This window comes from Amblyomma mixtum, chromosome 8 (genome assembly GCF_055824585.1).
Source record: "Amblyomma mixtum isolate Tamu chromosome 8, ASM5582458v1, whole genome shotgun sequence".
Taxonomy (NCBI): Eukaryota; Metazoa; Arthropoda; class Arachnida; order Ixodida; family Ixodidae; genus Amblyomma; species Amblyomma mixtum.
This window is the reverse complement of record NC_143019.1, coordinates 17,222,972-17,344,284: the sequence shown is the minus strand read 5'-3', so window position 1 is coordinate 17,344,284 and position 121,313 is coordinate 17,222,972. Positions and strand designations below refer to the sequence as shown.

The window sequence follows — 121,313 nt, the reverse complement described above, 5'->3', positions numbered from 1 at the left end:
ACCATCCCTTTAATTTGTTGCATGGTTACTAGCCAAAGTACAAATGGCCCTGTTGGAAATTCGCGCACTGTGACGTCATGACCATTTCGACCAATTGAAAAGCGTGACATTTCTGTCGACAAGTCCTGCTTACAACGATAAGGCATTAAAGGCTTCCGCCTTAAAATCAAGAAACTAGCAAATCGCAACTGCCTGTTGGAAGTCCTTTACAGTCATCAATAGGAGAAGTTGTCAGGAGTGACAGGTTCTGAGAAATACCAGTGACAATAAACCCGCACTGTTCATTGAATACTCAAGTACCTAACAAAAGAAGAACTCCTAGACGGACTTCAAGAACGAAACGTAACAAATGTGTACAAGATGAAAATAAAACACGGAAACACCAATCAAGCACATTGTTCCCACCTTTGCCTCTAGTATATTATATTCTGCGGAAGTAGGCTATAAAAGCTCAAACTCGGACCATATAAACCCAATCCACGTCAATGCTACAAATGCCAGAGGTATGGCCATGGTTCACAGATTTACCGGGGCCGACAGACCTGTGTGAAATGTGCTTCTCGCTACCAATCCGCTGAAAACTGGGTTGTTGAACCCCACCTTTGCGTAAAGTGTGAGGGCAGCCATCCCTGCTGGGAAGAAAAGAAAGAATTATCATACTAAAGGTCAAAGAGAAGATATAATTCAGGGAAGTGTGGAAACGACTTTCGTTGCAAAATCCAAGCTACTTTATCATGGTGCAGCAAAGCACAGCATCATAGCGGCCTTCAGCGCCTGCACAGCTCACACACATTGATCCTGGAGCAGGACTACCCTGGTGGCAGCAGCTAGCGCTGCGTCATCGCCCACAAAGCAGACTGCGCAGACCTCCAGGTCAGGAAGCCACAAGGCCTCTCCCCACACGGAAGGGCCCAACATGGAAACAACCATGCATACTGCACGGACGTCTCGCTTATTCGAGTGTGCAATGGACACAAGTCAAGGCAGTCTTCGTCCTGTGCCATCGACGTTGGAAGGATGGTGAACATCCTTAGATCGAAAAAAAAAAAGAGAGAGAAGCCCCGAATCAGGGCACTCGAAAACACAATCTAGGTTTTTTCACTACCCACTTAATACAAGATGGCTTTCATACATTAGAACTGCAGGGGACTCCTACATAACTAAAATGACATACAAGACATACTAGCCACACACTCACCTGTGGCCTTGTGTTTACAATAGACAAACTTAGGCTATAAACATGAAAACATTCTCAAACACTACTATAAGGTCTTCAATATGACCAAGACCAGGCGAGCTGATTTTCAGGTAGCGTTGCCATCATAGTCCAAAACGGAGTCGCAGCTCGAGAAAACAAGCTTAAAACTAGATTAGAATCTGTGGCCGCCGTCCTGCGCATGTTTAAAACAATTACAGTGTGTTGTGTATATATAGATTCGCATCTTAGAATAACTATCCATAACTTAGTGGACCTTTTAGACCGACTACCAGAACCGTTCTTGATGGTCAGAGATTTTTTAGCACCCACTCCAGCTTTTGGTTTAGTGACTGACACTAGAGGTCAACTTAATGTGGATTTTATACTCTAAAAACCTTTGCCTACTAAGCATTCGAAAACCAACTTATATTGTTCTCCTAGCTCAGAAAAAATGAGCTGTATAGATGTATCGTTTAGTTCATTGCCTATTTTTACGGATTTTAAATGGGACGTCTCAGGTAACCCATGTGGAAGCGACCATGTTCCTGTACTAATCAGCCTATCATCTTCACCCAAAGTCATCCCAACAAAACCATGATGTTGGAAGCTGCATTTAGCTGACTGATCAATGTTCCAAAAAAAACAAAAATCGTTTCAGATAGCCTCACTCTAGACAAACTTAACGAACCTTTCACAAACTGTACTGTTACTGCTACGTGCCAAGCTATTCGTGGGTCCTCTAGAGTAGTAAAAATCACAAGTATTGGTACAATAAAGCCTGAGCATTTGCCTCGCCAAATTCTTTGAAAATGTCCTGAATATAAAATTAACTTTCGTCCTTCAATCCCGTGAACTTCTTGATATCCATCAGTGTGGCTTTAAAAAAAGATGCTCCACTACAGATCACCTAGTTCATCTTGCAAATACTGTCCGAGAGGCATTTGTACACAAACAACATTGTCTTGCTGTCTTCTACAATTTGGAGAAGGCATATGACACAACCTAGAGATTCGGGATCCTTCAAGACTTAGCAGAGCTTGGCATCTATGGCAGAATGCTGAACTGCCTAAAAGGCTTTTTTTCTAACCGTTCATTAATGTCCCCCTAGGTTCAACCCCTTCGAAGAATTTTATTTGGGAAAATGGAGTACCTCAGGAGTGTATTTTAAGCACAACTCTCTTTGTGGTAAAAATGAACTCTTTTTAGTAAAATAATGCCAAGGTCCTTTATGTACTCAGCCTTGTAGACGATCTCCAGATAGCTTGCACATCGTCCAACATATCAACATACGAAAGACTAATACAATTAACAATAAATAAACTGGCAACATGGGCAGGCAAAAATGGTTTCCAGTTTTGTCCACAGAAAACAGTGGCCATTTTTTTCTCACTCAAACCAGGCTTACAGGCTGATCCGGCCATACACCTGAACGAAACAAGTTACCCGCTAAAAATGAAGACAAATTTCTAGGCACATATGACAGAAAACTCACTTTTCTGCCTCATATAAACGCATTGCAAAAGAAAGCTTCCCGATCACTCAACATACTCAAAAGTCCTCTCGCACAAACACTAGGGCTCTGACAGGTCTTCTACAAATTTATCGCTCTGTGGTGCAATCCTGCTTATATCATGGTTGCATATGGTTCAGCAAGGCCGTCTTACATGAAACGACTAGACTGTGTACACAACCTACAGCACGTCCCCATTAACAATCTGTATGTAGAAACCAATGAACCACCACTTGCAAAAAGAAGAAGCATGCTCACATGCTCATACATTCTAAAAATCCGTTCACTACCGAAACATATATCTGTCACCAAATAGTTAAAAAGTGGCCATCTAGAATACTATTTAGCAACAAGCTGCAAACTACCAGGTCACTGCTCTTGTGTTTTGAAGAGATGTGCCAAAATCTCGGCGTATTAAACACGTACATTACCTAGCATTGCACAAAGACGCGATCCACTGCCTCCATGGTACAATTTTCCTGCAATCAGCAATTTATTCACTCTGACACAGTTCCATAAAAATCAAAAGGCACAACAACATATAGTACAAGAATTTCTTGCACTTTAGGAAAAATGCAATGGTTTCACTGACTTTTATACTGATGGTTCAGAAACGGATGCTTACGTAGGAAAAACTGTAGTAATAGGGATAAGCCTTGGATGCTTATGCACCACTAACCCCAACACAACAGTGCTTGCAAGCTCTGAGTGCTTTTTAAAGCGATAGCCTTGCCTGGTCTCCTGTTGCTTTAACTGCATGATCGTCATCAGTCGTAACCAAAAGCTCGAGTAAATCTGCTGCAAAGAGAGAATGTCGCCGAGGTGTTCCTGAGATATAAGGACAATGTGAGCAAAGGGTCCGATAGGACTCTGTCGGAAAAATTGTTTCTGTGATCGCGGTGTGCAGCTGGGCTTGGGAATGGGTTCTGTTGTGACGACTGTGGTACAGAACCCCCTGTCACTTTCCCTAGCAGATGATAAAAAGTATGGGTCTCCTTATTTGGGTTCTCTTCAATCCTAAATATACGTCACAGCCTTTAATGATGGGAAGTGAACAGCATCTAGTAATGAAGCTTTATTGTGCCAGCCATAGTAAAACAGCTAGCCCAATTACATATTTCAACAGATTAAAATGTGTGCTCACATGCATGTTTTTCAGTTTTTGTTTGAGCACTGATTGTGCTGCTTTTCATTCATTATTCGTATTGGAACGAGACAAAGGGGCCCTGCATATGTATTCACTTTACACATTTAGTAAAATCTACTTGGACAGTTTACTTGTGGGAAAGGATCGGCTGAGAACTGGGTCAAATTATGAGTGACTCTCAATGTGCCATTTGGGCAGGGGGCTCTAATGACGACCATTGCATTTCTTGGAAAAATTTGTCGTCATGATGAGCACACCCGTCCTCTCTAATACACCCCTTAAATCCACCCTTGGCTGAAAAAGCGTGATCTGCCTGTACTCTCCCAGAGCTGATTTTTGGGCACTTCAGTTTACAGAATTCTCTGCACCTCTTCTCTCTTCTGACTGCCTAGCACAAACTAGGTGTTCCCGCTGAAAAGCAATAAAAGCAGGCAGTAAGTAATTGTAATGTAATAATGAAATGGTTTGCCCAGAGACCATCCCGTTCTTATTTCCGAATCCCTTTCCATGCGTTAGCATGAGTTGCCACGATTTAAAGGACCTGCAGTACCCCTTAAGTAATCCGCGATGCAGTGTATCTGTCACCACATTATCAAATGACGAACGCATGGCTCACTTCAAGTCCGCACTATTTGGGATTGAATTTTTTGGATAATGGAAGATTATGGGTCAAGGACTGTACTTTGTAACTGGTTCTAAACTGTGGTAGAGACCAAGTGTCAGTATATCGAGTGTTGACAGTACTAAAACAATGTTCAAGACCTGCAAGCTGTGCTAAGAAATTGCTCATAGCTGTGGAAGAAAAGTAGAATATTTGCAACAAACAAAATTCATAGATTTTGAAGCAAAACCTTCACTACGCTAGGTGAAGCCAAGGTCACCGTGTCTGTAGATTTCACCTTTATTTGACCTTCAGATAGAGCAAAGGAAAAGAGAGGTTCGTAACTGGCCCCCTGGGACAGTGGGCACCATTGTTGCGCTTTAAGCTATGAAATCGATGAAGAGTGGGAGCTTCGAAAGCAAAGGAAAGACACATAGTTGGCCCCATGGGCCTCAGTCGTGCTTTAAGCTATGTTGCGGTAGTGACAGATGTGTGCTGCATGCGTTGTGGTGGTAGTGGTGGAAACATTTATTTCCAAGCAATAAAGAGGGGGAGGGGGCAAACCCCCCCCCCCTCCTCACGTGCCACGAGGCAGCTCTTAGGGAGCTGCGCTTAAAGGGCAAAGAACAGCCCTTGGAGGGCGATCCGCTTCAAGTCATCGGTAATTATCCAGCGCTGGTCAGCAGGAGCTGAGTTGGCCAGGAGAGTCTCTCAGTATGACTCCGGCATGGTTGGGGTTGGAGGGTGTGGGAATGTAGGGCATGTGAGGAGGATGTGAATGAAGTCTCCCGGTTTCCTGCAGAGCTTACAGGAGGAAAGGTACTGATCGGGGTAGTGGGCATGAAGAATAGGGTAGGGATCAGTACTAGTCTGGAGTTGGCACCAGTGGGAGGCCTGGGTTAGAGTTAGGGAGGGAGGCAGCGATATGTAAACTATTACATAAACACGCGGGGTACCTCGGTACTGGGTAAGGATATCTCTGAAAGTAAGCAGACGCTCCCGGGATGGCGGAAGGGGTCTAACTCTGGCTCGGACAGTGAGACCTCGGGTGAGAGATTGGACCTCCTCGTCAGCCGGTAAGCCTGCGTGTGCGAGCGTCCAGATAAGGGTTATGGGGCTGTGGGATGCCAGAAGCGTAGAAGCCGAGCCACGGTGGAGCTATCAGGCCTTTGTCGAAATTGGAAAGGGTGGATTTTTAGTTAGAGAGAATTTTGGTGGCAGAGGTGGAGATGAGAGCGAGCGCAATGGCCACTTCCTCTGCAATTTTGGATGAGTCGTTGGTGATGGAGCCTGATGCGAGTAATCGGTCCTGAATGTTAGTGTTAGCGAGGACCATTTGGTAGCCCGATGAGTACGCTGCCATGTACACGTAGGCTACTTCGGAACTGTCGCCGTACGGCTTGTGCAGTGCTTTGGTGTGGACGCCATGCATACTCCGTCGTGCTCAGGGTTATGTTCTTAGGGATGGGAAGGATGATGAGATGAGAGCATAGGTCTGAAGGTAGGGGAACCCCCTTTAGAAGGATGGGTGATCGGGGCGATGCCTAACTAACAGACTAGAGAGCAGCTTGCTGCGGTGCCCAACAGGTTAGTCAGCTGCACTGTTAGAGTGGCTTCTTCCAGCTGCTCAAATGTGTTGTGGGTACCGAGTCTGAGGAGACGGGCAGTAGAGGAGCTGCCAGAAAGGTGAAGGGCGACCTTTGTGCAGCTCCTGAGGAGTGCAATGATGCGGTCTCGCTCCTTCTGCTTTAGAGGGAGGTAGGGGAATGAGTAAGCCATGCGACTCATGATGTAGTCTTGGGTGAGGCGGAGAGTGTTCCTCTCAAGCAGACCTGCGCGGTGGTTCGCCACGCACCAGATTAGATGAGTGACTTGCTGGCTTTGGGTCTGGAGAGCTTGGAGGGTGTCGTCGTGCACGCCGTTGGAGTGAAGAACGAGTGCCAGGATGCAAATCTAGGAGACAATGGCAATTAGGTGGTTCCGTAGCGTGAATGAGATTGGAGGGTTGGTGGGATCGTGCGGCTTGTTGCGATAGAGGAAGAGTTCTGATTTGGAAGAGAACCAGGCTAGGCTGCGCGTGTAAACATAGGAGTTCATGATGTTGAGAGCTGACTGTAGGCTGTCTTCAATGTTGGCATAACTTCCTCGATTGGCCCAGACAGCGATATTGTCAGCATAGAATCTGAAATTTATGTCGGGGACTTGGGCGATTTGACGGGGAACTTAGGGAATGGATATGTTGAAGAGGATAGGAGATTGCACAGGACCCTGAGGCGTTCCTCGTGCTCCCACTGAGACACTGGGGAGCCAGTCTGCGCCCAAGGTGAGTGTGGCTATGCGTTCAGAGAGGAAATCATGGACGTATTTGTACATGCATGGTGGTTTTGTACATGGTATTTGTACATGCTTGGAGGCCTTCTAATACAGCTGCATTGGTTAGTCAGGAGTTGGTCATGCTGGAGTTGGTCAGACCAACAAGCTTTGTCTGATATAGGGTCTAGAGTGCAAGCTGTCCGGGAGGTGTGGAACGAGTCCCACTTTGTGATGGTAGCACCACAAGAGGGTCTGCATATTTGGCCTGCTTGTAGGAGAATCTCGATAATGTAGTGATCAATACCCAGATTCACTTGAGTGTTACACCACGTAGAGTGCGGGAGGCGGTGGGTGAAGGTGAGGTTGGGAGCAGTGTCTGCGCAGACGCTGCTCCCGATGCAAGTAGGGGTGGTGGGGTCTGTGAGAAGGGAGAAGCCGGCCTGCTGAGCTGCGAGCCATACCCTGCACCCTTTGTAGATGTCGGCTGTGTAGCCCCAGGCCCTGTGTAGGGCATTGAAATCCTCTACAATTACGAGGAGGCATTTGTGTGTCGTGCTTGGCAAGTGTGAATAGTCAGTTGAAGTCGTGCGGCAGCCACTCTGGGTGCCTGTATATGTTGAGGATGAAGAGACTATATTATCCCGAGTGCGCTGCACCACAAGTTCGATGAGAAGTTGATCTATTTCGGGGATGGGTGGGAGATGGTGTGCACTCACTGCATACAAGAACAGCAACCTGAGTGGGTGTAGGAGAAATGGGGACGATGGGCACGTAGCTGGGTATGATAAGGGGATTGGAGGGCTTTTCCAGCATGAGCATGTCGGGGCAATCTGCCCGTGCTAGGAACTAGTGAGCCAGTCTCCGCTTGGAACCAAAACCTCGACAGTTCCACTACCAGATGGTGAGGCTAGTGCATGGTCTCGCCATCACTGAAGGTGTCGTTTGCCTTGGAGAAATTAGAGGAGGTGTGGAGCTGGGCCTTCCTTTTAGGCCATGCAGCAGCACAAGCTGTCGCTTGGCGAGCCTCTTGATCATTAAATCGCTCATGAATTTGGGGAGCGAAAGTCTAAATGGCTAGTGAGGTTGGAGAATGCACTGGTGAAGGCCTGGGTGGCCGTCTGCACCGAGCCTTGAATTGTGGCCTCCTCCTCCCTCCGAGTTTGGGAGGACTAGGGTTCGCTCGGCTGGGGTTGCTGTGGTCAGAGAGGTAGCGGGAGTTGCAGCCCGCTTCTTGGCCAATGGTTCGCGAGTAGGGAGAGGTGCAGTGGAAGAGTGGAGGTAGGAACAGCCTGGGCCACTGGCGCTGGGGCAGCGGTTCGGGCCTGCTGATGGGCATGCAGCTGGGCCTGGAGGTGGCTGCTGGTGGTTTGGAGGGAGGCGAGCTGTGTGCGTACACACAGCAGCTCTTCATAGGGGATGTTGGTGGAGTTCCGAGAGGCTATGCCTGCCCTGCTCACCTCAATAGTGCAGCGGCCAGTGGGTGGTCTCTGGACGACTGGAGGTGGTGGTGGCATGGTTCAGAACCAGGAGCGGGTCCGGGCCTTGGGCTTGTTAGGGTTAGACGGCTGTTTCTGTGCGGCAGGCTGCAGAACCAGGAAGGACTCCGGGGTGAGCCGCAGGGCCTGGGGCTTGCGGATCATAGAGCGGCTGTGCGGTGTTTGGGTGGAGCCTGACATGGTGGCGGGAGGCTAGCTGGCGTGTGCCTTGGCGGCTGGCTTGGCACTCCGATACCTCTTTTAAGGCGAAAGCCTTTTATGGCTCATACTCGCGATGTCCGTCCGTGCGATGAAATCGTGCCAACTGTGACCTCTCCCCCGCGCAGCGGCGCAACCTTCTCCCCTCCTCATCAACCGGCGCGCCGGAGGGGGCGCAGCTGCTCATAGCAACCGTGACGTCACATTGTAACGGTAGAACTAGCGCGCGCGCGTCGGCAGTGGTAGCTGTACAGCCGCTCCGTCGCCAGAAGTCTCGTTGCAGTCGTGTGTGAGAGACGCACGGTTCTGAAGCGGCCCAGTGATTCTGCGCCAAGCGGTTCGGGGAAGCGGCAGCGGACGGCAGATTCTCCCGACACCAAGCGCCGCGGAAGCACAAGGAGCGAATGCGCGTGCGACGATCCATGTACGGTGGGTTGGTTTCGCCAAGCACACTTTAGAATTTCCAAACTGTCTCTCAGTAATTTTTTTGACGAGGCATGGTGTGCAGAAGTGCGCCTCTCACGTTCTGTCCACCGTCAGGTGTGTTTTCCGCACATCTTAAATTGTGGCGTGTGGGATTGGGGCAGAAACGCGGCGCTTAAGCCTTAGGCCGTCGGCGTTCGTTTTGTTCATTGGCGTTATGTTTTAGACGCCCATTTAGACTCCGATGATTTTAAGGAAAGGAAATGTGCATAACTGGCTCCCTGTCCTGAATCGCGCTTTGAGGTACGGGGTGGGGAGGGGGTGAGAGAGAGATGTGGGCTGCATGCCTTACCGCTGACAACGTTGTGGCAGGTGCGCGGCAGCGCAGCTGCGTTCATTGGGTGAGCAGACTCTTGCGATCAACTATTAACTGCCACCTGCCAGGGTAGCCGGTTGGACGCGACGCCTATCCAGTGTCCGGAACGCGTTACAGACGCCAAACCGCGTATCCAGGTTCAGCATGTAGTTAACCGCAGCTAATTTTTAAGGCGAAAGCTTTTAATGCCTCATACTGTCGTTAGCAGCCGTGTCGGCAGCCGTATCGACAGCCGCGTATCGGCACATGTGTCCGCGTTTTGACGGGTGCGTGTCCATCGAGATATACGAGACAGTTACTGTGTAATTTACCCTCCTTTAATACGATTTTCAATTTCTTCATTACGGCCCCTCGTTCTCTTTCTTCTTTCACTCCCACTTCCTCCCTTCATGTACGGTGCGGTTCGGGTGTCCACCGAGATGACAGAGCAATTCCCTTCCCTCAAAAAGCGTCGCATTCAAAGGGCAAGGCATCCCGCCGAACGGGTGGTGACGTTCCCCCCTTCCTGTAGGGTGCGGTTCTGGTGTCCACCGAGATGACAAAGAATTACTGCGCCATTTCCTTTCCTCAAAAAGCATTGCGTTCAAAGGGCAAGGCATCGCGCCGAATGGGTGGTGGCGTTCCGTGAACTGCCTGGCAGCGCTACAACACGCTGTCGTCTTCCACTCCTAAAGGCGAAGCTTAAGCGTCATTAATTAGCAGTTAGTATTTAGTCAATCAAAAATTAGTCACTAATTAGTAATTTGTCATCGCTTTGTCATCAATTATATGTGACGTCATCCAGTGGTGACGTCACCAGTGTCACATAGGGAAAGTGGTGCTGAAAACGATTTCGCCTTTACGCACTTTAGACAGTCAAAGTGTCCCTGAATTTTTTTTTTCTACACGGTTCACATTGAGTGACATTGCTGTTCTGGGATTAATACTCGACGTTGCTTCAGAGTTTACGATCAGACGGATAATTTTTCATTGCAAGACGGAAAGTTTATGCATATTTGCATTAGTTGTTGCCCAGACCAGGTTACAGTAACATATGTGAAAGAAAAATAGAGCGTAATGTATTTAAAGTTTGGCGCTTATGGGAAAGAATGTGTGGCATCGTGAGGTTGCACCGGCGACAGCAGAGAGCTTTTATGTGGGATATATGAGCATCCCATTTAAAATGTGGGAAGAAAAGAATACACCAAGACTCTATTTGCTGGTTTTGAAAAATGAGTGAATGTAGTGGATGAACTACTTTATTCTTAGCACGGAAGATAACACCTTTAGATTTAATTGGGTTAACCTTGATTTGATTTACAGTGGTCCATGCTGATAGTTTTTTGAGGATATGGTTGCATGCTGCGATTAGTTGGCTGGTATTACTCTCAGAAATTAGTAAGGTACATACTATCGTCAGCATGCATAGATCACAAATTGAACTGAGGAGTCGATCATTTTCAATATCGTTTAGGTAAATATTAAATAAAAGGGGACCCAAAATACTTCCTTGTTGTACGCCACTTGTTATTGCAAGTGAGATGACCTTTGGTCGTTTATGCATACACACTGATTCCTATTCTCCAAGTTGGAGTGTAGAAAAGCCAAACCTGTCCCATGAATTTCATACGATGAAAGTTTATCAATGAGAATATTCTGATCAATGCAGTCGAACGCTTTGCTGAAATCGATAAAACTTGGGCTGTCAATAAATTATCATCAGTATTTTCCAAAATTGTTTGTTTCAGGGCTAGCAATGCAGCCTCAGTGGACTGACCCTTCTTAAAACTATACTGTGAATCTGTTAAAATACCTTTTTTATCATAAAATATTGTAATATGACAAAAAATTAGCTTTTCTAATTCCTTGCAAAATACTGGAAATACGGAAATTAGCCGGTAATTGGATGCAAGTGTGTGATCATCGCCTTTATATTGTATAGATACCCGTGCACATTTCATAGCAGTTGGAAATATACCTGACTCATGTACCAGGTTAAAGATATAAACAAGGGCAGACATTAGCAATTTTGATGCATATTTAACAGGTTTAATTTGAATATTGTCAGTATCCAGGGATCTACTATTATTTAGACCCTGAATGTGCTACATATTTCGTTCTCATCTGTAGGAGCAAGAAATAAGCTTTCAACACAATTATAAGCTAGGGCAACTGCATCTGGTGGAGTACTAGTCAGTGTTGCAATGTTTACAAAGGACGTACTGGTTCATGTGTTCAGCCAGGTCGCGATCTTTCAGTTCGCAGCCACACATAGTAATTTTTCATAGCGGTGTGATCAGATAAAAAAATGATAAAGACGATTTTTCTTTCTGATCAATCCTAAATGTTCCCGGTATATCCACAGTTTTCTCGTTTTCCTTGACACCTTGAGTGGCATCAACAGAAAATCTATTGCATATGTGTTCACAAAGATTTTAATAAATTCATCGTAAGCATCATTCATCTTCATTTTGCTGAGGACTCAAGGCCAATCATAAGTAATCACGTCAATTGTTCGAACATTTCAAAAGTATTCTGAGTGATGGATTGAACTATAATGATCTCCTTGTGTTCTCTTGTTTCTGTACTATTACTATGAAAGGGCATAACAGAAATGAAAGTACCAGAGCTATGAACCCTGGTATTAATATTTGTCAAAATGAAATTTAGTGCTGATTGCGTATTGACAATAACTCTTGTATGTATTTTGATTAGGTTTAGAAAACAAGAAGATTGCAACACAGTGTTAAATTTTCGAGTAGTGTTGGTGTAATCAAGTATATTTATTCCGAGGAGCACAATTAATCTTCCCAGTATTAGAAATATATTCGCAAAGGCCGGTCCAACAAAGGCACGAGCAAAACCATTTATTTACAATATTGGGCTGATTTCATGTGGTAGTTGGGATGTTAAAATCGCCACTGCGGACAAGGTGGAAATTGTTGCTGCGCACATATCCCAGCAATATCTATAAAACTGAATGACAAATTTTTGTTTATGGTTAATGGGGGTTTAACGCCCCAAAGCTACTCAGGCTATGAGGGACGCCGTAGTGAAGGCCTCCGGAAAATTTGACCACCTGGGCTTCTTTGACTTGCCATGACATTGTACAGTACATGGGCCTCTATAATTTCGCCTTCATCGAAATTCGACCGTCGTGGCTGGTATCGAATTCGCGTCTTCTGGGTAAGCAGCTGAGCACCATAATCATTGAGCCACAGCGGCAGATAATGAAAGGTTTTATATTGCCTCCTGGTGAACAATATACAACAAATATGGTTTCTTTTTCGCATTGTAAGGCGGTTACCTCAAAATGAGATGTTACTTTGCTAAAGTCAGGTGCGATTTCACAGTCCTTTCTCGCCATGACACGAACTGCAACACCACCACCTCGTCTGTCAGTACGATTTAAAAAGAAATTGTTATAACCTTGTAATTTTAACATTTGGCAACTATCAAGATACCACATTTCCAATAACATCACAATACTAAATTTAAAGCTAAGGTCATCCAGAAATGAAGTAAGAATGGTCTCCTTTCCATTCACAGACCGTGCATTGATATAAGGAACAAATTTTCAAGATTTTGCAGGAGTTTCAACATCTTTAGGGCAAATTAATTCTTGATATTTCATAACAGAATCTATAGAACGCATAGTGCACTAGTTAGTCTGCGTAATCAAATAAACAAGCCCTATACTGACGACAAAAATATTTTTTTGAGATCAATTTCTTGCTCTATCAACACGGCTGAGCTGCCTTCTATCTGTTTGCTTTGCATAGATTTTGCCACTGTATGACCAGACTGATTTCCATTTGTGTTCGTGCTTTTTTTTACAGCCATCGCAAGCAGTTTCTTGAGAGCAGGACAAAGATGTTCATCCGCAAAAACAGGGGCTTGGTTGTCAAGACCTGGATCATCATTTGTTAGGCGTGCTTTCTTGGTCTTCTTCAGGACAGCGTCCCACTTCATGCATGTCTTGGAACTGCAATGCAATGTTTTCTGCCTTATCAATTTTTAACTTTGGCACCTGATGGAAGGCTTCAATGTCACTTTTCGCTATCAGTTCTTCAGCAGTGCTGCCAAGGTGTGGTCATGTGTGCGCTTTTTTAGATGAGGTTAAAGAAAAAAAAAGGACGTAAATTTTAAGTGATGAAAGCATGGAGTGGGTTTATTACACAAGTAGATATTGTATATGTGCATAATTGCCACTTGGTGCAATGGAGCAGTTCTTATTTATACACTGCATCACAGTTGTGTGCCAGTGAGTGGCATTCAGTTTTTTGGGGCGTCTTCAATAGCTATGCACTGCCCACATAGGAAAGTGTGATGAAAGGAATTCTCTCAAATGTTGAAGCAGCTTAAAAACATAATGTTGCACGCTGCTTCCTCCTTGTCAATTACTGCAAGTGGATGGTTCCAGTTGCGAGCTATGGCCATATCAGCCATCGATGCTTCCGCTGCAGCATCCGTAGCCTTTGTGTAAATATCCGCCAGTTTCAGTCCCCATATGACTGCAGAGCAGTGTCTTTGCATGCAAAGAACTGCTTCTCTGTCCCTCATACCATCTGTGTGCATCAAAGTAACTAGAGCTCTGACGCAAGTCCATGTAGAGTCTCATGTCACTGCTTGTGTTTTTTTTATTTCATTTAAACTACCAGGTGTGCTCTCTTCACACTTTTGCTTTCTGGTGTCATGGTGTGTGTTTTGTGTTTGCATGTGTGAGTTGCCTTTGCCTTAGTTTACTTCTTGTCTGTTTATGATGAACTCTGAATGGCTCATGTGCTCGTATGAAAGGGGATTTGCTTTGGAAAACATCTCTGCATGAGCAGCAGCAGTAGCTTTCATTGTATTGCAGTCAGATATTACTAGAGTGAATTTCAACTCCCGTGAAAATAAACCCATAGCTTATGTGCATTTTATTGCATTCGCAGATAGAAAACATTCTTGTAGTCTTGCTTATTGTAGTCATCAGAAAGAACTGAATTTCATACTGTCAGTTACAATTCTGGCACTGCATGAGTGATATCTGTTGCTATGAGCATGTAGTTTGCACTGTGATGCCTTTCTTTGCACGTTTAGGTCTAAGCAAGTAGTCGCAGTGTGCTACAGAATGTGCAGAAGTGTTAATGATTTGCATTTAGTTTTACTTCTATTGTTCCTGTCATGTAACACTGCAGCTTGTTGTTGATGGTCATCATCATGAATTTCTGGAATGCCTGGACAACTGGTGGCACTTGTTTTCTCTTTGATTGTTTACTCTCTATGTTTAATTTTTTACATCTGTAACGAACACTTAATGCATGGTTTGCAGGATCCCAGTGATTTTATACAACACAATGCAAGTTGCAATTTTTTCTCCTTCTTCACATTTTGTTTTTCAAGGTTTATATCAGAAGAAGGAGGAGGCGTTGAGTGATAGCGCCAGAGGGGAGGGAAGAAACATTTGCCGGTCCTTACAAAAAAGTTGCGCGGTGCTTCCTACACCCCTCATTAGGCACCCTCGCCAGACAGCAAGTCTATGAAGCTATCGCTTCAGATACTAACGGTTTTTTTAAGTGTGCTCGATATTGCACATGACAACTTTGCTTGATGCTGGAGCAGTGCACTCCTTCATTCTAGTCAATGCTCTTTGAATTCTCTATGCAGTGTGTTTGTTGTCAAAACTGTAAATTAGTCCACATTAGTTCTTCAGAAATTATCCTTTTCCTGTGTACTTGCCACCTTCCTCTTGTGAACCCATTTGTGATGTGACTGCATGTGCAAAATGATCCATGGCTTTCAATGTATTCACACTTTCCCTTACCTTAGTTTGTGGTCTTGAGTTGTTACATGAAAGCATCCTGAAAAAGTTTGGGTTGTGAATCAGTCCATGCTCATTTCTTAAGTTTGGTTCCGAGTACTTTGTCTACTGGAGTGTTGGCATAAAGTCGGGTGCCTTTAAATTTGTGGCACCACTCTTTATCTCAGCTTGATCTCCAAGTTCGCTAGCTTGTTGCAGGAGTATGTTATAATAACCGGTGAGGCAAGAGCTCCCATGCTTGACTAACGGAATCATAAGGCTTGGTTGCCTAATGTTGTGGGCATACGCGTAACTTGCACACTGGAAGGTACACTATCTGCCTTAGCGGGATACTTGCTTGTACCAACTACGGAAATCATCAGGGTGGACAAGCAGGCAAGCATAGCTGTACCATTGCAGCGTCTGAAGCAGTGTTTTTACAGCAGGGGCTTCTAACACACGCACTTTTGCATCCACTCTGGCAACTATTTGTAACAATCTGGCCACTCCAGTGACAGCTGTACACAACTCAACGACCTGGTTCACAGGCATACATGTGGAAATCCAGTTAAAGCCAATTTTAGCACTCGCTGTGAGACCTAAGTACAAGAATACTGGACAGACAAACCCATTCAACCATTAAGCGTATGCAAGTGCAAAGCAAAAAACAAGTGAGCAAAGACATGAAACACCACTGTGCAGTCTTGTATTGTACTGAAAGAAATTTTCGTCTGAGAGGGGGTACAGTTTGGGTTCCATGACGGATTGGTCAAGAAAGTATGTGCCAATGAACTCAGAAACTTTTCTTTTTTACCATCAGCAGTCTCTGCTTTTTGGAAATCTGCAGTACAACCAAGCTTTGTCGACAGAAAACCTATGAGAAGAGCCATTTATTCTAATGTGCTACTGAAGCAAGTTCGCAAAGCGCTTTTCCTCATGCCAAACAAATGCATAATCAAATAGTATGTGTTCCCTGCTGCTGCTCTTCAAGCAGCAATTGTTAGTTGCTTCCAGTTGGCCTAACTATAATCTACCTTTCAAAGTCACACAGGGTCCTGAAATGACAGTTCTTGAACACACAGTGTACATGTGCTTTTGCTGTTAGCACTGGGCCTTTTTTTAATTTTGGCTATTTTTCTCGCTTTTACTTTGCAGACATCTGAACCAACACCGTCTGGAGATTTAGTATGGGCTACCAGTGGAAGGATTTCTCCAAAAAATATTCCAACGTTCATGGACCCAATGGATTGACTTTCAGAGTTTCGTGAATAGTGCATTAAGTGATGTAAATAGTAGCGTCTGTGAAGTGGAATGCCTCTAAATGTATTTTGTTGCATCAAGAACTCATCCAGATGAGCCGGATGTGGAGGATGTGTGTTGTGAAATATTCCTAGTGAGACATTGTATCTGAGCATAGAGAAACTGCATGCCAAAGAAACGTTTGGATTATTTGCTGAAGTCTCTGGTAAAAAAAAAATGTGCTGGTGCAGAGGTAGTTCTTCTGCACCTGTGCATTTTGTGTGCCATCTGTCGCCTTACTTTATTCCTTCAGTGCCTCTGGTATTCATAATTGCCTTCTTTTGTTTGTCCCTTGTGGTTCTGGTAATATACAGTTGTATTTGTGGACTTTTTTATGAAAATTGAGCTTCTATTTTATAATTATATATATCTTTATAATTTTGCTATGAATTTTGCTCCTCAAAATCATCAATGCTAGCAATGAGTTAGTGACTTGAATTATTGACTCTCAGTGAATTGTTGACTTTCTTCAGTGATTTAATGTGGAGTTTTGTGTGCTCAGAAGTCGCATAGTCTGCCTAGGAATTTCTTCAGCATGAGCGCTTCTTTTACCAGTAATTAATCTATCACCAGTTTTTCACTTGGAAGTATGCTTGTTGAAGGTATATCTTTCATCATTAAAAACTAGCACATTTTAGTCAGATGGCCAGCAGACAAGAACGCCAGTGAAAATTGACTTCTACAAGCTAGATTGGCAAATTTTCTTTGGCTTATTGCATTGGGTTGAGCAAAGCATTGGGGCTCCACGTGACATGGGTGTTGATTGCAGTGATGTAACTGAGGCTCATTCGTTGCCGCAGCCTGACCAGAATACTTTTTATGACAACCATGCATGGTTTCATGTCAGAGTCCCTAATGCAGTTTTTAAATCTGCTTGACCAACTAACTGCTCTACGCGGTTGGTGGTAGTGAACAAGCACCGCTTAGCTTGCAGACGGCAAGGTGGTTGTGCTTCCTGGTCTGCAGAGGCATGCAGGCAAGTGGAAAAATTTGTCAAATCACTTAACTGCGCAGCTCAGCCAACATTTCCACCGTCTCATTGTGCCCCTGGCTTCCGTACTTAGATAAATTTTGAACTTGGACTGAATGTAACTCGAACTCAACAGCCAGCTTTGCATACCAAGAATATTGATCTTTTTCAGTTGAAGCCGAATTCCAAAAACTAATTTCAACATACTTTTATTGGTTTCTTTCGGTTTAAACCACAAGGACCAACTCCTATTTATAGCACATCGCCACTGGTTTTATTAGATAGACATTCTTAGCCTGTGCGTATATACAAGGTCATTGTTGTCATGAGATCATTAATGAGGTGAGTGAAATAGTGAAAGTACACAGCTGTTAACTTGATTCTAAGCTGGCTTGGCTTGGTGCATCTATTTCTCTTTATAATCAAACATTAGCGCCTCGGCAAGGGAACATCACTGTAGAAAACTTTGTTTTAATGCTGAGTTCATTTTAGCATCAAGCTTTTGACTCAAATGTTGCCTATATTTGTATGACAGTTGTTTATGGTTGCTTTCTGCATTCAATTTCTTGTGGCCTTAGTGCCATGTGAGCAGCGACATGTGAGGTGCTGTGGTTGACTGCAAACGCTCTGGACAATGCAGGTTTGGCCTCCACGCATCAGAGCCGTGAGCCATCTCCTGGAGAATATGCACGTGTGAAGAGGTCTCCTTCACCCCATGGTGTAGACACTCCTCGTACTGACATGGAAAATCGCCAGAGTAAACACAGAGCCAACCAGCTACGCCAGTGCAACCACTGTAAGAAGACCTTTGTGAGGAAATGGAGCCTGGATCAACACCTTCGCATTCACACCAATGAGCGTCCATATCAGTGCGACATCTGTGGCAGCAGATTTAAGTGGGCAGGACAATTGAGTAAACACCATCGAATCCACACCGGAGAGCGTCCTTTCCGCTGTGAGCACTGTGGCAACAGATTTAAACTTAGGCACCACTTGGTTAAACATGTTCGCACCCACACAGGAGAGAGGCCGTACCAATGCCAGCTGTGCCCCATGACCTTTAAACAAAAGGAACACCTCGCGAGTCATGTGCGATCCCACAAGGGCGAGAAACCGTTTCAGTGTCGCTTCTGCACAAAGGCGTTTGCTAAGAAGCGCAGTTTGGAACTCCATGAAGAGAGAGAGCACTCTTCAGTTACTGGAGTTCCATAATGTTCTACTGCCGTTTCATATAGTTAACTATGACAACCATTCCTAGCTTATCTACAAATATGCTTATGCTGGCAATGTAACTGCTATGTTGACAAAATTCATTTGTGAAATATGCATTCACCTGCCGTCACTACAGATTGGTACAGTGTTGCTCTTTAGATGGTGTTCCTTCAGGTGAAGCATGTGTGCATTAAGCCCCCAAACAGGCAATTTGTGTTTAAATCATCGAAGGCCCGCATATCCTCTCTTTTCGATTCCAACAATACTTCCAGATTCATGGTTGCTCTAAAGGGACACTGACGACAGATTAAAGGCTGCGATGTTCAAATGGCAACGAAGCTACTTACTCTCAAAACAGTTTTATGTATTAGGAAAGATGAAAGAGAGAATTGCAGGTAGTGGCTGTCTTTACAAGCACAGAGTGATGAAGTCAAGGCGCTTTTTGGTGCACGAATTCCTGATGGTAGACTACACCGCCATTCACTTCTATAAACCAATTTTCACAGCAATAAATGCATCTTATGCAGCTTGAAAAACATGAATACAGTGGCAAATTTCATAGATTTAGGTTTTCCTAAACAATAGAATAGTTTCCCTTGATGGTTTTTAATCTGACATGAAGCAGGTAGTATTCTAACCTTCGTGATTTACGGGCAAGACACGTCTTTTCAAGTGTGTAGGTGTCTCAAGTGGTGAAGTACTTCCTCCATTCAACTTTATTAAGCTGTTGTCTCCCAAACACTCAGCTTTCATCTTCACTTAATCATTCTTTTGCTAGCGCATGCTCTTGCCTTTCCCTAACATGAGTGCTGCGAAAAGAAAAGGCTACCTGTTTATCTGACAGTTATGCATCGTATGTAAATTTTTTTGGCATTGGTTTGCTAATTCGTGCATTAAAGTCATTACAGCTACATTGGCTTGATTCAATGAAATGCAGCTCCTGTCACTTTGTACAGGGTGTTTCACCTAAGACTTTACATGCTTTTTAAAAATAGGCTTTTTGACCTAGAAGAGCACATTTTTGGGCATACCATCATCAGAAAACAGCTAGGACATGCTAACGAGTAGGCTGGTTACCTAATATTGAATAGTTAACTTTTAACTATTACCATCAGGTTCCTTAATTACTAAGAGGCATGTATCCCACAGGAAGTAGTATCCATGTCAGTTTTTAAAATTTCGAAAAAGCAGTTACCCTCGCTGCTGTTGCCCCATCAAATTTTGGCTGTTTTGACAAGTTAAGTTCTCTGGAGAGGTTGCTTTACCTGCAAACTTTTGAGGTGTGCATGTATTTTGGCAAGATTCAGCCAAAATTTGTTGGGCTACAGCAGCGAGGGTAACTGCGTTTTCAAAATTCTAAAAACTGATACGGATATTAAATTTAGTGGGCTACACGACTCTTCATAATCATGTGCCTGACAATAGATGAAAAGTTAACTATTCAATATTAACAAGTCTGCTAGTTCTTGCACATCTTAGCTGTTTTCTTATGTACTACATCGCTCACCAAGCTATGCCAAAAAAAGCGCTCTTCTAGCTCAAAAAGCATATTTCTAAAAATTATGTAAAGTCTTAAGTGAAACACTGTATATTCATGTTGGTCTAACCGCATCAGTGAGAGGTGTGAAAAGAGACAGTGTAATGCATAGCTTGAAGAAGTGTGGTGAGATTTTGTATGCTGGCTTTAAGAGTGGACTTTTGACAGTTGTAAGGAAAAATGAAAAGGATTTCACTGCGCCGGGCTGTGCATAACTATTTATTCAACAAGTGCCTCTGTTTTGAATCTCTGTGTGTCAGGTGTCACTGTTGCAAAGTGTGACGTCGACATTTTCAGTGTTTTGTGTAGTTCAGCTGACGGTTTTTTATTATCTTCAAGAAAGTGGTCGCGGAGTTTCATTTTATTGTAGCCTTTTTGGGACGTCCCATACTAATAACAGTTTAACTGAAACGAGCCTCCCCTCATTTGTATCATGTTTCTGTGCAAATGCAAAATATGCCATACTGACAAGAGGTAACTGAATTGTGGTCACTGAGATAAGCACTGCTCGCATTGATTGCAATGTATGCAAATTCAGATGTAAAAACCAAGTAGCATGTATGGAGAAAATGTTACTAAAATGTAGAGGGAAGTTCAGTGTTGTGTTGTTATCTTGCATTTTCTGTGTCTCTTTTTGCGTGACATTGCATAGTTCGCGAGTGTTTCTTTTAGGTTTTGGAGCCAGAAAGTTCTGTGCTGTGCCCATTTGCTATATTTTTTATTTTCATTGGAATCCCAAAGCTTTGTGTTTCTTTCAAAGATAACATTTCTCTACCAAGTGTCGCATTGTGCACATCATAAGCGAATTAGAGATTCAGCAATAGGTGTTTCATGTCATATGATTACTTGGGCTACTGCCTTTAGGGTGAACTTCGAGGCGTTATAAAAATTTTTCATTATTAGGAGTTTCCCCTTGGAGGGATCTGAGCTGGTCAGTTATCTCCAAAAATTAAAACGTTATGCAGAAACTATTAATAAAATCACCTTGGAGTCTGGTGGTGATTCCAGAGAGGTGACCCATTATATTGAGCATTACCAAAAAGTATAAGTAAATAGAGTTGAGTAAGAGAAGTTCATGTAATCTTGCTTGTTATTGGTCAAGTTTTTTTGTTCTTTTTTCCCTGTCTCTATTTCTTTTCTCCCATGGTGAATTCTTGTATGCCTCTCTGCTTTTTTTTTTTTGCTTTCCGAATAGCTTCAAGGCTGCCAAGGGTTCTTGTGTGCGTGCCCAGGTGGAGCTTGGTTTCATTGCATTTGTCAATTCTTTGTTTGGTTCCACTTGTGTTTGTCATTTGCTTTTTGAGTGTCTATGGGAGATGTGATTGATGCTGAAGTGTGATATAAAGGGCATTAGAGTTTACTATTCATTCACTGCCTTTCTTGTCAGTTTCTTGTGAAATTTTTAGACTTTATGTCTCTGTGTGGAGCACAATCTGCTCCAGCCTTGTGCAGTTGCTTGCAAGCTTTAAGTGCTTTTTAGAGGTGTAGCTTTACTGGGGCTTCTTGTGGTTTTCAGGGTGATGTTGTCGTGAAATAACCAAAACCTCCTTCATTCACCCATTGACAAGGAGAGTGTTGTACAGGTGTTCTCGATATATACCTAGGGACCCTCATTTCGACCCTCAAAAGAAAGCACCCGTGAATTCAGTTGAAGCTGTCACTCTGAATCTATAGAAGCTAATACAGTAGTTATTACAATTGCAATTCCTGAACATGCAAAGGACGTCCTGTTGCTTTTGGTATTGGGGCTTTCTTTCACTTAGCCTCTTTTTATGTTGCATTCATTTGAACCAACATCATCGAGGCAGTTAGCACAAGCTGCAAAAGGAAGAATCTCGCAAAACATCTTGCGAGCAGTTATGGACCCGATGGATTTACTTTCATAGCTGTTGAAATAGTGCACCATGTGATGTATTTTTTTTAGTATTTTTGAACAAAGCGGGGTGCATCAGACCCTATTTGGTTACGTTAAAAGCTAGTTCAGTTGAGTGAGACATGGAGAATGTGTGTTGTCAATTATACCATCAGTGACGTTGTGTTCTAGCATAAAGAAATGATATGCTAAGGAAAACTTGTCATTATTAGGGGAAGTCTGTCAAGAAAGAGGTATTCTGTTGCCTTGGCAGACTTTTTGTGTATGTGCATTTTCTACACCATCTGTGACTTTACTTTATATGCTTCAGTTCCTTCCGTTTTCATAAATGCCTTGCCTAGTTTGTGAATTCCTATTCTGTTACCATGCACGTGAATTTGTCGACTTCAACTGTGAAACGTCTGCTCTTATGTTTTACTTATACCTATGTACGTAATGTTCTCATGAAACGACAGCAAAGTCGTCAGTTTTAGCTTTTCTTTTTGTGGTGTCAGGTGTTGAAGAAGAAATTTACATGTGCATTGTTTTAACTGATTTCAACTGATGCTCATAGTTTCCACATGTGTTGATAGCAAATATACTGTGTGATCTTATTGTGGTTCTGGTTTGAATAACCATTGTTCATTTGCTATGTGCATGTAGTCTATTCTCTGGTTTGTGCAAACTAGGAAATTAAAATTTGAACTAAATATGCGAAAAGCTGAGCATTGGCTTGCGAGGAATCCACTCTTGCTAGCAGATTCTTGCGAATGACATTGCTTTGAAGATTTACATCCGATGACCAGGACTGTGGACTCGGAAGGGCCCTGTTGTTGTGAAGGCCCTTCAAGATGCATAGCTTTTAATTCCAAGAGTGCTTGACTTGTTGTGATCATTTTTCTTTATAACTGAACATTGGCACGATTGCAAGAAAAATTTGTCGTTAAAAAATTTTGCTTAAAGGTAATGTTTCTTTTAACATAAACCTGTAATGCATGTGTTGCATATGTTTATACGACTTCTGTGGCCATATAGGCTGTTATCTGTTGTCAAATGGCACTCTCGTTGAGTGGAAATGCTCTGTTCTTCACGACGCAGGTCTTGTTGCTGTGCATCACACCCACGAGCCACCTCCTGGAGAAAGTTCACTTGTGGGAAGACTTCCTGCGCCCCACTGTGTAGCAACTCCTTGTATTGAGATGGAAAATCACCAGGGTGAACCCACAGCCAACCAGCTACACCAGTGCAGCCACTGTACGAAAACTTTTACACGAAAAAGCAACCTGGTTGTTCACCTCCGCATCCACACCGGAGAGCGTCGTTACCAGTGTGACCACTGTGGCAGGAGATTTTCATACAGTGGCCACTTACGTAAACACGTCCGCACCCACACGGGGGAGAGGCCATACAACTGCCGTCTGTGCCCCATGTCCTTTACACAAGGTCATCACCTCACAAGGCATATGCGATCCCATAAGGGCGAGAAACCATTTCAGTGTCGCTTCTGCACAAAGGCATTCACTGCGAAGTGTTCATTGAGAAGCCATGAAATGAGAGAGCACTTTTCAGATACTCCAGTTCCATAATGTCATGGTGCCTTGTGATAATGCTAGCTATAACAAACATTTCTAGCTAACCTACTTAAGTGCATATGTTTGCATATGATTTGCTTTTTGTATGTGATGTCTAGTCAAAGCTCATGTGTGATATAAAGACTTTTTTTTTTTGATGACTTTCCTGTCTGGTCCTGCTGAAATGTTTACACCTCATGTGTTTGTGTGCAGTGCAATCTGCTTCACCCTCATGTAGCCGCTTGCAAGCTTTGTCCCTGCAGGGGCATCTGCAACATGCACATGTTGGTGAGTTGTGCCACCGCGGGCTCCTGAGCATCCATAGGGACATGCCCGCAGGGTGATGATGGTGAGAAGTGCGTCACCACAGACCCGAGCACCCACGTTTAGCCGTGCGTGGCAGTGCTGTGTCCGGGGAAAGGGGATCCTTGTGGTTGAGCCTATGACAAGTGTTTATACATTCAAGGCCCCTCATAGAAGGCAACACTCCGCTTTGACCCCAGCTTTCCATAGATGGCACCTCTGTCCTGACCTGGCAGGGAAAGATCGGCAGTTCCCTTTCTTGTCCTCCCCTATGTCCTTCACTTTCCTATCTTCTTTCTCACCACTGTCCTGTCTTCTCATTTCTCGGTTTTTCATTTTTCAGGGGTAGCTAGGGTTAAACTTGCGTGTTGTAGCTATCCCCAGTTGCCCCTTATTAAGACGGAAGCCTTTAATGCCTCATTGTTGTGAGCAGGAGTTGTTGACAGAAATGTCACGCTTTTCAGTCGGTCGAAATGGTCGTGACGTCACAGTGCACGAATTTCAAACAGCGCCAATTGCACTTTGGCTAAAAACCAAGCAACGGTTAACTAAACTCAGTCCCACTTTCTTGGAGCATCACTATATGATCCCTTTAATTGGTTGCATTGCAACCAATTAAAGGGATCATATAGTGATGCTCCAAGAAAGTTGGACTGAGTTTAGTTAATTGTTTAATTAACCAATTAGCATAATTAACCTTTCTAGTCAGACCAGATAAATAAATAAAACCGAGTAGAAAATTCACCAAGTTGAGGAATCGAACCAGGGTCTCCGGAATGCGAGACGAGCACACTAACCACTCCGCCATGCCAGCTCGATGGTTTGGAATGAGCAAAGGTGTGTCTAATGAATACGGTGTCTTCGTTCATTCCCATCTTCCTCCATTCTCGTTACAGCGAGGTTCAGGTGTCCACCGAGATATGCGAGACAGCTACATTTCTTTATCTTCAAAAACCAATTTACCGACGAGCAAGGCGTAGAGCCGAACGGGTGATGACGTTCTGTGGACTCCCTGGCAGTGTTGCAAGACGCTGTCGCATTCCACTCTTAGAGGCGAAGCTTAACATCTTAACCACACATCAGTGACACAAGCAGCAACACCGCACTTAAGGCTTTCGCCTCACCACACTTTAGGTCAACAAAGTGCCCCCCTGAATTTTTTTGGTTATAGCCAAGAAGCACAGCTGGTGAGGGCAAGTTCCTGCCCCGTCCCCTTCCCTTGCTGGCCTCCCTAGTGGGTGGCTGCTGCCGTGGCTGAGTAGAAAACTGTTTTGGCTACTTTCCTTTTTGCAACCAATGCACTCTGAAACGAGGGCGCACCGAAGTGACTGCAAATTTTAAAAAATAAAATGCAAAAAACTTTCCATAATCTCACGTGGTCCATAGCGAGCATGCAGACATAACCACATGACTGGTGTCATCCTCTCATGTAACAAGAAACTTAACTGAAAGCATCTGACAAGGCTACAAAATTCAGGGGGGCACTTTGTTGACCTAAAGTGCGGTGAGGCGAAAGCCTTAAGCGCGGTGTTGCTGCTTGTGTCACTGAAGTGTGGTTAAGATGTTAAGCTTCGAGTGGAACGCAGCAACGTCTTGCAACGCTGCCAGGGAGTCCACAGAACGCCATCGCCCTTTAAACTCCACGCTTTGCTCGTTGGTAATTTGGTTTTTGAGGATTATCTATCTCAAATACCTCGGTGGACACCTGAACCTCGCCGTAATGGGAAGGGAGGAAGATGGGAGTGAAAGAAGACACTGTATTCACTACACGCACCTTTGTTCATTCCAAACCAGCGAGCTGGCATGGCGGAGTGGTTAGCGTGCTCGTTTCGCACTCCGGAGACCCTGGTTCGATTCCCCAACTCGACCAATTTCCTACTCGGATTTATTTATCTGGTCTGACTATAACGGTTAATTAGGCTAATTGGTTAAGCAAGCAATTAACTAAACTCAGTCCTACGCACTTGGAGCATCACTATACCATCCCTTTAATTTGTTGCATGGTTACTAGCCAAAGTACAAATGGCCCTGTTGGAAATTCGCGCACTGTGACGTCATGACCATTTCGACCAATTGAAAAGCGTGACATTTCTGTCGACAAGTCCTGCTTACAACGATAAGGCATTAAAGGCTTCCGCCTTAAAATCAAGAAACTAGCAAATCGCAACTGCCTGTTGGAAGTCCTTTACAGTCATCAATAGGAGAAGTTGTCAGGAGTGACAGGTTCTGAGAAATACCAGTGACAATAAACCCGCACTGTTCATTGAATACTCAAGTACCTAACAAAAGAAGAACTCCTAGACGGACTTCAAGAACGAAACGTAGCAAATGTGTACAAGATGAAAATAAAACACGGAAACACCAATCAAGCACATTGTTCCCACCTTTGCCTCTAGTATATTATATTCTGCGGAAGTAGGCTATAAAAAGCTCAAACTCGGACCATATAAACCCAATCCACATCAATGCTACAAATGCCAGAGGTATGGCCATGGTTCACAGATTTACCGGGGCCGACAGACCTGTGTGAAATGTGCTTCTCGCTACCAATCCGCTGAAAACTGGGTTGTTGAACCCCACCTTTGCGTAAAGTGTGAGGGCAGCCATCCCTGCTGGGAAGAAAAGAAAGAATTATCATACTAAAGGTCAAAGAGAAGATATAATTCAGGGAAGTGTGGAAACGACTTTCGTTGCAAAATCCAAGCTACTTTATCATGGTGCAGCAAAGCACAGCATCATAGCGGCCTTCAGCGCCTGCACAGCTCACACACATTGATCCTGGAGCAGGACTACCCTGGTGGCAGCAGCTAGCGCTGCGTCATCGCCCACAAAGCAGACTGCGCAGACCTCCAGGTCAGGAAGCCACAAGGCCTCTCCCCACACGGAAGGGCCCAACATGGAAACAACCATGCATACTGCACGGACGTCTCGCTTATTCGAGTGTGCAATGGACACAAGTCAAGGCAGTCTTCGTCCTGTGCCATCGACGTTGGAAGGATGGTGAACATCCTTAGATCGAAAAAAAAAAGAGAAGCCCCGAATCAGGGCACTCGAAAACACAATCTAGGTTTTTTCACTACCCACTTAATACAAGATGGCTTTCATACATTAGAACTGCAGGGGACTCCTACATAACTAAAATGACATACAAGACATACTAGCCACACACTCACCTGTGGCCTTGTGTTTACAATAGACAAACTTAGGCTATAAACATGAAAACATTCTCAAACACTACTATAAGGTCTTCAATATGACCAAGACCAGGCGAGCTGATTTTCAGGTAGCGTTGCCATCATAGTCCAAAACGGAGTCGCAGCTCGAGAAAACAAGCTTAAAACTAGATTAGAATCTGTGGCCGCCGTCCTGCGCATGTTTAAAACAATTACAGTGTGTTGTGTATATATAGATTCGCATCTTAGAATAACTATCCATAACTTAGTGGACCTTTTAGACCGACTACCAGAACCGTTCTTGATGGTCAGAGATTTTTTAGCACCCACTCCAGCTTTTGGTTTAGTGACTGACACTAGAGGTCAACTTAATGTGGATTTTATACTCTAAAAACCTTTGCCTACTAAGCATTCGAAAACCAACTTATATTGTTCTCCTAGCTCAGAAAAAATGAGCTGTATAGATGTATCGTTTAGTTCATTGCCTATTTTTACGGATTTTAAATGGGACGTCTCAGGTAACCCATGTGGAAGCGACCATGTTCCTGTACTAATCAGCCTATCATCTTCACCCAAAGTCATCCCAACAAAACCATGATGTTGGAAGCTGCATTTAGCTGACTGATCAATGTTCCAAAAAAAACAAAAATCGTTTCAGATAGCCTCACTCTAGACAAACTTAACGAACCTTTCACAAACTGTACTGTTACTGCTACGTGCCAAGCTATTCCTGAGTCCTCTAGAGTAGTAAAAATCACAAGTATTGGTACAATAAAGCCTGAGCATTTGCCTCGCCAAATTCTTTGAAAATGTCCTGAATATAAAATTAACTTTCGTCCTTCAATCCCGTGAACTTCTTGATATCCATCAGTGTGGCTTTAAAAAAAGATGCTCCACTACAGATCACCTAGTTCGTCTTGCAAATACTGTCCGAGAGGCATTTGTACACAAACAACATTGTCTTGCTGTCTTCTACAATTTGGAGAAGGCATATGACACAACCTAGAGATTCGGGATCCTTCAAGACTTAGCAGAGCTTGGCATCTATGGCAGAATGCTGAACTGCCTAAAAGGCTTTTTTTCTAACCGTTCATTAATGTCCCCCTAGGTTCAACCCCTTCGAAGAATTTTATTTGGGAAAATGGAGTACCTCAGGAGTGTATTTTAAGCACAACTCTCTTTGTGGTAAAAATGAACTCTTTTTAGTAAAATAATGCCAAGGTCCTTTATGTACTCAGCCTTGTAGACGATCTCCAGATAGCTTGCACATCGTCCAACATATCAACATACGAAAGACTAATACAATTAACAATAAATAAACTGGCAACATGGGCAGGCAAAAATGGTTTCCAGTTTTGTCCACAGAAAACAGTGGCCATTTTTTTCTCACTCAAACCAGGCTTACAGGCTGATCCGGCCATACACCTGAACGAAACAAGTTACCCGCTAAAAATGAAGACAAATTTCTAGGCACATATGACAGAAAACTCACTTTTCTGCCTCATATAAACGCATTGCAAAAGAAAGCTTCCTGATCACTCAACATACTCAAAAGTCCTCTCGCACAAACACTAGGGCTCTGACAGGTCTTCTACAAATTTATCGCTCTGTGGTGCAATCCTGCTTATATCATGGTTGCATATGGTTCAGCAAGGCCGTCTTACATGAAACGACTAGACTGTGTACACAACCTAGGTTTATGTCTTTTTACTGGTGCATACAGCACGTCCCCATTAACAATCTGTATGTAGAAACCAATGAACCACCACTTGCAAAAAGAAGAAGCATGCTCACATGCTCATACATTCTAAAAATCCGTTCACTACCGAAACATATATCTGTCACCAAATAGTTAAAAAGTGGCCATCTAGAATACTATTTAGCAACAAGCTGCAAACTACCAGGTCACTGCTCTTGTGTTTTGAAGAGATGTGCCAAAATCTCGGCGTATTAAACACGTACATTACCTAGCATTGCACAAAGACGCGATCCACTGCCTCCATGGTACAATTTTCCTGCAATCAGCAATTTATTCACTCTGACACAGTTCCATAAAAATCAAAAGGCACAACAACATATAGTACAAGAATTTCTTGCACTTTAGGAAAAATGCAATGGTTTCACTGACTTTTATACTGATGGTTCAGAAACGGATGCTTACGTAGGAAAAACTGTAGTAATAGGGATAAGCCTTGGATGCTTATGCACCACTAACCCCAACACAACAGTGCTTGCAAGCTCTGAGTGCTTTTTAAAGCGATAGCCTTGCCTGGTCTCCTGTTGCTTTAACTGCATGATCGTCATCAGTCGTAACCAAAAGCTCGAGTAAATCTGCTGCAAAGAGAGAATGTCGCCGAGGTGTTCCTGAGATATAAGGACAATGTGAGCAAAGGGATAGGACTCTGTCGGAAAAATTGTTTCTGTGATCGCGGTGTGCAGCTGGGCTTGGGAATGGGTTCTGTTGTGACGACTGTGGTACAGAACCCCCTGTCACTTTCCCTAGCAGATGATAAAAATTATGGGTCTCCTTATTTGGGTTCTCTTCAATCCTAAATATACGTCACAGCCTTTAATGATGGGAAGTGAACAGCATCTAGTAATGAAGCTTTATTGTGCCAGCCATAGTAAAACAGCTAGCCCAATTACATATTTCAACAGATTAAAATGTGTGCTCACATGCATGTTTTTCAGTTTTTGTTTGAGCACTGATTGTGCTGCTTTTCATTCATTATTCGTATTGGAACGAGACAAAGGGGCCCTGCATATGTATTCACTTTACACATTTAGTAAAATCTACTTGGACAGTTTACTTGTGGGAAAGGATCGGCTGAGAACTGGGTCAAATTATGAGTGACTCTCAATGTGCCATTTGGGCAGGGGGCTCTAATGACGACCATTGCATTTCTTGGAAAAATTTGTCGTCATGATGAGCACACCCGTCCTCTCTAATACACCCCTTAAATCCACCCTTGGCTGAAAAAGCGTGATCTGCCTGTACTCTCCCAGAGCTGATTTTTGGGCACTTCAGTTTACAGAATTCTCTGCACCTCTTCTCTCTTCTGACTGCCTAGCACAAACTAGGTGTTCCCGCTGAAAAGCAATAAAAGCAGGCAGTAAGTAATTGTAATGTAATAATGAAATGGTTTGCCCAGAGACCATCCCGTTCTTATTTCCGAATCCCTTTCCATGCGTTAGCATGAGTTGTCACGATTTAAAGGACCTGCAGTACCCCTTAAGTAATCCGCGATGCAGTGTATCTGTCACCACATTATCAAAAGACGAACGCATGGCTCACTTCAAGTCCGCACTATTTGGGATTGAATTTTTTGGATAATGGAAGATTATGGGTCAAGGACTGTACTTTGTAACTGGTTCTAAACTGTGGTAGAGACCAAGTGTCAGTATATCGAGTGTTGACAGTACTAAAACAATGTTCAAGACCTGCAAGCTGTGCTAAGAAATTGCTCATAGCTGTGGAAGAAAAGTAGAATATTTGCAACAAACAAAATTCGTAGATTTTGAAGCAAAACCTTCACTACGCTAGGTGAAGCCAAGGTCACCGTGTCTGTAGATTTCACCTTCATTTGACCTTCAGATAGAGCAAAGGAAAAGAGAGGTTCGTAACTGGCCCCCTGGGACAGTGGGCACCATTGTTGCGCTTTAAGCTATGAAATCGATGAAGAGTGGGAGCTTCGAAAGCAAAGGAAAGACACATAGTTGGCCCCATGGGCCTCAGTCGTGCTTTAAGCTATGTTGCGGTAGTGACAGATGTGTGCTGCATGCGTTGTGGTGGTAGTGGTGGAAACATTTATTTCCAAGCAATAAAGAGGGGGAGGGGGCAAACCCCCCCCCCCCCCCCCCCCTCCTCACGTGCCACGAGGCAGCTCTTAGGGAGCTGCGCTTAAAGGGCAAAGAACAGCCCTTGGAGGGCGATCCGCTTCAAGTCATCGGTAATTATCCAGCGCTGGTCAGCAGGAGCTGAGTTGGCCAGGAGAGTCTCTCAGTATGACTCCGGCATGGTTGGGGTTGGAGGGTGTGGGAATGTAGGGCATGTGAGGAGGATGTGAATGAAGTCTCCCGGTTTCCTGCAGAGCTTACAGGAGGAAAGGTACTGATCGGGGTAGTGGGCATGAAGAATAGGGTAGGGATCAGTACTAGTCTGGAGTTGGCACCAGTGGGAGGCCTGGGTTAGAGTTAGGGAGGGAGGCAGCGATATGTAAACTATTACATAAACACGCGGGGTACCTCGGTAGTGGGTAAGGATATCTCTGAAAGTAAGCAGACGCTCCCGGGATGGCGGAAGGGGTCTAACTCTGGCTCGGACAGTGAGACCTCGGGTGAGAGATTGGACCTCCTCATCAGCCGGTAAGCCTGCGTGTGCGAGCGTCCAGATAAGGGTTATGGGGCTGTGGGATGCCAGAAGCGTAGAAGCCGAGCCACGGTGGAGCTATCAGGCCTTTGTCGAAATTGGAAAGGGTGGATTTTTAGTTAGAGAGAATTTTGGTGGCAGAGGTGGAGATGAGAGTGAGCGGAATGGCCACTTCCTCTGCAATTTCGGATGAGTCTTTGATGATGGAGCCTGATGCGAGTAATTGGACCTGAATGTTAGCAATAGCGAGGACTTTGTGGTAGCCCGATGAGTACGCTGCCATGTACATGTAGGCTACTTCGGAACTGCCGCTGTACGGCTTGTGCAGTGCTTTGGTGTGGATGCCATGCATACTCCGTCGTGCTCAGGGTTATGTTCTTAGGGATGGGAAGAATGATGAGATGAGAGCATAGGTCTGAAGGTAGGGGAACCCCCTTTAGAAGGATGGGTGATCGGGGCGATGCCTAACTAACAGACTAGAGAGCAGCTTGCTGGGGTGCCCGACAGGTTAGTCAGCTGCACTGTTAGAGTGGCTTCTTCCAGCTGCTCAAATGTGTTGTGGGTACTGAGTTTGAGGAGACGGGCAGTAGAGGAGCTGCCGGATAGATGAAGGGCAACCTTTGTGCAGCTCCTGAGGAGTGCAATGATGCGGTCTCGCTCCTTCTGCTTTAGAGGGAGGTAGGGGAATGAGTAAGCCATGCGACTCATGATGTAGTCTTGGGTGAGGCGGAGAGTGTTCCTCTCAAGCAGACCTGCGCGGTGGTTCGCCACGCACCAGATTAGATGAGTGACTTGCTGGGTTTGGGTCTGGAGAGCTTGGAGGGTGTCGTCGTGCACGCCGTTGGAGTGAAGAACGAGTGCCAGGATGCAAATCTAGGAGACAATGGCAATTAGGTGGTTCCGTAGCGTGAATGAGATTGGAGGGTTGGTGGGATCGTGCGGCTTGTTGCGATAGAGGAAGAGTTCTGATTTGGAAGAGAACCAGGCTAGGCTGCGCGTGTAAACATAGGAGTTCATGATGTTGAGAGCTGACTGTAGGCTGTCTTCAATATTGGCATAACTTCCTCGATTGGCCCAGACAGCGATATTGTCAGCATAGAATCTGAAATTTATGTCGGGGACTTGGGCGATTTGACGGGGAACTTAAGGAATGGATATGTTGAAGAGGATAGGAGATTGCACAGGACCCTGAGGCGTTCCTCGTGCTCCCACTGAGACACTGGGGAGCCAGTCTGCGCCCAAGGTGAATGTGGCTATGCGTTCAGAGAGGAAATCATGGACGTATTTGTACATGCATGGTGGTTTTGTACATGGTATTTGTACATGCTTGGAGGCCTTCTAATACAGCTGCATTGGTTAGTCAGGAGTTGGTCATGCTGGAGTTGGTCAGACCAACAAGCTTTGTCAGATATAGGGTCTAGAGTGCAAGCTGTCCGGGAGGTGTGGAACGAGTCCCACTTTGTGATGGTAGCACCACAAGAGGGTCTGCATATTTGGCCTGCTTGTAGGAGAATCTCGATAATGTAGTGATCAATACCCAGATTCACTTGAGTGTTACACCACGTAGAGTGCGGGAGGCGGTGGGTGAAGGTGTGGTTGGGAGCAGTGTCTGCGCAGACGCTGCTCCCGATGCAAGTAGGGGTGGTGGGGTCTGTGAGAAGGGAGAAGCCGGCCTGCTGAGCTGCGAGCCATACCCTGCACCCTTTGTAGATGTCGGCTGTGTAGCCCCAGGCCCTGTGTAGGGCATTGAAATCCTCTACAATTACGAGGAGGCATTTGTGTGTCGTGCTTGGCAAGTGTGAATAGTCAGTTGAAGTCGTGCGGCAGCCACTCTGGGTGCCTGTATATGTTGAGGATGAAGAGACTATATTATCCCGAGTGCGCTGCACCACAAGTTCGATGAGAAGTTGATCTATTTCGGGGATGGGTGGGAGACGGTGTGCACTCACTGCATACAAGAACAGCAACCTGAGTGGGTGTAGGAGAAATGGGGACGATGGGCACGTAGCTGGGTATGATAAGGGGATTGGAGGGCTTTTCCAGCATGAGCATGTCGGGGCAATCTGCCCGTGCTAGGAACTAGTGAACCAGTCTCCGCTTGGAACCAAAACCTCGACAGTTCCACTACCAGATGGTGAGGCTAGTGCATGGTCTCGCCATCACTGAAGGTGTCGTTTGCCTTGGAGAAATTAGAGGAGGTGTGGAGCTGGGCCTTCCTTTTAGGCCATGCAGCAGCACAAGCTGTCGCTTGGCGAGCCTCTTGATCATTAAATCGCTCATGAATTTGGGGAGCGAAAGTCTAAATGGCTAGTGAGGTTGGAGAATGCACTGGTGAAGGCCTGGGTGGCCGTCTGCACCGAGCCTTGAATTGTGGCCTCCTCCTCCCTCCGAGTTTGGGAGGACTAGGGTTCGCTCGGCTGGGGTTGCTGTGGTCAGAGAGGTAGCGGGAGTTGCAGCCCGCTTCTTGGCCAATGGTTCGCGAGTAGGGAGAGGTGCAGTGGAAGAGTGGAGGTAGGAACAGCCTGGGCCACTGGCGCTGGGGCAGCGGTTCGGGCCTGCTGATGGGCATGCAGCTGGGCCTGGAGGTGGCTGCTGGTGGTTTGGAGGGAGGCGAGCTGTGTGCGTACACACAGCAGCTCTTCATAGGGGATGTTGGTGGAGTTCCGAGAGGCTATGCCTGCCCTGCTCACCTCAATAGTGCAGCGGCCAGTGGGTGGTCTCTGGACGACTGGAGGTGGTGGTGGCATGGTTCAGAACCAGGAGCGGGTCCGGGCCTTGGGCTTGTTAGGGTTAGACGGCTGTTTCTGTGCGGCAGGCTGCAGAACCAGGAAGGACTCCGGGGTGAGCCGCAGGGCCTGGGGCTTGCGGATCATAGAGCGGCTGTGCGGTGTTTGGGTGGAGCCTGACATGGTGGCGGGAGGCTAGCTGGCGTGTGCCTTGGCGGCTGGCTTGGCACTCCGATACCTCTTTTAAGGCGAAAGCCTTTTATGGCTCATACTCGCGATGTCCGTCCGTGCGATGAAATCGTGCCAACTGTGACCTCTCCCCCGCGCAGCGGCGCAACCTTCTCCCCTCCTCATCAACCGGCGCGCCGGTGGGGGCGCAGCTGCTCATAGCAACCGTGACGTCACATTGTAACGGTAGAACTAGCGCGCGCGCGTCGGCAGTGGTAGCTGTACAGCCGCTCCGTCGCCAGAAGTCTCGTTGCAGTCGTGTGTGAGAGACGCACGGTTCTGAAGCGGCCCAGTGATTCTGCGCCAAGCGGTTCGGGGAAGCGGCAGCGGACGGCAGATTCTCCCGACACCAAGCGCCGCGGAAGCACAAGGAGCGAATGCGCGTGCGACGATCCATGTACGGTGGGTTGGTTTCGCCAAGCACACTTTAGAATTTCCAAACTGTCTCTCAGTAATTTTTTTGACGAGGCATGGTGTGCAGAAGTGCGCCTTGCACGTTCTGTCCACCGTCAGGTGTGTTTTCCGCACATCTTAAATTGTGGCGTGTGGGATTGGGGCAGAAACGCGGCGCTTAAGCCTTAGGCCGTCGGCGTTCGTTTTGTTCATTGGCGTTATGTTTTAGACGCCCATTTAGACTCCGATGATTTTAAGGAAAGGAAATGTGCATAACTGGCTCCCTGTCCTGAATCGCGCTTTGAGGTACGGGGTGGGGAGGGGGTGAGAGAGAGATGTGGGCTGCATGCCTTACCGCTGACAACGTTGTGGCAGGTGCGCGGCAGCGCAGCTGCGTTCATTGGGTGAGGAGACTCTTGCGATCAACTATTAACTGCCACCTGCCAGGGTATACCCGGTTGGACGCGACGCCTATCCATCCGGAACGCGTTACAGACGCCAAACCGCGTATCCAGGTTCAGCATGTAGTTAACCGCAGCTAATTTTTAATGCGAAAGCTTTTAATGCCTCATACTGTCGTTAGCAGCCGTGTCGGCAGCCGTATCGACAGCCGCGTATCGGCACATGTGTCCGCGTTTTGACGGGTACGTGTCCATCGAGATATACGAGACAGTTACTGTGTAATTTACCCTCCTTTAATACGATTTTCAATTTCTTCATTACGGCCCCTCGTTCTCTTTCTTCTTTCACTCGCACTTCCTCCCTTCATGTAGGAGAGACGCGCCTCAGCAGTCGGGAAGAGCGGACGTGTCTCACGTCGGCTCCGCCGAATTTTATGATCCTTTCCCGAAGCATTTGCCGAAGCGCTGCGACACCATCTGGTACACTTCCAGAACAACGAGGAGACCACCCACCCTTGTTCAGGTGGGACCGTTTTCTCAAATCCTTCGAGAATTTGAAGACCAAGCGGATCGCGCGAGTTGCTAAGCCTAACAGTTAGGCCACGACTCAGCTGCCCGCCGCGGCTCCGCGGGCAAATTCTGCCGCAAACCATGACGACCCTGATGGGATACGACCCGGAGGGGATGCAGATTGTCACCATGCCGCAGGCGAAAACCCCAGTTTTCGACAAGGTTACGGAGGCGATTATCCAACGCAAGATAGAAGAGTGGGAACGCGCATCAGCCCGTGACAACCACTCGGCACGGCAAAAAGGTCGAACGCCAGATGGACGCGTCACCGCGGCAGGGGATACGCCGCTGCAGCAGACGCCCCGCACGCAAGTCAAGCGTTGGAAGCCTCCTCCGCAGCCGCGTCTGGACAAGCAAGATGCAGTGATCATAATCAAACCTAAAGGAACGCTGGATCTCAGCAAATTCAGGGGAAGCAACGCGGTCGGAAACGCCTTGCACATTGCTGCTGGCGTCGACAAGGGCTCAGCCGAGCTCAGCGTTTGGCCCATATGGGAACAGAACATCATCGTCGTCGGGGTGCGAGACGCCCAAATAATCAGAAAGATCCTGGCAATTCACGAAATTCAGCTTGGGGACAAGGCACAGGCAGTGTACTCCTACCTCCGCCCCTCCGACGACACTTGCAAAGGAGTAATACAAGTGGACCCGAGGGTTTCCAACGAAGACATCACGAACGCGCTTCGCTCCCCGGACGCACCAGTGGTGAGCGTGAGAAAATTAGGTTCCTCCAACGTGGCGGCCATCACGTTTGAAGGAAGAAAGGTTCCGTTTCACGTCTTCTACTATGGTGAAGCGGTTCCAGTACGCCTATACAAGAAAACAACGCCAGCCTGCGCACTGTGCGGGAAACTTGGACACCGGGCGGATGTTTGCCCTTGCCCTTCGAAGTCACGATATCCGCAGTGCGGTCAGCAAGATGTTCCAGAATCCCACGACTGCCAACCCAAGTGCACGGTCTGCGAAGGTCCACATCCCATGGGGTCGAATCAGTGCAAGTACAAGTACCGAACATCACAAAAAACCAAGCCCAAGACAGGAGAATTCAACCACCGGTCAAGATCCAGGCTTCGGAACCGGTCCGGCAGCAGAGGTCCATCGAGCAGCGGGGACCGACTGACCCACCAGGACCAGTCCAGCAACAACTCAGCACCACCCGGCTCACGCTCTTCAAGCAATGGACCTGGGACTACCGATAATGTGTCGCACAACAACGGCAGTCGTCCAGCCGAGAAGACAACAGGACCCCATAACAAGGAGCAGCGCAACGGCAGCAAGGTGAGCTGGGCAGATGTAGCTGCCTCCTCCCCCGAAGCGTTGGCTTACAAACGACTTAAAGCAGAGATTGAACAACTAAAATCAGAAAATAGCACATTGAAACAGCAGTTAGTCATCGCAGTCAATCCAAACAACACATTACCTCCATCGACGCAACAGGCATGTCCGATGGAAGAAGATAGGGCAGAGCTACACCCCCCGTCTCCACACCAGTTAGATGCTAGCACCCCCGAGAGGCAAGCAACTACACCAGACGCACCCCACCAGGCACCAACTCCGCAGGCACCACCATCGCAGGCACTAAAGCAGCAATATACAGAGCACCCCCAAACCCAGGAACGCATCACTCGCTTGGAAAAAACAATTCAAGACCTCATTGAAAATAAATTACAAATTATGATCGAGACGACAATCAAAAGTATGTTCGAATCAGTTATTAAACCCATGATGGAAAACCTCGAACCAGTTTTAATAAGGATGCAATCGCAGGAGATCAGAATTGACCGCAAACTTCAGGAATTATCAGATGGTTCTCACAACAGAGGCACAAAGCTGCAGGGTAAAATGGGAACTCGTCGTCTGCCAAGCACTCAGCCAGATCTACAACCTGAGGGCGCACCACATGATGAGGCACAAGTTTCTAGTGTTCAGCATGGCTCCACAACGTAGACATAAACTTACTATCCTACAGTGGAACTGCAGGGGACTAAAACGGAAGAGGGAAACATTACAGCAATACATAGACTGTCATCCCGATACGCCGCAAATAATAGCCCTGCAAGAAGTGAATATGGAGGCTAAGATCAGAGGATACTCAACACATCAAACAAATCCCTCGACATGCATCTTGGTCCACAAATCATGCACGGCAATAACTGTAGACCTTAATCTAGACAGCGACATTGAATATACCTTCATAAAAATACTGCCACAGCACAGAAACAGCAAGGGCACCTATATACTCAATATATATAGTCGCCCCAAACAGCACCGCGTAGCCTTCGACGTGATCTTTCTTAAAGCCCTAAGAGAAGCCCAAAAAGCTCCCCTAGCTATAGTTGGCGACTTTAATGCTTCTAGCCCCCTATGGGGATACCCCAGGGAAGACACGAAAGGCAGAAAACTAGCATCCGCCATCGCTGACATGGCCCTGACCCTACTCACGGACCCGCAGCACCCGACGCGAGTCGGCACCAGCGTAACGCGGGATACTTCTCCCGACCTCACGCTCATCCGCAATGCCCGCAACTATGAGTGGCTCAATACAGGAGAGACCCTAGGCAGCGATCACTACGTGCTGCAGACCATCTTCGAAAGCAACAAGCACAGCAAACCACGAGGGCAAGCCAGAATTACAGACTGGGAGACATTCAGAAAGGACACCAAACTAACCACATCCGAACAAATAACCAGCTACGAAGATTGGGCGGCTTCCATTCTCGACCTTAAAGAAAAGCTCACAAAGTCTCTTGCCACCACGGAGGACCACCCAGCTGTTGACAACCACCTCCTACACCTTTGGGAAGCAAGACGTAGTCTTATAAAACGGTGGAAAAAACAAAGACACAATCGGAAACTAAGACTTCGAATAGCCAAGCTTACTATTCAAGCAGACCAATACGCATGGGACCTCGCTCGCACCAATTGGCTAACGAAGTGCGAATCCCTCAAAGGCCGCCTAGACACCAAGGCTACATGGAACCTTCTGCGATGCCTAATTGACCCTCCGAAAGCGAAGAGTGAACAACACAGAAATTTGCATCGAGCCCTACACAGCTTTCAAGGCACGGATCATGAACTCGTGGATGAACTCACGCGTCGCTATATCTGCACCGCGCGAGACCCACAACCCTACAATAAGGAGTACCGTGGGGAACCGAACGAAGTCCTAGACAGAGATTTCACTTCAGAGGAAATCATTGCAGCACTAGCAGATATGCGCCGAGGCACAGCCCCGGGACAAGACAAAATTACTGTCGGACTTCTGGCCAACCTCGGCACGGAGGCTCTGCAGCAACTCACGGATTACATAAACGAATGTTGGCGTACCGGCACCATTCCACAAGCATGGAAAACAGCCAATGTACACTTTATTCCCAAACCCGGCAAGAAAATCAGCATTGAAAACCTGCGCCCCATATCCCTCACGTCGTGTGCAGGCAAACTCATGGAAAAGGCAGTCCACACCCGTCTCTCCAATTATCTTGAGGACAATGAGCTACTGCCACACACGATGTTTGGATTTCGGGCACACTTGTCCACCCATGATGTGCTTCTGCAAATCAAACGTGAAGTCATTGATCCCGCACGCACAAACAGTAACCGAGCGCTTCTAACACTTGACCTCAAGGGAGCGTTTGACAATGTCAAACACTCCACAATCCTCAACAACCTCCACAGCATGAACTGCGGACAGCGAGCCTACTCGTACATCAGCGATTTCCTTACGGACAGAACCGTCAACATCAGCACCGGCTCAAAACACACAACGCAAGTGAAGATGGGCACGAGAGGCACTCCGCAAGGGGCAGTACTATCCCCACTTCTCTTCAACATTGCACTCCTAAATCTCCCACCTCTTCTCAATCAGGTACAGGGCATACGCCACGCCCTGTACGCTGATGATATAACCATCTGGACAACCACGGGAAGTATGGGAATGATTGAAGAACAACTACAAACCGCGGCGACAACAGTTCAAAATTATGCCCGGGCGTGTGGACTAACGTGCTCACCCGAAAAATCCGAACTGCTAGTCTTCCGTCAACGCAAGAATCAAGACACCATCAATATCCGCGTAGACAACTCACCCATCAAGGAAGTTCAGACCATGAAGATACTGGGTCTGTACATAAATAACAACGGCAACAACCTTCTTGCCCTCCAGAAACTACGGCTCGTGAGCGAGCAAGTCGCCAGGATGATCGCCAGGATAACGACGCGCAAATCGGGGATGCGAGAAGACGATACTCTGCGACTGGTGCAGGCTTTCGTTGTAAGCCGCGTCGTCTACGTAGCGCCCTACCTCCGCCTTAAGAAGCGTGACATCAAAAACCTCGACATCATAATCAGAACTGCCTACAAGAAGGCCCTGGGACTCCCTCTTGCGACATCGACGGACCGGCTCTTGCGACTGGGTGTGCACAACACGATCGATGAGCTGATAGAGGCACACCTTACGGCGCAGGTGGTACGGCTCTCCACAACTCGAACTGGCCGACAAGTCCTGAGTGATTTAAACATCAATTGCCCCCGACAGCTAGACACCAAAACCGACATCCCAGCCTCATGGAGAGGACAACTCAAGGCAGCTCCACTACCCAGGAATATGCACCCTGATTTTCACCAGTCAAGACGACAAGCACGAGCCGAAGCCATGAAAAGACACTACGGCGGGCGCGAGGGCGTGTTCTATGTCGATGCTGCGGGTCCCGAGCAGGGAATGACGGCCGTCGCGGTAGTGCACCAAAATACAACAGTCGACGGACTCGTACTGGCTAGCCAGGACATACTGGCTGCGGAAGAAGTGGCGATTGCTCTAGCTGCAACACACACTAGCTCAATATACATTCTCACAGATTCACAGACAGCGTATCGCAATTACCTCAGGGGCAGGGTCGCACCGCTAGCAGCTAAAATCCTGCAAGATAGCTACATCCGTGGCTACCAACCCACACACAAACACTTAATATGGGTACCAGGTCACCAGGGCATCCCAGGGAACGAGAGCGCACATGCCTCAGCCCGAGCATTTCTCCCCCGGGCACCCAGTGCGGATGCCGTGGAACCTCCTACCCCACTACTAACTTACAATGACATACTTCAGCACTTAAGATTATCCCGTCGGGTCTACCCTCCGCCGGCTAAGACACTAGATAAAGGGGAGGAACAACACCTCCGAAAGCTACAGACCAACACTTACAACAACCCACGAAGACTGCATGCCATAGACCCGGAGTCATTTGACTCACAATGCAAATTCTGCGGGGAGAAGGCGGACCTGTACCATATGGTATGGGCCTGCCAACGAAATCAGGCGATCACTGTTAATAACCAGCCAACGCAGGAGGGGTGGGAGGCAGCTCTGTCCAGCTCGGACGGAAAGAGTCAAAAGCAACTCATCGAAAGAGCCCGGACAGCAGCCTACGCCAATGGGGTTCCGGACTGAGAGCTCCAACCACGGCTACAACCTCCTAAACCATTTCATTAAAATATTTTCACCACCACCACCTCCCTTCATGTACGGTGCGGTTCGGGTGTCCACCGAGATGACAGATCAATTCCCTTCCCTCAAAAAGCGTCGCATTCAAAGGGCAAGGCATCCCGCCGAACGGGTGGTGACGTTCCCCCCTTCCTGTAGGGTGCGGTTCTGGTGTCCACCGAGATGACAAAGAATTACTGTGCCATTTCCTTTCCTCAAAAAGCATTGCGTTCAAAGGGCAAGGCATCGCGCCGAATGGGTGCTGGCGTTCCGTGAACTGCCTGGCAGCGCTACAACACGCTGTCGTCTTCCACTCCTAAAGGCGAAGCTTAAGTGTCATTAATTAGCAGTTAGTATTTAGTCAATCAAAAATTAGTCACTAATTAGTAATTTGTCATCGCTTTGTCATCAATTATATGTGACGTCATCCAGTGGTGACGTCACCAGTGTCACATAGGGAAAGTGGTGCTGAAAACGATTTCGCCTTTACGCACTTTAGACAGTCAAAGTGTCCCTGAATTTTTTTTTTCTACACGGTTCACATTGAGTGACATTGCTGTTCTGGGATTAATACTCGAGGTTGCTTCAGAGTTTACGATCAGACGGATAATTTTTCATTGCAAGACGGAAAGTTTATGCATATTTGCATTAGTTGTTGCCCAGACCAGGTTACAGTAACATATGTGAAAGAAAAATAGAGCGTAATGTATTTAAAGTTTGGCGCTTATGGGAAAGAATGTGTGGCATCGTGAGGTTGCACCGGCGACAGCAGAGAGCTTTTATGTGGGATATATGAGCATCCCATTTAAAATGTGGGAAGAAAAGAATACACCAAGACTCTATTTGCTGGTTTTGAAAAATGAGTGAATGTAGTGGATGAACTACTTTATTCTTAGCACGGAAGATAACACCTTTAGATTTAATTGGGTTAACCTTGATTTGATTTACAGTGGTCCATGCTGATAGTTTTTTGAGGATATGGTTGCATGCTGCGATTAGTTGGCTGGTATTACTCTCAGAAATTAGTAAGGTACATACCATCGTCAGCATGCATAGATCACAAATTGAACTGAGGAGTCGATCATTTTCAATATCGTTTAGGTAAATATTAAATAAAAGGGGACCCAAAATACTTCCTTGTTGTACGCCACTTGTTATTGCAAGTGAGATGACCTTTGGTCGTTTATGCATACACACTGATTCCTATTCTCCAAGTTGGAGTGCAGAAAAGCCAAACCTGTCCCATGAATTTCATACGATGAAAGTTTATCAATGAGAATATTCTGATCAATGCAGTCGAACGCTTTGCTGAAATCGATAAAACTTGGGCTGTCAATAAATTATCATCAGTATTTTCCAAAATTGTTTGTTTCAGGGCTAGCAATGCAGCCTCAGTGGACTGACCCTTCTTAAAACTATACTGTGAATCTGTTAAAATACCTTTTTTATCATAAAATATTGTAATATGACAAAAAATTAGCTTTTCTAATCCCTTGCAAAATACTGGAAATACGGAAATTAGCCGGTAATTGGATGCAAGTGTGTGATCATCGCCTTTATATTGTATAGATACCCGTGCACATTTCATAGCAGTTGGAAATATACCTGACTCATGTACCAGGTTAAAGATATAAACAAGGGCAGACATTAGCAATTTTGATGCATATTTAACAGGTTTAATTTGAATATTGTCAGTATCCAGGGATCTACTATTATTTAGACCCTGAATGTGCTACATATTTCGTTCTCATCTGTAGGAGCAAGAAATAAGCTTTCAACACAATTATAAGCTAGGGCAACTGCATCTGGTGGAGTACTAGTCAGTGTTGCAATGTTTACAAAGGACGTACTGGTTCATGTGTTCAGCCAGGTCGCGATCTTTCAGTTCGCAGCCACACATAGTAATTTTTCATAGCGGTGTGATCAGATAAAAAAATGATAAAGACAATTTTTCTTTCTGATCAATCCTAAATGTTCCCGGTATATCCACAGTTTTCTCGTTTTCCTTGACACCTTGAGTGGCATCAACAGAAAATCTATTGCATATGTGTTCACAAAGATTTTAATAAATTCATCGTAAGCATCATTCATCTTCATTTTGCTGAGGACTCAAGGCCAATCATAAGTAATCACGTCAATTGTTCGAACATTTCAAAAGTATTCTGAGTGATGGAATCAACTATAATGATCTCCTTGTGTTCTCTTGTTTCTGTACTATTACTATGAAAGGTCATAACAAAAATGAAAGTACCAGAGCTATGAACCCTGGTATTAATATTTGTCAAAATGAAATTTAGTGCTGATTGCGTATTGACAATAACTCTTGTATGTATTTTGATTAGGTTTAGAAAACAAGAAGATTGCAACACAGTGTTAAATTTTCGAGTAGTGTTGGTGTAATCAAGTATATTTATTCCGAGGAGCACAATTAATCTTCCCAGTATTAGAAATATATTCGCAAAGGCCGGTCCAACAAAGGCACGAGCAAAACCATTTATTTACAATATTGGGCTGATTTCATGTGGTAGTTGGGATGTTAAAATCGCCACTGCGGACAAGGTGGAAATTGTTGCTGCGCACATATCCCAGCAATATCTAAAAAACTGAATGACAAATTTTTGTTTATGGTTAATGGGGGTTTAACGCCCCAAAGCTACTCAGGCTATGAGGGACGCCGTAGTGAAGGCCTCCGGAAAATTTGACCACCTGGGCTTCTTTGACTTGCCATGACATTGTACAGTGCATGGGCCTCTATAATTTCGCCTTCATCGAAATTCGACCGTCGTGGCTGGTATCGAATTCGCATCTTCTGGGTAAGCAGCTGAGCACCATAATCATTGAGCCACAGCGGCAGATAATGAAAGGTTTTATATTGCCTCCTGGTGAACAATATACAACAAATATGGTTTCTTTTTCGCATTGTAAGGCGGTTACCTCAAAATGAGATGTTACTTTGCTAAAGTCAGGTGCGATTTCACAGTCCTTTCTCGCCATGGCACGAACTGCAACACCACCACCTCGTCTGTCTGTACGATTTAAAAAGAAATTGTTATAACCTTGTAATTTTAACATTTGGCAACTATCAAGATACCACATTTCCAATAGCATCACAATACTAAATTTAAAGCTAAGGTCATCCAGAAATGAAGTAAGAATGGTCTCCTTTCCATTCACAGACCGTGCATTGATATAAGGAACAAATTCGCAAGATTTTGCAGGAGTTTCAATATCTTTACGGGAAATTTATTCTTGATATTTTATAACGGAATCTCTAGAACCCACAGTGCACTAGTCATTCTGCGTAATCAAATAAGCAAGACCTATACTGACGAAGAAAATGTTTTTTTTAGATCAATTTCTTGCTCTATCAACACGGCTGAGCTGCCTTCTATCTGTTTGCTTTGCATAGATTTTGCCACTGTATGACCAGACTGATTTCCATTTGTGTTCGTGCTTTTTTTTACAGCCATCGCAAGCAGTTTTTTGAGAGCAGGACAAAGATGTTCATCCGCAAAAACAGGGGCTTGGTTGTCAAGACCTGGATCATCATTTGTTAGGCGTGCTTTCTTGGTCTTCTTCAGGACAGCGTCCCACTTCATGCATGTCTTGGAACTGCAATGCAATGTTTTCTGCCTTATCAATTTTTAACTTTGGCACCTGATGGAAGGCTTCAATGTCACTTTTCGCTATCAGTTCTTCAGCAGTGCTGCCAAGGTGTGGTCATGTGTGCGCTTTTTTAGATGAGGTTAAAGAAAAAAAAAGGACGTAAATTTTAAGTGATGAAAGCATGGAGTGGGTTTATTACACAAGTAGATATTGTATATGTGCATAATTGCCACTTGGTGCAATGGAGCAGTTCTTATTTATACACTGCATCACAGTTGTGTGCCAGTGAGTGGCATTCAGTTTTTTGGGGCGTCTTCAATAGCTATGCACTGCCCACATAGGAAAGTGTGATGAAAGGAATTCTCTCAAATGTTGAAGCAGCTTAAAAACATAATGTTGCATGCTGCTTCCTCCTTGTCAATTACTGCAAGTGGATGGTTCCAGTTGCGAGCTATGGCCATATCAGCCATCGATGCTTCCGCTGCAGCATCCGTAGCCTTTGTGTAAATATCCGCCAGTTTCAGTCCCCATATGACTGCAGAGCAGTGTCTTTGCATGCAAAGAACTGCTTCTCTGTCCCTCATACCATCTGTGTGCATCAAAGTAACTAGAGCTCTGACGCAAGTCCATGTAGAGTCTCATGTCACTGCTTGTGTTTTTTTTATTTCATTTAAACTACCAGGTGTGCTCTCTTCACACTTTTGCTTTCTGATGTCATGGTGTGTGTTTTGTGTTTGCATGTGTGAGTTGCCTTTGCCTTAGTTTACTTCTTGTCTGTTTATGATGAACTCTGAATGGCTCATGTGCTCGTATGAACGGAGATTTTCTTGGGAAAACATCTCTGCATGAGCAGCAGCAGTAGCTTTCATTGTATTGCGGTCAGATATTGCTAGAGTGAATTTGAACTCCCTTGAAAATAAACCCTTTAGCTTATGTGCATTTTATTGCATTTGCAGATAGAAAACATTCTTGTAGTTTTGCTTATTGTAGTCATCAGAAAGAACTGAATTTCATACTGTCAGGTACAATTCTGGCACTGCATGAGTGATATCTGTTGCTATGAGCATGTAGTTTGCACTGTGATGCCTTTCTTTGCACATTTAGGTCTAAGCAAGTAGTCGCATTGTGCTACAGAATGTGCAGAAGTGTTAATGATTTGCATTTAGTTTTACTTTGGTTGTTCCTGTCATATAACACTGCTACTTATTGTTGATGGTCGTCATCATGAGTTTCTGGAATTCCTGAACAGCTGTTGCCACTTGTTTACTCTCTATGTTTAATTTTTTACATCTGTAAAGAACACTTAGTGCATGCTTTGCAGGATTCCAGTAATTTTATACAACCAAATGCAAGTTGCAATTTTTTCTCCTTCTTCGCATATTGTTTTTCAAGGTTTATATCAGAAGAAGGAGGAGGCATTGAGTGACAGCGCCAGAGGGGAGGGAAGAAACATTTGCCGGTCCTTACAAAAAAGTTGCGCGGTGCTTCCTACACCCCTCATTAGGCACCCTCGCCAGACAGCAAGTCTATGAAGCTATCACTTCAGATACTAGCGGTTTTTTTAAGTGTGCTTGATATTACACATGAGAACTTTGCTTGACGCGGGAGCAATGCACTCCTTCATTCTAGTCAATTCCCTTTGAATTGTCTATGCCGTGTGTTCGTTGTCAAAACTGTAAATTAGTCCACATTAGTTCTTCAGAAATTATCCTTTTCCTCTGTACTTGCCACTTTCCTCTTTTGAACCCATTTGTGATGTGACTGCATGTGCAAAATGATCCATTGCTTTCAATGTATTCGCACTTCTTACTTTGTGGTCTTGAGTTTTTACATGAAAACGTCCTGAGTGAGTTGGGGTTATGAATCAGTCCGTGCTCATTTCTTAAGTTTGGTTGCGAGTACTTTGTCTACAGGAGTTTTGGCATAAAGTCGGGTGCCTTTAAACTGGTGGCACCACTCTTTATCTCAGCTTGATCTCCAAGTTCGCTAGCTTGTTGCAGAAGTATGTTATAATAACCGGTGAGGCAAGAGCTCCCATGCTTGACTAACGGAATCATAAGGCTTGGTTGCCTAATGTTGTGGGCATACGCATAACTTGCACACTGGAAGGTACACTATCTGCCTTAGCGGGATACTTGCTTGTACCAACTACGGAAATCATCAGGGTGGACAAGCAGGCAAGCATAGCTGTACCATTGCAGCGTCTGAAGCAGTGTTTTTACAGCAGGGGCTTCTAACACATGCACTTTTGCATCTACTCTGGCAACTATTCGTAACAATCTGGCCACTCCAGTGACAGCTGTACACAACTCAACCACCTGGTTCACAGGCATACATGCGGAAATCTAGTTAAATTAAAGCCAATTTTAGCACTCGCTGTGAGACCTAAGGACAAGAGTACTGGACAGACAAACCCATTCAACCATTCAGTGTATGCAAGTGCAAAGCAAAAAACAAGTGAGCAAAGACATGAAACACCACTGCGCAGTCTTGTATTGTATTGAAAAAAATTTTCGTTCGAGAGGGGGTACAGTTTGTGTTCCATGACAGATTGGTCAAGAAAGTATGTGCCAATGTACCCAGAAACTTTTCTTTTTTTACCATCAGTAGTCTCTGCTTTTTGGAAATCTGCAGTACAAACCAGCTTTGTCGACAGAAAACCTATGAGAAGAGCCATTTATTCTAATGTGCTACTGAAGCAAACTCGCAAAGCACTTTTCCTCATGCCAAACAAATGCATAATCAAATAGTGTGTGTTCTCTGCTGCTCTTCAAGCAGCAATTGTTAGTTGCTTCCAGTTGGCCTAACTATAATCTTGCTTTCAAAGTCACACAGGGACCTGAAATGACAGTTCTTGAACACACAGTGTACATGTGCTTTTGCTGTTGGCACTGGGCCTTTTTTTAATTTTGGCTATTTTTCTTAATTTTACTTGCAGACATCTGAACCAACACCGTCTGGAGATTTAGTACGGGTACCAGTCTGCAGAGGCATGAAGCAAGTGGAAAAATTTGTCAATTCACTTCACTGCGCAGCTCAGCCAACATTACCACCGTCTCATTGTGCCCCTGGCTTCCCTACTTAGATAATCTTGAACTTGGACTGAATGTAACTCGAACTCAACAGCCAGCTTTGCATACCAAGAATATTGATCTTTTTCAGTTGAAGCCGAATTCCAAAAACTAATTTCAACATACTTTTATTGGTTTTTTCGGTTTAAACCAAAAGGACCAACTCTTATTTATAGCACATTGCCACTGGTTTTATTAGATAGACATTCTTAGCCTGTGTGTATATACAAGGTCATTGTTGTCATGACAGCATTAATGAGTTGGGTGAAAGAGTTAAAGTACACAGCTATTAACGATTCGAAGCTGGCTTGACTTGGTCCGTCCATTTCTCTTGATAAACTAACATTAGCACTTCGGCAAGGGAACATCAATGTGGAAAAGTTTGTTTTAAAGCCGAGTTCCTTTTAGCATCAAGCCGTTGACTCCAATGTTGCATATGTTTGTATGACGGTTGTTTATGGTTGCTTTCTGCATTCAATTTGTTGAGGCACTAGTGCCATGTGAGGTGCTGTGGTTGACTCCAAATGCTCTGGACAATGCAGGTTAGGTCTCCACACGTCGGAGCTGTGAGCCATCTCCTGGAGAAAGTCCACGTGCGAAGAGGTCTCCTTCACCCCATGGTGTAGCAACTCCTCGTACTGACATGGAAAATCGCCAGAGTAAACACAGAGCCAACCGGCTACACCAGTGCAACCACTGTAAGAAGACCTTTGTGAGGAAATGGGACCTGGATCAACATCTTCGCATCCACACCAATGAGCGTCCATATCAGTGCGACATCTGTGGCAGCAGATTTAAGCGGGCAGGACAATTGAGTGTACACCATCGCATCCACACCGGAGAGCGTCCTTTCCACTGTGAACACTGTGGCAACAGATTTAAACTTAGGCACCACTTGGTTAAACATGTTCGCACCCACACAGGAGAGAGGCCGTACCAATGCCAGCTGTGCCCCATGACCTTTAAACAAAATCATCACCTCGCGAGTCATGTGCGATCCCACAAGGGCGAGAAACCGTTTCAGTGTCGCTTCTGCACAAAGGCGTTTGCTGAGAAGCGCAGTTTGGAACTCCATGAAGAGAGAGAGCACTCTTCAGTTACTAGAGTTCCATAATGTTCTGGTGCCGTTTCATATAGTTAACTATGACAACCATTCCTAGCTTATCTACAAATATGCTTATGCTGGCCATGTAACTGCTATGTTGACAAAATCCATTTGTGAAATATGCATTCACCTGCCATCACTACAGATTGGTACAGTGTTGCTCTTTAGATGGTGTTCCTTCAGGTGAAGCATGTGTGCATTAAGCTCCCAAACAGGCAATTTGTGTTTAAATCATCAAAGGCCCGCATATCCTCTCTTTTCGATTCCAACAATACTTCCAGATTCATGGTTGCTCTAAAGGGACACTGACGACAGATTAAACGCTGCGATGTTCAAATGGCAACGAAGCTACTTACTCTCAAAACAGTTTTATGTATTAGAAAGGATGAAAGAGAGAATTGCAGGTAGTGGCTGTCTTTACAAGCATAGAGCGATGAACTCGAGGCGCTTTTTGGTGCACGAATTCCTGATGGTAGACTACACCGCCATTCACTTCTCTATGCAATTTTTCACAGCAATAAATGCATCTTATGCAGCTTGAAAAGCACAAATATGGTGCGAAATTTCATAGATTTGGCTTTTCTTAAACGATAGACTAGTTTCCCTTGATGGTTTTTAATGTGACATGAAGCAGGTAGTGTTTTAACCTTCGTGATTTACGGGCAAGACACGTCTTTTCAAGTGTGTAGGTGTCTCAAGCAGTGAAGTACTTCCTTCATTCCACTTTATTGGGCTGTTGTCTCCCAAACACTCAGCTTTCATCTTCACTGAATCATTCTTTTGCCAGTGCATTTTTTTGCCTTTCCCTAACATGAGTGCTGCGAAAAGAAAAGGGTGCCTATCTCACAGTGATGCATTGTAAGTAAATTTTTTTGGCATTGGTTTGCTAATTCATGCATTAAAGTCATTACAGCTACATTGGCTTGATTCAGTGAAAGTGCAATGAAATGTAGCTCTTGTTACTTTATACAGGGTGTTTCACCTAAGACTACATAATGTTTAAAAATAGGTTTTTTGACCTAGAAGAGCATATTTTTGGGCATACCGTCATCAGAAAAGAGCTAGGACATGCTAACGAGTAGGCTGGTTAACTAATATTGAATAGTTAACTTTTAACTATTACCATCAGGTTCCTTAATTACTAAGCGGCATGTATCCCACTGTAAGTAGTATCCATTTTAAAATTTCGAAAAAGCAATTACCCTCGGTGCTGTGGCCCCATCAAATTTTGGCTGTTTTGACAAGTTAAGTGCACTGGAGAGGTTGCTTTGTCTGCAAGCTTCTCAGAAGTGTATGTATTTTTGCAAGATTTAGCGAAAAATTTGTTGGGCTGCAGCGGCGAGGGTAACCGCATTTTCGAATTCTGAAAACTGATACGGATATTAACTTTAGTGGGCTACACGCCTCTTCATAAGTATGTGTTTTAACAGTAATAGATAAAAATTAACTATTGAATATTAGTTAACAATTCTGCTAGTTGGCACGTCTTCGTTGCTTTCTGATGTACTACATCACTCGTGAATCTATGCCAAAAAAAGCGCTCTTTTAGCTCAAAAGGCATATTTCTAAAAATTATGTAGTCTTAAGTGAAACACACTGTATATTCATGTTGGTCTAACCGCATCAGTGAGAGGTGTGAAAAGAGACAGTGTAATGCATAGCTTGGAGAAGCTGTGGTGACATTTTGTATGCCGGCTTTAAGAGTGGACTTTTGACAGTTGTAAGGATAAATGAACAGGATTTCACTGCACCGGGCTCTGCATTACCATTTATTCAACAAGTGCCTCTGTTTTGAATGTCTGTGTGTGAGATATCACTGTTGCAATGTGTGATGTCAACATTTTCAGTGTTTTGTGTAGTTCAGCTCACGATTTTTGCATTAGCTTCATGAAAGTGGTTGCGGTGTTTCACTTTATTGCAGCCTTTTTTTGACGTCCCGAACTAATAACAGTTTTACTGAAACGAGCCTCCCCTCATTTGCATCATATTTCTGTGCAAACCCAAAACATGCCATGCTGACAAGAGGTCAACTGATTTGTGGTCATTGAGATAAGCACTGCTCGCATTGATTACAATGTATGCAAATTCAGATGTGGAAACCAAGTAGCATGTATGGAGAAAATTTTACTAAAATGTAGAGGGAAGTTCAGTGTTGTGTTGTTATCTTGCATTTTCTGTCTTTTTTTGCATGACATTGCTTATTTCACGAGTGTTTTTTTTAGGTTTTGGAGCCAGAAAGTTCTGTGCTGTGCCCATTTGCTATATTTTTTTATTTTCAGTGGAATCCCAAAGCTTTGTGTTGCTTTCTAAGATAACATTTCTCTACCAAGTGTCGCATTGTGCACATCAGAAGCGAATTAGAGATTCAGCAATAGGTGTTTCATGTCATATGATTACTTGGGCTGCTGCCTTTAGGGTGAATATCAAGGTGTTATAAAAATTTTTCATTATTAAAATTTTTTTCTTGGAGAGATCTGAGCTGGTCAGTTATGTACAAAATTAAAATGTTATATGGAAATCATTAATAAAATCGCCTTGGAGTTTGGTGGTGATTCCAGAGGTGACCAATTATAATGAGAATTACCAAAAAGTATGAGTAAATAGAAATGAGTAAGAGAAGTTCATGTAATCTTGCTTGTTATTGGTGAAATTTTTTGTAGTTTTATAGCTTTTTGTAGCTTCAGCTTTTTGTTATTTGTTTGCTTTGCTTTTTTTTGCTTTAAGGCTGCCGAGAATACTTGTGTGCATGCTCAGGTGGAGCTTGGTGTCATTGCATTTGTCAATTCTTTGTTTTGTTGTACTTGTGTTTGTCGTTTGCTTTCTGAGTGTCTATGGGACATGTGATGATGCTGGAGTGTGACATAAAAGGTATTAGAGTCGACTATACATTCACTGCCTTTCTTGTCGGTTTTCTGGTGAAATTTTCGCACCTCAGGTGTTTACGTGGAGCACAATCTCCTCCAGCCTTGTGCAGTTGCTTGCAAGCTTTCAATGCTTTTTAGAGTCGCAGCTTTACTGGGGCTTCTTGTGGTTTTAAGGGTGTCGTTTTCGTGAAATAACCAAAACCTCCTTCATTCACCGACTGACAAAGAGAGTGTTGTACAGGTGTTCCCGATCTATGACCTATGGACCCTCATTTAGACCCTCAAAAAAAAGAGCACCCGCGATTTCAGTTAAAGTTGTCACTCTGAATCTCTAGCAGCTAATGCAGTAGTTAGTGAAATTGCAATTCTTGAACATGCAAAGGACATAGTGATGCTCTTGGTATTGGGGCTTTCTTTCAATTGGCCTTTTTTTCCGTTTTATGTTGCAGGCATTTGAACGAACATCATCGAGATAGTTAGTGCAAGCTGAAAATGGAAGATTTTTGCAAAACATCTTGCCAACAGTTATGGACGAAATGGATATACTTTCATAGCTGTTGAAATAGTGCACCATGTGATGTGAAGCGTAGTAGTTTTGAACAAAGCGGAGTGCATCAGTCTATTTCGTTACATTAAAAGCTCATTCACTTGAGTGAGACGTGGAGAATGTGTGTTGTCAATTATACCATGTGTGACGTTGTGTTTAAGCATGAAACAATATGCTAAAGAAGAGTTGTCATTATTAGGGGAAGTCTCTCGAGAAAGAGGTTACTTCCTTCCTGTTTGCCTAACTATTATCTACCTTTCAAAGTCACACATGAACCTGAAATGACCGCTCTTGAACACACAGTGTTTGCTGTTGGCACTGGGCCTTTTTTAATTTTGGCTTTTTTTTCTCAATTTTACTTTGCAGACACCTGAACAACACCGTCTGGAGATTTAGTACGGGTACCAGTGGAAGGATTTTTCCAAAAAATATTCCAACGTTCATGGACCCAATGGATTGACGTTCAGAGTTTTGTGAATAGTGCAGCAAGTGATGTAAAGAGTAGCGTCTGTGAAGTGGAATGCATCTAAATGTATTTTGTTGCATCAAGAACTCATCCAGATGAGCCGGATGTGGAGGATATGTGTTGTGAAATATTCCTAGTGAGACATTGTGTCTGAGCATAGAGAAACTGCATGCCAAAGAAACCTTTGGATTATTTGTTGAAGTCTCTGGTAAAAAAAAATTGTGCTGGTGCAGAGGTAGTTCTTCTGCACCTGTGCATTTTGTGTGCCATCTGTCGCCTTACTTTATTCCTTCAGTGCCTTTGGTTTTCATAATTGCCTTCTTTTGTTTGTCCCTTGTGGTTCTGGTAATATACAGTTGAATTTTGTGGAATTTATGAATTCAGCTTCTATTTTCTTATTATATATATCTATATAATTTTGTTATGAATTTTTCTCTTGAAAATCATCAATTCTAGCAATGAGTTAGTGACTTGAATTATTCACTCTCAGTGAATTGTTGACTTTCTTCAGTGATTTAATGTGGAGTTTTGTGTGGTCAGAAGTCGCATAGTCTGCCTCGGAATTTCTTCAGCATGAGCACTTTGTTTACCAGTAATTAATGTATCACCAATTTTTCACTGGAAGTGTGCTTGTTGAAGGTATTGCTTTCATCATAAAAACTAGCACATTTTAATGAGACGGCCAGCAGACAAGAACGCCAGTGGAAATTGACTTCTCCAAACTAGATTTTCAAGTTTTCTTTAGGTAGTTGCATTGGGTTGAGCAAGGCATTGGGGCTCCAAGTGGCATGGGTGTTGATTCGCGCTATGTAACTGAGGCTCAGTCGTCGCCGTAGCCTGACCACAATACTTTTTATGATAACCATGCATGGTTTCATGTCAGAGTCCGTAATGCAGTTTTTAAATCTGCTTGACCAACTAACTGCTCTACGCGGTTGGTGGTAGTGAACAAGCACCTCTTAGCTTGCAGACGGCGAGGTGGTTGTGCTTCCTGGTCTGCAGAGGCATGAAGCAAGTGGAAAAATTTGTCAAATCACTTAACAGCGCAGCTCAGCCAACATTACCACCGTCTCATTGTGCCCCTGGCTTCCCTATTTAGATAAATTTTGAACTTGGACTGAATGTAACTCGAACTCAACAGCCAGCTTTGCATACCAAGAATATTGATCTTTTTCAGTTGAAGCCGAATTCCAAAAACTAATTTCAACATACTTTTATTGTTTTCTTTCGGTTTAAACCAAAAGGACCAACTCCTATTTATAGCACATTACCACTGGTTCTGTTAGATAGACATTCTTAGCCTGTGTGTATATACAAGGTCATTGTTGTCATGACAGCATTAATGACTTGGGTGAAAGAGTTACTGTACAATATTAACGATTCCAAGCTGGCTTGACTTGGTCCGTCCATTTCTCTTGATAATCAAACATTAGCACTTCGGCAAGAGAACATCAATGTAGAAAAGTTTGTTTTAAAGCCGAGTTCCTTTTAGCATCAAGCCGTTGACTCAAATGTTGCATATGTTTGTATGACGGTTGTTTATGGTTGCTTTCTGCATTCAATTTGTTGAGGCATTAGTGCCATGTGAGGTGCTGTGGTTGACTGCAAACGCTCTGGACAATGCAGGTTTGGCCTCCACGCATCAGAGCCGTGAGCCATCTCCTGGAGAATATGCACGTGTGAAGAGGTCTCCTTCACCCCACGGTGTAGCAACTTCTCGTACTGACATGGAAAATCGCCAGAGTAAACACAGAGCCAACCAGCTACACCAGTGCAACCACTGTAAGAAGATCTTTGTGAGGAAATGGGACCTGGATCAACATCTTCGCATCCACACCAATGAGCGTCCATATCAGTGCGACATCTGGGGCAGCAGATTTAAGCCGGCAAAACAATTGAGTGAACACCGTCGCATCCACACCGGAGAGCGTCCTTTCCGCTGTGAGCACTGTGGCAACAGATTTAAACTTAGGCACCACTTGGTAAAACATGTTCGCACCCACACGGGAGAGAGGCCGTACCAATGCCAGCTGTGCCCCATGACCTTTAAACAAAATCATCACCTCGCGAGTCATGTGCGATCCCATAAGGGTGAGAAACCATTTCAGTGTCGCTTCTGCACAAAGGCGTTTGCTGAGAAGCGCAGTTTGGAACTCCATGAAGAGAGAGAGCACTCTTCAGTTACTGGAGTTCCATAATTGTCTGGTGCCCTTTCATATAATTAACTATGACAAGCATTCCTAGCTAATCTACAAATATGCTTATGCTGGCAATGTAACTGCTATGTTGACAAAATCCATTTGTGAAATATGCATTCATATGCCATCACTGCAGATTGGTACAGTGTTGCTCTTTAGATGGTGTTCCTTCAGGTGAAGCATGTATGCATTAAGCTCCCAAACAGGCAATTTGTGTTTAAATCATCAAAGGCCCGCATATCCTCTCTTTTCGATTCGAACAATACTTCCAGATTCATGGTTGCTCTAAAGCGACACTGACGACAGATTAAACGCTGCGATGTCAAAATGGCAACGAAGCTACTTACTCTCAAAACACTTTTATGTATTAGAAAGGGTAAAAGAGAGGAATGCAGGTACTGACTATCTTTACAAGCGTAGAGCGATGAACTCAAGGCACTTTTTGGTGCACGAATTCCTTATGGTAGACTACACCGCCATTCACTTCTCTATGCAATTTTTCACAGCAATAAATGCATCTTATGCGGCTTGAAAAGCACAAATATGGTGGCAAATTTCATACATTTGGCTTTTCTTAAACAATAGAATAGTTTCCCTTGATGGTTTTTAATCTGACATGAAGCACGTAGCGTTTTAACCTTCGTGATTTACGGGCAAGTCACGTCTTTTCAAGTGTGTAGGTGTCTCAAGTGATGAAGTACTTCCTCCATTCAACTTTATTAGGCTTTTGTCTCCCAAACACTTAGCTTTCATCTTCACTGAAACAAGTTCTTTTGCTAGTGCATGCTCTTGCCTTTCCCTAACATGAGGGCTGCGAAAAGAAAAGGGTGCCTGTCTATCTCGCAGTGATGCATCGTATGTAAATTTTTTTGGCACTGGTGTGCTAATTCATGCATTAAAGTCATTACAGCTATCTTGGCTTGATTCATTGAAAGCGCAATGAAATGCAGCTCCTGTCACTTTGTACAGGGTGTTTCACCTAAGACTTTACATGCTTTTTAAAAATAGGCTTTTTGACCTAGAAGAGCACATTTTTGGGCATACCATCATCATAAAAGAGCTAGGACATGCTAACGAGTAGGCTGGTTACCTAATATTGAATAGTTAGCTTTTTAACTATTACCGTCAGGTTACTTAATTATTAAGAAGCATGTACCCCACTGTGTAGTATCTGTGTCAGTTTTTAATATTTTGTAAACACAGTTACCCTCGCCGCTGTTGCCCCATCAAATTTTGGCTGTTTTGACAAGTTCTCTGGAGAGGTTGCTTTCCCTGCAAACATCTGAGAAGTGGATGTATTTTGTCAGGATTTAGCCAAAATTTGTTGGGCTACAGCAGCGAGGGTAACTGCGTTTTCTGAATTCTAAAAACTGATACAGATATTAAATTTAGTGGGCTACACAACTCTTCATATTCATGTGCCTAACAATAGATGAAAAGTTAACTATTCAATATTAGCAAGTCTGCCAGTTAGCACATCTTAGCTGTTTTCTGAAGTACTACATCGCTCACCAAGCTATGCCAAAAAAGCGCTCTTCTAGCTCAAAAAGCATATTTCTAAAAATTATGTAAAGTCTTAAGTGAAACACCCTGTATATTCATGTTGGTCTAACCGCATTAGTGAGAGGTGTGAAAAGAGACAGTGTAATGCATAGCTTGGAGAAATGGGGTGAGATTTTGTATGCTGGCTTTAAGAGTGGACTTTTGACAGTTGTAAGGAAAAATGAAAAGGATTTTGCTGCGCCGGGCTGTGCATAACTATTTATTCAACAAGTGTCTCTGTTTTGAATGTCTGTGTGTCGGATGTCACTGTTGAAAATTGTGACCTCGACATTTTCAGTGTTTTGTGTGGTTCAGCTGACGGTTTTTGCATTATCTTCAAGAAAGTGGTCGCGGTGTTTCACTTTATTGTAGCCTTTTTTTCACGTCCCAAACTAATAACCGTTTTACTGAAACGAGCCTCCCCTCATTTGCATCATGTTTCTGTGCAAACCCAAAACATGCCATACTGACAAGAGGTAACTGATTTGTGGTCACTGAGATAAGCACTGCTCGCATTGATTACAATGTATGCAAATTCAGATGTAAAAACCAAGTAGCATGTGTGGAGAAAATTTTACTGGAATGTAGAGGGAAGTTCAGTGTTGTGTTGTTATCTTGCATTTTCTGTCTTTTTTTGCATGACATTGCTTATTTCACGAGTGTTTTTTTGTTTTTAGGTTTTGGAGCCAGAAATTTCTGTGCTTTGCCCATTTGCTATATTTTTTATTTTCATTGGAATCCCAAAGCTTTGTGTTGCTTTCAAAGATAACATTTCTCTACCAAGTGTCGCACTGTGCACATCATAAGCGAATCAGAGATTCAGCAATAGGTGTTTCATGTCATATGATTACTTGGGCTGCTGCCTTTAGGGTGAATATCAAGGTGTTATAAAAATTTTTCATTATTAAAATTTTTTTCTTGGAGAGATCTGAGCTGGTCAGTTATGTACAAAATTAAAATGTTATGCAGAGATCATTAATAAAATTGCCTTGGAGTCTGGTGGTGATTCCAGAAAGGCGACTCCTTATAATGAGCACTACCAAAAAGTATGACTAAATACAATTGAGTAAGAGAAGTTCATGTAATCTTGCTTGTTATTGGTCATGTTTTTTTTTTTTCTCTGTCTGTATTTCTTCTCATCCATGGTGAATTCTTGTATGCCTCTCTGCTTTTTTTTGCTTTCCCAATGGCTTCAAGGCTGCCAAGGGTTCTTGTGTGCGTGCTCAGGTGGAGCTTGGTTTCATTGCATTTGTCAATTCTTTGTTTTGTTTCACTTGTGTTTGTCATTTGCTTTTTGAGTGTCTATGGAAGATGTGATTGATGCTAAAGTGCTATAAAAAGGGCATTAGAGTTTACTATTCATTCACTGCCTTTCTTGTCAGTTTCTTGTGAAATTTTTAGACTTTATGTGTCTATGTGGAGCACAATCTCCTCCAGTCTTGTGCAGTTGCTTGCAAACTTTAAGTGCTTTTTAGAGGTGTAGCTTTACTGGGCTTCTTGTGGTTTTAATGGTGATGTTGTCGTGAAATAACCAAAACCTCCTTCATTCACCCATTGACAAGGAGAGTGTTGTACAGGTGTTCTCGATATATACCTAAGGACCCTCATTTTGACCCTCAAAAAAAGAGCACCCGCGATTTCAGTTAAAGCTGTCACTCTGAATCTCTAGCAGCTAATACAGTAGTTATTACAATTGCAATTCCTGAACATGCAAAGGACGTCCTGTTGCTTTCGGTATTGGGGCTTTCTTTCACTTAGCCTCTTTTTATGTTGCATTCATTTGAACCAACATCATCGAGGCAGTTAGCTCAAGCTGCAAAAGGAAGAATCTCGCAAAACATCTTGCCAGCAGTTATGGACCCAACGGATTTACTTTCATAGCTGTTGAAATAGTGCACCATGTGGTGTCAAACGTAGTATTTTTGAACAAAGCGGGGTGCGTCAGACCCTATTTGGTTACGTTAAAAGCTAGTTCAGTTGAGTGAGACATGGAGAATGTGTGTTGTCAATTATACCATCAGTGACATTGTGTTCTAGCATAAAGAAATGACATGCTAAGGAAAACTTGTCATTATTGGAGGAAGTCTCTCGAGAAAGAGGTATTCTGTTGCCTTGGTAGCCTTCTTGTGCTTGTGCATTTTCTACACCATCTGTGACCTTACTTTATATGCTTCAGTTCCTTCCGTTTTGATAAATGCCTTGCCTAGTTTGTGAATTGTTATTCTGTTGCCATGCATGTGAATTGTTCGACTTCAACTATGAAACGTCTGCTCTTATGTTTTACTTATACCTATGTACGTAATGTTCTCATGAAACGACAGCAAAGTCGTCAGTTTTAGCTTTCCTTTTTGTGGTGTCAGGTGTTGAAGAAGAAATTTACGTGTGCATTGTTTTAACTGATTTCAACTGATGCTCATAGTTTCCACATGTGTTGACAGCAAATATACTGTGTGATCTTATTGTGGTTCTGGTTTGAATAACCATTGTTCATGTTTCATCATGTGCACAGCATTACTTGCACTTCTCTAAGCAGCATATTTGCTATGTGCATGTAGTCTCTATCCTCTGGTTTGTGCAAACTAGGAAATTAAAATTTGGACTAAATCTGCGAAAAGCTGAGCATTGCCTTGCGAGGAATCCAGTCTTGCTAGCAGATTCTTGCAAATGACATTGCTTTGAAGATTTACATCCGATGACCAGGACTGTGGACTCGGTAGGGCCCTGTTGTTGTGAAGGCCATTCAAGATGCATACCTTTTAATTCCAAGAGTGCTTGACTTGTTGTGATCATTTTTCTTTATAACTGAACATTGGCACGATTGCAAGAAAAATTTGTCGTTAAAAAATTTTGCTTAAAGGTAATGTTTCTTTTAACATAAACCTGTAATGCATGTGTTGCATATGTTTATACGACTTCTGTGGCCATATAGGCTGTTATCTGTTGTCAAATGGCACTCTCGTTGAGTGGAAATGCTCTGTTCTTCACGACGCAGGTCTTGTTGCTGTGCATCACACCCACGAGCCACCTCCTGGAGAAAGTTCACTTGTGGGAAGACTTCCTGCACCCCACTGTGTAGCAACTCCTCGTATTAAGATGGAAAATCACCAGAGTAAACGCACAATTAACCAGCTACACCAGTGCAGCCACTGTAGGAAAACCTTTACACGAAAAAGCCACCTGGTTGTTCACCTCCGCATCCACACCGGAGAGCGTCGTTACCAGTGTGACCACTGTGGCAGGAGAGTTTCATACAGTGGCCACTTGCGTAAACACGTCCGCACCCACACGGGGGAGAGGCCATACAAGTGCCGTCTGTGCCCCATGTCCTTTACACAAGGTCATCACCTCACAAGGCATATGCGATCCCACAAGGGCGAGAAACCATTTCAGTGTTGCTTCTGCACAAAGGCATTCACTGCGAAGTGTTCATTGAGAAGCCATGAAATGAGAGAGCACTTTTCAGATACTCCAGAGCCATAGTGTCATGGTGCCTTGTGATAATGCTAGCTATAACAAACATTTCTAGCTAACCTACTTAAGTGCGTACGTTTGCTTTGCATGTGCCATTTTGCCTCCTCAATGCGTGGCAAAGACATTCAGATGCCCTCACAGTGCAATGGTACAAAGCTACTCATTGGCTGCTATTCCTGAGACCATGCATGTGCCTGCTAATTTCCCCAACGTGCATGATGGGTTAAAATCAAAGCTGTCATGAATAGGATCTCTTCCTTTTAAAGCAATGATTTCAAACTGATGGTTGAAATTTACATAATCAAGCTATGTTAACACAACATAGTGCTGGCAGCGTTTTTAAAGGGACCGGTCGCTGAATTCTAAGCACACAGTTTTTTTCGCCACAGTAGAAAACTTGTTGACTGAGGTGCTCTAATCTGGGGCAGTTTTGGTGGAAACTTTGATTTTATCAATGAATTCTTTCTGTAATGATTTTCTGTTATAATGTTTTCTGCATGTATTTTGTTTCTGCATAACTTGAGTGTTTTGTTACATTTGGGAGCCAGAGATTGCTTGACTGTATTCATTTCATTGATTTGTCATCCATTAAAGTTCAAACAGCCTTCAGCTTTCGCAAATAACATTTGACGGCAGTGCAGTGGCTAATCACAGTCTCTATTTCTTCACCCTTGTTCATGGTGACCGCTTTTTCATGGTGCTTCTGTTTTTCACTTTTCTTGTGGCTTCAAGGTTGCCTGAGACTCTGGTATGCAATCTCAGGTAGAGTTTGGTGTGATTGCTTTTGTATTTTTTTATTTGTTTCACTTTTACATTTCAATATTTTCAATATATGATTTGCTTTTTGTATGTGACGTCTAGTCAAAGCTCATGTGTGATATAAAGGCTTTTTTTTTGATGACTATCCTGTCTGGTCCTGCTGAAATGTTTACACCCATGTGTTTGTGTGCAGTGCAATCTCCTTCACCCTCATGTAGCCACTTGCAAGCTTTGTCCCTGCAGGGGCATCTGCAACATGCACATGTTGGTGAGTTGTGCCACCGCGGGCTCCTGAGCATCCGTAGGGACATGCCCGCAGGGTGATGATGGTGAGAAGTGCGTCACCACAGACCCGAGCATCCACGTTTAGCCGTGCATGGCAGTGCTGTGTCCGGGGAAAGGGGATCCTTGTGGTTGAGCCTATGACAAGCGTTTAGACATTCAAGGCCCCTCAGAGAAGGCAACACTCCGCTTTGACCCCAGCTTTCCATAGATGGCACCTCTGTCCTGACCTGACAGGGAAAGATCGGCATTTCCCTTTCTTGTCCTCCCTTATGTCCTTCACTTTCCTATCTTCTTTTTCATCATTGTCCGGTCTTCTCGTTTCTCGGTTTTTCATTTTTCAGGGGTAGCTAGGGTTAAACTTGCGTGTTGTAGCTATCCCCAGTTGCCCCTTATTAAGACGGAAGCCTTTAATGCCTCATTGTTGTGAGCAGGAGTTGTCGACAGAAATGTCACGCTTTTCAATCGGTCGAAATGGTCGTGACGTCACAGTGCACGAATTTCAAACAGGGCCAATTGTACTTTGGCTAAAAACCATGCAACGGTTAACTAAACTCAGTCCCACTTTCTTAAAGCATCACTATATGATCCTTTTAATTGGTTGCAATGCAACCAATTAAAGGGATGGTATAGTGATGCTCCAAGTGCGTAGGACTGAGTTTAGTTAATTGCTTGCTTAACCAATTAGCCTAATTAACCGTTATAGTCAGACCATATAAATAAATAAAACCGAGTAGAAAATTCATCAAGTTGAGGAATCGAACCAGGGTCTCCGGAGTGCGAGACGAGCACACTAACCACTCTGCCATGCCAGCTCGATGGTTTGGAAAGAGCAAAGGTGCGTCTAATGAATACGGTGTCTTCGTTCACTCCCATGTTCCTCCATTCTCATTACAGCGAGGTTCAGGTGTCCACCGAGATATGCGAGACAGCTACATTTTCTTATCTTCAAAAACCAATTTACCGACGAGCAAGGCGTAGAGCCGAACGGGCGATGATGTTCTGTGGACTCCCTGGCAGTGTTGCAAGACGCTGTCGCATTCCACTCTTAGAGGCGAAGCTTAACATCTTAACCACACATCAGTGACACAAGCAGCAACGCCGCACTTAAGGCTTTCGCCTCACCACACTTTAGGTCAACAAAGTGCCCCCCTGAATTTTTTTGGTTATAGTCAAGGTGCACAGCCGGTGAGGGGAAGTTCCTGCCCCGTCCCCTTCCCTTGCTGGGCTCCCTAGTGGGTGGCTGCTGCCGCGGCTGAGTAGAAAACTGTTTTTGGCTACTTTCCTTTTTTGCAACCAATGCACTCTGAAACGAGGGTGCACCGAAGTGACTGCAAATTTTAAAAAATAAAATGCAAAAAACTTTCCATAATCTCACGTGGTCCATAGCGAGCATGCAGACATAACCACATGACTGGTGTCATCCTCTCATGTAATAAGAAACTTAACTGAAAGCATCCGACAAGGCTACAAAATCAAGAAACTAGCAAATCGCAACCTCCTGTTGGAAGTCCTTTACAGTCATCAATATGAGAAGTTGTCAGGAGTGACAGGTTCTGAGAAATACCAGTGACAATAAACCCGCGCTGTTCATTGAATACTCAAGTACCTAACAAAAGAAGAACTCCTAGACGTATTTCAAGAACGAAACGTAACAAATGTGTACAAGATGAAAATAAAACACGGAAACACTAATCAAGCACGCTGTTCCCACCTTAGCCTCTAGTATATTATATTCTGCAGAGGTAGGCTACAAAAAGCTCAAACTCGGACCATATAAACCCAATCCACGTCAATGCTACAAATGCCAGAGGTATGGCCACGGTTCACAGATTTACCGGGGCCATCAGACCTGTGTGAAATGTGCTTCTCACTACCAATCCGCAGAAAACTGGGTTGTTGAACCCCACCTTTGCGTAAAATGTGAGGGCAGCCATCCGGCTTCGTGCCCAGCTGGGAAGAAAGGAAAAAATTATCATACTAAAGGTCAAAGAGAAGATATAATTCAGGGAAGTGTGGAAACGACTTTCGTTGCAGAATCCAAGCTACTCAATCATGGTGCAGCAAAGCACAGCATCATAGCGGCCTTCAGCGCCTGCACAGCTCACACACAGTGAGCCTGGAGCAGGACTACCCATGCCCCTGGTGGCAGCAGCCAGCGCTGCGCCACCGCCCACAAAGCAGACTGCACAGACCTCCAGGTCAGGAAGCCACAAGGCCTCTCCCCACACGGAAGGGCCCAACATGGAAACAACCATGCATACTGCACGGACGTCTCGCTTATTCGAGTGTGCAATGGGCACAAGTCAAGGCAGTCTTCGTCCTGTGCCGTCGATGTTGGAAGGATGGTGAACATCCTTAGATCGAAAAAAAAAGAGAGAGAAGCCTCGAATCAGGGCACTCGAAAACACAATCTAGGTTTTTTCACTACCCACTTAATACAAGATGGCTTTCATACATTAGAACTGCAGGGGACTCCTACATAACCAAAATGACATACAAGACATACTAGCAACACACTCACCTGTGGCCTTGTGTTTACAATAGACAAACTTAGGCTATAAACATGAAAACATTCTCAAACACTACTATAAGGTCTTCAATATGACCAAGAGCAGGCGAGCTGATTTTCAGGTAGCGTTGCCATCATTGTCCAAAACGGAGTAGCAGCTCGAGAAAACAAGCTTAAAACTAGATTAGAATCTGTGGCCGCCGTCCTGCACATGTTTAAAACAATTACAGTGTGCTGCGTATATATAGATTCGCATCTTAGAATAACTATCCATAACTTAGTGGACCTTTCAGACCGACTACCAGAACCGTTCTTGATGGTCAGATTTTTTAGCACCCACTCCAGCTTTTGGTTTAGTGACTGACACTAGAGGTCAACTTAATGTGGATTTTATACTCTAATAACCTTTGCCTACTGAGCATTGGAAAACCAACTTATATTGTTCTCCTAGCTCAGAAAAAATGAGCTGTATAGATGTATCTTTTAGTTCATTGCCTATTTTTACGGATTTTAAATGGAACGTCTCAGGTAACCCATGTGGAAGCGACCATGTTCCTGTACTAATCAGCCTATCATCTTCACCCAAAGTCATCCCAACAAAACCATGATGTTGGAAGCTGCATTTAGCTGACTGATCAATGTCCCAAAAAAAAAAAATCGTTTCAGATAGCCTCACTCTAGACAAACTTAACGAACCTTTCACAAACTGCACTGTCACCGCTATGTGTCAAGCTATTCCTGAGTCCTCTAGAGTAGTAAAAATCACAAGTATTGGTACAATAAAGCCTGAGCATTTGCCTCGCCAAATTCTTTGAAAATGTCCTGAATATAAAATTAACTTTCGTCCTTCAATCCCGTGAACTTCTTGATATCCATCAGTGTGGCTTTAAAAAAGATGCTGCACTACAGATCACCTAGTTCATCTTGCAAATACTGTCCGAGAGGCATTTGTACACACACAACATTGTCTTGCTGTCTTCTACAATTTGGAGTAGGCATATGACACAACCTAGAGATTCGGGATCCTTCAAGACTTAGCTGAGCTTGGCATCTATGGCAGAATGCTGAACTGCCTAAAAGGCTTTTTGTCTAACCGTTCATCAATGTCCCCCTAGGTTCAACCCTTTCAAAGAATTTTATTTGGGAAAATGGAGTACCTCAGGGGTGTATTTTAAGCACAACTCTCTTTGTGGTAAAAATGAACTCTTTTTAGTAAAATAATGCCAAGGTCCTTTATGTACTCAGCCTCGTAGACGATCTCCAGATAGCTTGCACATCCTCCAACATATCAACATACGAAAGACTAATACAATTAACAATAAATAAACTGGCAACATGGGCAGGCAAAAATGGTTTCCAGTTTTGTCCACAGAAAACAGTGGCCATTTTTTTCTCACTCAAACCAGGCTTACAGGCTGATCCGGCCATACACCTGAACGAAACAAGTTACCCGCTAAAAATGAAAACAAATTTCTAGGAACATATGACAGAAAACTCACTTTTCTGCCTCATATAAACGCATTGCAAAAGAAAGCTTCCCGATCACTCAACATACTCAAAAGTCCTTTCACACAAACACTAGGGCTCTGACAGGCCTTCTACAAATTTATCGCTCTGTGGTGCAATCCTGCTTATATCATGGTTGCATATTGTTCACCAAGGCCGTCTTACATGGAACGACTAGACTGTGTACACAACCTAGGTTTATGTCTTTTTACTGGTGCATACAGCACGTCCCCATTAACAATCTGTATGTAGAAACCAATGAACCACCACTTTCAAAAAGAAGAAGCATGCTCACATCCTCATACATTCTAAAAATCCGTTCACCACCGAAACATGTATCTGTCACCAAATAGTTAAAAAGTGGCCATCTAGAATACTATTTAGCAACAAGCTGCAAACTACCAGGCCACTGCTCTTGTGTTTTGAAGAGATGTGCCAGAATCTCACCGTATCAAACACATTACCTAGCATTGCACAAAGACGCGATCCACTGCCTCCATGGTACAATTTTCCTGCAATCAGCGATTTATTCACTCTGACACAGTTCCATGAAAATCAAAAGGCACAACAACATATAGTCAAGAATTTCTTGCACTTTAGGAAAAATGCAATGGTTTCACTGACTTTTATACTGATGGTTCAGAAACGGATGCTTACGTAGGAAAAACTGTAGTAATAGGAATAAGCCTTGGATGCTTATGCACCACTAAACCCAACACAACAGTGCTTGCAAGCTCTGAGTGCTTTTTAAAGCGATAGCCTTGCCTGGTCTCCTGTGGTTTTAACTGCATGATCGTCATGGGTTGTAACCAAAAGCTCGAGTAAATCTGCTGCAAAGAGAGAATGTCGCCGAGGTGTTCCTGAGATATAAGGACAATGTGAGCAAAGGGTCCGATAGGACTCTGTCGGAAAAATTGTTTCTGTGATCGCGGTGTGCAGCTGGGCTTGGGAATGGGTTCTGTTGTGACGACTGTGGTACAGAACCCCCTGTCACTTTCCCTAGCAGATGGTACAAAGTATGGGTCTCCTTTTTTGGGTTGTCTTCAATCCATAATATACATCACAGCCTTTAATGATGGGAAGTGAACAGTATCTAGTAATGAAGCTTTATTGTGCCAGCCATAGTAGAACAGCTAGCCCAATTACATATTTCAACAGATTAAAATGTGTGCTCACATGCATGCTTTTCAGTTTTTGTTTGAGCACTGATTGTGCTGCTTTTCATTCATGATTCATATTGGTATGAGACAATGGGGCCCTGCATATGTATTCACTTTACACATTTAGTAAAATCTACTTGGACAGTTTACTTGTGGGAAAGGATCCGCTGAGAACTGGGTCAAATTATGAGCGACTCTCAATGTGCCATTTGGGCAGGGGGCTCTAAAGACGACCATTGCATTTCTTGGAAAATTTTGTCGTGATGATGAGCACACCCCTCCTCTCTAATACACCCCTTAAATCCAGCTTTGGATGAAAAAGCGTGATCTGCCCATACTCTCCCTGAGCTGATTTTTGGGCAGTTTACTTTACAGAATTATTCTCTGCCCCCCTTCTGACTGCCTAGCAAAAACTAGGCGTTCTCGCTGAAAAGCAATAAAAGCAGGCAGTAAGTAATTGTAATGTAATAATGAAATGGTTTGCCCAGACACAATCCCTCCTTATTTCCAAATGCCTTTTTATGCTTTAGCAGGAGCCGCCATGTTTCAAAGGACCTGCAGTAGCCCTTAAGTAATCTACGATGCAGTGTATCTGTCACCACGTTATCAAATGATGAATGCATGGCTCACTTCAAGTCCACCTCTGCCTATACTCTCCCTGAGCTGATTTTTGGGCAGTTCACTTTACAGAATTATTCTCTGCCCCTCTTCCGACTGCCTAGCAAAAGCTAGGCGTTCTCGCTGAAAAGCAATAAAAGCAGGCAGTAAGTAATTATAATGTAATAATGAAATGGTTTGCCCAGACACCATCCCTCCTTATTTCCAAATGCCTTTTTATGCTTTAGCAGGAGCTGCCATGTTTCAAAGGACCTGCAGTAGCCCTTAAGTAATCCGCGATGCAGTGTATCTGTCACTACGTTATCAAATGATGAATGCATGGCTCACTTCAAGTCCACACTATTTTGATTGAATTTTTTCGATAATGGAAGATTATGGGCCAGCGACTGTAGTTTGTAACTGGTTCTAAACTGTGGTACAGACCATATGTCAGTATATCGAGTGTTGACAGTAGTAGTAGTACAATGTTTAAGACCTGCAAGCTGTGCTAAGAAATTGCTCATAGCTGTGAAAGAAAAGTACATTAATTGCAGCAAACAAAATTCGTAGATTTTGAAGCGAAAGCTTCACTACGCTAGGTGAAGCCAAGATCACCGTGTCTGGAGAATTTCACCTTCATTTGACCTTCAGATAGAACAAAAGAAAGGAGAGGTTCATAACTGGCCCCCTGGGACAGTGGGCAACTTTGTCGTGCTTTAAGCTATGAAATCGATGAAGAGTGGGAGCTTCGAAGGCAAAGGAAAGACACATAGTTGGCCCCATGGGCCTCAGTCGTGCTTTAAGCTATGTTGCGGTAGTGACAGATGTGTGCTGCATGCGTTGTGGTGGTAGTGGTGGAAACATTTATTTCCAAGCAATAAAGAGGCGGAGCGGGCAGACCCCTCCCTCCTGACGTGCCACGAGGCAGCTCTAAGGGAGCTGTGCTTAAAGGGCAAAGAACAGCCCTTGGAGGGCGATCCGCTTCAAGTCATCGGTAATTATCCAGCGCTGGTCAGCAGGAGCTGAGTTGGCCAGGAGAGTCTCTCAGTATGACTCCGCCGTGGTTGGGGTTGGAGGGTGTGGGAATGTAGGGCATGTGAGGAGGATGTGAATGAAGTCTCCCAGTTTCCTGTAGCGCTTACAGGAGGAAAGGTACTGATCGGGGTAGTGGGCATGAAGAATAGGGTAGGGATCAGTACTAGTCTGGAGTTGGCACCAGTAGGAGGCCTGGGTTAGGGTTAGGGAGGGAGGCAGCGATATGTAAACTATTACGTAAACACGCGGGGTACCTCGGTAGTGGGTAAGGATATCTCTGAAAGTAAGCAGACGCTCCCGGGATGGCGGAAGGGGTCTAACTCTGGCTCGGACAGTGAGACCTCGGGTGAGAGATTGGACCTCCTCGTCAGCCGGTAAGCCTGCGTGTGCGAGCGTCCAGATAAGGGTTATAGGGCTGTGGGATGCCAGAAGCGTAGAAGCCGAGCCACGGTGGAGCTATCAGGCCTTTGTCGAAATTGGAAAGGGTGGATTTTTAGTTAGAGAGAATTTTGGTGGCAGAGGTGGAGATGAGAGCGAGCGCAATGGCCACTTCCTCTGCAATTTTGGATGAGTCGTTGGTGATGGAGCCTGATGCGAGTAATCGGTCCTGAATGTTAGTGTTAGCGAGGACCATTTGGTAGCCCGATGAGTACGCTGCCATGTACACGTAGGCTACTTCGGAACTGTCGCCGTACGGCTTGTGCAGTGCTTTGGTGTGGACGCCATGCATACTCCGTCGTGCTCAGGGTTATGTTCTTAGGGATGGGAAGGATGATGAGATGAGAGCATAGGTCTGAAGGTAGGGGAACCCTCTTTAGAAGGATGGGTGATCGGGGCGATGCCTAACTAACAGACTAGAGAGCAGCTTGCTGCGGTGCCCAACAGGTTAGTCAGCTGCACTGTTAGAGTGGCTTCTTCCAGCTGCTCAAATGTGTTGTGGGTACCGAGTCTGAGGAGACGGGCAGTAGAGGAGCTGCCGGAAAGGTGAAGGGCAACCTTTGTGCAGCTCCTGAGGAGTGCAATGATGCGGTCTCGCTCCTTCTGCTTTAGAGGGAGGTAGGGGAATGAGTAAGCCATGCGACTCATGATGTAGTCTTGGGTGAGGCGGAGAATGTTCCTCTCAAGCAGACCTGCGCGGTGGTTCGCCACGCACCAGATTAGATGAGTGACTTGCTGGGTTTGGGTCTGGAGAGCTTGGAGGGTGTCATCGGGCACGCCGTGGGAGTGAAGAACGAGTGCCAGGATGCAAATCTAGGAGACAATGGCAATTAGGTGGTTCCGTAGCGTGAATGAGATTGGAGGGTTGGTGGGATCGTGCGGCTTGTTGCGATAGAGGAAGAGTTCTGATTTGGAAGAGAACCAGGCTAGGCTGCGCGTGTGAACATAGGAGTTCATGATGTTGAGAGCTGACTGTAGGCTGTCTTCAATGTTTGCATAACTTCCTCGATTGGCCCAGACAGCGATATTGTCAGCATAGAATCTGAAATTTATGTCGGGGACTTGGGCGATTTGACGGGGAACTTAGGGAATGGATATGTTGAAGAGGATAGGAGATTGCACAGGACCCTGAGGCATTCCTCGTGCTCCCACTGAGACACTGGGGAGCCAGTCTGCGCCCAAGGTGAGTGTGGCTATGCGTTCAGAGAGGAAATCATGGACGTATTTTACATGCATGGTGGTTTTGTACATGGTATTTGTACATGCTTGGAGGCCTTCTAGTACAGCTGCATTTGTTAGTCAGGAGTTGGTCATGCTGGAGTTGGTCAGACCAACTAACTTTGTCTGATGTAGGAGGGTCTAGAGTGCAAGCTGCCCGGGAGGTGTGGAACGAGTCCCACTTTGTGATGGTAGCACCACAAGAGAGTCTGCATATTTGGCCTGCTTGTAGGAGAATCTCGATAATGTAGTGATCAATACCCAGATTCACTTGAGTGTTACACCACGTAGAGTGCGGGAGGCGGTGGGTGAAGGTGAGGTTGGGAGCAGTGTCTGCGCAGACGCTGCTCCCGATGCAAGTAGGGGTGGTGGGGTCTGTGAGAAGGGAGAAGCCGGCCTGCTGAGCTGCGAGCCATACCCTGACCCTTTGTAGATGTCGGCTGTGTAGCCCCAGGCCCTGTGCGGGGCATTGAAATCCTCTACAATTACGAGGAGGCATTTGTGTGTCGTGCTTGGCAAGTGTGAATAGTCAGTTGAAGTCGTGCGGCAGCCACTCTGGGTGCCTGTATATGTTGAGGATGAAGAGACTATATTATCCCGAGTGCGCTGCACCACAAGTTCGATGAGAAGTTGATCTATTTCGGGGATGGGTGGGAGATGGTGTGCACTCACTGCATACAAGAACAGCAACCTGAGTGGGTGTAGGAGAAATGGGGACGATGGGCACGTAGCTGGGTATGGTAAGGGGATTGGAGGGCTTTTCCAGCATGAGCATGTCGGGGCAATCTGCCCGTGCTAGGAACTAGTGAACCAGTCACTGCTTGGAACCAAAGCTCGACAGTTCCACTACCAGATGGTGAGGCTAGTGCATGGTCTCGCCATCACTGAAGGTGTCGTTTGCCTTGGAGAAATTAGAGGAGGTGTGGAGCTGGGCCTTCCCTTTAGGCCATGCAGCAGCACAAGCTGTCGCTTGGCGAGCCTCTTGATCATTAAATCGCTCATGAATTTGGGGAGCGAAAGTCTAAATGGCTTGTGAGGTTGGAGAATGCACTGGTGAAGGCCTGGGTGGCCGTCTGCACCGAGCCTTGAATTGTGGCCTCCTCCTCCCTCCGAGTTTGGGAGGACTAGGGTTCGCTCGGCTGGGGTTGCTGTGGTCAGAGAGGTAGCGGGAGTTGCAGCCCGCTTCTTGGCCGATGGTTCGCGAGTAGGGAGAGGTACAGTGGAAGAGTGGAGGTAGGAACAGCCTGGACCACTGGCGCTGGGGCAGCGGTTCGGGCCTGCTGGTGGGCATGCAGCTGGGCCTGGAGGTGGCTGCTGGTGGTTTGGAGGGAGGCGAGCTGTGTGCGTACACACAGCAGCTCTTCATAGGGGATGTTGGTGGAGTTCCGGGAGGCTATGCCTGCCCTGCTCACCTCAATAGTGCAGCAGCCAGTGGGTGGTCTCTGGACGACTGGAGGTGGTGGTGGCATGGTTCAGAACCAGGAGCGGGTCCGGGCCTTGGGCTTGTTAGGGTTAGACGGCTGTTTCTGTGCGGCAGGCTGCAGAACCAGGAAGGACTCCGGGGTGAGCCGCAGGGCCTGGGGCTTGCGGATCATAGAGCGGCTGCGCGGTGTTTGGGTGGAGCCTGACATGGTGGCGGGAGGCTAGCTGGCGTGTGCCTTGGCGGCTGGCTTGGCACTCCGATACCTCTTTTAAGGCGAAAGCCTTTTATGGCTCATACTCGCGATGTCCGTCCGTGCGATGAAATCGTGCCAACTGTGACCTCTCCCCCGCGCAGCGGCGCAACCTTCTCCCCTCCTCATCAACCGGCGCGCCGGTGGGGGCGCAGCTGTTCATAGCAACCGTGACGTCACATTGTAACGGTAGAACGAGCGCGCGCGCGTCGGCAGTGGTAGCTGTACAGCCGCTCCGTCGCCAGAAGTCTCGTTGCAGTCGTGTGTGAGAGACGCACGGTTCTGAAGCGGCCCAGTGATTCTGCGCCAAGCGGTTCGGGGAAGCGGCAGCGGACGGCAGATTCTCCCGACACCAAGCGCGGCGGAAGCACAAGGAGCGAATGCGCGTGCGACGATCCATGTACGGTGGGTTGGTTTCGCCAAGCACACTTTAGAATTTCCAAACTGTCTCTCAGTAATTTTTTTGACGAGGCATGGTGTGCGGAAGTGCGCCTTGCACGTTCTGTCCACCGTCAGGTGTGTTTTCCGCACATCTTAAATTGTGGCGTGTGGGATTGGGGCAGAAACGCGGCGCTTAAGCCTTAGGCCGTCGGCGTTCGTTTTGTTCATTGGCGTTATGTTTTAGACGCCCGTTTAGACTCCGATGATTTTAAGGAAAGGAAATGTGCATAACTGGCTCCCTGTCCTGAATCGCGCTTTGAGGTACGGGGTGGGGAGGGGGTGAGAGAGAGATGTGGGCTGCATGCCTTACCGCTGACAACGTTGTGGCAGGTGCGCGGCAGCGCAGCAATAGGCCGTAGCGTTCATTGGGTGAGCAGACTACTGCCACCTGCCAGGGTGGCCGGTTGGACGCGACGCCTATCCAGTGTCCGGAACGCGTTACAGACGCCAAACCGCGTATCTGCAGGTTCAGCATGTAGTTAACCGCAGCTAATTTTTAAGGCGAAAGCTTTTAATGCCTCATACTGTCGTTAGCAGCCGTGTCGGCAGCCGTATCGACAGCCGCGTATCGGCACATGTGTCCGCGTTTTGACGGGTGTCCATCGAGATATACGAGACAGTTACTGTGTAATTTACCCTCCTTTAATACAATTTTTAATTTCTTCATTACGGCCCCTCGTCCTCTTTCTTCTTTCACTCCCACTTCCTCCCTTCATGTACGGTGCGGTTCGGGTGTCCACCGAGATGACAGAGCAATTCTCTTCCCGCAAAAAGCGTCGCATTCAAAGGGCAAGGCGCCGAACGGGTGACGTTCCCCCCTTCCTGTAGGGTGCGGTTCTGGTGTCCACCGAGATGACAAAGAATTACTGCGCCATTTCCTTTCCTCAAAAAGCATTGCGTTCAAAGGGCAAGGCATCGCGCCGAATGGATGGTGGCGTTCCGTGAACTGCCTGGCAGCGCTACAACACGCTGTCGTCTTCCACTCCTAAAGGCGAAGCGTAAGCGTCATTAATTAGCAGTTAGTATTTAGGCAATCAAAAATTCACTAATTAGTAATTTGTCATCGCTTTGTCATCAATTATGTGTGACGTCATCCAGTGGTGACGTCACCAGTGTCACATAGGGAAAGTGGTGCTGAAAACGATTTCGCTTTTACGCACTTTAGACAGTCAAAGTGTCCCTGAATTTTTTTTTTCTACACGGTTCACATTGAGTGACATTGCTGTTCTGGGATTAATACTCGACGTTGCTTCAGAGTTTACGATCAGACGGATAATTTTTCATTGCAAGACGGAAAGTTTATGCATATTTGCATTAGTTGTTGCCCAGACCAGGTTACAGTAACATATGTGAAAGAAAAATAGAGCGTAATGTATTTAAAGTTTGGCGCTTATGGGAAAGAATGCGTGGCATCGTGAGGTTGCACCGGCGACAGCAGAGAGCTTTTATGTGGGATATATGAGCATCCCTTTTAATATGTGGGAAAAAAAGAATACACCAAGACTCTATTTGCTGGTTTTGAAAAATGAGTGAATGTAGTGGATGAACTACTTTATTCTTAGCACGGAAGATAACACCTTTAGATTTAATTGGGTTAACCTTGATTTGATTTACAGTGGTCCATGCTGATAGTTTTTTGAGGATATGGTTGCATGCTGCGATTAGTTGGCTGGTATTACTCTCAGAAATTAGTAAGGTACATACTATCGTCAGCATGCATAGATCACAAATTGAACTGAGGAGTCGATCATTTTCAATATCGTTTAGGTACATATTAAATAAAAGGGGACCCAAAATACTTCCTTGTTGTACGCCACTTGTTATTGCAAGTGAGATGACCTTTGGTCATTTATGCATACACACTGATTCCTATTCTCCAAGTTGGAGTGCAGAAAAGCCAAACCTGTCCCATGAATTTCATACGATGAAAGTTTATCAATGAGAATATTCTGATCAATGCAGTCGAACGCTTTGCTGAAATCGATAAAACTTGGGCTGTCAATAAATTATCATCAGTATTTTCCAAAATTGTTTGTTTCAGGGCTAGCAATGCAGCCTCAGTGGACTGACCCTTCTTAAAACTATACTGTGAATCTGTTAAAATACCTTTTATATCATAAAATATTGTAATATGACAAAAAATTAGCTTTTCTAATCCCTTGCAAAATACTGGAAATACGGAAATTAGCCGGTAATTGGATGCAAGTGTGTGATCATCGCCTTTATATTGTATAGATACCCGTGCACATTTCATAGCAGTTGGAAATATACCTGACTCATGTACCAGGTTAAAGATATAAACAAGGGCAGACATTAGCAATTTTGATGCATATTTAACAGGTTTAATTTGAATATTGTCAGTATCCAGGGATCTACTATTATTTAGACCCTGAATGTGCTACATATTTCGTTCTCATCTGTAGGAGCAAGAAATAAGCTTTCAACACAATTATAAGCTAGGGCAACTATCTGGTGGAGTACTAGTCAGTGTTGCAATGTTTACAAAGGACGTACTGGTTCATGTGTTCAGCCAGGTCGCGATCTTTCAGTTCGCAGCCACACATAGTAATTTTTCATAGCGGTGTGATCAGATAAAAAAATGATAAAGACGATTTTTCTTTCTGATCAATCCTAAATGTTCCCGGTATATCCACAGTTTTCTCGTTTTCCTTGACACCTTGAGTGGCATCAACAGAAAATCTATTGCATATGTGTTCACAAAGATTTTAATAAATTCATCGTAAGCATCATTCATGTTCATTTTGCTGAGGACTCAAGGCCAATCATAAGTAATCACGTCAATTGTTTGAACATTTCAAAAGTATTCTGAGTGATGGATTGAACTATAATGATCTCCTTGTGTTCTCTTGTTTCTGTACTATTACTATGAAAGGTCATAACAGAAATGAAAGTACCAGAGCTATGAACCCTGGTATTAATATTTGTCAAAATGAAATTTAGTGCTGATTGCGTATTGACAATAACTCTTGTATGTATTTTGATTAGGTTTAGAAAACAAGAAGATTGCAACACAGTGTTAAATTTTCGAGTAGTGTTGGTGTAATCAAGTATATTTATCCCGAGGAGCACAATTAATCTTCCCAGTATTAGAAATATATTCGCAAAGGCCGGTCCAACAAAGGCACGAGCAAAACCATTTATTTACAATATTGGGCTGATTTCATGTGGTAGTTGGGATGTTAAAATCGCCACTGCGGACAAGGTGGAAATTGTTGCTGCGCACATATCCAAGCAATATCTAAAAAACTGAATGACAAATTTTTGTTTATGGTTAATGGGGGTTTAACGCCCCAAAGCTACTCAGGCTATGAGGGACGCCGTAGTGAAGGCCTCCGGAAAATTTGACCACCTGGGCTTCTTTGACTTGCCATGACATTGTACAGTATATGGGCCTCTATAATTTCGCCTTCATCGAAATTCGACCGTCGTGGTTGGTATCGAATTCGCATCTTCTGGGTAAGCAGCTGAGCACCATAATCATTGAGCCACAGCGGCAGATAATGAAAGGTTTTATATTGCCTCCTGGTGAACAATATACAACAAATATGGTTTCTTTTTCGCATTGTAAGGCGGTTACCTCAAAATGAGATGTTACTTTGCTAAAGTCAGGTGCGATTTCACAGTCCTTTCTCGCCATGACACGAACTGCAACACCACCACCTCGTCTGTCTGTACGATTTAAAAAGAAATTGTTATAACCTTGTAATTTTAACATTTGGCAACTATCAAGATACCACATTTCCAATAGCATCACAATACTAAATTTAAAGCTAAGGTCATCCAGAAATGAAGTAAGAATGGTCTCCTTTCTATTCACAGACCGTGCATTGATATAAGGAACAAATTCGCAAGATTTTGCAGGAGTTTCAATATCTTTACGGGAAATTAATTCTTGATATTTTATAACGGAATCTCTAGAACCCACAGTGCACTAGTCATTCTGCGTAATCAAATAAGCAAGACCTATACTGACGAAGAAAATGTTTTTTTTTAGATCAATTTCTTGCTCTATCAACACGGCTGAGCTGCCTTCTATCTGTTTGCTTTGCATAGATTTTGCCACTGTATGACCAGACTGATTTCCATTTGTGTTCGTGCTTTTTTTTACAGCCATCGCAAGCAGTTTCTTGAGAGCAGGACAAAGATGTTCATCCGCAAAAACAGGGGCTTGGTTGTCAAGACCTGGATCATCATTTGTTAGGCGTGCTTTCTTGGTCTTCTTCAGGACAGCGTCCCACTTCATGCATGTCTTGGAACTGCAATGCAATGTTTTCTGCCTTATCAATTTTTAACGTTGGCACCTGATGGAAGGCTTCAATGTCACTTTTCGCTATCAGTTCTTCAGCAGTGCTGCCAAGGTGTGGTCATGTGTGCGCTTTTTTAGATGAGGTTAAAGAAAAAAAAAGGACGTAAATTTTAAGTGATGAAAGCATGGAGTGGGTTTATTACACAAGTAGATATTGTATATGTGCATAATTGCCACTTGGTGCAATGGAGCAGTTCTTATTTATACACTGCATCACAGTTGTGTGCCAGTGAGTGGCATTCAGTTTTTTGGGGCGTCTTCAATAGCTATGCACTGCCCACATAGGAAAGTGTGATGAAAGGAATTCTCTCAAATGTTGAAGCAGCTTAAAAACATAATGTTGCATGCTGCTTCCTCCTTGTCAATTACTGCAAGTGGATGGTTCCAGCTGCGAGCTATGGCCATATCAGTCATCGATGCTTCCACTGCAGCATCCGTAGCCTTTGTGTAAATATCCGCCAGTTTCAGTCCCCATATGACTGCAGAGCAGTGTCTTTGCATGCAAAGAACTGCTTCTCTGTCCCTCATACCATCTGTGTGCATCAAAGTAACTAGAGCTCTGACGCAAGTCCATGTAGAGTCTCATGTCACTGCTTGTGTTTTTTTTATTTCATTTAAACTACCAGGTGTGCTCTCTTCACACTTTTGCTTTCTGATGTCATGGTGTGTGTTTTGTGTTTGCATGTGTGAGTTGCCTTTGCCTTAGTTTACTTCTTGTCTGTTTATGATGAACTCTGAATGGCTCATGTGCTCGTATGAAAGGAGATTTTCTTGGGAAAACATCTCTGCATGAGCAGCAGCAGTAGCTTTCATTGTATTGCGGTCAGATATTGCTAGAGTGAATTTGAACTCCCTTGAAAATAAACCCTTTAGCTTATGTGCATTTTATTGCATTTGCAGATAGAAAACGTTCTTGTAGTCTTGCTTATTGTAGTCATCAGAAAGAACTGAATTTCATACTGTCAGTTACAATTCTGGCACTGCATGAGTGATATCTGTTGCTATGAGCATGTAGTTTGCAATGTGATGCCTTTCTTTGCACATTTAGGTCTAAGCAAGTAGTCGCATTGTGCTACAGAATGTGCAGAAGTGTTAATGATTTGCAGTTAGTTTTACTTTGGTTGTTCCTGTCATATAACACTGCAGCTTCTTGTTGATGGTCGTCATCATGAGTTTCAGGAATTCCTGGACAACTGTTGCCACTTGTTTACTCTCTATGTTTAATTTTTTACGTCTGTAACGAACACTTAGTGCATGCTTTGCAGGATTCCAGTGATTTTATACAACACAATGCAAGTTGCAGTTTTTTCTCCTTCTTCGCATTTTGTTTTTCAAGGTTTATATCAGAAGGAGGAGGCATTGAGTAACGGCGCCAGAGAGGAGGCATAAAAAATTTGCCGGTCCTTACAAAAAAAAGTTGCGCGGTGCTTCCTACACCCCTCATTAGGCACCCTCAGCAGACAGCAAGTCTATGAAGCTATCGTTTCAGATACTAACGGTTTTTTTAAGTGTGCTCGATATTACACATGGCAACTTTGCTTGACGCTGGAGCAATGCACTCCTTCATTCTAGTCAACACTATTTGAATTGTCTATGCAGTGTTCTTTGTCAAGACTGTAAATTAGTCCACATTAGTTCTTCAGAAATTATCCTTTTCCTCTGTACTTGCCACTTTCCTCTTGTGAACCCTTTGGTGATGTGACTGCATGTGCAAAATGATCCATGGCTTTCAATGTATTCACACTTTCTCTTACCTTACTTTGTGGTCTTGAGTTGTTACATGAAAACATCCTGAAAAAGTTTGGGTTATGAATCAGTCCGTGCTCATTTCTTAAGTTTGCTTGCGAGTACTTTGTCTACTGCAGTGCTGGCATAAAGTCGAGTGCCTTTAAACTGGTGGCACCACTCTTTATCTCAGCTTGATCTCCAAGTTCGCTAGCATGTTGCAGAAGTATGTTATAATAACCGGTGAGGCAAGAGCTCCCATGCTTGACTAACGGAATCATAAGGCTTGGTTGCCTAATGTTGTGGGCATACGCATAACTTGCACACTGGAAGGTACACTATCTGCCTTAGCGGGATACATGCTTGTACCAACTACGGAAATCATCAGGGTGGACAAGCAGGCAAGCATAGCTGTACCAATGCAGTGTCTGAAGCAGGTGTTTTTACAGCAGGGGCTTCTAACACACGCGCTTTTGCATCCACTCTGGCAACTATTTGTAACAATCTGGCCACTCCAGTGACAGCCGTACACAACATTAACCACCTTGTTCACAGGCATACATGCAGAAATCCAGTTAAATTAAAGCCAATTTTAGCACTCGCTGTGAGACCTAAGGACAAGAGTACTGGACAGACAAACCCATTCAACCATTCAGTGTATGCAAGTGCAAAGCAAAAAACAAGTGAGCAAAGACATGAAACACCACTGCGCAGTTTTGTATTGTATTGAAAGAAATTTTCGTCTGAGAGGGGGTACAGTTTGGGTTCCATGACAGATTGGTCAAAAAAGTATGTGCCAATGTACTCAGAAACTTTTCTTTTTTACCATCAGCAGTCTCTGCTTTTTGGAAATCTGCAGTACAAACCAGCTTTGTCAACAAAAAAGCTATAAGAAGAGCCATTTATTCTAATGAGCTACTGAAGCAAACTCACAAAGCACTTTTCCTCATTCCAAACAAATGCATAATCAAATAGTATGTGTTCTGTGCTGCTGCTCTTCAAGCAGCAATTCTTAGTGGCTTCCAGTTGGCCTAACTATAATCTACCTTTAAAAGTCACACAGGGACCTGAAATGACAGTTCTTGAACACACAGTGTACATGTGCTTTTGCTGTTGGCACTGGGCCTTTTTTTAATTTTGGCTATTTTTCTCAATTTTACTTTGCAGACACCTGAACCAACACCGTCTGGAGATTTAGTATGGGCTACCAGTGGAAGGATTTTTCCCAGAAATATTGCAACATTCGTGGACCCAATGGATTGGCTTTCAGAGTTTCGGGAATAGTGCATCAACTGATGTAAAGAACAGAGTCTGTGAAGTGGAATGCATCTGAATGTATTTTGTTGCATCAAGAACTCATCCAGATCAGCGCGATGTGGAGGATGTGTGTTGTGAAATATTCCTAGTGAGGCATTGTATCTGAGCATAGAGAAACTGCATGCCAAAGAAACGTTTGGATTATTTGTTGAAGTCTCTGGTAAAAAAAAAGACGTGCTGGTGCAGAGTTAGTTCTTCTGCACCTGTGCATTTTGTGTGCCATCTGTCGCCTTACTTTATTCCTTCAGTGCCTCCGGTATTCATAATTGCCTTCTTTTGTTTGTCCCTTGTGGTTCTGGTAATATACAGTTGTATTTGTGGACTTTTTTATGAAAATTCAGCTTCTATTTTATAATTATATATATCTTTATAATTTTGCTATGAATTTTGCTCCTCAAAATCATCAATGCTAGCAATGAGTTAGTGACTTGAATTATTGACTCTCAGTGAATTGTTGACTTTCTTCAGTGATTTAATGTGGAGTTTTGTGTGCTCAGAAGTCGCATAGTCTGCCTCGGAATTTCTTCAGCATGAGCGCTTCTTTTACCAGTAATTAATCTATCACCAGTTTTTCACTTGGAAGTGTGCTTGTTGAAGGTATTGCTTTCATCATTAAAAACTAGCACATTTTAGTCAGATGGCCAACAGACAAGAACGCCAGTGAAAATTGACTTCTACAAGCTAGATTTTCAAATTTTCTTTGGCTTGTTGCATTGGGTTGAGCAAGGCATTGGGGTTCCACGTGACATGGGTGTTGATAGCAGCTATGTAACTGAGGCTCATTCGTTGCCGCAGCCTGACCACAATACTTTTTATGACAACCATGCATGATTTCATGGTTTCAGAGTCCCTAATGCAGTTTTTGAACCTACTTAACCGACTAACTGCTCTAAGCGGTTGGTGGTAGTGAACAAGCAGCGCTTAGCTTGCAGATGGCGAGGTGGTTGTGCTTCCCAGTCTGCAGAGGCATGTAAAAAACCGGAAAAACGCCCTAAATTACACAACTGCGCAGTTCAGCCAACATTACCACCGTCTTATTGTGCCCCTGGCTTCCCTACTTAGATAATTTTTAACTTGGACTGAATGTAACTCGTACTCAACTATTGATCTTTTTCAGTTAAAGCAAAATTTCAAAAACTAATTTCAACATACTTTTGCTGGTTTCTTTCAGTTTAAACCAAAAGGACTAACTCCTATCTATAGCACTTTGTCACTGGTTTTATTAGATAGACATTCTTAGCCTATGTGTATATACCAGGTCATTGTTGTCATGACAGCATTAATGAGGTGAGTGAAAGAGTGAAAGTACACAGCTGTTAACTTGATTCTAAGCTGGCCTGGCTTGGTGCATCTATTTCTCTTGATAATCAAACATTAAAACCTCGGCAAGAGAACATCAATGTAGAAAAGTTTGTTTTAAAGCCGAGTTCCTTTTAGCATCAAGCCGTTGACTCAAATGTTGCATATGTTTGTATGACTCTTGTTTATGGTTGCTTTCTGCATACAATTTCTTGTGGCCTTAGTGCCATGTGAGCAGTGACATGTGAGGTGCTGTGGTTGACTGCAAACGCTCTGGACAATGCAGGTTTGGTCTCCACATGTCGGAGCTGTGAGCCATCTCCTGGAGAAAGTGCACGTGTGAAGAGGTCTCCTTCACCCCATGGTGTAGCAACTCCTCGTACTGACATGGAAAATCGCCAGAGTAAACACAGAGCCAACCAGCTACACCAGTGCAACCACTGTAAGAAGACCTTTGTGAGGAAATGCCACCTGGATCAACACCTTCGCATTCACACCAATGAGCGTCCATATCAGTGCGACATCTGTGGCAGCAGATTTAAGTGGGCAGGACAATTGAGTAAACACCATCGCATCCACACCGGAGAGCGTCCTTTCCGCTGTGAGCACTGTGGCAACAGATTTAAACTTAGGCACCACTTGGTTAAACATGTTCGCACCCACACAGGAGAGAGGCCGTACCAATGCCAGCTGTGCCCCATGACCTTTAAACAAAAGGAACACCTCGCGAGTCATGTGCGATCCCACAGGGGTGAGAAACCGTTTCAGTGTTGCTTCTGCGCAAAGGCGTTTGCCAAGAAGTGCAGTTTGAAGCACCATGAAAAGAGAGAGCACTCTTCAGTTACTGGAGTTCCATAATGTTCTGGTGCCCTTTCATATAGTTAACTATGACAAGCATTCCTAGCTAATCTACAAATATGCTTATGCTGGCAATGCAACTACTATGTTGACAAAATACATTTGTGAAATATGTATTCACATGTCGTCACTGCAGATTGGTACAGTGTTGCTCTTTAGATGGTGTTCCTTCAGGTGAAGCACGTGTGCATTAAGCTCCCAAACAGGCAATTTGTGTTTAAATCATCAAAGGCCTGCATATTCTTTCTTTCGATTCGAACAATACTTCCAGATTCATGGTTGCTCTAAAGGGACACTGAGGACAGATTAAAGGCTGCGATGTTAAAATGACAACGAAGCTACTTACTCTCAAGACAGTTTTATGTATTAGAAAGGGTAAAAGAGAGGATTGCAGGTACTGGCTGTCTTTACAAGCATAGTGCGATGAAGTCAGTGCGCTTTTTGGTGCACGAATTCCTGATGGTAGACTACACCGCCATTCACTTCTCTATGCAATTTTTCACAGCAATAAATGCATCTTATGCAGCTTGAAAAACAAGAATACAGTGGCAAATTTCATAGATTTGGCTTTTCTTAAACAATAGAATAGTTTCCCTTGATGGTTTTTAATCTGACATGAAGCAGGTAGTGTTTTAACCTTCGTGATTTACGTGCAAGACACGTCTTTTCAAGTGTGTAGGTGTCTCAAGCGGTGAAGTACTTCCTCCATTCCACTTTATTAGGCTGTTGTCTCCCAAACACTCAGCTTTCATCTTCACTGAAAGAAGTTCTTTTGCTAGTGCATGCTCTTGCCTTTCCCTAACATGAGTGCTGCGAAAAGAAAAGGTTGCCTGTCTATCTCACAGTGATGCATCGTAAGTAAATTTTTTGGCACTGATTTGCTAATTCATGCATTAAAGTCATTACAGTTACATTGGCTTGATTCAGTGAAAGCGCAATGAAATGCAGCTCCTGTCACTTTATACAGGGTTTTTCACCTAAGACTACCTAATTTTTAAAAACAGGCTTTTTGACCTAGAAGAGCATATTTTTGGGCATACCATCATCAGAAAAGAGCTAGTACATGCTAACGAGTAGGCTGGTTAACTAATATTGAATAGTTAACTTTTAACTATTACCATCAGGTTCCTTAATTACTAAGAGGCATGTACTCCACTGTGTGTAGTATCCGTGTCAGTTTTTAAAATTTCGAAAAAGCAGTTGCCCTCGCCTCGTTCCCCCTTGAAATTTTGGCTGTTTTGACAAGTTCTCTGGAGAGGTTGCTTTACCTGCAAACATCTGAGGAGTGGATGTATTTTGTCAAGATTCAGCCAAAATTTGTTGGGCTACAGCAGCGAGGGTAACTGCGTTTTCTGAATTCTAAAAACTGATACAGATATTAAATTTAGTGGGCTACACAACTCTTCATAATCATGTGCCTAACAATAGATGAAAAGTTAACTATTCAATATTAACAAGTCTGCTAGTTAGCACATCTTAGCTGTTTTCTGATGTACTACATCGCTCACCAAGCTATGCCAAAAAAAGTGCTCTTCTAGCTCAAAAAGCATATTTCTAAAAATTACGTAAAGTCTGAAGTGAAACACTCTGTATATTCATGTTGGTCTAACCGCATTAGTGAGAGGTGTGAAAAGAGACAGTGTAATGCATAGCTTGGAGAAGCTGTGGTGAGATTTTGTATGCTGACTTTAAGAGTGGACTTTTGACAGTTTTTAGGAAAAATGAAAAGAATTTCGCTGTGCCGGGCTGTGCATAACTATTTATTCAACAAGTGCCTCTGTTTTGGATGTCTGTGTGTCTGATATCACTGTTGCAAATTGTGACCTCGACATTTTCAGTGTTTTGTGTGGTTCAGCTGACGGTTTTTGCGTTATCTTCAAGAAAGTGGTCGCGGTGTTTCACTTTATTGTAGCCTTTTTTTCACGTCCCAAACTAATAACCGTTTTACTGAAACAAGCCTCCCCTCATTTGCATCATGTTTCTCTGCAAACCCAAAACATGCCATACTGACAAGAGGTAACTGAATTGTGGTCACTGAGATAAGCACTGCTCGCATTGATTACAATGTATGCAAATTCAGATGTAAAAACCAAGGAGCATGTGTGGAGAAAATTTTCTAGAATGTAGAGGGAAGTTCATTGTTCTTGTTGTTATCTTGCATTTTCTGTCTTTTTTGCATGACATTGCTTATTTCACGAGTGTTTTTTTTAGGTTTTGGAGCCAGAAAGTTCTGTGCTGTGCCCATTTGCTATATTTTTTTATTTTCAGTGGAATCCCAAAGCTTTGTGTTGCTTTCTAAGATAACATTTCTCTACCAAGTGTCACATTGTGCACATCATAAGCGAATTAGAGATTCAGCAATATGTGTTTCATGCCATATGATTACTTGGGCTGCTGCCTTTAGGGTGAATATCAAGGTGTTATAAAAATTTTTCATTATTAAAATTTTTTTCTTGGAGAGATCTGAGCTGGTCAGTTATGTACAAAGTTAAAATGTTATGCAGAAATCATTAATAAAATCGCCTTGGAGTTTGGTGGTGATTCCAGAGGTGACCAATTATAATGAGCATTACCAAAAAGTATGAGTAAATAGAAATGAGTCAGAGAAGTTTATGTAATGTTGTTTGTTATTGGTTAAATTTTTGTAGTTTTATAGCTTTTTGTAGCTTCAGCTTTTTGTTATTTGTTTGCTTTGCTTTTTTTTGCTTTAAGGCTGCCGAGAATACTTGTGCACATGCTCAGGTGGAGCTTGGTGTCATTGCATTTGTCAATTCTTTGTTTTGTTCCACTTGTGTTTGTAATTTGCTTTCTGAGTGTCTATGGGACATGTGATGATGCTGGAGTGTGACATAAAGAGTATTAGAGTTGACTATACATTCACTGCCTTTCTTGTCGGTTTCTGGTGAAATTTTCGCAAGTCAGGTGTTTATGTGGAGCACAGTCTGTTCCAGCCTTGTGCAGTTGCTTGCAAGCTTTCAATGCTTTTTAGAGTCGCAGCTTTACTGGGGCTACTTGTGGTTTTAAGGGTGTCATTTTCGTGAAGTAACCAAAACCTCCTTCATTCACCCACTGGCAAAGAGTGTGTTGTACAGGTGTTCCCGATATATGACCTATGGACCCTCATTTAGACCCTCAAAAAAGGAGCACCCGCGATTTCAGTTAAAGTTGTCACTCTGAATCTCTAGCAGCTAATGCAGTAGTTAGTGAAATTGCAATTCTTGAACATGCAAAGGACATAGTGATGCTCTTGGTATTGGGGCTTTCTTTTAATTGACCTTTTTTTCTGTTTTATGTTGCAGGCATTTGAACCAACATCATCAAGGCAGTTAGTACAAGCTGAAAATGGAAGATTTTTGCAAAACATGTTGCCAACAGTTATGGACGAAATGGATATACTTTCATAGGTGTTGAAATAGTGCACCATGTGATGTGAAGCATAGTATTTTTGAACAAAGCGGAGTGAGAGACCTATTTCGTTACATTAAAAGCTCATTCACTTGAGTGAGACGTGGAGAATGTGTGTTGTCAATTATACCATGTGTGACGTTGTGTTTAAGCATCAAACAATATGCTAAAGAAGTCTTGTCATTATTAGGGGAAGTCTCTCGAGAAAGAGGTTACTTCCTTCCTGTTGGCCTAACTACAATCTACCTTTCAAAGTCACACAGGGACCTGAAATGACAGTTCTTGAACACACAGTGTACATGTGCTTTTGCTGTTGGCACTGGGCCTTTTTTTAATTTTGGCTATTTTTCTCAATTTTACTTTGCAGACACCTGAACCAACACCGTCTGGAGATTTAGTATGGGCTACCAGTGGAAGGATTTTTCCCAGAAATATTGCAACATTCGTGGACCCAATGGATTGGCTTTCAGAGTTTCGGGAATAGTGCATCAACTGATGTAAAGAACAGTGTCTGTGAAGTGGAATGCATCTGAATGTATTTTGTTGCATCAAGAACTCATCCAGATCAGCGCGATGTGGAGGATATGTGTTGTGAAATATTCCTAGTGTGACATTGTATCTGAGCATAGAGAAACTGCATGCCAAAGAAACCTTTGGATTATTTGTTGAAGTCTCTGGTAAAAAAAAAATTGTGCTGGTGCAGAGGTAGTTCTTCTGCACCTGTGCATTTTGTGTGCCATCTGTCGCCTTACTTTATTCCTTCAGTGCCTTTCGTAATTTTTCGTAATTGCCTTCTTTTGTTTGTCCCTTGTGGTTCTGTTAATATACAGTTGAATTTCATGGACTTTTTTATGAAAATTCAGCTTTTTTTATAATTATATATGTCTATATATTTTTGCTATGAATTTTTCTCTTCAAAATCATCAATTCTAGCAACGAGTTAGTGACTTGAATTATTGACTCTCAGTGAATTGTTGACTTTTTTCAGTGATTTAATGTGGAGTTTTGTGTGGTCTGAAGTCGCATAGTCTGCCTCGGAATTTCGTCAGCATGAGCGCTTCTTTTACCAGTAATTGACATAATGTATCACCAATTTTTCACTTGGAAGTGTGCTTGTTGAAGATATTGCTTTCATCATTAAAAACTAGCACATTTTAATGAGATGGCCAGCAGACAAGAACGCCAGTGAAAATTTACTTCTACAAACTAGATTGGCAAATTTTCTTTGGGTAGTTGCATTGGGTTGAGCAAGGCATTGGGGCTCCACGTGGCATGGGTGTTGATTGCAGCTATGTAACTGAGGCTCATTCGTTGCCGCAGCCTGACTACAATACTTTTTATGACAACCATGCATGGTTTCATGTCAAGAGTCCCTAATGCAGTTTTTAAACCTACTTAACCGACTAACTGCTCTAAGCGGTTGGTGGTAGTGAACAAGCAGCGCTTAGCTTGCAGATGGCGAGGTGGTTGTGCTTCCTGGTCTGCAGAGGCATGAAGCAAGTGGAAAAATTTGTCAAATCACTTAGCGCAGCTCAGCCAACATTACCACCGTCTCATTGTGCCCCTGGCTTCCCTACTTAGATAATTTTTAACTTGGACTGAATGTAACTCGTACTCAACTATTGATCTTTTTCAGTTAAAGCCAAATTTCAAAAACTAATTTCAACATACTTTTGCTGGTTTCTTTCGGTTTAGACCAAAAGGACTAACTCCTATCTATAGCACTTTGTCACTGGTTTTATTAGATAGACATTCTTAGCCTGTGTGTATATACCAGGTCATTGTTGTCATGACAGCATTAATGAGGTGAGTGAAAGAGTGAAAGTACACAGCTGTTAACTTGATTCTAAGCTGGCCTGGCTTGGTGCATCTATTTCTCTTGATAATCAAACATTAGCACCTCGGCAAGAGAACATCAATGTAGAAAAGTTTGTTTTAAAGCCGAGTTCCTTTTAGCATCAAGCCGTTGACTCAAATGTTGCATATGTTTGTATGACTCTTGTTTATGGTTGCTTTCTGCATACAATTTCTTGTGGCCTTAGTGCCATGTGAGCAGTGACATGTGAGGTGCTGTGGTTGACTGCAAACGCTCTGGACAATGCAGGTTTGGTCTCCACACGTCGGAGCCGTGAGCCATCTCCTGGAGAAAGTGCACATGTGAAGAGGTCTCCTTCACCCCATGGTGTAGCAACTCCTCGTACTGACATGGAAAATCGCCAGAGAAAACACAGAGCCAACCAGCTACACCAGTGCAACCACTGTAAGAAGACCTTTGTGAGGAAATGCCACCTGGATCAACACCTTCGCATTCACACCAATGAGCGTCCATATCAGTGCGACATCTGTGGCAGCAGATTTAAGTGGACAGGACAATTGAGTAAACACCATCGCATCCACACCGGAGAGCGTCCTTTCCGCTGTGAGCACTGTGGCAACAGATTTAAACTTAGGCACCACTTGGTTAAACATGTTCGCACCCACACAGGAGAGAGGCCGTACCAATGCCAGCTGTGCCCCATGACCTTTAAACAAAAGGAACACCTCGCGAGTCATGTGCGATCCCACAGGGGTGAGAAACCGTTTCAGTGTTGCTTCTGCGCAAAGGCGTTTGCCAAGAAGTGCAGTTTGAAGCACCATGAAAAGAGAGAGCACTCTTCAGTTACTGGAGTTCCATAATGTTCTGGTGCCCTTTCATATAGTTAACTATGACAAGCATTCCTAGCTAATCTACAAATATGCTTATGCTGGCAATGCAACTACTATGTTGACAAAATACATTTGTGAAATATGTATTCACATGCCGTCACTGCAGATTGGTACAGTGTTGCTCTTTAGATGGTGTTCCTTCAGGTGAAGCACGTGCATTAAGCTCCCAAACAGGCAATTTGTGTTTAAATCATCAAAGGCCTGCATATTCTTTCTTTCGATTCGAACAATACTTCCAGATTCATGGTTGCTCTAAAGGGACACTGAGGACAGATTAAAGGCTGCGATGTTAAAATGACAACGAAGCTACTTACTCTCAAGACAGTTTTATGTATTAGAAAGGGTAAAAGAGAGGATTGCAGGTACTGGCTGTCTTTACAAGCATAGTGCGATGAAGTCAGTGCGCTTTTTGGTGCACGAATTCCTGATGGTAGACTACACCGCCATTCACTTCTCTATGCAATTTTTCACAGCAATAAATGCATCTTATGCAGCTTGAAAAACAAGAATACAGTGGCAAATTTCATAGATTTGGCTTTTCTTAAACAATAGAATAGTTTCCCTTGATGGTTTTTAATCTGACATGAAGCAGGTAGTGTTTTAACCTTCGTGATTTACGTGCAAGACACGTCTTTTCAAGTGTGTAGGTGTCTCAAGCGGTGAAGTACTTCCTCCATTCCACTTTATTAGGCTGTTGTCTCCCAAACACTCAGCTTTCATCTTCACTGAAAGAAGTTCTTTTGCTAGTGCATGCTCTTGCCTTTCCCTAACATGAGTGCTGCGAAAAGAAAAGGTTGCCTGTCTATCTCACAGTGATGCATCGTAAGTAAATTTTTTGGCACTGATTTGCTAATTCATGCATTAAAGTCATTACAGTTACATTGGCTTGATTCAGTGAAAGCGCAATGAAATGCAGCTCCTGTCACTTTATACAGGGTTTTTCACCTAAGACTACCTAATTTTTAAAAACAGGCTTTTTGACCTAGAAGAGCATATTTTTGGGCATACCATCATCAGAAAAGAGCTAGTACATGCTAACGAGTAGGCTGGTTAACTAATATTGAATAGTTAACTTTTAACTATTACCATCAGGTTCCTTAATTACTAAGAGGCATGTACTCCACTGTGTGTAGTATCCGTGTCAGTTTTTAAAATTTCGAAAAAGCAGTTGCCCTCGCCTCGTTCCCCCTTGAAATTTTGGCTGTTTTGACAAGTTCTCTGGAGAGGTTGCTTTACCTGCAAACATCTGAGGAGTGGATGTATTTTGTCAAGATTCAGCCAAAATTTGTTGGGCTACAGCAGCGAGGGTAACTGCGTTTTCTGAATTCTAAAAACTGATACAGATATTAAATTTAGTGGGCTACACAACTCTTCATAATCATGTGCCTAACAATAGATGAAAAGTTAACTATTCAATATTAACAAGTCTGCTAGTTAGCACATCTTAGCTGTTTTCTGATGTACTACATCGCTCACCAAGCTATGCCAAAAAAAGTGCTCTTCTAGCTCAAAAAGCATATTTCTAAAAATTACGTAAAGTCTGAAGTGAAACACTCTGTATATTCATGTTGGTCTAACCGCATTAGTGAGAGGTGTGAAAAGAGACAGTGTAATGCATAGCTTGGAGAAGCTGTGGTGAGATTTTGTATGCTGACTTTAAGAGTGGACTTTTGACAGTTTTTAGGAAAAATGAAAAGAATTTCGCTGTGCCGGGCTGTGCATAACTATTTATTCAACAAGTGCCTCTGTTTTGGATGTCTGTGTGTCTGATATCACTGTTGCAAATTGTGACCTCGACATTTTCAGTGTTTTGTGTGGTTCAGCTGACGGTTTTTGCGTTATCTTCAAGAAAGTGGTCGCGGTGTTTCACTTTATTGTAGCCTTTTTTTCACGTCCCAAACTAATAACCGTTTTACTGAAACAAGCCTCCCCTCATTTGCATCATGTTTCTCTGCAAACCCAAAACATGCCATACTGACAAGAGGTAACTGAATTGTGGTCACTGAGATAAGCACTGCTCGCATTGATTACAATGTATGCAAATTCAGATGTAAAAACCAAGGAGCATGTGTGGAGAAAATTTTCTAGAATGTAGAGGGAAGTTCATTGTTCTTGTTGTTATCTTGCATTTTCTGTCTTTTTTGCATGACATTGCTTATTTCACGAGTGTTTTTTTTAGGTTTTGGAGCCAGAAAGTTCTGTGCTGTGCCCATTTGCTATATTTTTTTATTTTCAGTGGAATCCCAAAGCTTTGTGTTGCTTTCTAAGATAACATTTCTCTACCAAGTGTCACATTGTGCACATCATAAGCGAATTAGAGATTCAGCAATATGTGTTTCATGCCATATGATTACTTGGGCTGCTGCCTTTAGGGTGAATATCAAGGTGTTATAAAAATTTTTCATTATTAAAATTTTTTTCTTGGAGAGATCTGAGCTGGTCAGTTATGTACAAAGTTAAAATGTTATGCAGAAATCATTAATAAAATCGCCTTGGAGTTTGGTGGTGATTCCAGAGGTGACCAATTATAATGAGCATTACCAAAAAGTATGAGTAAATAGAAATGAGTCAGAGAAGTTTATGTAATGTTGTTTGTTATTGGTTAAATTTTTGTAGTTTTATAGCTTTTTGTAGCTTCAGCTTTTTGTTATTTGTTTGCTTTGCTTTTTTTTGCTTTAAGGCTGCCGAGAATACTTGTGCACATGCTCAGGTGGAGCTTGGTGTCATTGCATTTGTCAATTCTTTGTTTTGTTCCACTTGTGTTTGTAATTTGCTTTCTGAGTGTCTATGGGACATGTGATGATGCTGGAGTGTGACATAAAGAGTATTAGAGTTGACTATACATTCACTGCCTTTCTTGTCGGTTTCTGGTGAAATTTTCGCAAGTCAGGTGTTTATGTGGAGCACAGTCTGTTCCAGCCTTGTGCAGTTGCTTGCAAGCTTTCAATGCTTTTTAGAGTCGCAGCTTTACTGGGGCTACTTGTGGTTTTAAGGGTGTCATTTTCGTGAAGTAACCAAAACCTCCTTCATTCACCCACTGGCAAAGAGTGTGTTGTACAGGTGTTCCCGATATATGACCTATGGACCCTCATTTAGACCCTCAAAAAAGGAGCACCCGCGATTTCAGTTAAAGTTGTCACTCTGAATCTCTAGCAGCTAATGCAGTAGTTAGTGAAATTGCAATTCTTGAACATGCAAAGGACATAGTGATGCTCTTGGTATTGGGGCTTTCTTTTAATTGACCTTTTTTTCTGTTTTATGTTGCAGGCATTTGAACCAACATCATCAAGGCAGTTAGTACAAGCTGAAAATGGAAGATTTTTGCAAAACATGTTGCCAACAGTTATGGACGAAATGGATATACTTTCATAGGTGTTGAAATAGTGCACCATGTGATGTGAAGCATAGTATTTTTGAACAAAGCGGAGTGAGAGACCTATTTCGTTACATTAAAAGCTCATTCACTTGAGTGAGACGTGGAGAATGTGTGTTGTCAATTATACCATGTGTGACGTTGTGTTTAAGCATCAAACAATATGCTAAAGAAGTCTTGTCATTATTAGGGGAAGTCTCTCGAGAAAGAGGTTACTTCCTTCCTGTTGGCCTAACTACAATCTACCTTTCAAAGTCACACAGGGACCTGAAATGACAGTTCTTGAACACACAGTGTACATGTGCTTTTGCTGTTGGCACTGGGCCTTTTTTTAATTTTGGCTATTTTTCTCAATTTTACTTTGCAGACACCTGAACCAACACCGTCTGGAGATTTAGTATGGGCTACCAGTGGAAGGATTTTTCCCAGAAATATTGCAACATTCGTGGACCCAATGGATTGGCTTTCAGAGTTTCGGGAATAGTGCATCAACTGATGTAAAGAACAGTGTCTGTGAAGTGGAATGCATCTGAATGTATTTTGTTGCATCAAGAACTCATCCAGATCAGCGCGATGTGGAGGATATGTGTTGTGAAATATTCCTAGTGTGACATTGTATCTGAGCATAGAGAAACTGCATGCCAAAGAAACCTTTGGATTATTTGTTGAAGTCTCTGGTAAAAAAAAAATTGTGCTGGTGCAGAGGTAGTTCTTCTGCACCTGTGCATTTTGTGTGCCATCTGTCGCCTTACTTTATTCCTTCAGTGCCTTTCGTAATTTTTCGTAATTGCCTTCTTTTGTTTGTCCCTTGTGGTTCTGTTAATATACAGTTGAATTTCATGGACTTTTTTATGAAAATTCAGCTTTTTTTATAATTATATATGTCTATATATTTTTGCTATGAATTTTTCTCTTCAAAATCATCAATTCTAGCAACGAGTTAGTGACTTGAATTATTGACTCTCAGTGAATTGTTGACTTTTTTCAGTGATTTAATGTGGAGTTTTGTGTGGTCTGAAGTCGCATAGTCTGCCTCGGAATTTCGTCAGCATGAGCGCTTCTTTTACCAGTAATTGACATAATGTATCACCAATTTTTCACTTGGAAGTGTGCTTGTTGAAGATATTGCTTTCATCATTAAAAACTAGCACATTTTAATGAGATGGCCAGCAGACAAGAACGCCAGTGAAAATTTACTTCTACAAACTAGATTGGCAAATTTTCTTTGGGTAGTTGCATTGGGTTGAGCAAGGCATTGGGGCTCCACGTGGCATGGGTGTTGATTGCAGCTATGTAACTGAGGCTCATTCGTTGCCGCAGCCTGACTACAATACTTTTTATGACAACCATGCATGGTTTCATGTCAAGAGTCCCTAATGCAGTTTTTAAACCTACTTAACCGACTAACTGCTCTAAGCGGTTGGTGGTAGTGAACAAGCAGCGCTTAGCTTGCAGATGGCGAGGTGGTTGTGCTTCCTGGTCTGCAGAGGCATGAAGCAAGTGGAAAAATTTGTCAAATCACTTAGCGCAGCTCAGCCAACATTACCACCGTCTCATTGTGCCCCTGGCTTCCCTACTTAGATAATTTTTAACTTGGACTGAATGTAACTCGTACTCAACTATTGATCTTTTTCAGTTAAAGCCAAATTTCAAAAACTAATTTCAACATACTTTTGCTGGTTTCTTTCGGTTTAGACCAAAAGGACTAACTCCTATCTATAGCACTTTGTCACTGGTTTTATTAGATAGACATTCTTAGCCTGTGTGTATATACCAGGTCATTGTTGTCATGACAGCATTAATGAGGTGAGTGAAAGAGTGAAAGTACACAGCTGTTAACTTGATTCTAAGCTGGCCTGGCTTGGTGCATCTATTTCTCTTGATAATCAAACATTAGCACCTCGGCAAGAGAACATCAATGTAGAAAAGTTTGTTTTAAAGCCGAGTTCCTTTTAGCATCAAGCCGTTGACTCAAATGTTGCATATGTTTGTATGACTCTTGTTTATGGTTGCTTTCTGCATACAATTTCTTGTGGCCTTAGTGCCATGTGAGCAGTGACATGTGAGGTGCTGTGGTTGACTGCAAACGCTCTGGACAATGCAGGTTTGGTCTCCACACGTCGGAGCCGTGAGCCATCTCCTGGAGAAAGTGCACATGTGAAGAGGTCTCCTTCACCCCATGGTGTAGCAACTCCTCGTACTGACATGGAAAATCGCCAGAGAAAACACAGAGCCAACCAGCTACACCAGTGCAACCACTGTAAGAAGACCTTTGTGAGGAAATGCCACCTGGATCAACACCTTCGCATTCACACCAATGAGCGTCCATATCAGTGCGACATCTGTGGCAGCAGATTTAAGTGGACAGGACAATTGAGTAAACACCATCGCATCCACACCGGAGAGCGTCCTTTCCGCTGTGAGCACTGTGGCAACAGATTTAAACTTAGGCACCACTTGGTTAAACATGTTCGCACCCACACAGGAGAGAGGCCGTACCAATGCCAGCTGTGCCCCATGACCTTTAAACAAAAGGAACACCTCGCGAGTCATGTGCGATCCCACAGGGGTGAGAAACCGTTTCAGTGTTGCTTCTGCGCAAAGGCGTTTGCCAAGAAGTGCAGTTTGAAGCACCATGAAAAGAGAGAGCACTCTTCAGTTACTGGAGTTCCATAATGTTCTGGTGCCCTTTCATATAGTTAACTATGACAAGCATTCCTAGCTAATCTACAAATATGCTTATGCTGGCAATGCAACTACTATGTTGACAAAATACATTTGTGAAATATGTATTCACATGCCGTCACTGCAGATTGGTACAGTGTTGCTCTTTAGATGGTGTTCCTTCAGGTGAAGCACGTGCATTAAGCTCCCAAACAGGCAATTTGTGTTTAAATCATCAAAGGCCTGCATATTCTTTCTTTCGATTCGAACAATACTTCCAGATTCATGGTTGCTCTAAAGGGACACTGAGGACAGATTAAAGGCTGCGATGTTAAAATGACAACGAAGCTACTTACTCTCAAGACAGTTTTATGTATTAGAAAGGGTAAAAGAGAGGATTGCAGGTACTGGCTGTCTTTACAAGCATAGTGCGATGAAGTCAGTGCGCTTTTTGGTGCACGAATTCCTGATGGTAGACTACACCGCCATTCACTTCTCTATGCAATTTTTCACAGCAATAAATGCATCTTATGCAGCTTGAAAAACAAGAATACAGTGGCAAATTTCATAGATTTGGCTTTTCTTAAACAATAGAATAGTTTCCCTTGATGGTTTTTAATCTGACATGAAGCAGGTAGTGTTTTAACCTTCGTGATTTACGTGCAAGACACGTCTTTTCAAGTGTGTAGGTGTCTCAAGCGGTGAAGTACTTCCTCCATTCCACTTTATTAGGCTGTTGTCTCCCAAACACTCAGCTTTCATCTTCACTGAAAGAAGTTCTTTTGCTAGTGCATGCTCTTGCCTTTCCCTAACATGAGTGCTGCGAAAAGAAAAGGTTGCCTGTCTATCTCACAGTGATGCATCGTAAGTAAATTTTTTGGCACTGATTTGCTAATTCATGCATTAAAGTCATTACAGTTACATTGGCTTGATTCAGTGAAAGCGCAATGAAATGCAGCTCCTGTCACTTTATACAGGGTTTTTCACCTAAGACTACCTAATTTTTAAAAACAGGCTTTTTGACCTAGAAGAGCATATTTTTGGGCATACCATCATCAGAAAAGAGCTAGTACATGCTAACGAGTAGGCTGGTTAACTAATATTGAATAGTTAACTTTTAACTATTACCATCAGGTTCCTTAATTACTAAGAGGCATGTACTCCACTGTGTGTAGTATCCGTGTCAGTTTTTAAAATTTCGAAAAAGCAGTTGCCCTCGCCTCGTTCCCCCTTGAAATTTTGGCTGTTTTGACAAGTTCTCTGGAGAGGTTGCTTTACCTGCAAACATCTGAGGAGTGGATGTATTTTGTCAAGATTCAGCCAAAATTTGTTGGGCTACAGCAGCGAGGGTAACTGCGTTTTCTGAATTCTAAAAACTGATACAGATATTAAATTTAGTGGGCTACACAACTCTTCATAATCATGTGCCTAACAATAGATGAAAAGTTAACTATTCAATATTAACAAGTCTGCTAGTTAGCACATCTTAGCTGTTTTCTGATGTACTACATCGCTCACCAAGATATGACAAAAAAAGTGCTCTTCTAGCTCAAAAAGCATATTTCTAAAAATTACGTAAAGTCTGAAGTGAAACACCCTGTATATTCATGTTGGTCTAACCGCATTAGTGAGAGGTGTGAAAAGAGACAGTGTAATGCATAGCTTGGAGAAGCTGTGGTGAGATTTTGTATGCTGACTTTAAGAGTGGACTTTTGACAGTTTTTAGGAAAAATGAAAAGAATTTCGCTGTGCCGGGCTGTGCATAACTATTTATTCAACAAGTGCCTCTGTTTTGGATGTCTGTGTGTCTGATATCACTGTTGCAAATTGTGACCTCGACATTTTCAGTGTTTTGTGTGGTTCAGCTGACGGTTTTTGCGTTATCTTCAAGAAAGTGGTCGCGGTGTTTCACTTTATTGTAGCCTTTTTTTCACGTCCCAAACTAATAACCGTTTTACTGAAACAAGCCTCCCCTCATTTGCATCATGTTTCTCTGCAAACCCAAAACATGCCATACTGACAAGAGGTAACTGAATTGTGGTCACTGAGATAAGCACTGCTCGCATTGATTACAATGTATGCAAATTCAGATGTAAAAACCAAGGAGCATGTGTGGAGAAAATTTTCTAGAATGTAGAGGGAAGTTCATTGTTCTTGTTGTTATCTTGCATTTTCTGTCTTTTTTGCATGACATTGCTTATTTCACGAGTGTTTTTTTTAGGTTTTGGAGCCAGAAAGTTCTGTGCTGTGCCCATTTGCTATATTTTTTTATTTTCAGTGGAATCCCAAAGCTTTGTGTTGCTTTCTAAGATAACATTTCTCTACCAAGTGTCGCATTGTGCACATCATAAGCGAATTAGAGATTCAGCAATATGTGTTTCATGCCATATGATTACTTGGGCTGCTGCCTTTAGGGTGAATATCAAGGTGTTATAAAAATTTTTCATTATTAAAATTTTTTTCTTGGAGAGATCTGAGCTGGTCAGTTATGTACAAAGTTAAAATGTTATGCAGAAATCATTAATAAAATCGCCTTGGAGTTTGGTGGTGATTCCAGAGGTGACCAATTATAATGAGCATTACCAAAAAGTATGAGTAAATAGAAATGAGTCAGAGAAGTTTATGTAATGTTGTTTGTTATTGGTTAAATTTTTGTAGTTTTATAGCTTTTTGTAGCTTCAGCTTTTTGTTATTTGTTTGCTTTGCTTTTTTTTGCTTTAAGGCTGCCGAGAATACTTGTGCACATGCTCAGGTGGAGCTTGGTGTCATTGCATTTGTCAATTCTTTGTTTTGTTCCACTTGTGTTTGTAATTTGCTTTCTGAGTGTTTATGGGACATGTGATGATGCTGGAGTGTGACATAAAGAGTATTAGAGTTGACTATACATTCACTGCCTTTCTTGTCGGTTTCTGGTGAAATTTTCGCAAGTCAGGTGTTTATGTGGAGCACAGTCTGTTCCAGCCTTGTGCAGTTGCTTGCAAGCTTTCAATGCTTTTTAGAGTCGCAGCTTTACTGGGGCTACTTGTGGTTTTAAGGGTGTCATTTTCGTGAAGTAACCAAAACCTCCTTCATTCACCCACTGGCAAAGAGTGTGTTGTACATGTGTTCCCGATATATGACCTATGGACCCTCATTTAGACCCTCAAAAAAGGAGCACCCGCGATTTCAGTTAAAGTTGTCACTCTGAATCTCTAGCAGCTAATGCAGTAGTTAGTGAAATTGCAATTCTTGAACATGCAAAGGACATAGTGATGCTCTTGGTATTGGGGCTTTCTTTTAATTGACCTTTTTTTCTGTTTTATGTTGCAGGCATTTGAACCAACATCATCAAGGCAGTTAGTACAAGCTGAAAATGGAAGATTTTTGCAAAACATGTTGCCAACAGTTATGGACGAAATGGATATACTTTCATAGGTGTTGAAATAGTGCACCATGTGATGTGAAGCATAGTATTTTTGAACAAAGCGGAGTGAGAGACCTATTTCGTTACATTAAAAGCTCATTCACTTGAGTGAGACGTGGAGAATGTGTGTTGTCAATTATACCATGTGTGACGTTGTGTTTAAGCATCAAACAATATGCTAAAGAAGTCTTGTCATTATTAGGGGAAGTCTCTCGAGAAAGAGGTTACTTCCTTCCTGTTGGCCTAACTACAATCTACCTTTCAAAGTCACACAGGGACCTGGAATGACAGTTCTTGAACACACAGTGTACATGTGCTTTTGCTGTTGGCACTGGGCCTTTTTTTAATTTTGGCTATTTTTCTCAATTTTACTTTGCAGACACCTGAACCAACACCGTCTGGAGATTTAGTATGGGCTACCAGTGGAAGGATTTTTCCCAGAAATATTGCAACATTCGTGGACCCAATGGATTGGCTTTCAGAGTTTCGGGAATAGTGCATGAACTGATGTAAAGAACAGTGTCTGTGAAGTGGAATGCATCTGAATGTATTTTGTTGCATCAAGAACTCATCCAGATCAGCGCGATGTGGAGGATATGTGTTGTGAAATATTCCTAGTGTGACATTGTATCTGAGCATAGAGAAACTGCATGCCAAAGAAACCTTTGGATTATTTGTTGAAGTCTCTGGTAAAAAAAAAATTGTGCTGGTGCAGAGGTAGTTCTTCTGCACCTGTGCATTTTGTGTGCCATCTGTCGCCTTACTTTATTCCTTCAGTGCCTTTCGTAATTTTTCGTAATTGCCTTCTTTTGTTTGTCCCTTGTGGTTCTGGTAATATACAGTTGTATTTGTGGACTTTTTTATGAAAATTCAGCTTTTTTTATAATTATATATGTCTATATATTTTTGCTATGAATTTTTCTCTTCAAAATCATCAATTCTAGCAACGAGTTAGTGACTTGAATTATTGACTCTCAGTGAATTGTTGACTTTTTTCAGTGATTTAATGTGGAGTTTTGTGTGGTCTGAAGTCGCATAGTCTGCCTCGGAATTTCGTCAGCATGAGCGCTTCTTTTACCAGTAATTGACATAATGTATCACCAATTTTTCACTTGGAAGTGTGCTTGTTGAAGATATTGCTTTCATCATTAAAAACTAGCACATTTTAATGAGATGGCCAGCAGACAAGAACGCCAGTGAAAATTTACTTCTACAAACTAGATTGGCAAATTTTCTTTGGGTAGTTGCATTGGGTTGAGCAAGGCATTGGGGCTCCACGTGGCATGGGTGTTGATTGCAGCTATGTAACTGAGGCTCATTCGTTGCCGCAGCCTGACTACAATACTTTTTATGACAACCATGCATGGTTTCATGTCAAGAGTCCCTAATGCAGTTTTTAAACCTACTTAACTGACTAACTGCTCTAAGCGGTTGGTGGTAGTGAACAAGCAGCGCTTAGCTTGCAGATGGCGAGGTGGTTGTGCTTCCTGGTCTGCAGAGGCATGAAGCAAGTGGAAAAATTTGTCAAATCACTTAGCGCAGCTCAGCCAACATTACCACCGTCTCATTGTGCCCCTGGCTTCCCTACTTAGATAATTTTTAACTTGGACTGAATGTAACTCGTACTCAACTATTGATCTTTTTCAGTTAAAGCCAAATTTCAAAAACTAATTTCAACATACTTTTGCTGGTTTCTTTCGGTTTAGACCAAAAGGACTAACTCCTATCTATAGCACTTTGTCACTGGTTTTATTAGATAGACATTCTTAGCCTGTGTGTATATACCAGGTCATTGTTGTCATGACAGCATTAATGAGGTGAGTGAAAGAGTGAAAGTACACAGCTGTTAACTTGATTCTAAGCTGGCCTGGCTTGGTGCATCTATTTCTCTTGATAATCAAACATTAGCACCTCGGCAAGAGAACATCAATGTAGAAAAGTTTGTTTTAAAGCCGAGTTCCTTTTAGCATCAAGCCGTTGACTCAAATGTTGCATATGTTTGTATGACTCTTGTTTATGGTTGCTTTCTGCATACAATTTCTTGTGGCCTTAGTGCCATGTGAGCAGTGACATGTGAGGTGCTGTGGTTGACTGCAAACGCTCTGGACAATGCAGGTTTGGTCTCCACACGTCGGAGCCGTGAGCCATCTCCTGGAGAAAGTCCACGTGTGAAGAGGTCTCCTTCGCCTCACGGTGTAGCAACTCCTTGTACTGACATGGAAAATCGCCAGAGAAAACACAGAGCCAACCAGCTACACCAGTGCAACCACTGTAAGAAGACCTTTGTGAGGAAATGGGTCTTGGATCAACACCTTCGCATTCACACCAATGAGCGTCCATATCGGTGCGACATCTGTGGCAGCAGATTTAAGCAGGCAAAACAATTGAGTGAACACCGTCGCATCCACACCGGAGAGCGTCCATATCAGTGTGACTTCTGCGGCTGCAGATTTAAGCAGGCAGGACAGCTGAGTGCACACCATCGCATCCACACCGGAGAGCGTCCTTTCTGCTGTGAGCACTGTGGCAACAGATTTAAACTTAAGCACCACTTGGTTAAACATGTTCGCACCCACACAGGAGAGAGGCCGTACCAATGCCAGCTGTGCCGCATGACCTTTGCACAAAATGAAAACCTCGCGAGGCATGTGCGAGCCCACAGGGGTGAGAAACCGTTTCAGTGTCGCTTCTGCACAAAGGCGTTTGCTGAGAAGCGCAATTTGGAACTCCATGAAGAGAGAGAGCACTCTTCAGTTACTGGAGTTCCATAATGTTCTGCTGCCGTTTCATATATTTAACTATGACAAGCATTCCTAGCTTATCTACAAATATGCTTATGCTGGCAATGTAACTGCTATGTTGACAAAATCAATTTGTGAAATATGCATTCACCTGCCGTCACTACAGATTGGTACAGTGTTGCTCTTTAGATGGTGTTCCTTCAGGTGAAGCACGTGTGCTTTAAGCTCCCAAACAGGCAATTTGTGTTTAAATCATCAAAGGCCCGCATATCCTCTCTTTCGATTTGACCATTACTTCCAGATTCATGGTTGCTTTAAAGGGACAGCGAGGACAGATTAAAGGCTGCGATGTTCAAATGGCAACGAAGCTACTTACTCTCAAAACAGTCTTATGTATTAGAAAGGGTAAAAGAGGGGATTGGAGGTAGTGGCTGTGTTTACAAGCATAGAGCGATGAAGTCAAGGCACATTTTGTGCACGAATTCCTGATGGTAGACTACACCGCCATTCACTTCTGTATTCAATTTTTCACAGCAATAAATGCATCTTATGCAGCTTGAAAAACAAGAATACAGTGGTAAATTTCATAGATTTGGCTTTTCTTAAACAATAGAATAGTTTCCCTTGATGGTTTTTAATCTGACATGAAGCAGGTAGTATTTTAGCCTTCGTGATTTACGGGCAAGGCACGTCTTTTTAAGTGTGTAGGTGTCTCAAGCGGTGAAGTACTTCCTCCATTCCACTTTATTGGGCTGTTTTCTCCCAAACACTCAGCTTTCATCTTCACTGAAACAAGTTCTTTTGCTAGTGCATGCTGTTGCCTTTCCCTAACATGAGTGCTGCGAAAAGAAAAGGGTGCCTGTTTATCTCGCAGTGATGCATCATGAGTGAATTTTTTTGGCACTGGTTTGCTAATTCATGCATTAAAGTCATTACAGCTACATTGGCTTGATTCAGTGAAAGCACAATGAAATGCAGCTCCTGTCACTTTGTACAGGGTGTTTCACCTAAGACTTTACATACTTTTTAAATATAGGCTTTTTGACCTAGAAGAGCACATTTTTGGGCATACCATCATCATAAAAGAGCTAGGACATGCTAACGAGTAGGCTGGTTACCTAATATTGAATAGTTAACTTTTGAACTATTACTGTCAGGTTCCTTAATTATTAAGAAGCATGTACCCCACTGTGTGTAGTATCTGTGTCAGTTTTTAATATTTTGAAAACACAGTTGCCCTCGCCGCTGTTGCCCCATAAAATTTTGGCTGTTTTGACAAGTTCTCTGGAGAGGTTGCTTTACCTGCAAACATCTGAGAAGTGGATGTATTTTGTCAGGATTTAGCCAAAATTTGTTGGGCTACAGCAGCGACGGTAACTGCGTTTTCTAAATTCTAAAAACTGATACGGATATTAAATTTAGTGGGCTACACAACTCTTCATAATCATGTGCCTAACAATAGATGAAAAGTTAACTGTATTCAATTTTAACAACTCTGCTAGTTAGCACATCTTAGCTGTTTTCTGATGTACTACATCGCTCACCAAGCTATGCCAAAAAAAGCGCTCTTCTAGCTCAAAAAGCATATTTCTAAAAATTATGTAAAGGCTTAAGTGAAACACTCTGTATATTCATGTTGGTCTAACCGCATTAGTGAGAGGCGTGAAAAGAGACAGTGTAATGCATAGCTTGGAGAAGTGTGGTGAGATTTTGTGTGCTGGCTTTAAGAGTGGGCTTTTGACAAATGTAAGGAAAAATGAAAAGGATTTCGCTGCGCCGGGCTGTGCATAACTATTTATTCAACAAGTGCCTCTGTTTTGAATGTCTGTGTATGAGATATCACTGTTGCAAATTGTGACCTCGACATTTTCAATGTTTTGTGTGGTTCAGCTGACGGTTTTTTATTATCTTCAAGAAAGTGGTCGCGGTGTTTCGCTTTATTGTAGCCTTTTCGGGATGTCCCAAACTAATAACAGTTTAACTGAAATGAGCGTCCCCTCATTTGAATCATGTTTCTGTGCAAACCCAAAACATGCCATACTTACAAGAGGTAACTGAATTGTGGTCACTGAGATAAGCACTGCTCGCATTGATTACAATGTATGCAAATTCAGATGTGGAAACCAAGTAGCATGTGTGGAGAAAATTTTACTAAAATGTAGAGGGAAGTTCAGTGTTGTGTTGTTATCTTGCATTTTTGGCCTTTTTTTGCATGACATTGCTTATTTCACGAGTGTTTTTTTTAGGTTTTGGAGCCAGAAAGTTCTGTGCTGTGCCCATTTGCTATATTTTTATTTTAATTGGAATCTCAAAGCTTTGCGTTGGTTTTACAGATAACATTTCTCTACCAAGTGTCGCATTGTGCACATCATAAGCGAATTAGAGATTCAGCAATATGTTTTTCATGTCATATGATTACTTGGGCTGCTGCCTTTAGGGTGAACATCAAGATGTTGTAAAAGTTTTTCATTATTAAAATTTTTTCCTTGGAGAGATTTGAGCTGTTCAGTTATGTCCAAAATTAAGATGTTATGCAGAAACAATTAATAAAATCGCCTTGGAGTCTGGTGGTGATTCCAGAAAGGCGACTCCTTATAATGAGCACTACCAAAAAGTATGACTAAATAGAATTGAGTAAGAGAAGTTCATGTAATCTTGCTTGTTATTGGTCAAGTTTTCTTGTTGTTTTTTCTCTGTCTGTATTTCTTCTCATCCATGGTGAATTCTTGTATGCCTCTCTGCTTTTTTTTTGCTTTCCCAATGGCTTCAAGGCTGCCAAGGGTTCTTGTGTGCGTGCTCAGGTGGAGCTTGGTTTCATTGCATTTGTCAATTCTTTGTTTTGTTCCACTTGTGTTTGTCATTTGCTTTCTGAGTGTCTATGGGACATGTGATGATGCTGGAGTGCGATAAAAAGGGCATTAGAGTTGACTGTACATTCACTGCCTTTCTTGTCGGTTTGTGGTGAAATTTTTATGCTTTATGTGTCTATGTGGAGCACAATCTGCTCCAGCCTTATACAGTTGCTTGCAAACTTTAAGTGCTTTTTAGAGGTGTAGCTTTAGTGGGGCTTCTTGTGGTTTTAATGGTGATGTTGTCGTGAAATAACCAACACCTCCTTCATTCACCCACTGACAAGGAGAGTGTTGTACAGGTGTTCTCGATATATACCCAAGGACCCTCATTTCGACCCTCAAAAGAAAGCACCCGTGAATTCAGTTGAAGCTGTCACTCTGAATCTCTAGAAGCTAATACAGGAGTTATTACAATTGCAATTCCTGAACATGCAAAGGACGTCCTGTTGCTTTTGGTATTGGGGCTTTCTTTCACTTAGCCTCTTTTTATGTTGCATTCATTTGAACCAACATCATCGAGGCAGTTAGCACAAGCTGCAAAAGGAAGAATCTCGCAAAACATCTTGCCAGACGTTATGGACCCAATGGATTTACTTTCATAGCTGTTGAAATAGTGCACCATGTGATGTCAAACGTAGTATTTTTGAACAAAGCGGGGTGCGTCAGACCCTATTTGGTTACGTTAAAAGCTCATTCAGTTGAGTGAGACGTCAAGAATGTGTGTTGTCAATTATACCATGTGTGACGTTGTGTTCTAGCATAAATAAATGATATGCTAAGGAAAACTTGTCATTATTGGGGGAAGTCTGTCGAGAAAGAGGTATTCTGTTGCCTTGGCAGACTTTTTGTGTATGTGCATTTTCTACACCATCTGTGACCTTACGTTATATGCTTCAGTTCCTTCCGTTTTCATAAATGCCTTGCCTAGTTTGTGAATTGTTATTCTGTTACCATGCACGTGAATTGGTCGACTTCAACTATGAAACGTCTGCTCTTATGTTTTACTTATACCTATGTACGTAATGTTCTCATGAAACGACAGCAAAGTCGTCAGTTTTAGCTTTTCTTTTTGTGGTGTCAGGTGTTGAAGAAGATATTTACGTGTGCATTGTTTTAACTGATTTCAACTGATGCTCATAGTTTCCACATGTGTTGATAGCAAATATACTGTGTGATCTTATTGTGGTTCTGGTTTGAATAACCATTGTTCATGTTTCATCATATGCACAGAATTACTTGCACTTCTCTAAGCAGCATATTTGCTATGTGCATCTAGTCTCTATTCTCTGGTTTGTGCAAACTAGGGAATTAAAATTTGGACTAAATATGCGAAAAGCTGAGCATTGGCTTGCAAGGAATCCACTCTTGCTAGCAGATTCTTGCCAATGACATTGCTTTGAAGATTTACATCCGATGACCAGAACTGTAGACTCGGAAGGGCCCTGTTGTTGTGAAGGCCCTTCAAGATGCATAGCTTTTAATTCCAAGAGTGCTTGACTTGTTGTGATCATTTTTCTTTATAACTGAACATTGGCACGATTGCAAGAAAAATTTGTCGTTAAAATATTTTGCTTAAAAGTAATGTTTCTTTTAACATAAACCTGTAATGCATGTGAACGACTTCTGTGGCCATATAGGCTGTTATCTGTTGTCAAATGGCACTCTCGTTGGGTGGAAATGCTCTGTTCTTCACGATGCAGGTCTTGTTGCTGTTCATCACATCCACAAGCCTGCTCCTGGAGAAAGTTCACTTGTGGGAAGACTTCCTGCGCCCCACTGTGTAGCAGCTCCTTGTATTGAGATGGAAGATCACCAGGGTGAACCCACAGCCAACCAGCTACACCAGTGCAGCCACTGTAGGAAAACTTTTACACAAAAAAGCAACCTGGTTGTTCACCTCCGCATCCACACCGGAGAGCGTCGTTACCAGTGTGACCACTGTGGCAGGAGATTTTCATACAGTGGCCACTTGCGTAAACACATCCGCACCCACACAGGGGAGAGGCCATACAAGTGCCGTCTGTGCCCCATGTCCTTTACACAAAGTCATCACCTCACAAGGCATATGCGATCCCACAAGGGCGAGAAACCATTTCAGTGTCGCTTCTGCACAAAGGCATTCACTGCGAAGTGTTCATTGAGAAGCCATGAAATGAGAGAGCACTTTTCAGATACTCCAGTTCCATGATGTCATGGTGCCTTGTGATAATGCTAGCTATAACAAACATTTCTAGCTAACCTACTTAAGTGCATACGTTTGCTTTGCATGTGCCATTTTGCCTCCTCAATGCGTAGAAAAGACATTCAGATGCCCTCACAGTGCAATGGTACAAAGCTACCCCTTGGCTGCTATTCCTGAGACCATGCATGTGCCTGCTAATTTCCCCAATGTGCATGATGGGTTAAAATCAAAGCTGTCATGAATAGGATCTCTTCCTTTTAAAGCAATGATTTCACCCTGATGGTTGAAATTTACATAATCAAGCTATGTTAACACAACATAGTGCTGGCAGCGTTTTTAAAGGGACCGGCCGCTGAATTATAAGCACACAATTTTTTCGCCGCAGTAGAAAACTTGTTGACTGAGGTGCTCTAATCTGGTGCAGTTTTGGTGGAAACTTAGATTTTATCAATGAATTCTTTCTGTAATGATTTTCTGCTATAATGTTTTCTGCATGTATTTTGTTTCTGCATAACTCGAGTGTTTTGTTACATTTGGGAGCCAGAGATTGCTTGACTGTGTTTTTTTCATTGATTTGTCATCCATTAAAGTTCAAACAGCCTTCAGCTTTCGCAAATAACATTTGACAGCAGTGCAATGGCTAACCACCGTCTCTATTTCTTCACCCTTGTTCATGGTGACCGCTTTTTCGTGGTGTTTCTGTTTTTCACTTTTCCTGTGGCTTCAAGGTTGCCTGAGACTCTGGTATGCAATCTCAGGTAGAGTTTGGTGTTATTGCTTTTGTATTTTTTTATTTGCTTCACTTTTGCATTTCAATATTTTCAATATATGATTTGCATTTTGTATGTGACGTCTAGTCAAAGCTCATGTGTGATATAAAGACTTTTTTTTTTTGATGACTTTCCTGTCTGGTCCTGCTGAAATGTTTACACCTCATGTGTTTGTGTGCAGTGCAATCTGCTTCACCCTCATGTAGCCGCTTGCAAGCTTTGTCCCTGCAGGGGCATCTGCAACATGCACATGTTGGTGAGTTGTGCCACCACGGGCTCCTGAGCATCCATAGGGACATACCCGCAGGGTGATGATGGTGAGAAGTGCGTCACCACAGACCCGAGCACCCACGTTTAGCCGTGCGTGGCAGTGCAGTGTCCGGGGAAAGGGGATCCTTGTGGCTGAGCCTATGACAAGCGTTTAGACATTCAAGGCCCCTCAGAGAAGGCAACACTCCGCTTTGACCTCAACTTTCCATAGATGGCACCTCTGTCCTGACCTGGCAGGGAAAGATCGGCAGTTCCCTTTCTTGTCCTCCCCTATGTCCTTCACTTTCCTATCTTCTTTCTCACCACTGTCCTGTCTTCTCGTTTCTCGGTTTTTCATTTTTCAGGGGTAGCTAGGATTAAACTTGCGTGTTGTAGCTATCGCCAGTTGCCCCTTATTAAGACGGAAGCCTTTAATGCCTCATTGTTGTGAGCAGGAGTTGTCGACAGAAATGTCACGCTTTTCAATCAGTCGAAATGGTCGTGACGTCACAGTGCACGAATTTCAAACAGGGCCAATTGTACTTTGGCTAAAAACCATGCAACGGTTAACTAAACTCAGTCCCACTTTCTTGGAGCATCACTATATGATCTCTTTAATTGGTTGCATTGCAACCAATTAAAGGGATCATATAGTGTTAGTTAATTGTTTAATTAACCAATTAGCATAATTAACCTTTCTGGTCAGACCAGATAAATAAATAAAACCGAGTAGAAAATTCATCAAGTTGAGGAATCGAACCAGGGTCTCCGGAGTGCGAGACGAGCACACTGACCACACCGCCATGCCAGCTCGATGGTTTGGAATGAGCAAAGGTGCGTCTAATGAATACGGTGTCTTCATTCACTCCCATCTTCCTCCATTCTCGTTACAGCGAGGTTCAGGTGTCCACCGAGATATGCGAGACAGCTACATTTCCTTATCTTCAAAAACCAATTTACCGACGAGCAAGGCATAGAGCCGAACGGGCGATGACGTTCTGTGGTCTCCCTGGCAGTGTTGCAAGACGCTGTCGCATTCCACTCTTAGAGGCGAAGCTTAACATCTTAACCACACATCAGTGACACAAGCAGCAACACCGCACTTAAGGCTTTCGCCTCACCACACTTTAGGTCAACAAAGTGCCCCCCTGAATTTTTTTGGTTATAGTCAGGGTGCACAGCTGGTGAGGGCAAGTTCCTGCCCCGTCCCCTTCCCTTGCTGGCCTCCCTAGTGGGCGGCTGCTGCCGTGGCTGAGTAGAAAACTGTTTTTGGCTACTTTCCTTTTTTGCAACCAATGCACTCTGAAACGAGGGCGCACCGAAGTGACTGCAAATTTTAAAAAATAAAATGCAAAAAAAACTTTCCATAATCTCACGTGGTCCATAGCGAGCATGCAGACATAACCACATGACTGGTGTCATCCTCTCATGTAACAAGAAACTTAAATCCGACAAGGCTACAAATCAAGAAACTAGCAAATCGCAACCTCCTGTTGGAAGTCCTTTACAGTCATCAATATGAGAAGTTGTCAGGAGTGACAGGTTCTGAGAAATACCAGTGACAATAAACCCGCACTGTTCATTGAATACTCAAGTACCTAACCTAGACGGACTTCAAGAACGAAACGTAACAAATGTATACAAGATGAAAATAAAACATGGAAACACCAATCAAGCACATTGTTCTCACCTTTGCCTCTAGTATATTATATTCTGCGGAGGTAGGCTATAAAAAGCTCGAACTCGGACCATATAAACCCAATCCACGTCAATGCTACAAATGCCAGAGGTATGGCCATGGTTCACAGAATTGCCGGGGCCAACAGACCTGCGTGAAATGTGCTTCTCACTACCAATCCGCAGAAAACTGGGTTGTTGAACCCCACCTTTGCGTAAAATGTGAGGGCAGCCATCCGGCTTCGTGCCCAGCTGGGAAGAAAGGAAAAATTATCATACTAGAGGTCAAAAAGAAGATATCATTCAGGAAAGTGTGGAAACGACTTTCGTTGCAGAATCCAAGCTACTCAATCATGGTGCAGCAAAGCACAGCATCATAGCGGCCTTCAGCGCCTGCACAGCTCACACACAGTGAGCCTGGAGCAGGACTACCCATGCCCCTGGTGGCAGCAGCTAGCGCTGCGCCACCACCCACAAAGCAGACTGCGCAGACCTCCAGGTCAGCAAGCTACGAGGCCTCTCCCCACACGGAAGAGCCCAATATGAAAACAACCATGCATACTGCACGGACGTCTTGCTTATTCGAGTGTGCAATGGACACAAGTCAAGGCAGTCTTCGTCCTGTGCCGTCAACGTTGGAAGGATGGTGAACATCCTTAGGTCGAAAAAAAAAAGAGAGAAAAGCCCCGAATCAGGGCACTCGAAAACACAATCTAGGTTTTTCGCTACCCACTTAATACAAGATGGCTTTCATACATTAGAACTGCAGGGGACTCCTACATAACCAAAATGACATACAAGACATACTAGCCACACACTCACCTGTGGCCTTGTGTTTACAATAGACAAACTTAGGCTATAAACATGAAAACATTCTCAAACACTACTATAAGGTCTTCAATACGACCAAGAGCAGGCGAGCTGATTTTCAGGTAGCGTTGCCATCATAGTCCAAAACGGAGTCGCAGCTCGAGAAAAGAAGCTTAAAACTAGATTAGAATCTGTGGCCGCCGTCCTGCACATGTTTAAAACAATTACAGTGTGCTGCGTATATATAGATTCACATCTTAGAATAACTATCCGTAACTTAGTGGACCTTTTAGACCGACTACCAGAACCGTTCTTGATGGTCAGAGGTTTTTTAGCACCCACTCCAGCTTTTGGTTTAGTGACTGACACTAGAGGTCAACTTAATGTGGATTTTATTCTCTAATAACCTTTGCCTACTAAGAATTGGAAAACCAACTTATATTGTTCTCCTAGCTCAGAAAAAATGAGCTGTATAGATGTATCTTTTAGTTCATTGCCTATTTTTACGGATTTTAAATGGGACGTCTCAGGTAATCCATGTGGAAGCGACCATGTTCCTGTACTAATCAGCCTATCATCTGCACCCAAAGTCATCCCAACAAAACCATGATGTTGGAAGCTGCATTTAGCTGACTGATCAATGTTCCAAAAAAAAAACAAAAATCGTTTCAGATAGCCTCACTCTAGACAAACTTAACGAACCTTTCACAAACTGTACTGTCACCGCTACATGCCAAGCTATTCCTGAGTCCTCTAGAGTAGTAAAAATCACAAGTATTGGTACAATAAAGCCTGAGCGTTTGCCTCGCCAAATTCTTTAAAAATGTCCTGAATATAAAATTAACTTTCGTCCTTCAATCCCGTGAACTTCTTGATATCCATCAATGTGGCTTTAAAAAAAGATGCTCCACTACAGATCACCTAGTTCATCTTGCAAATACTGTCCGAGAGGCATTTGTACACAAACAACATTGTCTTGCTGTCTTTTACAATTTGGAGAAGGCATATGACACAACCTAGACATTCGGGATCCTTCAAGACTTAGCTGAGCTTGGCATCTATGGCAGAATGCTGAACTGCCTAAAAGGCTTTTTGTCTAACCGTTCATTAATGTCCCCCTAGGTTCAACCCTTTCGAAGAATTTTATTTGGGAAAATGGAGTACCTCAGGGGTGTATTTTAAGCACAACTCTCTTTGTGGCAAAAATGAACTCTTTTTAATAAAATAATGCCAAGGTCCTTTACGTACTCAGCCTTGCAGACGATCTCCAGATAGCTTGCACATCCTCTAACATATCAACATACGAAAGACAAATACAATTAACAATAAATAAACTGGCAACATGGGCAGGCAAAAATGGTTTCCAGTTTTGTCCACAGAAAACAGTGGCCATTTTTTTCTCACTCAAACCAGGCTTACAGGCTGATCCGGCCATACACCTGAACGAAACAAGTTACCCGCTAAAAATGAAGACAAATTTCTAGGCACATATGACAGAAAACTCACTTTTCTGCCTCATATAAACGCATTGCAAAAGAAAGCTTCCCGATCACTCAACATACTCAAAAGTCCTTTCACACTAACACTAGGGCTCTGACAGGCCTTCTCCAAATTTATCGCTCTGTGGTGCAATCCTGCTTATATCATGGTTGCATATTGTTCACCAAGGCCGTCTTACATGAAACGACTAGACTGTGTACACAGCCTAGGTTTATGTCTTTTTACTGGTGAATACAGCACGTCCCCATTAACAATCTGTATGTAGAAACCAATGAACCACCACTTGCAAAAAGAAGAAGCATGCTCACATGCTCATACATTCTAAAAATCCGTTCACTACCGAAACATATATCTGTCACCGAATAGTTAAAAAGTGGCCATCTAGAATACTATTTAGCAACAAGCTGCAAACTACCAGGCCACTGCTCTTGTGTTTTGAAGAGATGTGCCAGAATCTCGGCGTATTAAACACGTACATTACCTAGCATTGCACAAAGACGCGATCCACTGCCTCCATGGTACAATTTTCCTGCAATCAGCGATTTATTCACTCTTACACAGTTCCATAAAAATCAAAAGGCACAACAACATATAGCACAAGATTTTCTTGCACTTTAGGAAAAATGCAATGGTTTCACTGACTTTTATACTGATGGTTCAGAAACGGATGCTTAGGTAGGAAAATCTGTAGTAATAGGGATAAGCCTTGGATGCTTATTCACCACTAACCCCAACACAACAGTGCTTGCAAGCTCTGAGTGCTTTTTAAAGCGATAGCCTTGCCTGGTCTCCTGTGGTTTTAACTGCATGATCGTCATGGGTTGTAACCAAAAGCTCGAGTAAATCTGCTGCAAAGAGAGAATGTTGCCAGAGGTATAAGGACAATGTGAGCGAAGGGTCCGATAGGACACTGTCGGAAAAATTGTTTCTGTGATCACGGCGTGCAGCTGAGCTTGGGAATGGGTTCTGTTGTGACGACTGTGGTACAGAACCCCCTGTCACTTTCCCTAGCAGATGGTACAAAGTATGGGTCTCCTTATTTGGGTTCTCTTCAATCCAAAATATACGTCACAGCCTTTAATGATGAGAAGTGACCAGCATCTAGTAATGAAGCTTTACTGTGCCAGCCATAGTAGAACAGCTAGCCCAATTACATATTTCAACACATTAAAATGTGTGCTCACATGCATGTTTTTCAGTTTTTGTTTGAGCACTGATTGTGCTGCTTTTCATTCATGATTCGTATTGGAACGAGACAAAGGGGCCCTGCATATGTATTCACTTTACACATTTAGTAAAATCTACTTGGAACAGTTTACTTGTGGGAAAGGATCGGCTGAGAACTGGGTCAAATTATGAGTGACTCTCAAAGTGGCATAAGAGCAGGGGGCTCTAATGACGACCATTTCATTTCATGGAAAAATTTGTCGTCATGATGAGCACACCCATCCTCTCTAATACACCCCTTAAATCCACCCTTGGCTGAAAAAGCGTGATCTGCCTGTACTCTCCCAGAGCTGATTTTTGGGCACTTCAGTTTACAGAATTCTCTGCACCTCTTCTCTCTTCTGACTGCCTAGCACAAACTAGGTGTTCCCGCTGAAAAGCAATAAAAGCAGGCAGTAAGTAATTGTAATGTAATAATGAAATGGTTTGCCCAGAGACCATCCCGTTCTTATTTCCGAATCCCTTTCCATGCGTTAGCATGAGTTGCCACGATTTAAAGGACCTGCAGTACCCCTTAAGTAATCTGCGATGCAGTGTATCTGTCACCACATTATCAAATGACGAACGCATGGCTCAATTCAAGTCCACACTATTTGGGATTGAATTTTTTGGATAATGGAAGATTATGGGTCAAGGACAGTACTTTGTAACTGGTTCTAAACTGTGGTACAGACCATATGTCAGTATATCGAGTGTTGACAGTACTAAAACAATGTTCAAGACCTGCAAGCTGTGCTAAGAAATTGCTCATAGCTGTGGAAGAAAAGTAGAATATTTGCAACAAACAAAATTCATAGATTTTGAAGCAAAAGCTTCACTACGCTAGGTGAAGCCAAGGTCACCGTGTCTGTAGATTTCACCTTCATTTGACCTTCAGATAGAGCAAAGGAAAGGAGAGGTTCGTAACTGGCCCCCTGGGACAGTGGGCACCATTGTCGCGCTTTAAGCTATGAAATCGATGAAGAGTGGGAGCTTCGAAAGCAAAGGAAAGACACATAGTTGGCCCCATGGGCCTCAGTCGTGCTTTAAGCTATGTTTTGCGGTAGTGACAGATGTGCGCTGCATGCGTTGTGGTGGTAGTAGTGGAAACATTTATTTCCGAGCAATAAAGAGGTGGAGGGGCACACCTCCCCTTCTCACGTGCCACGAGGCAGCTCTAAGGGAGCTGCGCTTAAAGGGCAAAGAACAGCCCTTGGAGGGCGATCCGCTTCAAGGCATCGGTAATTATCCGGCGCTGGTCAGCAGGAGCTGAGTTGGCCAGGAGAATCTCTCAGTATGACTCCGCCGTGGTTGTGGTTGGGGGGTGTGGGAATGTAGGCCATGTGAGGAGGATGTGAATAATCTCCCAGTTTCCCGCAGAGCTTACAAGAGGAAAGGTACTGATCGGGGTAGTGGGCATGAAGAATAGGGTAGGGAGCAGTACTGGTCTGGAGTCGGCACCAGTGGGAGGCCTGGGTTAGGGTTAGGGAGGGAGGCAGCGGTATGTAAACTATTAAGTAAACACGCGGGGTACCTCGGTAGTGGGTAAGGATATCTTTGAAGGTAAGCAGACGCTCCAGGGATGGCAGAAGGGGTCTAACTCCGGTCCGGAAAGTGAGACCTCGGGAGAGAGAGTGGACCTTCTTGTCAGCTGGTAAGCCTGCGTGTGCGAGCGTCCAGATAAGGGTTATGGGGTTGTGGGATGCCAGAAGCGTAGAAGCCGAGTCACGGTTGGAGATATCAGGCCTTTGTCAGAATTGGAAAGGGTGGATTTTTAGTTATAGACAATTTTGGTGGCAGAGGTGAAGATGAGAGTGAGCGGAATGGCCACTTCCTCTGCAATTTCGGATGAGTCTTTGATGATGGAGCCTGATGCGAGTAATTGGACCTGAATGTTAGCAATAGCGAGGACTTTGTGGTAGCCCGATGAGTACGCTGCCATGTACATGTAGGCTACTTCGGAACTGCCGCTGTACGGCTTGTGCAGTGCTTTGGTGTGGATGCCATGCATACTCCGTCGTGCTCAGGGTTATGTTCTTAGGGATGGGAAGAATGATGAGATGAGAGCATAGGTCTGAAGGTAGGGGAACCCCCTTTAGAAGGATGGGTGATCGGGGCGATGCCTAACTAACAGACTAGAGAGCAGCTTGCTGGGGTGCCCGACAGGTTAGTCAGCTGCACTGTTAGAGTGGCTTCTTCCAGCTGCTCAAATGTGTTGTGGGTACTGAGTTTGAGGAGACGGGCAGTAGAGGAGCTGCCGGATAGATGAAGGGCAACCTTTGTGCAGCTCCTGAGGAGTGCAATGATGCGGTCTCGCTCCTTCTGCTTTAGAGGGAGGTAGGGGAATGAGTAAGCCGTGCGACTCATGATGTAGTCTTGGGTGAGGCGGAGAGTGTTCCACTCAAGCAGACCTGCGTGCCGGTTTGCCACGCACCGGATTACAAAAGTGACTTGCTGGGTTTGGTTCTGAAGGGCTTGGATGGTGTCGTCGTGCACGCCATGGGAGTTAAAAACCAGTCCCAGGATGCAAATCTAGGAGACTAGGGCAATTAGGTGGTTCCGTAGCGTGAATGAGATGGGAGGGTTGGTGGGATCGTGCGGCTTGTTGCGATGGAGGAAGAGAGCTGATTTGGAAGAGAACCAGGCTAGGCTGCGCGCGTGAACATAGGAGTTCATGATGTTGAGAGCTGACTGTAGGCTGTCTTCCATGTTGGCATAACTGCCTCGATTGGCCCAGACAGCGATATTGTCAGCATAGAATCTGAAATGTATGTCAGGGACTTGGGCGATTTGACGGGGGACTTAGAGAATGGATACGTTGAAGAGGATAGGAGACTGCACAGGACCCTGAGGCGTGCCTTGTGCTCCCACTGAGACACAGGGGAGCCAGTGTGCGCCCAAGATGAGTGTGGCTATGCGTTCAGAGAGGAAATCATGGACTTATTTGTACATGCATGGGCCTACGCCTTGGAGGCCTTCTAGTACAGCTGCATTGGTTGGTCAGGAGTTGGTCATGCTGGAGTTGGTCAGACCAACTAACTTTGTCTGATGTAGGAGGGTCTAGAGTGCAAGCTGCCCGGGAGGTGTGGAACGAGTCCCACTTTGTGATGGTAGCACCACAAGAGGGTCTGCATATTTGGCCGGCTTGTAGGAGAATCTCGATAACGTAGTGATCAATACCCAGATTCACTTGAGTGTTACACCACGTAGAGTGAGGGAGGCGGTGGGTGAAGGTGAGGTAGGGAGTAGTGTCTGCGCAGACGCTGCTCCCGATGCAAGTAGGGGTGGTGGGGTCTGTGAGAAGGGAGAAGCCGGCCTGCTGAGCTGCGAGCCATAATCTGCACCCTTTGTAGGTGTCGGCTGTGTAGCCCCAGGCCCTGTGCGGGGCATTGAAATCCTCTACAATTACGAGGAGGCATTTGTGTGTCGTGCTTGGCAGGTGTGAATAGTCAGTTGAAGTCGTGCCGCAGCCACTCTGGGTGCCTGTATATGTTGAGGATGAAGAGAGTATATTATCCCGAGTGCGCTGCGCCACACGTTCGATGAGAAGTTGATCTATTTCGGGGATGGGTGGGAGATGGTGTGCGCTCACTGCATACAAGAACAGCAACCTGAGTGGGTGTAGGAGAAATGGGGACGATGGGCACGTAGCTGGGTATGGTAAGGGGATTGGAGGGCTTTTCCAGCATGAGCATGTCGGGGCAATCTGCCCGTGCTAGGAACTAGTGAACCAGTCCCCGCTTGGAACCAAAGCTCGACAGTTCAGCTACCAGATGGTGAGGCTAGCGCATGGTCTCGTCATCACTGAAGGTGTCGTTTGCCTTGCAGAAATTAGAGGAGATATGGAGCTGGGCCTTCCTTTTAGGCCATGCAGCAGCACAAGCTGTCGCTTGGCGAGCCTCTTGATCATTAAATCACTCATGAATTTGAGGAGCGAAAGTCTAAATGGCTAGTGAGGTTGGAGAATTCACTGGCGAAGGCATGGGTGGCCGTCTGCACCGAGCCTTGAATTGTAGCCTCCTCCTCCCTCCGAGTTTGGGAGGACTAGGGTTCGCTCGGCTGGGGTTGCTGTGGTCAGGGAGGTAGCGGGAGTTGCAGCCCGCTTCTTGGCCGCTGGTTCGCGAGTAGGGAGAGGTGCAGTGGAAGAGTGGAGGTAGGAGCAGCCTGGGCCACTGGCGCTGGGGCAGCGGTTCGGGCCTGCTGGTGGGCATGCAACTGGGCCTGGAGGTGGCTGCTGGTGGTTTGGAGGGAGGCGAGCTGTGTGCGTACACACAGCAGCTCTTCATAGGGGATGTTAGTGGAGTTCCGGGAGGCTATGCCTGCGCTGCTCACCTCAATAGTGCAGTGGCCAGTGGGTGGTCTCTGGACGACTGGAGGTGGTGGTGGCATGGTTCAGAACCAGGAGCGGGTCCGGGCCTTTGGCTTGTTAGGGTTAGACGGCTGTTTCTGTGCGGCAGGCTGCAGAACCAGGAAGGACTCCGGGGTGAGCCGCAGGGCCTGGGGCTTGCGGATCATAGAGCGGCTGCGCAGTGTTTGAGTGGAGCCTGACATGGTGGCGGGAGGCTAGCTGGCGTGTGCCTTGGCGGCTGGCTTGGCACTCCGATACCTCTTTTAAGGGGACAGGGTAAGCGAAAAATCTGAAAAATATAAATTTTTAGTTTTTTGCTAAATATTAAATTGAAATAAATAAATATGAATTGAAATAAATATGAAATATGAAAATATGAAATGATATATGAAATACTATAGCCCGTTTGGCTATAGTATTGAACTTTATTTCTTCTACTTCGGGCTCTGTTATCTGTCCTAGCCAGTATCTGAATAACACTGCCGCACTGGCATCGATGATAGCTCTTTGTGTGTGCAAAGCCCGTGTTGCGTCGTGGTATGCGAGGCAAGGCCTGTGTCCACCGGATCTTCAAGTGATGTGTGGTTTCCTGCAGCCCTCAAAGGGCCATTCCCGCCGCATGTGCAAAATTTTGTCATCAGAATGGTGGAATCAAAGTCGGTTCTTCAAAGACCGCCTTCGTGTTGCCTGTGAGCGGAGCGGAGACCGTCAAGGCCACCAGCGTATTTTCAGGGACTGGTGTGCAACTTCGGACCAGCATACGGAGTTCCTGTGGGCCAAGGTGTGACCACAGCTACTGAAAAGGAAGAAGACACCGCAGCAACCAGGAAAAGTCATCATTCTGGGTGAAACACCTATTCCACAACAGCACGAGAGCCTGCTACAAATGGGACCAAAGTTCTGCATGAAGCCGCATCTGCGAAAAGAGGACAAGGTGACTATTGCCCGGTCGATTTCGCATCTCGCACAGGACACTTACCAACCGAGATGCGTTGAGGAGTGTACCGCGGTTTTGTCAAGAACACAGACTGACAAATATAGGGAGGGATACGGCTCTCTAGTCAATTTCCTGCACTCAAATAATTTGAGGCTACTGACAGCTGATAAGGAAGGATGTTTTGTGGTCCTTCCGGAAACAATGTTTTCGTTGAAAGCGATGGAGGCTGTGCAGAAAAACTTCGTCCCGGTTTCGAAAAAGCCAGGAAAGGTGAAAGCCGGAGCTCTGCATTTGCTGGAGGGTATGAACCTGGACCGGCTTAAAGCAAGTGTCAATAAGGCAAAAGGACTTAGTTTAAAGGGACACTGAGGAGAAATTGAAGTTGACTTGCATCGACAGAATACCAGCTCCTGATTACAAAAACGCCATTCATACTGACAACTAAGCTCCTGTAACATAGAAAAGAGCAAGAACCAAAATACAGGTATCGCCGCCACAGGCCAAACTCGCAAGTACAAGCTTCATGGCGTCATAGGACAAAACAGTGTTGCTAGAACCAATAGTTCTAGCAACACTAGGACACGAGAAGCTACGAATCACTGAGGTGCAGCAAATGCATGCGCAAATCTCCTTGACGTCGCCAGATGGCGCCACGTACCCGATAGCTACGCGCGCTCCTGCAGCGCCGGGACCAATCAGCGCTTGCTCTCAGCGGTATGGGGGCTCCCGGTATTCCGCTAACGGTAACAAGGTACACGGTATGCTAAAGGCGTCTATTTGCGAGAAATTCTTTGACGACTTCGAGAACGGGATCCATTGTAACGCTGGCAAAACGCCGGTGCAAATGTAAACGAAGCGACGGCCGCAATAGCCGATAGATGCCTTCAACGTGCGGCCGGCGGTAGCTTTCTTTTCGGCTGCTGCTGGGCTGCACTGCTGGCCGCCAGAAATCACGGAGTCTGCGTTACGTCATGTGAATGTCATGTTTCACGTCACTTAGTTCTGTGTCGTCATAGCAGAATCCCAAGTTTGAATCAGAGTGGCGGGAAAAACTATTTCAACTTCGAATCCAAATTTCTTAGAAATAAATGCATCTTTCGCTGCCGGCCAAGTGGCAACAAAGCCATGAAATGCCGAACTATCGGATTTTGCTATAAAAAAAATATTAATAGAGCTCTCCTCAGTGTCCCTTTAAGAATTTTTTTCTCAGCGAAAACGCACAAAGATGGTATGCCATTTCGGGCTGTTGTCACTGAGAGGAGCACTTGGCAGTACGAAATTTCAGGGTATTTACAAAAATTTTTGGCTACCTTGGATATTAAGGACCCATTCAGGGTCCGCAACTCTGAAAGTGTGGTAAATTTTCTGCGACATGAAAATCCAGGCTCATGTACAGTGTTCAGTATTGACGTGGTCGAATTGTTCTTTTCCCTCCCTCACAATGAATTGATGAAGGCGGTTTCAAAATGTGTAACAATTGGCAATGCTGAAGAACAGTTTATTAGAGGGTGTGGCATTTCTGTGGCTAGCTTTCTTGAGCTGCTGTCTTTTTATTTAAAGTCAATGTTCGTTGAATGGGACGGTAAACTGTATACCCAAAAAGCGGGTGTTTGCATTGGATCTAGAGTGGCACCAGTGATTAGCGATATTTTTTTGTCCTTTGTTGATCGTGGCATCCAGGAAAATCTGTCTGGAATGGCATCACGCATTTTTCGTTACGTCGATGACTTCTTAATTTTTGTAGAAAAAACTAACTTTTCTAGGCGCATGACTGATGTACTAAAAGTATTTAAAGAAAATGCTTTAGGTCTAGAGTTTACCACTGAGGTCACGGTCGGTAGCAAGCTACAATTTTTAGATCCGAGTTTGAAGGTGGAGACGGGACACGTCTGTTGGGAATATCGTCCAAGGATGGGAAAACCGCTGTTGAATTATAAATCGCATCATTCGAAAACAGTTAAAACAGGAATTGTTGTCTCACCTCTTTTGTCCTCATTATCAAAATCTTGTATCCATATGGCAACCAATAGCTTCAATGAACAAGTTAAAAGGTTAAAGGAAGCTGGATACCCGGATGGTGTTATGTTATTGGGCTATAACAAGGTAGCCAGAAAGCTTAAGAATCCATATTTGGTGCCTAGTCCGGGAAAAGAGAAGGAAAGAAAAAAGTTTGCCATTCTCCCTTATGTACATCGCCTGTCACATAATCTTAAAAATGTGGCAAAACGGTATGGCGTAGGGGTGGTTTTTTCCGCACCCAAGAAACTTGAAAGGGTTTGTGCTGTTTTGGAAAAAAAGGCTGAGCAACGAAAACAATCTGAAACAACTTGTGGGGTTAAGCACGAAACAATGTATGTGCCATGCGCAGAAGAGGTAGTTTACAAAATCCCAATGTCATGCGGACAAATATACATCGGGCAGACGGGGCGTTGCATCAATACACGTTTGAAAGAGCATGCAAATAATCTGGAAGCTAACAAATCTAATAATCAAGTTGACCATGTTTGAGACTGCCAATCTTGTTTTCCTTCATTGCCTTACTGTGATATCCTCTACAAACACCCGTCCCGATTAACACGTGAGATTATGGAAGCATATCACATGAGGAAAAAAACAAGGTTATGCGTCAGTAAGCCATCTATTTCATTATATGACAGTGAGGTTGCATACCTTGATGCCACGTAGAAACATGGGTTCTGTTTACTAGCTGATAAGTTGGCCACTTTTTCTATAAAATGTACTACTTTCCTTGAATAAAATTTCAGTTGTGAGTCAGCACTTGTCCTGTGTGTTCTTCTACTTTGTCTGCGTCGTTTGCGCTGTTGGCATTCAATATGAAATTGCATTCTTTTCTGCATCGTTTGATGTATCCCACTTCATTCTGCGCAATGTATACCAACCTGAAAAGGCTATCTGAAAGCAAAGCGGTCAGCGACACACCCCCTTTACGAGTGATGTGTTTTCTCCATTTTTACTAAAAACTAAAAAAACTAGAAATATTACTGAATTTAGCTGCAAGAGTAAGCTCTCTCGCAACCATCCAAGATATCAGGTAACCATCCAAGCTCTGTGGCAACCATCCAGAACCCAAACGAGTCCTTCAACAATGTCGTATGGGAGTGTGCTAAAAAAAAGTCTTTGCGGGCCAACAGACATTGAAGATTGCTACATTAGATGCTGTTCTGACCTTCAATGATAGCGCCATCGCAAGAACTAAAGTTCTTGAGGCATGCGATTTAAGTCCGGGCAGCAACACTGTCCGCTGGCTGAAGCAAGTCGATCGGCGTCGAGTTTACTTTGCTGATCGAGCTACGCAGCAAGTGACAAAACAGGCACGAGAAGCTAAACGGCAGGAAAAGAACCAAGCTGACCTAGATGATGACTTTGCAGCTAGTGCCTACTGAATAAATTGGTCAAAATGAGTTGGCTAAGTAGAAATCTAGGGATAGAAGGTTTTGTTTACTTTAAACTCAGTTTTCTCAAAACAAGATTTTTTGTTACGTCAGTACCGTTATTTTCGAAATGACAGTAGATATAAAGCTAATTTTTTTCTGTGTATACACTATGTATATGTGGCAATTTACTGTACCAAAATTATCAGAGTGCAAATAACATTGTTTGTTTTAAAATAAAAATATATACAAAATTTGGTCAACATTAGGGTGTAGAAAGTAAAAAAATCAGTAATATTTTTATTTCTTGTACATGGGCATCCGGAGGGGGGGGCAAGGGGGGGCGGCTGCACCCCCCTGGAAAATCACTCACCCGAACCGTGAGTGATGGCCGCACGCCAGGGGCGGTGGTGCGCTCAGCCAAAAGGGTAAAAGCAGCCCCGCTTCGACGCTTGGTCACATCTGCGAAATGCCGCGTCCGGGTGCGCGTCGTTCCGCCGTTTTCAAACCACGCCACCGCCAGCTCTGCTGAAGGACGACCTGCAGACATGCAGCGGCACCGGCGAGCATGTGTTTCGAGCCGTCTTGAGATGGGTGTCTGTTTCTTTGATCTCTAGAGAGATAGCGACACGGAGGCAGACAGTGCACAGGGCACAGGTCGCTCGCTATAATCATGATACGTTCGTAAGCCGGCCACCGATGAATTCTTGAGGGGGGAAGGACAAATCAGCCGTGTCCACCCCCGCTTTGTCGGGCTGCTCAGGGGCAAGCGGGCGACGAGTTGGCGCCGCCGCCGCTCGCTGTCCCCTCCGATCCACGGGAGAGCTCAGTGCGGTAGAAGCGCCGCTTTCAGAACCTTCGGCAAAGGGGATTAGCTGCTTTTGTTCACGGCGACGCAGTCTCCAGAGGCGCCCCCACACCAGCGTTCCTTGCGTCTTCTCCGAAAACCAGCGCCTTTGGTCAACGCAGCCCGATGGCGCCTGCCTGGCTCGCCTGTCACCTCTGGCTGGGCCTCAAATCACAACAGCGCCCATGTACTGTGCGTGTCAGTGCATGGTAAAGAGACCCAGGTGGTCGACATTATCCGAAACTCTGTACTACTCCGTCCCTCATAGCCTGAGTCGTTTTGGGGCTCTGAACCCCATAAAAGCACAAAAACAAATTTTCCGACCGAATTAGTTGCGGGTGTCCCTTCCCCTCGGAAGTCGCGCGGCGTTCCTTACACCCCAAAAGTGCGCATTCGTGGATATTGTGGCAAGTAAGCCCTTGCACGTGTGCGCGCCTCTGTGTTTGTGCTTCGGTGTTTTTAGTGGCGGGTTGTCAACGAAGGTGAGAACAACCAAGACAGCGGACGAGAAAACGACGAGCGGCGAGCAGTGTGTGTGCGGTTGCTCGACTGTGCGGATGCGCGAGCAAGATGGAGCGAGGTGTATGAAGCTGCGAGCGTGCATTTATCTTGTAAATAAGTTTTCGTTGTATATATAGTCATCTTTTGTTTTCAACGTACTCGTTCAACCATTTTTCCAATCAATATATATGATGACTGTGCACTGAGAGCGTGTAATGAAGCACAGAAATGAATTTATCACCCGTGTAACTACGCAATTCGCCCAGAAAAATCCGAGGCGCCTACAGTTGCTGTTCAAGGAAGACTGACTGAGTGACTGTAGCTGCGTGTTTGTGAACATATTGCGCTGTGTGCTGGTCATCAATTCGGGTGAGTCGAGAACCCGTATGCAGTAAGACTGAGCACTTCGAGTATTGATAGTATCTTTTTGCATTTTTATTAATTTTAATTGTTTCTTTGTTGATAAACTCCAATGTATCTCTACAATCCGCGCTTTAATTTGCTGCTTGTAATTTTCTTTCATGTGTGTATTTTACTTATTTTTTATTTATATATAAATAAATAAATTTACTCCGCAAATAGTGCCTTTTCGCTACGAATATACCCCCCCCCCTCCGGCGCCAACAA

The 121,313-nt window shown here is 43.9% G+C and overlaps 6 protein-coding genes across 12 annotated transcripts; all 6 read left to right on the top strand.

Annotated features, from left to right (window-relative positions):
* Positions 1-16,911: 16,911 nt before the first annotated feature.
* Positions 16,912-19,538, top strand: LOC149331517 (uncharacterized). Its single transcript, XM_089557356.1, has 2 exons — positions 16,912-16,924; positions 17,885-19,538. Exons 1-2 carry the CDS (start codon positions 16,912-16,914, stop codon positions 18,502-18,504), a joined length of 633 nt encoding a protein of 210 aa, XP_089413482.1. The 3' UTR covers positions 18,505-19,538.
* Positions 19,539-33,958: 14,420 nt separating this feature from the next.
* Positions 33,959-51,776, top strand: LOC149331516 (uncharacterized). Its single transcript, XM_089557354.1, has 2 exons — positions 33,959-34,150; positions 48,331-51,776. The coding sequence occupies exons 1-2, from the start codon at positions 33,959-33,961 to the stop codon at positions 48,895-48,897; spliced, it is 759 nt and encodes a 252-aa protein (XP_089413480.1). The 3' UTR covers positions 48,898-51,776.
* Positions 34,098-84,003, top strand: LOC149331514 (uncharacterized). 7 transcript variants are annotated; one of them, XM_089556701.1, is made up of 4 exons: positions 71,325-71,561; positions 75,729-75,976; positions 78,817-78,946; positions 80,552-80,686. In XM_089556701.1, the coding sequence occupies exons 2-3, from the start codon at positions 75,923-75,925 to the stop codon at positions 78,931-78,933; spliced, it is 171 nt and encodes a 56-aa protein (XP_089412827.1). In that variant the 5' UTR covers positions 71,325-71,561; positions 75,729-75,922; the 3' UTR covers positions 78,934-78,946; positions 80,552-80,686. The 7 variants fall into 7 exon arrangements, with proteins under 7 accessions (XP_089412825.1, XP_089412827.1, XP_089412823.1 ...); XM_089556697.1 differs by having other exon boundaries at positions 71,326-71,556; positions 78,817-79,033; positions 80,552-84,003; XM_089556694.1 differs by having other exon boundaries at positions 71,326-71,561; positions 78,817-79,033; positions 80,552-84,003.
* LOC149331515 (uncharacterized) lies at positions 51,911-56,019 on the top strand. The gene has a single exon (XM_089556693.1). It carries the CDS (start codon positions 54,307-54,309, stop codon positions 54,961-54,963), a length of 657 nt encoding a protein of 218 aa, XP_089412819.1. The 5' UTR covers positions 51,911-54,306; the 3' UTR covers positions 54,964-56,019.
* A 138-nt stretch (positions 84,004-84,141) lies between the features above and the next one.
* Positions 84,142-93,450, top strand: LOC149331513 (uncharacterized). Its single transcript, XM_089557353.1, has 4 exons — positions 84,142-87,195; positions 90,502-90,527; positions 90,975-90,991; positions 92,664-93,450. Exons 1-4 carry the CDS (start codon positions 86,734-86,736, stop codon positions 93,281-93,283), a joined length of 1,125 nt encoding a protein of 374 aa, XP_089413479.1. The 5' UTR covers positions 84,142-86,733; the 3' UTR covers positions 93,284-93,450.
* Positions 93,451-98,096: 4,646 nt separating this feature from the next.
* Positions 98,097-105,342, top strand: LOC149331512 (uncharacterized). Its single transcript, XM_089556692.1, has 2 exons — positions 98,097-98,945; positions 103,968-105,342. Exons 1-2 carry the CDS (start codon positions 98,891-98,893, stop codon positions 104,453-104,455), a joined length of 543 nt encoding a protein of 180 aa, XP_089412818.1. The 5' UTR covers positions 98,097-98,890; the 3' UTR covers positions 104,456-105,342.
* Positions 105,343-121,313: the final 15,971 nt, after the last annotated feature.

Excerpts from the sequence above, each read along its gene's own strand:
- LOC149331516 (XM_089557354.1), top strand. The coding sequence starts at position 33,959 with ATGTTGGTGGAGTTCCGAGAGGCTATGCCTGCCCTGCTCACCTCAATA. Across the intron at positions 34,151-48,330 it reads GAACCAGGAAGGACTCCGGG|GTCTCCACACGTCGGAGCTG; the intron begins GTGAGCCGCAGG and ends AATGCAGGTTAG.
- LOC149331515 (XM_089556693.1), top strand. The coding sequence starts at position 54,307 with ATGGTTGCTTTCTGCATTCAATTTGTTGAGGCATTAGTGCCATGTGAG.
- LOC149331514 (XM_089556699.1), top strand. The coding sequence starts at position 78,973 with ATGCATCTGAATGTATTTTGTTGCATCAAGAACTCATCCAGATCAGCG. Across the intron at positions 79,034-80,551 it reads ATCAGCGCGATGTGGAGGAT|GTTTGGTCTCCACATGTCGG; the intron begins GTGTGTTGTGAA and ends TGGACAATGCAG.
- LOC149331513 (XM_089557353.1), top strand. The coding sequence starts at position 86,734 with ATGGAAAATCGCCAGAGAAAACACAGAGCCAACCAGCTACACCAGTGC. Across the intron at positions 87,196-90,501 it reads AGCACTCTTCAGTTACTGGA|GCATTTGAACCAACATCATC; the intron begins GTTCCATAATGT and ends TTTATGTTGCAG.
- LOC149331512 (XM_089556692.1), top strand. The coding sequence starts at position 98,891 with ATGGAAAATCGCCAGAGAAAACACAGAGCCAACCAGCTACACCAGTGC. Across the intron at positions 98,946-103,967 it reads GCTACACCAGTGCAACCACT|GTCTTGTTGCTGTTCATCAC; the intron begins GTAAGAAGACCT and ends TTCACGATGCAG.